The sequence below is a fragment of the Hordeum vulgare genome, chromosome 3H (assembly GCF_904849725.1).
Source record: "Hordeum vulgare subsp. vulgare chromosome 3H, MorexV3_pseudomolecules_assembly, whole genome shotgun sequence".
Lineage (NCBI taxonomy): Eukaryota > Viridiplantae > Streptophyta > Magnoliopsida > Poales > Poaceae > Hordeum > Hordeum vulgare.
Window position 1 is genome coordinate 594,716,366 of NC_058520.1, and position 142,685 is coordinate 594,859,050.

The 142,685-nt window shown below is 44.1% G+C and overlaps 9 protein-coding genes and 1 non-coding gene across 12 annotated transcripts; 2 read left to right on the forward strand and 8 right to left on the reverse strand.

Moving 5' to 3' along the window:
• Positions 1–4,701: 4,701 nt before the first annotated feature.
• Positions 4,702–9,508, reverse strand: LOC123445468 (DNA repair protein recA homolog 2, mitochondrial). The gene is made up of 8 exons (XM_045122452.1): positions 9,360–9,508; positions 9,202–9,262; positions 8,588–8,808; positions 7,965–8,052; positions 6,767–6,936; positions 6,289–6,435; positions 5,587–5,721; positions 4,702–5,414 (listed from the first exon to the last, which is right to left on the reverse strand). Exons 1-8 carry the CDS (start codon positions 9,477–9,479, stop codon positions 5,130–5,132), a joined length of 1,227 nt encoding a protein of 408 aa, XP_044978387.1. The 5' UTR covers positions 9,480–9,508; the 3' UTR covers positions 4,702–5,129.
• A 4,767-nt stretch (positions 9,509–14,275) lies between these two features.
• On the reverse strand, positions 14,276–21,111 carry LOC123440921. Its single transcript, XM_045117458.1, has 13 exons — positions 20,653–21,111; positions 19,278–19,419; positions 19,110–19,204; positions 18,670–19,040; positions 18,042–18,213; positions 16,189–16,351; positions 15,930–16,097; positions 15,710–15,844; positions 15,254–15,338; positions 15,030–15,128; positions 14,833–14,903; positions 14,684–14,761; positions 14,276–14,580 (listed from the first exon to the last, which is right to left on the reverse strand). Exons 1-12 carry the CDS (start codon positions 20,903–20,905, stop codon positions 14,734–14,736), a joined length of 1,782 nt encoding a protein of 593 aa, XP_044973393.1. The 5' UTR covers positions 20,906–21,111; the 3' UTR covers positions 14,276–14,580; positions 14,684–14,733.
• A 6,525-nt stretch (positions 21,112–27,636) lies between these two features.
• Positions 27,637–31,436, forward strand: LOC123445469. The gene is made up of 3 exons (XM_045122453.1): positions 27,637–28,042; positions 28,534–28,771; positions 30,910–31,436. Exons 1-3 carry the CDS (start codon positions 27,722–27,724, stop codon positions 31,047–31,049), a joined length of 699 nt encoding a protein of 232 aa, XP_044978388.1. The 5' UTR covers positions 27,637–27,721; the 3' UTR covers positions 31,050–31,436.
• Positions 31,437–32,078: 642 nt separating this feature from the next.
• Positions 32,079–33,509, reverse strand: LOC123440922 (annexin D5-like). The gene is made up of 2 exons (XM_045117459.1): positions 33,248–33,509; positions 32,079–33,146 (listed from the first exon to the last, which is right to left on the reverse strand). Exons 1-2 carry the CDS (start codon positions 33,492–33,494, stop codon positions 32,272–32,274), a joined length of 1,122 nt encoding a protein of 373 aa, XP_044973394.1. The 5' UTR covers positions 33,495–33,509; the 3' UTR covers positions 32,079–32,271.
• Positions 33,510–48,009: 14,500 nt separating this feature from the next.
• On the reverse strand, positions 48,010–50,462 carry LOC123440923 (amino-acid permease BAT1 homolog). Its single transcript, XM_045117461.1, has 5 exons — positions 50,083–50,462; positions 49,703–49,982; positions 49,225–49,626; positions 48,721–49,140; positions 48,010–48,635 (listed from the first exon to the last, which is right to left on the reverse strand). The coding sequence occupies exons 1-5, from the start codon at positions 50,199–50,201 to the stop codon at positions 48,288–48,290; spliced, it is 1,569 nt and encodes a 522-aa protein (XP_044973396.1). The 5' UTR covers positions 50,202–50,462; the 3' UTR covers positions 48,010–48,287.
• A 5,766-nt stretch (positions 50,463–56,228) lies between these two features.
• On the reverse strand, positions 56,229–68,094 carry LOC123445470 (acetyl-CoA carboxylase 1). The gene is made up of 30 exons (XM_045122454.1): positions 67,895–68,094; positions 66,681–67,026; positions 66,378–66,584; positions 66,125–66,283; positions 65,876–65,968; positions 65,640–65,735; positions 64,886–65,153; positions 64,562–64,800; positions 64,356–64,395; positions 64,152–64,276; positions 63,925–64,041; positions 63,748–63,822; positions 63,607–63,663; positions 63,402–63,506; positions 63,211–63,297; positions 62,889–63,080; positions 62,587–62,775; positions 62,329–62,439; positions 62,141–62,230; positions 61,887–62,063; positions 61,715–61,792; positions 61,512–61,634; positions 61,157–61,426; positions 60,725–61,068; positions 60,363–60,600; positions 59,932–60,290; positions 59,629–59,839; positions 59,168–59,347; positions 56,899–59,073; positions 56,229–56,783 (listed from the first exon to the last, which is right to left on the reverse strand). Exons 2-30 carry the CDS (start codon positions 66,999–67,001, stop codon positions 56,727–56,729), a joined length of 6,783 nt encoding a protein of 2,260 aa, XP_044978389.1. The 5' UTR covers positions 67,002–67,026; positions 67,895–68,094; the 3' UTR covers positions 56,229–56,726.
• Positions 68,095–87,270: 19,176 nt separating this feature from the next.
• On the reverse strand, positions 87,271–97,916 carry LOC123440924 (amino-acid permease BAT1 homolog). Its single transcript, XM_045117462.1, has 7 exons — positions 97,496–97,916; positions 97,364–97,382; positions 96,691–96,910; positions 88,584–88,765; positions 88,195–88,484; positions 87,766–87,895; positions 87,271–87,675 (listed from the first exon to the last, which is right to left on the reverse strand). Exons 1-7 carry the CDS (start codon positions 97,849–97,851, stop codon positions 87,325–87,327), a joined length of 1,548 nt encoding a protein of 515 aa, XP_044973397.1. The 5' UTR covers positions 97,852–97,916; the 3' UTR covers positions 87,271–87,324.
• A 597-nt stretch (positions 97,917–98,513) lies between these two features.
• LOC123440925 (amino-acid permease BAT1 homolog) lies at positions 98,514–107,048 on the reverse strand. 2 transcript variants are annotated; one of them, XM_045117464.1, is made up of 7 exons: positions 106,546–107,048; positions 106,225–106,243; positions 105,605–105,824; positions 105,259–105,440; positions 99,716–100,005; positions 99,079–99,208; positions 98,514–98,987 (listed from the first exon to the last, which is right to left on the reverse strand). In XM_045117464.1, the coding sequence occupies exons 1-7, from the start codon at positions 106,929–106,931 to the stop codon at positions 98,637–98,639; spliced, it is 1,578 nt and encodes a 525-aa protein (XP_044973399.1). In that variant the 5' UTR covers positions 106,932–107,048; the 3' UTR covers positions 98,514–98,636. The 2 variants fall into 2 exon arrangements, with proteins under 2 accessions (XP_044973399.1, XP_044973398.1); XM_045117463.1 differs by having other exon boundaries at positions 98,514–99,208.
• LOC123445831 lies at positions 100,831–100,969 on the forward strand. Its single transcript, XR_006631198.1, has one exon. It is a non-coding gene; the product is annotated as a small nucleolar RNA Z247 (small nucleolar RNA).
• Positions 107,049–119,326: 12,278 nt separating the features above from the next.
• Positions 119,327–124,593, reverse strand: LOC123445471 (heterogeneous nuclear ribonucleoproteins A2/B1-like). 2 transcript variants are annotated; one of them, XM_045122455.1, is made up of 14 exons: positions 124,486–124,593; positions 123,737–123,857; positions 123,551–123,640; positions 123,012–123,077; positions 122,590–122,655; positions 122,386–122,480; positions 122,251–122,296; positions 121,577–121,631; positions 120,935–121,011; positions 120,664–120,820; positions 120,398–120,531; positions 120,215–120,319; positions 119,957–120,097; positions 119,327–119,779 (listed from the first exon to the last, which is right to left on the reverse strand). In XM_045122455.1, the coding sequence occupies exons 2-14, from the start codon at positions 123,752–123,754 to the stop codon at positions 119,714–119,716; spliced, it is 1,116 nt and encodes a 371-aa protein (XP_044978390.1). In that variant the 5' UTR covers positions 123,755–123,857; positions 124,486–124,593; the 3' UTR covers positions 119,327–119,713. The 2 variants fall into 2 exon arrangements, with proteins under 2 accessions (XP_044978390.1, XP_044978391.1); XM_045122456.1 differs by lacking the exon at positions 123,012–123,077 and having other exon boundaries at positions 124,486–124,592.
• Between the last annotated feature and the right edge of the window lie 18,092 nt (positions 124,594–142,685).

A 142,685-nucleotide genomic window follows, 5' to 3' on the forward strand; every position in this document is an offset into this window, starting at 1 on the left:
AGTTGTGTAGCTCGTAGTTGTGGGGTGTAGAAAATGTTATGTGGCTGATTTTGGCAGATTGTAGTGATTTCTTGTTTAACTCGTAGTTGTTGAACCGTAGCTCCGTTTTGACCGTGTCTTATATGGAACTTGCTTGGAATCTCGTGTAGTTTCATATTTTCTTGCTGGTTGTGTGTTTTGAAATGCTTGTGACTGTCGTTGCACACATATTGCATTCATGCCATCATATCTTCCGGTGTCCGTATCTTTTGATCCGTAACTCTGTTGGAGATGTTCTCTATGTGTAAATTGCTTGTAACGACGTGTAGAACCACGTGAACCTATTTGTTTTTCTGTTTAACAACCATTTAAATGCGTTAGTTCAGATCTGGACAGAATCGTTAATTAACATGTGAGGTCGTCTCGGAGGTGCTATATGTCATTTCCAACCTCATTTAAAATGCCTAGATAGGTAGATTAATTACGCTTCACCTCTTGCCATGTTTAACCATATTTAATGTTGTCGTGTACCTAAATCGGGATAGAACTAAATAACTCGTATGTGGAGTTTCGTCAATATGCAACTCGTTGCATATTGAACTTCACTTAATGTGTAGTGTTTGATTGTTGTGAATTGTCATGCCATGTCGTGCATATATTGAGCTGCTCATGCATCATTTGTGGCGTGCATCGTGTGGTGAATATCGTTTGTTGATTCTTGTTTCCAGTTTGCTTCGTCTCGATAGAGTTCCGCAAGCGTGTCGGATTGTGAGGACCCGTTCGACTACATCGGTTCGTCTGCTTCACGGATTCATTCTTCTTCCAAGCGGGATCTCAGGCAAGATGACCATTTCCCCAGATACCATTACTACCATTGTCATGCTAGTTTTATCGCTTCTATCGATTATGTCTCGTTGCCTACCACCTGTTAAATATCAGCCTCTCAACAATGCCATGAAACCTTCGACCTGTTCACAACCTGGCAAACCACTGATTGGCTATGTTACCACTTGCTTAACCTTGTGTTAGCGTTGCTAGTTGCAGGTGCAATTGTTTCCATGTGTTAACATGGGTCCCTTGCCATATCACCATATTAATTGCTATTTAAATTAACGCACATATATACTTGGTAAAAGGTGGAAGGCTCGGCCTTTCTTGCCTGGTGTTTTGTTCCACCTTTGCCCCCCCCCCCCCCTTAGTTTCGGCTACCGGCGTTATGTTCCATAATTGAGCGCTCCTAACACGATCGGGGTTATTATGAGGACCCCCTTGATAATTCGTTTTAGATTAAAGCTGGTCTGGCAAGGCCCAACATTGGTACTACAATTGCCCAACATAATAATTCTGTTAATACTGAAATGCATAGGGCGTCATGAACCCGAGGAGTAATTTTACATAATACAGGGAGGGCCAGTGCTGATGGTGCTGGTCCAAAACAGAGCACTGTGCGGGGCCAACCCAGGGCAACTTTGGTGATTTTTATCAGGCCACCGTACGCGTAGCTTATCCATCGTGTCCTGAGAACAAGATACGCGGCTCCTATCGGGATCGTCGACACGCCGGGCGGCCTTGCTGGATTAGTTTTACCTTTGACGAGATATCTTGTGCATCGGGATTCCGGTGATGCTTTGGATAATCTCAGAGTTGAGGTTTTCCACTAAGGAATCCGACGAGATCGCGAGTTTCGTGATCGAGGATTTCTACGCGGCTTGTGGTTATTTGTGATGGATTAGTTGGAGCACCCCTGCAGGGTTAAATCTTTCGGAAAGTCGTGCCCGCGGTTATGTGGCAATGTGGAAACTTTGTTTAACACTGGTTCTAGATAACTTGAAGTTAACTTAACTAAAATATGCCAACTAGGTGCGTAACCGTGACTGTCTCTTTCGTGAGTTCCTTCTCCGATCGAGGACACGGTGGGGTTATGTCTGACGTAGGTAGGTGTTCGGGATCATTCATTTGATCATCAGTAGTCACGTTCGCTATGCGTAGATCTTTCCCCTCACCACTTAACCTTGCCTCACCCATTAAGCTTTGCTAGTCTTGATACCTTTGCAAATGAGATTGATGAGTCCTCTGTGGCTCACAGATTACTACAACACCAGTTGCAGGTACAGGTAAAGGTTACTTGACGCGAGCGCGTTGATTGGAGTTGCTTCTTCTTCTTCTTCATCATCGATCTAGGATGGGTTCTAGGCCGGAAGTCTGGGATAGCAAGGATGGACGTCGTTCTTCTTTTCACGTTTGTTTTCGTCCGTAGTCGGACCCTGCTCTTATTCATGATGATTATGTACCGTACTGATGTGACTCTGATGTAGCTTGTGGCGAGTGTAAGCCAATTCTATACATCTCTTCTTTTCAGTACATGTACTTGTAACGATATCCATTCTTGCAAAACGACGAGATGCGCTTCTATCCCTGACGAGGCCCTCGTGCCAAATTGAGGATATGATCGCATCTTGGGCGTGACAGCCACCCCTCCTCCTCCTCCCCTTGCTGCGCGGATCCCTTGGCCGCGGATCTCTGGCGCGCTGGCGGCTCGGCTTCGACCGACCTCTGCTTTGAGCGGGGTCAACAGCCAGGGATCGCAGCGGCAGACGAGGCAAGGGAAAGTGACGCCGGGCCAAAGGGAGGACGGGGGCGTCGGTCCCAAGGGAGGATGGGAGCGTTGGCGCGTCGCGGCGGGCATTCGCTGCAGCCCACGTGAGCAAGGCGAGGGACGGCGGCGCCACTCCTAGGAGAGCACGGGGGGCGCCAGCGGCTGGCGAACTCGGAGGCGGCGGTGGCTGTGCGACGTGCTGCTGTTGGGGAACATAGTAATAATTCAAAAACTTCCTACGTGTCACCAAGATCAATCTAGGAGATGCTAGCAACAAGAGAGAGGGAGTGAATCTTCATACCGTTGAAGATCGCTAAGCGGAAGCGTTGCAAAGAACGTGGTTGATAGAGTCGTACCCGCGGCGATTCAAATCGCGGAAGATCCGATCCAAGCACCGAATGAAAGGCGCCTCCGCGTTCAACACACGTACAACCCGGGGACGTCTCCTCCTTCTTGATCCAGCAAGGGGGAAGAAGAAGTTGAGGGAGAGCTCCGGTAGCACGACGGTGTGGTGGCGGTGGAGCTCGTGGTTCTCCGACAGGGCTTCGCCAAGCGCTACAGAGGAGGAGGTGTAGGGGGGTAGGGCTGCGCCACGGGGAGAGGGTTCAGGTGGTGCGCAGCCCTCTCACCGCCCATCTATTTATAGGAGGAAGGGGAGATGGGGCGGCCACCCTAGATGCCCTAGGAGGGGGTGGCGGCGGCCAAGGGGGAGGCCCTTGGGTGGTGCGCCCCAGCCCCGCCAGGGAGCTGGTTCCTACCCACCTTCAGCCCATGTGGCCCTCCAGGACAGGTGGCCCCTCCCGGTGGATCCCCGGAACCCTTTCGATGGTCCCGATACAATACCGATAAACCCCGAAACCTTTTCGGTGAATGAAACTGGATTTCCCATATATAAATCTTCACCTCCGGACTATTCCGGAACTCCTCGTGACGTACGGGATCTCATCCGAAACTCCGAACAACTTTTGGTAACCACATACAAATTTTTTTTTTGCGGGGTTAACCACATACAGTTCTCATTACAACTCTAGCGTCATCGAACCTTAAGTATGTAGAACCTACGGGTTCAGGAACCATGCACACATTACCGAGACACCTCTTCGGCCAATAACGAATTACCTTTGCCTTCCTTGGCATCTATTGGAGTTCTTATTGGTTTATATTTTCCACTAACCTACAAAAAGGTCAACAACTATTTAAATATAGATAAACGAATATGAATGCTAGAGTTGCCAGCAGAATCTAGTTTTGTGCGATTTTATAATGACGGTCACCCGGTGACAAATGCACCACGATAGAAGCAGCACGTGTAAATGCTCCATGACAATACATGAATGCCGTAGCTCTATCTGCATGTGGACATCATAAACACGATCATGAACCACAATCTACCGCTCTCGTCACAGCACCGCCTTCCCTAACAAACGACCTCTCTTGCCGCTGTCCCGTGCTCGACGAGAAAACATCTACCGTCAGCTCGGGCGGCGGCCATTCCATAGACTGCGGTGGCTCCTCCACGCTCGCGTCCCTTGGATGGTCAGAGCTTATTGTGAAGATTTCCTCAATGACCTGTTCTGGCGAGACTTCCGCCGACTTGCAGTCGCTCACGTTGAACAACCCCAGATCCGTATGTTGCATGTAGAACACTTTGTAGTGCGCCTTACGATCCATGTGCTATGTACTCCCTCCGTTCCTAAATATAAGTCTTTTAAGATGTTTCACTAGGACTTCCGAAAAAAGAAAAAAAATTCATTAGGAGTCTACATACGGAGCAAAATGAATGAACCTACACTCTATAGTATGTCTATATAGATCCGTATGTAATCCACTAATGATACCTCTTTAAAGACTTATATTTAGAAACGGAGGGAGTACCAAGTTTCCACGGCATACACTATTCCTTTTCTGAATGAAACATTATATATGAACTACTCCCTCCGTTCCTAAATATAAGTCTTTCTAGAGATTCCACTAATGGACTATATACAGATGTATATAGACATACTTTAGAATATACATTTACTCATTTTGCTCCATATGTAGACTCTCAGTGAAATCTCTTAAAAGGCTTATATTTAGGAACGGAGGGAGTATATTCCTGACTGCCAGTATGATGCACATGATACTACATGGTAAAATTTGTAAAAGTGAGCTCAAGATTTATAATGATGAAGGAATTGGCCCTCAGCTAAACCGGCTAACTATGGTACAAATTACAGAATAATCCAAAGGGAGTGGGAACAATGCCTTGGTACCATAGATTGAAGTTACACAGGGAATACCCTACAAGTACACCATACAGCCTAACAAGTAAAACCCAGATGGCGGAAATCCACACACCTTATGGAACCACCGTTTATATCCGCCTGTTGATGCCGATGTGCATCCATCCCAATTGCCGATCTCCGCGCTTCACCGGATAGATAATAAATGAGCCGCTCAAATCATACACCAGCTGTACACGCAATATTCCTGGGAGTTTCTATATTTACGTTCTGTTGATTTGGCAAGGAGAGAGATTCTGGAGAACCAAATTTCCGGTGGTCTATGTTTGTCACGTTTCAAAGAGTTGGCTCCTCATGGTACTGCAGATGTCATCTGCCACAGCATCGTTCTCAAGTAGGAACTTCTCGGCTTCCTCCTTGCCAGGCAGGAACTCGCCGTTGATCCAATACCCATATCCTTCCTTCACGATAACTCCATGCGAAGAAGCCATCTCCAGAATCTCTGATTCGTGGCAGATTCCCTTACCAAACCCTATGTTGAGCCCAGCTTCCTTCAGGGCTGCTGGTACTAATTTGTTCTTGATGATCCGCACTGCTATACTGATGCCAGTAGCCTGAAAAGGCAGAATTTTCTACTATTAGAGCAATCACATGCACCTGATGGTCTGTTATGATCAAGTTATGCATACTTCACACGTTCTGCAGAACAATGTGCATTTGTATACAATTATATCGACCAAGGGTAAGAGAACACCAACTAAGAATCAAGAAATCTGTCTATAATACCTCATCTTTGCTATAGTACAATTTCCTTCTCGAAGTCCTCATTCTGACTGCTGAATAGAACCCTAATGCATTGCCACCACAGGTTACCTCTTTGTAGAGCCCAGAAGATGGATCTGAGCTCCGCTTTGTTCTAACCTATAAATAGAATCAATCAATAGAGTCAAAGAAGCATGGCAGAAGCATCATACTCCCTGCATTAAAATATCTTGGGAGACCTTCATGTTTTGACTAGTATGACAAGAATAAGGATAACAAAATCACATTAAGGCTGCAACGGAACCAGTATGAAATGTCAGATCAGTATCAGCAGAAAGGGATAAAAATATCACTCTGACATAGAGGCATGCTGGCATATTTGATACTTTCAGTACTACAATAGCATATCTTTCGAACTGTTACGCAAGCCAGTACTGAGTTTCCAATTTTTCAGATCAAACCCATTTAGATTTGGTTTACAAGAACATAACACAGCATATTCATCTATCTTTGTGAGTACATGGAGAAATGATCATTTATAATATCATGAGATCGGTTTTAATAGGTTTCTTGTTCGAACAACAGGAAACGGTACAAACTAAAACAATTACTCAGTCAACAACATCTGAGAAACCGTGTGGAAACCAGGAACAAGGGTATCAAGGAGCTGAGGTGCTGTTCGATGTAATAACCAAACAACATGAAGAAACACAAGTAAATTCATACCTGATTCACAAAAATAATAAGTGTCTCAGAGCGACTTAATGTGTATTGAATTTTTCGAAGTGCCCGGGTCATTAATCGGGATTGTGAGTCTTTAAATTTCATGTATATTTCACCTTCAAGTTCACATTTGGGAATCAGTGCTGCCACCTGTCATTAATCCATTAAAAGCAAGGTAAACAAATATACAACATAGATTAAATACTAAGTACATAAAGTTGGCAACCTAAGCAAAAGTTGCTGAATCATTGCATAAATGAAAGATAAATAACATATCATGCCAAATTATAGTGTTAATCTTAAATCATGGTGTTAACAGTCCAACTGTCAGACGAACTACCTATACGGTATCATCAATGCTAAGGTAAGAAATTAGATATGCTAAGGTAAGTAAGCTTCTACCTATACGGTATAAGAAATTAGATAAAATAAGGTAAGGAAAACAGAAAATATCTGAAAATGGCATAGTGAAGTAACATACACTATCCACAACAACAACATCAATGGATCCACCAACAAGAGTGTTCACTATGCTTAAAGAATTTTCAGCAGAATCAGGTTGAGCTATTAGGAGTTTGTTAATGTCCACACCAACTTCTTCTGCAAATGAAGTGCTGAAAGCATTTTCTGCATCAATATAAGCACAATAGCCTGCAAGTATTCCCAATCACAAATATTGATCAGATACTCTGCTTCACGATAAGATGAAAAACGTATCAACTACCAAGCATAATGAACCAAATAAAGAGTAAAGATAAATCACGCAATAGCTCTGTGAAAGTACTTCATAAGAAGGATTTCAACCAGTTGGATGAAACTTGCTCTTGAGACTTGATGTAGGGAAATCTTGGTAGCCAGCATCGTAAGGGCATTTACAACGCTGGGCGCTAGTGTGAAGCGCCAAGATCGATTTCCTGGTGGACGGGCAGTTGGGGCATCGAATCCTGCCGCCCGGTGTGGCATCGACCCAAAAAGGGGAACCGAGCACTTGGCATTGTTTATTACTGCGCCAGATAACGCGCACTGAGTACAGGTCCTGTTTGTTAGCATCCGTGATAAGCTCTTGTGTTGGAACAGCATGCGCTACGATTGTTTTATTTATTTTATGGGATTTAATTTATTTCCTTAAGCGCCTATCGTAGCGGTCTGCATTGAAGATGACCTAACATTTTAAAAAAAGACTCCTCGGATAAGAACAGTGTTTCCAATAAACATATTAGCAATTTTTAGATATGTTTGTAAGTATACAATTTGCAAACATTCTTTACTAATGCATGTTAGAGAGAAGATTAAAAATAAAAACCAACAAATGTGGAAGCCATTCTTAAAGTTGAAGATACAAAAACATTCTTTATTAATGCATGTTGATGTTAGGGAGAACATTAAAAATAAAAACCGACAAATGTGGAAGCCAACTTCTTGACGCTGAAAGGATACTAATAATGCTACGTGCAGCTGCTCAAGAATATACAAAAACATTTATAATGACTTGGTGAAGAATAAAAGAGGAGGGTAGACAATTTTGTCAAGATTATATGCACAAGATTATAACCATTCACAGATTTCATTTTGTCAAGGATTTGCTGTAGCCAAGTACATATGGTGAAGGATAAAAGAGGAGGGTACACAATTTGATAAGTGAATAAAAAAATTGCAGGCACTGTAAAAGAAATATCAACCTCCATTCTTTTGGGCTTCCTTGATAACATGAAGTGCAAGTGTTGTTTTCCCAGATGACTCTTTCCCAAATATTTCAACCATTCTACCCTGCCAAACAACTTTAATCAGTGATTTGTTGAACAGGGCAAGTAAAATCAAATTTGAAATATACTGAAAAAAAATGAAATCCAAGGAGACAAACATGAACTGTGCATGTATATACTTTTCTAGAGATACTGAAGACAAACTGTGACTCTTGGGTGCTCAGACCAGCCGAAAGATAGCAACCATCATCAACAGACAACGCATGATGTTTAGCATGAGCTAATGAAAGGGACTTTGGCACTCAATTAACGAGTTGAACACATGATACAGTTTAAACCAATGCAGAGGTGTAGGTGTGCATCAAAATTCCCACAAAACCATACCAAATAACATTTGGACTTGTTACTGCAGACAGAAATAGGGAGTGCTGTATAGCATACAGCAACAAGACACAGCAAGGTTATTTGAATTTCCGTGCGCAACATCAGTGGGCCATGTGCAGTACCAAGTGAGGCATTTATAGGTAACTAAATGATAACGACACATACTTAGATCATGTGACTATTTAGTGTTGAACAATATGGAAAAGCATTATCACCTTTGGTAAACCTCCAATGCCAAGAGCAAGGTCAAGCTTAAGAGAACCAGTCGAAATGACAGAGGCGCGCCTTGTCCGGGAGAAGCGCTCCAGGCATAGATTAGAGTCTCTATCAAAATCACTCGCAAGCTGAGAGACGGCACCGTTCAGCGTCGACACTTTCTCAAGAGACTTGGCATCATCCAGTGGGGGGTCGCTTTCGTAGTCTAACTGCATATCAGCTGAAATTTTGTACAGATTCCTGAGCAGATGCGTAACTCATAAGGAATGTAGTTAACACAAAATAATAGTACATTGTGGTAAGAGAGCATCAGGTGTTTACTAGGAAGAATGCTGGTATACCTTAACCATATGCTCTATGCAGACAATAAACTGTATCGAATTGACACTTGGGGTGTATTCAATGGGCACAACAACAATTCGATTTTCGTTCATTTTTTCAGTGTGTAGAACAGGTTTCTGATATTGCAGGTGGTACATTGTATGCATGGCGTAAAACTTTGAAACTGGCATATTTCACCCATTAAAAGGGGAAGAAGGGAAATCTGGAACCTTTTTACAACATATAAGGAGTATTAAACAGCAATTAAGTTTTGAGCAAACATCAGCCGTACCTGTAGTTGACAAGAAACAGGCTTGTGACCAGAGCCGATAGTAGGCGTCGCTTCTCCCGCTCTAGCAAACCACAGCGAAGAAAAGGTGGCCGGCGTTAAGCTGGGAGCTAAAATGAAGGGTTCCAGGCAGAGTGGCTGCGGGGATGAGGAGGCTGTACCTGAAGGGGTAGGTGGCGGAGGTGAGAGGGCACGGACGGCGTGGAGTAACGGCGGCCCGCGCCGGAGACGAGGGCGGCGGCTCGTCGGAGGAGGGCGGGCGGCGAGGAGAGGACGCCCATGCTGGCGGCGCGGCAGGGGGAGGGGGGAGGAGCGAGGAAGGAAAGCAGGAGGAACGGACTGGCAAATCTCACAGACCCAAACTGGAAACTTTGGGCCGGGCCCGGATACCGCAGGCCCTAGTCAGGGAGCTGCCAGTTAAAAAAAGAAGAAGAATGGCCCGGCTCATCCGCTGGTAAGTACGGTTGGGTTGGACCGGCCTTCACTGCTTCTTTTTCTCCTCTCATATTTGCTGTTCCGTTTCCGATCTCCTTCCATCGAATCCTTTCCGATCAACTGCTAATTCAATTTTATTTTATTTCTAAACTCGTGCATATATTTAAAATCATGAACATTTTTGAAATTTGTGAATGATTTTATATATTATCGATCATTTTCACAAATCACATCAAGAACAGTTTTTGAATTCCTAAAGAAGTTATACTATATGCAAACATTTTTTAAAACTGTGAAAAAAAATTAAACAACTTTTTGGATTAAAACTGCAAACATTTCAAGCTTCTCTTTTTTCTACAACACATGAACTATTGGGATATAAAGTATTTTTGTAAGGTGTGTTTACTTAGGTGATAGCTTAACAATCTTACTATTGGATAAACTATCCCTTTTTTATAACTCAGATGAAATATATTATGACTTCAAAGAAAATTGCTGTACACATATCATATTGAAGCGTTTATAAGCATTTGTATAAATATGTTTGGGAGAGTTTTCTATAGTTTTGGTGTCCCCGATCAATTTTTATCCTGGGTCTGCCTCTGTTGGGGCACGCCTTCCAGGCTCGTGGGTCCCATGGACCTTCAGTTGCCCTAACTCCAACTCCATAAGTACCGTCTCGCGTAGAAAAAAATCAAGGAGAAAATTTCATCGTGTTTTATGAGATAGAACCGCCGCCACCTCACGTTCTTTCTCGGGATGGGTGATCTGGAGTTCGTTTGGGGCTTGAAAGAGGGGGGCTCATCCATGTCGTCATCATCAACCCTTCTCCATCAAGAATTCCATGATGCTCACCACTGGGAGTGAGTAATTTCTTCGTAAGCTTGTGTATGGTGATAGAGTTGGATGAGATTTGTCATGTAATCGAGTTAATTTGTTAGGGTTTGATCCTTAGTATCCACTATATTCTGAGATTGATGTTGCTATGACTTTGCTATCCTTAATGCTTGTAATTAGGCCCCGAGTGCCATGATTTCAAATTTGAACCTATTACATTTTCATGAATATGAGAGTGTTTTAGATCTTATCTTGCAAGTTATATGCATATATTATGTGTGTTGTGGTCCGTAGAACCCAAAGTGACAATAGTTTTTTTCTTGGTACGTAATAGGTGACAATAGTTATGATCCTCTTCGGTGATGACCGTATATGAGGAGATCATGTATTCACCACATATTAATGCTTTGTTTTGGTTTTCTATTAAAGGAATGCCTTAATATCCCGTAGTTTCCCTTTGGACCCCCACTACCACGGGATGGTAGATGACATGCAAGTTCTTATTATAAACACGTATGACTATATACGAAATACATGCCTACATTACATTGATTAATTAGAGCTATTGTATATCGCTCTAGGTTGTGATTGTCACGTGAAGAATGTCATACAACATAACTATCCATCACTGATCCAATGCCTATGATTTTCTCATATTGATCGTTAATAAGTTACTAATGGTGTTGTCATTGCAAACATCACAAACGGCTATTGTTCATGTTCCTGCTACCATTGCTACTGTTGCTAAAACTATCAAAACTATCAAACCACCGTGCTACTAAATACTTTGATGCAAAGATATTATATTTCATGTGTGATTGAATTGATAATTAAACTGCTAAGGCTTATAAATATTCTTTTACTCTTCGTGTGTCAAATCAAAAAAAATTGGGTGAAATACTACACTTGAAGACTGCAGCGACCCCCTATACTTATGGGTTATCAGCGGCCCTTGGTCAGGGCACTCAAAATATTACCACACCATCCAGGGGCCATACGATGCCACCTCTTGATGATTTCCGGTATCGTAGGTTTTTCCGTGGATTTAAACTATTTGATTGGCCATGGTGCTGAGGTACTTTCGCCAACCAGTGGTGGGGCGGCTGCACAAGGCCAAGGCATGTTGCAAATACATCATCTAGGATTTTCCACGCGTTTCTGGACATGATTCCATGCGCCGTCTTGCGGATCTGTAGTTTTTTACGCTGAAATCCTAAGAGTGCAATAAATGTCACAAATATTACAGGTGAGTCCCAAGAATACGAGGGCGTGACACATGTCATAAGATGGCATCTTTTGAGAGCATAAGAAGTTTCGAGATCAATAGCAAGATGTACCACAATAATGATAAAACTGAAGAAAAGATGGGTTGTCATGTAGCAAAACCATCACCGAGCCGTTAACCATTGCCAGACTAAAAACCATACAATAATGGTAAAACTGGAGAAAAAATGAAAAAATAAATAATATATTTATAATGAAATGAAAACTTAAAAATTTCTTTCATTGCAGTAGGTCTATCAACGTATATGCACAAGACGAACTTGATGAAATGCAATTCAGTGTCAAGCTATCTCGTTTACATAGCGAAAATTGATGGACCTAAAAAAAGAGAGAGAAGCTTGCAGCTTACCACTATCCCCGGACGTGAGTATTTGAGTTAGTCCTGTAGCTCCTCGCACGGCGACGTGTGACTATACCACTGCCTATCTTTGCTGAGACCCAAAACACGGGCTCTCGGCAAAGCATACCCATCGTCACCGAGCCGTTAACCACTGCATTACTTGCCACTTGAGACCTCTTTGCCGCGCGGTCATTGTTCGGCTGTCGGCAAACATAGCGCTTGCGGAGTTCTACATTTGCCGAGTGTGTTTTACAGATTGTCTTGTTAAATGCCTGTATTTGCGATGCTGCATCTATTGCCGAGTATGGCTCTTGGCTTACGTCTTTCTGCCGAATGTCCGTGGTTTGGCTGTTGGCATAGAGCGAAACACTCGGCGTAGAGTGAAATTCCAGTAGTGACTGCACCTTGTTGGATTCCACACCCAAGACGTACCGGAGACATGCAGATGCCGAGAAGCAAAATACATTTCAATGGGAAGGTCTCAACTCAGTCCTTTACGCACCATGCATGATGTCCCCGAGTCAGCCTGGACGTACCGAGCGGGCTTCATGGCCCGCTCGGTCCAGGCCCGACCACAAAAACCGACCGGTCCGGTCCCTCAAAACAAGACCGAAATTTGCTCGGTCCGGTCCGGTTAAAGCCCGGTCCGACCGAGCGGACCGAACAGCTCACCGGCGGCATGGCGAGGGCATGGCGGGGGCGTGCTGGAGGAGTGCCGGGGGCGTGCTGGAGGTGTGGCGGCTCAGGCGTGGCGGGGGAGACGTGCTATGCCGCCGCCGCCGCCGTCCAGAGCACGAGATGGAGGAGGACGTGGCCACTGTCCTCTCCAGGACGAACCACCATGTCCAGGAGCTTCGCAAGCATCGGATCTCCTCCCCCCCGTAACAAATCGATGGGATTCGCCACGAATCAGTCGGGATCTTGCTCCATCTCCAGCTCCGGCCGTCGCCGTTCGTCGTCGATTCCGTCGCCGTCGCTGCTTCTCCGGCCTCCCCGACCTCGTTATCGAGCTCTACATGAGTGCCCGCACCTATTCCCTCTGTCTCCGCTTCCGATTACGACCTACAGCCTTCGATAACCGATGTCATGGTCACCACCTCGCCGCCGGTGAGCTGTTGGCCGGTCCGCCGGTCCGGCCCGGGCTTTTGCCTCGCCGGTGCGGTCCCTGAAAAGAGGACCGCCAGCCTGCTCGGTCCGGTCCGGACCGGACCGCCGGTGGCCGGTCCAAACACCGGCTCGGACCGGGACCGGACCGGCCCGGACCGTGTCCACCCTGATCCCCGAGTCGTGAACACCGATCCACCATGGTTCCTAACGTGCTACAGATGGGATGTGCTGTGACCACGGTCTACTCTTTTCTTATCTTTATCTTTACCTATATATATATATATATATATAATTATAATAATAAAGAGGCTGTCGTTTTCGTCGGAAAACCCACCGAGGTGATTTTATAAAAAAGCCCTTACTGTTTATGACATTAAACTCGTAATATATATTAAATATTTTTTTTAAATACTCATATCTTTTAAACCGTAACTCCAAATTTAACATATTATACATGGAATTTGATTAGAAAAATATGTAGAATTTAAATATGATATTATTTTATCTGTTAAACATTTAATAAAAATACTATCTAGGGTGCAATCTTAATAAATAAGTCATTATTCGTCTTTCTTTCATACCGGTACTCATCTGGATTGGGGATGAACACGTCAACAAAATCAGGATTAGAGATGAAACTGAAGGTCACTTGACTGATTCTTTGTACGTATTAAATCTACATGCAAGCCGTGTTAAAATAGAAGACCTGTGAAATTTTGAACTGCATTTTTGTAGGATAAGACCATCTTTATTTGTATCGTAACTATAAATTCTCAAATTATAGACATTTTTTATAAATTAAGAGCGTGTACCGTGTGGTATTTCTTTCTCCCGTTGCAACGCATGGGCCCTTTTGCTAGTAACTAAACAAAAAGTGATCTCTGTACTGAAACCACCATATATAACCAGCCATAACATATTGCTAATTTCTGATTACAGAAACCAACTCGATGCATACATGCGAAAATAAACAGTAATGGTGCACATTATCCATGCAGAATGGGAAGTGTCTAGACTGAACAAATGTCACAAGAGAAATTAGCTGGACAAGAATTACCCCTGGTAATAATTATTCAGAAGGACAGTTATACTCAATCATGCGATCCACATAATATAAGTTGGTAATGTTGAACTGCAAAATACATGTATCAACAACTATTAAATGCACTGAATAAAATGGTTTAGATTTTATTGAACTAATGGAAACGTTTGTAGATTCGGTATGAAGAACTATGAGCTGACTTCCACTGAAGCTTATTCTTAACTTTCTGTATAAACTGTATTGACAACATATTATCGACAATCTTTGAACTTCATCCAAACTTGCCACCGTTGAAGATGAAACCATGGGATTTTCGGTAGATAAGGTATGTTGTTACCTGGGTAAGTAAGAGAGAAAAGCATGGATAATGAACATAATTAAGAGAGCAGAGCATTATAGAACATAAAATGATATTATCATAAGCACCAATCTCCAATTACCCAATAACAAGTAGGTGTACAGTTTACTAGATGCAAGCTTGCCATATGACCTACTCTGTAATTGTAGCATTCTGTTTCCTGCAGAGAAGTATAGGGAAATAAGATCACAGTTTAACAAACAAGAAATAAAGACGGTAGGATGAGCATACTCTTGGTATGAAAGAATAGCCTTGCGGATGTGCTCCAGGTTCTGTAGTACCTCTGGGTCGAAAAAGGCACCCTTACAACAGGGTCATCACATAAATTAACAAATTAGTAAAACAATTTGCGTAAAGAAACAAATTGGTAAAAGACTTTGCAAAGCACAAACAAGAATGCCGTGTACAGTTACAAATCTGTGACGCACCAGCTGGCTCAAATCTTCTCCCAGTTTTTCGATTTTGAGAAAACAGTATATAAAGTAAAGAACATATATACCACAATCATTTGCACTTTGCTGTGGAACCTGCAATTGTTTAAGAACCGTAGGCAAAAATCATAATATTAAGAAGCATCAATTTGAGGATAATAATGGATAGTTTTTTCAGCAATGATAAAAATCGACAGAGTTCCAGATGTTAAACTTCATACCTCAGGAAACTCAAGCTCGACATCATTTATGAACTGCCCTGTCTCTTCCTCCCGGTCTTCTGTTTTTAAAATGTCAATCATGAAGCTGGCACCCAAGCAATAATGGGTTAATAAATATAGGCGATTTAGAATAAGGTTACCTTTTATGGATCATGTAAATATATGAACAACCAATTATGTGAACATAAATTGAGGCCTCGGTTGGCTTTTGAGGTCCATTCCATGCAAACTCTAAGTACAATGCTCCATGTGGTATTTATAATTTTGGACATACAAACACCTTTGGTAGGCTACTATTATGGATAATAATCTAAAATAATACATTATTGTTTTTGATATCATGACTCGCGTACAGCATGCTATAGGGAAATATGTAAACATGTTATCAGATATATCATCGTGTTCATAATTATTTTGCATTTTGGCTTAGAGATGGAGGAACAAAATGGACCAAACCTGTTGATGGCCGACAGCAAGCTCTTTGGTTGTGTTGTTCTAAGTGAATCCAACAGTAGCATGCGTGGCCCCTTTGGAGTGCCCAAGTAGTTTGTCTCGCCAAAATTATACAACACAAGGAGGCTCCAATGTCCCCTATATATGTAGTCAAGAAAGTGAATACCCGGTATCATGCCAATCAGATAAGTGACTGTGCAAGATAACAAAGTGAGCAACATACCAGTAAACAATAGGGACAAATACATATCGTCTTGTGAATATTTTCTTAGCTTTTACCCATTTAAGGACTTTTGATTTATGTTTCCCATTGATGTACATATCAAACCATAGTGAATCAAGGTACACATAATTACTCTTCTTTTCCGGATCTATGCCTGTCCAAAGATCCCTACATAGACAGTTTTAGTAACAAATTATAAAATACGATAATAATAAAAATAAAATGGAAATTAACAGTCTAAGAAAAAGGCAGGACATACTCCATGTACAATTCGAAAATTTCATCATCAAGCATTCCTTTATTTGTTTTGTCCTTCACGTTATATGTACTATGATTTGAAATGTTTGGGGGAGGGAGGTGATCTTGAAATGAGGTATTTGCTTCCCCGCCTTTGCTCTCCTGGAAGTACTTGTTTTGGCACTCTACACATGAAAAAAAAAAAGAAATGACTTAGAGATAGCGACACACACATGCATAACATATGCTAAAATACATGTAAATAAAATCCATTTCTCTTCAAGGTTTTCATACTCGGTGTAGGAAATTATCTTTAAAAGTCACATACAACATTGAACATAAGACTAAATAATATAAAACATGTAGAAAACTAGCAATAGCACAACTAAGGTGGTCATGTTTTCCATAGGTACATGTGAAATATATAAAGAATTGTAAATCAAGTACTTGAAAAATAATCATTTTTCTACTGGGACAGAACGGTGCTACAATAATTCATAACCAATGAACTAAATTACTGATGTTAACAAGATAGTATATTGTGCACAACATACAAACAAAAAGAAACTTCGAGGAAGTTATTTTCGTCCCGAATGAACAATAGTTTCCATGGAAGAAGAAATGTTATATTAATGAAGTTGCAAACTAGCAACCTTTTTGGTTACAACTTCCAAAGTTTGAACAGATAAAAAATCCTAGAACATTGTCCTCCTATGAACTAGGAAATGTATCCTATGAAACAACACAAAAACTTCATAAGCATATCACGTAGATTAATAATCTAGCAACCTTTCTAGAATGCACTAACAAACATAAATAGCATAGTAAACTAATAGTCATAATTGACGTGAAGAATAAGACAACTGAAATTAGATAATACTCCCTCTGTTCCTAAATATTTGTCGTTGGGGAGAACTAATCTAGTTATTTGTAAGAAGAAATGTACTTATTTGAACTAAACAGCAAATATTATGATACAGAGGGAGTATCATGTACTTATTTGTAACCATCCCTTTAAGTTGACATAGACTTAGTTAGCATGGAATATTGAAAACAACCACTAAACTAATCTTTTTAGAAGTAATATTACTTCTGTATACAGTCTTAAAACTAGGGATTCTTAGAAGCTGCCAAAAAAGGAGAGGAATTATGAGCAGTGATTACATTGGTATGAAAAATTATAATTATTCGATCAGAACACAACTTAGTGCTTTAAGCTAGGTGGTCTTTCCACTTCCCTAAGATGTGCTGCCGCTTCTAGAATAGGGACCTGACAGATCTATGTATAAATACTGTATACATACTGATTATAAGCAACACATGCATTAAAATAATAGTAAATAGGCTCTCTATGCACTAGAAGGTTAATCTATGCAACTACTAGATCAACAATGGGAGCGACTCATCAACATGCGCTCACCTGTGTTTATAGATATGAAACACTAACTGAAAATGTTTAAACCGCCAAAAAACATGCAATGGAGACACTAATCTATTCAATAAGCTTATACATAAGGAACTCTATGACGGAACTTGATTTTAAGTGGGATAATATAACTATCTTAAAGATCTGATCAAGCCATCTAAAAAACCAAGGGCATGCAATACCCCCATAATAATACAATGGAATCTTAGTGGATAGTGAATATATTTGGAGACCCTGTCCATTTGCAAGAAGCAAACATGTTGTACAATCAGCGATCATTTCGGACTTGAGGAGGTATTATGAAAGTTTCTCTGTTTGCAAGAAGTTGATCTAGCCTAACAAAGATGGAACCAAAACACACCCATAGATGACCCGGAGAGATCCATAGAGAAGATCATGAGGCACGGCACTCACTAGTGACCATCATGATGAGAAGATTGTGCGCTCACCTTGGTTGTTGTGGCGTGCCGTGGTGGTGTCTGGGATGAAAAGTGTACCTCCCATGATAGCTTTCTCCTTCTCCAGCTTCTCGTTCTTCTTTTTCTCTTTCTCCAGTTCTGCACGGAGACTTTCTACTTCTTCTTGCATTGCTAGATGCTTGGATGCCAGTTCATAGTATTTCTGTTCGACAGACAGGAGATAATTGTTAGTAATATAGTGACCGAGAGTGAAACTATGGATTCAAAGGGATCGACCCAAAATTGAAAGGCAAAGACTGATCTAATAATGAAAACTATAACTGATTATCAACAATCGGCCAGTCTCGGGGGCTACACCTAATGGGTGCAGTGATCGTGCCCCCACTGAAAAAATCTTACCACATACTACTCGGATGATCGTATAACCCGAGTGAATCCATGAATTTAAAATATTGGTTCTAGATGTATGAAGACGGAAATAAACTAATCCTGCATACTCCTATCGGTTGCCATCAATCAATCAGAGTCTCGTGGGTTACACCTAGTGAGTCCACTGAATATGCCCCACTAGAAGAAAGCATATCAGGTGCTACTCGCATGACAAGTCAAAAAGTTGAATGTCCGAATGTAAATGATTGGCATTTACTGCAGTACTTACTCGCATTTGAGCTTTCAAAACCTCACTTGAATTGAATGCATCCCTCATCGTGGAGTTCACGAGCTCGGCTTGAATCACAGCCTCTTTGCTAGCGCTAACCTCATCCTCTAGAGTCCTGGCCAATGGATACTGTACATAGGAAATAGTGGGAGGCGTTGCAGGTCGGGGCGCCGAAACAACCAATGCACTCAGACTGTCTTGTACAATATCGGTCGACGCTACGACACTTGCATCCGACAGAATTTCTGGAAGTTTAGGTACCATGCCATGATCGGTGTCCATCGCCACTGGACTTCGCCTTGGACTGGCAGGGTCAACATCCATTTGAACACGCTCTTCAACATCCTCCACAGTAATCACTTCTTCAGTGGCTACCAACAATGCAAAGCAACAGTCCATCAGTCCTTTCTGCTAGAATGATTGTACAAGAAATATAATACCTTTCAAAGTGACAACATCGGTGTCAGGTTGTCCTTTGCCTTTGCTCACGGTCTGCTCGGTAGCTTGGCTGTTATGACTTGTCGAAGTAGAAACCCTGCATCAGAAAAGGACATACGATGGTTACAACATCCTAATGATCAAAACAAGATTCAGCCAGTTATACTTACTTGGAGTCAGCTCGCACCGCATTCTTTAACTTATAGCTAGGCTGGGCTGGAAACAACAGCTCATTAGAGGGCCTTGGGAGACCACCAGCTGACAAGTCCACATAAGCTAAATCAGGTGCTATTGCAACATCATCCTGGGGCACTGCAGCAATATTGTTAGCAGACAGGTTCATATATATCAGATAAAGCCATGTGATATCCAGACAGAACTGTAATAGATGTGGGTATGGATCAGGAGGTCATGGTGAGAATGGAGGCCCCAGAATGTTCAGGCTGGGCTAGTTAAACAACCTAGAATGTGGTCCTCCTATGGACTAGGAAATGTATCCCATGAAACGATACAGAAACTTCAAAAGCATATCCCATAATAGAATAATAATGTAACAACCTTTCTAGAATGCACTAACACACATAAGGAGCCATAGTAAACTATATTCCGTAATTGACCTGAAGAATAAGGCCACTGAAATTAAATAAGATCATGGAATGGTTTGTAACTCTCCCTTTAATAAGTTGAACTAGACCTAGTTTGGCATGGGATTATGAATACGACCGCTAAGACAATTATTTCATTAGTAATGTTACTTCTATATTCAAGATCACAACTAGGAATCTTAGAATCTGCCAAAATAGAAGGAAAATAATTATGAACAATGTACACCGTGTTATAGGCATTGATAATTGTTCAACCAGAACACAACTTCGCGTTTTAATGCTAGATGGCCTTTCCGCTTCCCTGGATGTGGTGCTACTTACAGAATTGCAATCTGACAGATCTATCTATTTATCCAATATACATACTGAATATAGGCAGCACATGCATTAAAACAACAACACGTAGGCTCTATGCACCACAAGGTTAACTTAGGCAAGCACTAGACCGACAACAAGAGCGAGTCATAAACATGTGATCACCTGTGTTTATAGATAAGAAACACTAAGTGGAAATGAATAAACAGCCAAAAAAGGTGCAATGGAGGCATTAGTCTATTCAATAAGCTTATACATAAGCGATCATATGACGACCCTTGATTCAGAGTGTGATACTATAGCAAATCTTAAAGATCTGATCAAGCCCTCTAAATACCCACGGGCACGTAATACCCCTATAATAACACCATGAAATATGAGTGGCTAGTAAATCGTAGGGAAACCATGCCCATTTCTAAGAACAAATCATCTAATATAAATAGGGAGCATTTCCGACTTGAGGAGGAATTCCCCAAAGCTTTTCCGTTTGGAAGAAGCTGAGGTAACCTATCAATTATCGAACGAAAACACACCACCGCATACATGACCCGGAGACACCCATAGAGAAGATCATGAGGAACGACACTCACTGGTCACCATCGTGATGGGAAGATTGTGCGCTCACCTTGATTGAGGGACGGAGATGTATCCGGATCGAGGTTGCGGGCAGCGGCTCGCATGGCCGCTTTCTCGAGGATCGATGGCACCCGCGCTTCTACGCTAGACCTAGAACGACTAAGGCGCTCACTCCGGCGGGAAGCAGGAGTCGGAGAAGGCTTGGGGTGGCGCCGAGTGTCGCCCTTCGGGCGAACCACATGAGTGCTAGCGCAGGCCATGGTCAGCCCCAGCTCAGGAGGCGTCGAAGTGGCAGTCAACATGGCTGGAGACCCCAAGGCTAGTGAAGGTGGGGACCCCGACGACTGGGAGTAACTGACCACCCCAAGGGACCCACTCAGAGAATTCGCCTCCTTGTCCTTAGACGGGCCAATAGGCGACCTCGTAACATGAGGAGGCTCAGCAAGCAGGACGGTCCCTGGGACAGGCGAAGATGCAGGGGCAACCGGGAAAGAGGGGGGCGAAATATGAGAATCTGCCAAAATAGAAGGACAAGAATTGTTAGCAACGGTTAATGTTATAAATATCAATAGTTATTCGATGAGAGCACAACTTAGCGGTGAACAAAAAAAGGAACTAAAATGCATCATTGTACCAGCATCACAATTAACAACACATGATCATGTTTCCACCATGTGGAGAATTGTAAAACAGATACGTACTTTACAATATCAGCATGTTCTTTTTCATCCAAGTCATCTTTTTTATTTAATCAAACACGCGTAATTACCGGGCAAGCCTCAGTACCGCCAACGCCCATCCTTGCCCTTGTACTCCCTCTGTAAACTAATAGAAGAGCGTTTAGATCACTATTTTAATGATCTAAACGCTCTTATATTAGTTTACGGAGGGAATACTTAACACTACTTCTAGAGTCTATCTAACAGATTCGTGACTAGAAAACCTGAAAAACTAAACTAAATGGCGATGATTATCTGTTCAGAACGCAATTTAGTTGTTGAATAGTACAGCTGCCTTCAGTTTTCTTGTTCGCCATGGAATGGATCACGTAAACTCTAGAGTAGATCCTACCGACCACCGAAGCAAACAGCACGCACGCATTAGTCCAAGATCACGCAAACAGATCCGCCAGAGGCGAAGGGGGGAAACTCGGTCTGGCCGGCCGTTTACCTTGGTCGCCGCCGTCGTCGTCCTTGTCGCTTCCGATGTCGTTTACCTGGTCCTCGCCGCGGCTGCCGTGGAAGCGCGCGGACGGGAACCCAGGCGGGGCGTCGGTAGGGAGGAGGACGCTGGGTTTAGATCGCCTCATCGCCAGGGAAACGGGCGACGGGGAGTTGAGGCTGGGAGGACGCATGGCCAGGCAGCCAGTATGATCTGACTGGCGACGGCGAGTTGGGAGGATTCAGGCTGGGGGCGACGGCGAGGACGGTAACGCTAGCTGCTGGGTGGATTCAGGCTATGTGTATCCATTTCCTCTCCATTCATAGCTGGCCAGCATCCAGCAGTAAGTGCTACTGATTAATGAGCACGGATTTCCATCCCATTCAGGAGATTTGCTTAACGAGGCACGGTGTAATGGGGGAGCATTAAATCCAGGACGCGTGGTCGCCACGAGGAAGATGAGGAAGCTGCAGGCACGCACGGGGCACAGCACAAGATGGAATCGGACGGCCACGGAGATGAGACGGCACGGACGGCCGCTTGTCGGAGGGGAGCTGGCGGTAAGGCGATGATGCCCCTGGCGACGCCGCTCGAGGGACGAACAAACTCACCGGGATGGCTTGCGCTTGGCCGTGTTGGAAATAAGTCATGACGGAGCATAGTTCGACCGACGTCACTACGTCAGGTCGGATTCGTGGCGGTGCGACCGATGTCAGTGCGTCAGGTCGGATTCGCAGGTTGACCACATGCGCGTCAGGTCGTGTGGAGTTGGCCGCATGCGCGTCGTGCACGCTGTGCAAGCGGATCGCTCGGGTGCAGCTACTTGGCTTTCGTGGTTGCTGTCAGCACCCCGACTGACAAGGTCACTGCTGGAGATCATGGGCTCGTCGACACACGGGCCACTAGCAGACTGAGGCGGATCGTACAACCCAACAGAAAATATGCGAGGCCCCACTGGACCGTCTAGGCCCGGCGCGACCGACGCATCCGTTATTTCTATGCACGCACGCAGCGAAGCTACCCATCCAGTTGGATCAGGACGGCATCGACGGCTCTTCTCTCCTTCCCCCACCTTCCTCCTACTCCGCGAGATCCGTGGGCATGTCCGGGAGATCGAGCTGTAGCTACCCAAACTCGTGTTTATCTGGTACCTAACATCCTGGTATCAGAGACCAGCCACCACTCCTCTCCGCACACCACTCTGGAGACCCGCCAACGCACCCGCGCGCGGCAGATCTTCGTCGCCGCCATGGATCCGACGCTCAAGGAGTACCTCGACCAGATGCGCCAGGACGCCAAGGCCGACTCCGCCTCCGTGCTCAAAAAGATGCAGATGCAGTCCTCGCAGATCGACGATCTGCTCCGCTGGAAGTCAGATCTTGAAGCCTGCTTCGCCAAGCTGGAGACCACGGTCGGCACGCTGCAAGCCTCCACCCCCTCACCATCAAGTGGAGTGCCGCACAAACCTTCCGCCGCTACTTTCCGCACGTGGAGATCTCCACGGGCCAAGTGGCCACGACGACGCTGATCTCACCACGGGGGGGGGGGGGGGGGGGGGGGCGTCGGTGACCGCTGTGTCGACGGCGGCACTCCCGGTCACAGGTATGACTCCTGTTCCGTTGACCACTACTGTGCCTCCTCTGTCATCACCCATCCTCGTCTCTCTCGGCCAACCACCACCATCTATGAGTTTTCCCGTGTTCACGTGCGAGAACCCGCAACTCTGGAAGATGTTGTGCGAGCAATACTTCCAGATGTTCGTGGTCCACGACACTTACCGCGTATCCATGGCCATCCTCAATTTCTCGGGCCCTACCGGCATTTGGCTGCAGACGGTCCAGAAGAAACTGACCGAGCTGGATTGGGAGTCGTTCACTTCCCTCCTCTGTACCCGGTTCGGCCGAGACAAGCATGAGATGCTCATCCGCCAATTCTATGCCATCAAACAGACCACCACCGTCGCTGATTTCATCGAGCGTTTCGAGTCCCTAATGAACCATTTGATATCCTAATCTGAAGCTACTCACCCGTATTTCTTGTTGACTCGTTTTGTTGAGGGGCTGAGACCGCACACACATCCGCTTGGTGGTGCTTGTTCAGCGACCATCGGACCTGGACACTGCGTGTTCGCTGGCTCTATTTCAGGAGGAAGTAGCCGACGACGAACTGCCTTACAGGCGCTCCACCAGCTGCATCCATGACGTGTTCACTCGTTCGGCCATGCCATCCTTTTTCAGCAGGCCCGCAACTCCAATAGCAGTTTCTGAAGATCAAAGCGGTACTAAAGCCGCGCGTGCCTCGTCTGAAGCCAGCAAGGTCGCGACTCTCCGTCAGTTTCACCGAGCAAAGGGCCTTTGCTTTGTGGAGAGCGATGAGGGAAAGACCATGTTTGCCCACCCACAGTCCAGATGCATGTGGTTGACGAATTCCATGTTTGCACAAGACGATCTCCCAACTGAATCACCGCCAACCTCACCTGAACCTGACGAGGAGAACCTGTGCACCATCTTACGTCCGGCGCATGACGGCTCACCCGATCCAGGCGTGCTACAACTCCATGCATGGCTTCAAGGGCATGAAATCCTGATGCTGGTCGACTCAGGCAGCTCCACCTCCTTTGTGGACAGTGCTCTAGCAACCAAGCTCTCGGGCGCAACCCTCCTCTTGCGACCCTGCAAAGTAAGAATGGCTGACTGTGCCACCATTCCCTGCTCGCATTACATTCCGGATTATCAATGGCTTGCTCAAGGGCACAAATTCCCCACTGATTTCAAAATCCTCAAGCTGGGATCCTATGATGCCATCCTTGGCATGGACTGGTTGTGGAAACATAGCCCAATGCATATAGACTGGATTGAGCAGTACGTCACAGTCACCACACCAACCGGCCAGCTATGATTATCTACAACTTCTTCACCAGACACAATGTTCAGTAATCTCTACTCCAGAATTACTTCAAGAGTGCAAGCAAGGCTCCGTAGCCCACATCATACACCTCATCTCACTCGACGGCAACAGCAACACAGAAACACCAATGTAAGCTGAGGTTCTTCGCCTCCTGGAGCAGTTCACTGATGTGTTTGAAGACCCCAGGTCCTTGCCACCCATATGCGAGTGCGACCACCCATCCCCTTGATGACACGAGCACACTCGGTCTGCTCCAAGCCATACAGATATAAACCTGAGCTCAAAACAGAGATTGAGCGCCAAGTACAGGAACTTCTCGATGCAGGCGTTATTCAGAAGAGCTCCAGCCCGTTCTCTTCTCCAGTACTCTTAGTCAAGAAAAAGGATGGTACATGACGGCTATGCATCGACTACCGCCGCTTGAATGCTATGAAAATTGTTGCTAAGTACCCAATTCCTATCATCGATGAGCTGCTTGATGAACTCGCCGGGGCAAAATGGTTGTCCAAGCTTGATTTGCGCGCAGGATTTCACCAGATCAGAATGGCCGAAGGGGAGGAGTACAAGACAGCGTTTCAAACACACTCCGGCCATTAGGAATACCATGTCGTGCCCTTCGACGTCGCTGGCGGCCCAGCAACCTTCAATGGGACCATCACAACCACCGTGAAGCCGGTCATGCGCGAAAGTATATCGACGACATCCTCATCTTCAACAAAACTTTTCAGAACACCTCCAACACATTGCAAAAGTACCGCAACACATTGCAAAACTTTTTCAGAAAATCCTCAAGGGCTTACAATTCCAAATTCAAAATAAATCGCAACATATTTGTGTAAAACTTTAGAAGTCACTTTATGGCTTGAAATAGTCGAAAATCATATGGTACCACCGACTAAATAATTTTCTTTTCCGAAGGATTACTCAAAGAATGATGATTGTTTATGTGTTAACAAAGGAATCCTAAAATTTAAATTCCTTATATCACCTGAATGTATATCGAAGATTTCGTCATCAATGACTCTACTAGACATAAACATACACAAAATCATCTCAAGACGAAAAATTTGGATTTAACCAAATTTAGCTTAGTTTACAACTTAAGCATTCTATCAACAATACGACCAGTCTACATATATCCAAAGCATATACAAGAAGTTCAGCATGGATATATCATAACAAAAAAGACATGTATGGTCATACTACCTTTGATAAGGTATAAATCCATTCATACCTAGGAGTGATAATGAATTGATACTAGTATCTGAAGTTTTATATCTCACTAATGTCAAAGCACTCATATACTTGCAAACTACGCAAGGCCTAACACTATATTTGCTATCTTTATTCGGAGTGCAACCCCCAATAAAAGGTATATGGTTGATATAAGTAGTATCATCTTATATCTGAAGATTACAGTAAATCTTGGATATTTCCATAAAAAATAGAACATATGGACATGATATGATGTAATGATATTGGCTCTTTATTTGATTCCAGCGAAGCCATATCAATTACTGAATTTGCTGGAATAGCCTTCACATGGAAGTCATCTAAATGGATTTTAATGAATATTTCCAGTTATCATTCTGACATAATTGCTTTATCTAAAAGCATTGCAAAATATGCATGGCTTAGCAGAATGATTAACTACACTCAAAATCATGTGGCTCAGATTCATCAAAATCACATAACTTGATTTATGAAGATGCTTCCACTTGTGTTACTCAATACCTACAACTTATATGAAGAGCAATATTAAAAAGCATATTGCTCTAAAATTACTTATCCTCACGAATTATAGAAAAGTGAGAAAATAATTTGCAAACAAAATACTGTGAAAAACCAACAGATTATTCATAATGTCACGTTCATGTCAATGAAATTAGTATGGGACATCCCCTTATTTGCAAATTTCAGGGGGAGTGATCTCCCAAATTATAACCTGTAACAATCTTTAGATTGCATATATTGTACTTTTTTCCTTCATGATTTCCCCCCTAATGGTTTCTCATAAAAGGTTTTTAACGAGACAATATAAACACAATTTTTCATATATGTCATATCATTTTCTTCTTATATTTTATTCACTGAGTTTTAAAGGAGTTTTTAATGAAATGTATGATTGCGCTCCTTTTCCTTATAAGTTTTCTCTCAAAGTTTCTCATAATGGTTTTAGAGAGGCAATATCTTTTCAAAGATCATATGTCATACTTTCTATTTTTTCTATCAGGGTTTTTAAAAGAAATACTCAAGACATATTAATTATTCTCTGAACATATCGATGAGTTTTCTCTTTCTTTAAAAGTTTTCTCATATGAGTTATCAAGAGACAATAATCATCATATATTGCATCATTTTTTGTTTATTTTTTTCACTGGACTTAAAGGCCTTTTAGCAACATATCTACTCTATTCTTCTCATATTTTTTCTACAGGGTTTTTAAAAAAACTTTCAAGATTATGTGAATGATTTCTCAAGATAGAAGATCTATATGTAAGAAGCTTTCAACAATGAAACATTCAAGAAACAGTGTAATACAAGGAGGAGTGTTAGAAATTAATTAGCAAAGGTTGCGTCCAACCCGAACAGTCATGTCTTTTTTCTCTTTATTGTCAACAGTAACCTGTTCTGAAGGGATGCCTCCGAATATACACCTCTTCTTTCTACCTCCTGCTTCCAAATATATATATACTTCAAAATTGATAAAAATAGGACCATGTACATTCACTTCATTCAATGTCGTTTATTTTAACAATTTTAATTACACGACTTATCTGGAAGAAAAGAAAAACAAGAACAACTTGACTGGAAATTAAGAACAAGCGGCAGCCGCGTTGAGCACACACGCCACGTGGAGGCGAGCCCGTCCGCGCGTCGCCGAACAAGACCGCATCTACGAGGCAGGCGCCACGCACACCACCTACGTGTCACCCGTCCCGGTCCAAAACGCCACACGTGTCACCACCAACGCGTCTTCATTCCACACCGGTCTTACCACCACCACCAGCACAGCACAGCACAGCACCGCCCGTTCCCCTCTCTCTCCCATGGACGACCTCTCGCCGCGCGTGGAGATGGCCGAATCCGACGCGGCGGCCGGCAAGATGGCCAACGGCGAGGCCTCCGACGACAGCGGCCGCGCCGTCGAGGTCTCCGGCGGCGAGGACACCCTCCCCGCGGTGCTCCGCAGCTTCGTCGACGGCGTCCGGCCGCCGCCCGGTGACGGCGGAGATCCGCTCCTGCAGCGCCTCCGCGCGGCCTCCTGCGAGGCGGCGCCGCGGCTGCGGGACGCCTCCAGGAACTCGGCCCGCGACCTGCTCGCCTGGACCAAGCAGGGCAGCGGCCTCCGCGCCATCCTCGTCGTCTCGGTGAGCCTGCCCCTGCCCGCCCTCTGTTTTCGTTCCCCGATCCGTCCCAGACCCAGACACTGTTTAGCACCGTGGCAAATGGTGCACTGGATGTGCTTGAAATGTTGGAGTATAATCTAGGGGAAAACGTGTGAAGAATTGAGGAGTGTTGGATGCTGGATTGGCGATTGGATTAGCTGTGATGTGAAATTCGTCTATCTGTGCTCATTACCGCCAATTTGTACATGATCATTCTTGGAAATACGTTTTACATGTCTCTGTAGAGTTAAAAGGATGTGCTGATTGTAAGGAAACCACAGTAGATTTATGTATACCTAATATGGTGCGCAGGCCCATGGATGTTGGATGTAGGAATCATTTTAGGTATGTCATATACCGTTTGTTTGTCTGCTTGATACTGGCGTAAGCTCATCAATGTTAGATCATCATTTACGGTCAGAGTAGAATATTATACCCGCACAGATAATTAATCACCTTCTCATCCGTTGCAGGTCGGAACAATCACGCTGATATCACTGACTGGCCTGCTGATTTTCATGTCCTTCCTTCTGGTTGCGACTGCTAATGCCATTGTCGTTTCAGTTCTTATGTCCTTGGCAGCTGCTGGAGGGTTTCTGGCTTTGTTCTTTGCTTGCTTAGTTGCAGTGTATGTTGGAGCAGTATCAATTGCTATATTCGTCATCTCCACCACCGTTATCTCTGCTATTGTTGCAGCCATGATTGCTACCGGTACGCCATCTCTCCGTCGCTTTGTTTATATATCCTGGAGGCAAAATAACAAATAATTTACTTGAGGTTTCAATGCTTGTACTGCTGTATGCAACTTTTAGGGGCATAAAGATCATTAGTAATACAGCAGTTGAAGTGTTCTTTATTACGTTATTATGCAAACTACCTTCAGTCCTTGCATTCATAATAGCTTTCCTTCAAATACCTACTTGGTGCATCGCCATTATGAAGAGTATATATCTAGGTCTAGCCAAGAACTCCTTATACTGGTGATGTTCCCAACCACCTTGTCATCGCAAAACAAATGAGCTCTTCTTCTTTAGTTAATTTAGATAGTGTTAGTGCATTGGATAACTTTGTGGCTGGACTGTCTCTGTTCATACTTCTGCCTGTGTAATTAGATCGGAATCCAGCTTGCACATGCCCACTAATAGAGACATTAATTTCCTATGATCTTGCCTTAGTGTCCAAGTCATTTACATTGAAATTGCATTCCTCTTATTAAGAGGAACATATAATCTTTGTAAAGCAATTCATGATAGCAGGATTTTTTTAATCCACTTCATGTAACTTCAAAAGTGACTTCTAAATGAGGAAGCATGATTATTTTTTACATTGTGGTATGTAATTTTTTCTGTATCAATAATTCAGATTGGTGTGTTCTTCGAGTGCTGTGTTCTTCAGTTACTAGCTATCTTGCACATGTGATGCTCCTTTAGTCCTTTTCGCAACATATTATGCGTTATCGGAGTTGGCACCGAGTAGATGATTGAAAGAATGTTACATTGTTGACCAAAAAAAATAGCCTCTTTCATCCTTGCTGATGATTATTAACTTCCCCCAATAGGCACTAAACTGTGCCATTAAGTAGCTCCTTCTGTCCTTGCTGATGATCATAATTTCCCCGTATTGCCACTAAAGTGTGCCATTGAGTAGATAAAGGAGGGAAGGACATGAGACTCTGGAGAGAATGTAGAGGAGGTAATGAAGACAAATAAAACGTAATAAAGAACTATTAGAAAACTTCCCCAGGATTTATAGCCATTCATCAGGTTTCATTTGATGGATGGTTATGGTAAACAGTTATTTCCATAAATAAAGTGATGAGTGTCCCGACACAACCTGTACCTTTATTTGGTATGTAAATACAAAATACTTACCATTGCAGCGGGATTATCTCCATTTATACTCTTGCCTGTGAATTTAGATCACAAACAGAGACTCTCTTCTTGCATGCTTGCTCTCCAATTTAGTACTACCTCCTTTCCTGTTTATAAGGCTTGCGTGTATTCCTAGGTTGACAAATAGGCCATCGTAATACAAGTTATATATCACAAAAAATATGTCATTAGAAACTTTAAACCGTCTACTTTCTAATGGTATAATTTTTAGACTATACAACTCATTTTAACTTGATCAAATTATAAATCTAGGGATACGTGCAAGCCTTATAATCTGGAAAGGAGGTAGTACTGGTTATTACTTTGCCTATTTGCCTTCCCTACTTTCCTGTGGACTCAATTGGCATTAACCTGTATTTCTGCAATTAAGATGAACTGGATTTGATATACTAACAACATGATCTCTGTAACAGTAATATAAGATAGCAAGTTGCTTTAGCTCACTGCTGTACTTTGGAGGCTAACCGTTAACAGAGGAAGCAGAAAGAAGTTTTTATGTTAGTTAAGTTTTGTTGTAATAGACACACTGTTTGGTCTTAGACTTGTTTTCGTCTAGCTAACCAGGGGTATCATGTAGAAGCATCTTAGCTAGTCCTTGAAACGTAGGGGTGATTTACAAGCTTTAGCTGTTCAAATCAACTTCTCCATGCCATGGAACTTAATGAAAGGCAGAGATGAGGTTGGCCAGTCATGTGGAATATAGTGTCAGTTTTAGGCAGAGATGCGGCGGGCCAGTCCGTGTGGAATATATTGTCAGTCTAAAGGCAGAGATGCATCGGCCAGTCGTTTGGAATTTGTTGCCAAATTATTGTTCCTTTATTGGCGCTCCATATCTAGAAAAGTTAGCATATAATGGTCATGTTGATTCCAGAGGAATAATAAATCTGCAATGCAACTTTCACCTCCCAAGGGGTTTTACAAATATCACCTGCGCTAACGTGATAAAACCTCGTGCAGGTTGGATTGGATTCTTTTGGACGATTTGGTTTGCCGCAAGGAAGAGCCTGGACCTCACCAAGCACTCGATCGGCATGACGACCTCTGCTGTGCAGTCGTATTCAGCCTCTCGGCGAGTGGGGCAGAAGCCCACAGACTGATTGAGATAGCAGCAAGTGATTTAGCTACGGTGTGCTGTGTTCTCACGTGATGTTTCTGCTTCGCTGCCCTGCTGTTGTTGTGGTAATAGGCTGCGTGCCGTATGTGAATCACCGCTTGTCGAGTATGTTATTGCGAGTAGAGGTGATGAATCCCTGTATAGTGATCAGGATGTAGTGTAAGGTACCACCCGCCCCTAAACTTTCAGCACCCTGTGTTGTTTGCTCGTAGTAGCGAATAAGGCAATAATGCAGGCTGCGTCCGCACTAATAATGCAGGCTGCGTCGGCAAGTGCGGGCCAGGTTGTGGTGTTGTGCTGTAAATGGAAGTGTTTTCCTTGTCTGTGTGGAGGCATAGAGGAATAAATAAAGACATACTCCCTTCGTTCAGAATTGAGTAAAATGCATCACAAGTCTTGAAACACTATTGAAGGTGTGTCACTTTAGTCCTGTAACTTTGAAACTGCAGTTTTAGTCCTAAAACTATTGAAAGTGTGTCAGTTTAGTCATATATATTTAAAAATGTAGTTTAAAGTGTGCCAGTTTAGTCCTATAACCTAAAAAATGTAGTTCTGGTTCTCAAAACTATGTAAGTTTGTTCATCCGAATTTTGAAACTGCGTGTTTGCAAGACGGAGGCTGAGATGTTGTGCGACATGCCGTTCTTCTATTGCAGGTAGGGGTGAGTCTGAGATGACCGCTTTACTCTCTTCATTGGAGCTTAAGCCATCATGACACTAATTGTAAAATTATGGAACTAAACTGACACGTCTTCAATAGTTTTGGAATGCATGTGAAACTGCAGTTTCAAAGTAATAGAATTAAAGTGGCATATCTTTAAAATTACAGTTTCAAAGTTATTGGACTAAACAACACCTTGAGTTGTCTGCAGAACTTATGTCACAATTTATGATACATTTTACTCTTTCGAATTATAATATGTTCTACTTGCTCTATCCATATTACTTATCGTTGATTTGGTACAAAGTGTAGTGCAGTATGGATAGGAGGGAGTAACTTTTTCTAATCGATGTAAAACGGAGATAATAGTCGTCAATTTTCATTTCTGGTAGTAACATGCACATAGTGACCATAGCCATAGCATTTACTCCTGGCTGGAATAGCTTCATGCAGTCTGAAGAAACAGATGTATATACACAAGCTCCCAACCGATCCATCACGCATGGACATGGTGGGGGTGAGGCGGATCGGTCTGTCGGATCATCTCAGCGGTCGCGGCCGACGAGGGAGAGGAGGAAGGTCCGGTAGTTCCCCGACGTCTCGGAGTGTATGGCGTCGGCGAGCGAGCGCTTGTACTTCTTGTGGTACTCGGCCTTGATGTACTGCATGTCGACCTCGGCCCTGGTGACCACCACCCGTATGAGCGCCGTGTCGCTGGTGCCCAGCCCCTTCATCGCCTTGTGCAGCACCTTGGCGAAGTGCCTCGCGGGGCTCTCGGCGCAGCGGAGGATGGTGAGCAGCCCGAGCTCGAACGTCCCCGACGTCTCGCTCTTCACGGCCTTGTCGAGGGAGCGCGCGTAGAGGTGGCGGTATGCGCCGGCGACGGCGGCGAGGTGCGCCCAGCTGCGCTCGGTGAAGACGCGGATGAAGGCCCGCTCGTCGGTGCCCAGCCGCTTCTCGCCGGCCCGGTACAGGTCCCTGGCGTCGCGCGCCGCCGCCGCCGGGTCCACCTCCGGGCCCTCGTACCGGGGGACCCCCAGGTACGCCAGCAGGAGCTTCTGGTGGTCGCCGTAGGTGCGCTCGGCCACGTCGTGCTCGAGGTAGCAGCCGAAGCGGGCGCGGTAGGCCTGCCTCATGATGTGCAGCTGCGAGGGCGTCCGGGAGCAGATGACCTCCGTGGCGGCGCGCAGGTCGGTGATGTCGCCGTTGAGGGACTGGTTGAGGATGGCGGCGTCGCGGCCCACGGGGTCCAGCACCCACAGCAGCATCGCCTTCTTGTGGTTCCCGCTCAGCTCCGTGGAGAGGCGGTGGTACAGGTCCTGGTGGTAGATGGCCCTGTACTCCTGCATGATGAGCGCCCGCTGCGTCGCGTCCCGGTGCGCCAGGATGTTGATCACCGTCGTGCTGTCGCAACCAAAACCTGCAAATGCACCCTCGGTTAGACAGGATGGAAGGAAGGAATATCGTAATCGTAGGGTGGGCTAGGCTTGTATATATGATTTTATGTGCGTGCGTACGTACCTTTGAAGGCCCTGTGGAGGGCGATGGCGTCGTGGCGCGGGGACGTGAGCACCGGCGGCACGCTCAGGCTCGCCATTGATCGGAGGAGGCGTACGTGCGTGGGCTGCCTGTGCCTGTGGCTGCCGCTCGTGGTGCAGTGCAGGTGCTGAGTGCGTACGGGGACGATCGGGTTGAGGGTTTTAAAGCGGGAGAAGCCGGGCTTTCCCGTCGGGGGATCACCGATGGATGGCGACGCCGCCGTGCGCATATGATGATGATGATGATGCTGCGTGTGATCAACGCGGGCGCATGGCCGGCGAGCCCCACCACCATCACAGGAAAAGGGAAGGGGGAATATATGCCTCCTTATCGACCACTGTGGCGTATCATCAGATAGTATAAGATTGGACCCTTGAGTGTCTTTCCTCTCATCAAAAGGGAATAAATATAGCGTCACGTCGCCTCACGCTGGACGGTAATTTGTAATACGGACTCCCGTCAGATGCATAGGGCTTGCATGTGTACTTCTAGGTTGATCATTTGACTATTCAAGCAACTGTGATATGTGATGAAATTTATAAGTTTGGGAACGTAAGCATATGAAGAATCCAATGATGTGCTTTCGACGGCATTACAAATGTTGGGTCCTTGAGTGAGGTGCCTGATAGTCTTTACCACTTGCAAGCCGAGGTCGAACACCACCGTTCAGGGTGGGATACTAGATAACCAGGTTCCTCATATATACTTATGACATCAAGGGCCCTTCCATCCCACAGGTCGAGCATGCACTTGAGCGCTTTTGAAGGTACTCAAGTCTTACTATTTTCCTTTTCAAGTCGTTATCGATTAGCCGGTAGTGTTGCTAGTGAGTAGTGAGCTCAAATCAATTCGTGTCAAGGATAAGAACTCTCGGCTGCTTGGATGAGTTTGTGTGGAACTTCTGCCGGCGGTGCAACATAAAAACCACACGAGAAAACATGAAAGCTAGTGATATGCGCAAAATATGTTATAAGGCTAGGTATAAAATATACAAGATGACTAGGTGGGAAACCCCAAGGCGCGCTGCGGTGCTCGCAGTCCTAGGCAAGGCAAGGCATTGTAATGGCAGTGTCGCGGTTTACTCTAAGAGATCCTTACTCAGTTACTCGTCGCCCCGCGGTACTGAGGTGTTCGATGACACAACTCACCACTGTTGGCGCCGCCTCCTCGCAGCGCCGCTCTTCTTCCACCTCTCAACTTCTCTCTCAAACACACACATATATGGTGAGAATAAACTTAGAAACACACACAATATCATGTATCAAGGAGGAGCACAAAGCTTTACCAAAAGGCTATTCTTCTTGGTGTACACACTAGCTACATCCTTTGCTGTTGCACTCACCGCCTCCTTTCATTTATCTCAGTGCCATATTTATACAAGGGATTAAACAGTGCACAGACGCATTAACTGATGCACTAATACATCACCTCCTAAAATGACTCAGGATCCACACGACCGGGCCATGTATGACCAGCCAGTACTCACGACTTGGCCATGCATGTTGCATGATGCCAACGAACCAAGCTTTTAGCCAGCCCACTAACTAATCGATGCATGCACTTGATTTGGATTAAACACAAAATACTTTTGTAGCTTGCATGCACACACATGAACAGTACATCTCTATGTGTGCACACTCCCGGAGCTACTACTACATGCATGACTTATAAACAAGAAATAATCTAAACCTAGCACTAATAACAAGATTATTTCCAATAACCACGACACAAGTCTTGTATGATCACCGAAGGTGTAGGGGGTGGGGGCTAACTTGCACAGTTCTAGACTAACGCTCACCTTTTTAATTTCAAAATACTCCCTCTGCACCACAATACTTGTAGTTGGGGGTACTTGCAGTAGTGTTCCCCAACAACAAGTATTTAGGTACAGCGGGAGTATTTTAGCAACAACCAGAATCACTGAATTCCATTGAATTTCAGTGATCTTGGTTTGCAGTTCGGCCAAAGGGCCAAAACGTTCACTTGAATTTATGTGTACTACTAAAATTGTTGAAATGTTTCGGCTGGAAGGTAAGTATTTTAATATGTACCGATTTGGCGAATTTCATCAAAGTCTCACTGAAAGTGAAAACCATGTGCATGATCTAGCAGGTTGCTCCATGTGTACTGGAATTGGTTTCATGTCAATCGGCATCTTCAACTCCGGATTGAAGATAGAATGTCATAATAAACTCCAATGGTGGAACAACTTCTAAGTTGATTAGTCCCTGCAACATCGTAATGTAGGCGCATTGAACAATTTACACGCCCGTTGTTACTATGCCATTTGGAGACCTAGAAGGCTAGAAGTGGAGTCACGGAATAGAAGTTGGTGAGCTGTTCCTGCACCGGCATGAGCAAGTGGCGATTAGGAAACTGGGGTATCTTAGCATGGGGTCGTGGATGAGAACTTGCACAACTTGCAGTTTTTCACTGCCTACAATGCATGACGAGAGGGTCAGTTGGAGGGACAACAATGACAATAACGAAAGCAAATTCATGGCATTTATACTATAGGGATCTATGATGTCATAAAATTTCAGAACTAAAATCAATATGTATCTTGAGAAAGTAAAAACACTAGTTAAGCGATTGTACGTATAAGTTGAATGCTTTTTTCCAATTTTAACTAACTATTATTCATAGTTACTCCATAGTTCCTTTTTTAAGGTGTAGTTCGAACTATTTGGTTCACACGGTAAGGGATAGTTGAACCATACAGGGAGGAGGCGTGCAACGCACAAACATTACAAGGGTAGAAAATCCAAACTAAAAGAACATAAGACTGAAGTATAGAGGATTATGTGGGACGGCGCACCAACCAGACAAGGATCATCTCGAGCATGTTCAAAAGGAATTGAACACAAATACCATGCTACACCACCAGTGTGTCTTCGCCAAGAATGAATGGCATAGCATATCCAAGACCCACGACATCAATCTGCTCAGGGCCGAAGATCGAATGGCAATAAGCATACGAGGCCTCGAGATTTTCTATGCGTTGAGGAAGCACCGGCAAATTGAGGATCGACAGCGGCATGGTCAAAAGGCATCAGATGGTCGAGACCATGCGACGACATGGTGTGCCATTATCCAGACCGAAGGATAGACCGCAATGGAACGATATCACGTCGTTTTGCCGCCATTAGGACGAACGGCGGCGTACAGCCGTAGCCTAGCCGAGAATTCCCAAACGCTAACACATAGGTCGAGAGAAAGGCTGCATGCATCACTTGATGTAGAGGCCGGGACGATGCCTCATTTTCTAAAAAAAATAGGCCGCGAGAAACACAAACCGCCGGTGCTAAGCCTTCCGACTGGCGAGAAGGCATGAGATGGAAGCCGCCTGTACACCGATCAGACCCTATGTCGATGCCTCTTTCCTTCTCAAAGCTATTCACAACCAAAATCAACTCACAACTTCCTGAATATAGATAGACAAATTTAGAGACGATTCGTGCTAATCTGTCGGGTTTGAATCCAGAAATCTGACATGGTAATGGACTAATGGTGTACACATGTTGTATGAATGTTGCTAACTTCTATTGAAAAAATCAAAATTAGCTAAACAAAGGACCTAGAGTACCAACTAATTTTACTTGATCGCTAACATCCATCACTATTATTGCAGATTAGAGGTGTGCTTCGGTAGACCCCCTTTCTCTTCTCATAAAACGTAGAAGGAGAAACGTATATCCACCTCGTATTGGTCAGTACAGCAATAATGCTAGACATACAAAAACTTACAAAGGTTTACTTAACCTTTCAAACTAACTCTTCTCTCCCCCCTGATTTTCAGTGAAGGTGGGGCTCATCATCCTTCAATTATCAATTACAATCTTACACATCAGTTTATACGTAAAATCTTTACGTAAACCTTTGTAGGTGTAGCATTACTCGTCAGTACAGGCCGTTGTATATATACAATACAAGATGGGTGTACATTGTACATGTACGACGATCTGTGATGTATAATACGAGATGGGTATACGTTTCCCCTTCTACGTTTTGGTTGACGGAGGGGTCTACCGAAACAAAACAAATGTGATTATTGCAACTTAGCAGCTGGTTGGCCGTCGTCGATCTGTGGCGAGTCGCCGTGATTTTTCGAAGGCTTGTGGCATCGTAGAGCATGTAGCACTCGGTGCTCGAACCGTTCTTCATCTTTCTGCGGAGCAATGGCGAGATCGTGCGGCGAGAGTAGGTTGGGGCGGTAGCCACTGAAGACGTTCCACCAGCGGTCGTTTGGGCAACAAGAGCTGGAGCTGGTCGTCCCACGCCTTCCTGCAGCCCTGCCGCCGGCGTCCCTTCGTGGTGTCGTGCTTGTACACACGGTTGCCGTATAGGTAGTAGAGCATACCGTCGTCATCGTCTAGCCAGACACATGTTGGGACCTGGGCATGCAAGCTGATGAGGAAGTCGCCGGTGGCGCCCATGTCGAAGCAGTAGCGCATCTCCCAGATGAGCGGCGAAAGGTACAAGCTGCCGCCATGCGGCGCCTGCGGCCGGACGACCCAGAAATAGAGCTTGCCGCGAGCGGACCGGCCTCGTACACGGCGACACACAGCCGGCCATGCAGGTCGAGGACGTCGGCCACCGCGTCCTCTTCGGTGTACCCTGGGAGACAGTACATGCGGTGCGTCTCGCTGGCCACGTCCACCACCAGCAGCCTGTTGGGCTTCGTGTCATGCTCCCACTTCTTGCACAGCACGTGCAGTTTGTGGTCGATTAGCGCCGGCGCTGACACCATCTGGTGGCAACGGTAGCGCCCCCGGTGCCGGCGCCACACGCCGCCGTCGGCGCCGGCGCCCAGGGTGAGCACGTGGACGTAGAGCTCGTGCAGACCGCCATGGGTTGAGAAGGAGAGGTGGAAGAGCTTGTACTGCCGCGTCGACGGGCTGTACCCCATGGCATACCCTTCACAGTGGACGCGCGAGTCCATCCCGCTCCTGAGCGGCGGCGGCAGGACCCGCAGCTTGTCGCCGGTGATGGGATTGCACACGAAGACCGGCATCCGTCTGTAGTTGTTGGCGGCGAGGAGGAGGAAGCCGTTGCAGGCGTCTGTTGGGATGTACTCGTCCGGGTGGCCGGCCACGACGCACATGGTCGCCGCCGTGGAGACGTTGAACACCGTCAGCTCGAGGCTGCACCTCAGCGTCTGGGTCATGGACACGAGGAGGGCCTCCGCCGCGGCGCCGGAGACGACGTGGTTGGCGTGGGCGTGGAGGCCGACGAAGTATGGGTCCCTGAGGAGACCGCGCCATTGCTTTGACACGCAGTGGCCGCGGCCGACGTCCCTCGTCGGCAGCCTCAGCAGGATCTCGCGCAAGATCTCCTCCACCAAGGTCTCCATTGTCATCGATCTGATCTTGCTTTTCTCTGCCAACACGGCCGACATCGTCGGATCGATTTGCCATATATATCTACTTGTCTTTTTTTTTTTTTTTTTGATTCGATTCAGCCGTGCATATACCTAGATCTTGCGTCTCGGTTAGTTACGTGCAGGTCGCGGTTACGATGCAGAACCGTCCAGATTTTGCATACCTTTTTACATGTTGGTCCGGTCCAGTATTAAAACTACGATAACATATTGTACTCAGTTTACAAGTCCGGTACATGTATCTAGGTTGTTAATTTGACCAACTTAATGTAAGACATATGTAACAAAAAATATATCATTAGAAACTTCAGATGTTCTATTTTCTAATAATATAATTTTTATATTAAACAATATATTTTATATAAGTCAAATTATCGATTTAGGTACACGTGCATGTCTTCTAAACTATGACGGAGGAGTACCATCTTAACCTTTTATTATACGGATTTGCTGAAACTCGGCTAGCTGAGATTCAAGTTTCATCGCTAGTTTGAGCTAGCAACAAAATCCAGCCCAGGGTTTCTGAGCCGATGCGAGCAACCTTAAATGCTGAATTTACCGCTGAGGAAATCAAAGATGCCCCGGATCACATCGGCGACTTCAAGGCACCGGGGCCGGATGGTATGCCCTCTGTTGTCTACAAACGGCATTGTGACTTTATGTGGGATCGTGTGGTTGAGGAGGTACTTTCGGTTCTGAAGGGCGCCCCGGTCCCGGAGGGATGGAATGATACAATGGTGGTGTTAATTTCAAAGGTTAAAAATCCTACGAGAATCAAGGATCTCCGACCTATTAGCCTCTGCAACGTTATGTACAAGCTGGTGTCGAAGGTTCTGGCCAACCGAATCAAAATTATCTTGCCAGAGATTATCTCGGAGAACCAAAGTACTTTTGTCTCGAGGCGGCTGATCACTGATAACGTGTTGATTGCATATGAACTTTCCAACCACCTGCTAAACAAAAGGAAAGGCAAGGAGGGTCTCGTCACAGTGAAAGCGGACATGATTAAGGCCTATGATCAGGATGAATGGAGGTTCCTCGAGGCCATGCTTCTGAAACTGGGCTTTTGTCAGGTGTGAGTACAGCTTGTGATGAAATATGTCTTCACCGTTCGATACCAAATCAAAGTGGACGGGGTCCTGCCGGAACATTTTTGCCCAACCAGGGGTCTCCGCCAAGGAGACCCGCTGTCTCCCTACCTCTTTGCCATTTGCGCCGAGGGCCTCTCTGCCCTTCTACATGTTGCGGAAAGAGATGGCAAGATCTCTGGGGCTAGAATCTTTGAGACCGCGTCCTTGATCTCGCACCTTTTCTTTGCGGATGACTCGGACCTAAGCTGAAGGCTTGCCCCAGGAAGCCCATGAACTAAAGGATGTTCTAGACCTGTATGAGAGATGCTCGGGCCAGTGCATTAATGTGCAAAAATCAGCCATAATGTTCAGTCCTAACACCCAGGAGAGTAGACGAGAGGAGGTGAAAGATGCATTGCAAATCCACAACGAGTCTTGGAATGACAGTATGTTGGGCTACCAGTCCACGTTGGGAAGTCCAAGCGGAAGGTGTTTGCCTATGTGAAAGGGGCAATTGCTGGGCGGATATATGGTTGGGAGAAGAAGATGGTTCCATAAGTAGGGAAGGAGACCCCGGTCAAGGTGGTTGCGCAAGCCATTCCCACCTACGCCATGTCCTGCTTCGACCTGACGAAGACCTTCTGTGAGGAGATCAGTTCCCTCATCAGAAAGTATTGATGGAGCCACCAGGATAAAGAAAACAAGATTGACTGGGTTAGCTGGAAGAAGATGTCCCGACCTAAGGCGCATGGGGGGCTCGGGTTTAGAGAGATGCATAGCTTCAATATTGCCATGTTGCCGAGACAGATTTGGAGACTCATTCAGTGCCCAGAGAGCGTGTGTGCTCGACTGCTCAAGGCCCGCTACTTCCCCCACAACCATGTCCTTTGTGCACAGCCAAGAGATGGGATCTCGTACTCTTGGCGCAGCCTCTTGCATTGTCTAGACCTCATGAAACATGGGTACATCTGGTGGATTGGGGATGGATCCGAGGTGAAAATCTGGTCTGACCCCTGGACCCCTCGGCCCGCCCGCAGACAGCAAAGGCTAGGGAGGGAAGACGGCAAAGGCAAGGGATGGCAGACGGCAAAGGCAGACACGTGGAAGGAGAGGGCTAAGGCTGTCGCTAGCCACCTAACGGGCCTGGCAGCTATGCTTTGTTGTCTAGCCCTATTGTCGTCTGCTTCTCTAGGAACACCGACGGCAAAGATCTTTGCCATCTGCGGTGCCCTCGCAGACTGCAAAGAATGTCTTTACCGTGACTTTCAATGCCGAAAGTGAGGTCGTCAGCCAGCAGAAGGCAAAGGTCTTTGCCGTCCGTGACCTGGTCCTTTACCGTCTGCTATGACAGATAGCAAAGAAGCTGATTCATGTAGTGTAAGGGGCAATATAAATTTGTGTTCCTTTTCATTAAGAGTTTGCACATCCAACAATTTAAAAGCGCAAGACAACCTCTGTTTCCCTCTGCGAAGGGCTTATCCTTTATCTTCAGGAGTTTAATCTTGTGCTTGAGTCAATAAAGTTTATTCCTCTTCCCACCTATTAACTCAATAGTGTCAAGCACCATGTGTTGAGGAAATATTCATATTTATATATCCAAGTGGATGTACATGATCATGAATTATTATTATTGACATTATCTTTGAGGTAAATGAGTTGGGTGGCAAATCATTTAAGCCCCTATCTTCCTATGTATCCTATGGAAACATGAGCTCCAAAAATACGTCTTGAGCATGAGCAATCATAGAAGATTAAAAGATATTTGAATATGTGAACTTGCTAATAAGAAAACTCTTACATAGACTCTCCTTCAAAATATGATGAATTATGATTGAATTATGATTGTTGCAATGACTGAGAACATAATTTGTTAATTATCAATAAGGTTTATGCTTCATACTTCAATAATTGTGAATGGGTTATTACTTGTTTATGAGAATTTATATGATAAAATACTTTCTACTATGCTAATATTCATGATTCTCTCATGTTCGTATTCTGTTTTTATCGACACCACTCCCTTAAATCATGTGGTCGTTATTTTCGAGCCCGGCTTTCCCTTGAGGACAAGCAAGGTGTATAAGCTTGGGGGAGTTGATACGCCCGTTTTGCATCATGAATTACTATTAATATATGTGTTAATCATGTCCATTATACCTTATTATCATATAGTTCTTTTGTTCTTTCTCTCTGAATATGCAAGGTACATCACTCAGAGGGAAATATCTGAAAACTTGAACTCTGGACTGGGAAACCGAGAAAAAGGCATAAAAATCAACTTGCTCCAAATGGCCTGAAACTTTACGGAGAATTTTTATGTAATATTTAAGAATTTCTGGGTCAAAAATATATCAGATAGGGGTCACCTGCTGGCCACAAGCCAATAGGGCGCCCCCCCCCCCAAGCCCGTGTCCTGATGGCTTGTGGGCCCCCTACAGGTCTCCCGACCCCTCTATTATCCTATATGTTGTGTTTTATCCTAGGAAAAATCATAAGTTATCTTTCAGGATGAAGTGTCGCCGTCTCGAGGCAGAAATCTGGGAAGATGAACTTTTGCTCTCCGACAGAGAGATTCTTTCGGGGAAACTTCCCTCCGAGAAGGGGAAATCAAAGCCATCGTCATCACCAACGCTTCCTCCTATGTGGGAGGACTAATCTTCTTCAACATCTTCACCAGCACCATATCATCTCCAACCCTAGTTCAACTCTTATATTCAATCTCTGTCTCAACACCTCAGGTTGGTACTTCTGGGTTACTAGTTGTGTTGATTATATCTTGTAGTTGATGCTTGTTGGATTACTTGATGGAAGATATTAGGTTCAGATCCTTAATTATTATTATTACACCTCTAATCTTGAACATGTTAATGAGATGTGAGTACTAATTTTTGTTTCTTAGGACATGGGAGAAGTCTTGTTATAAGTAATCATATAAAGTTGGTATTCGTACGATATTTTGATGATATGTCTGTTGTTACTTCTTTTAGTGGTGTCATGTGAACGTCAACTACATGAAACTTCACCATATTATGGTTCTAAGTGAAGTCATTCAGGAGTAACAAGTAGATGATGGGTTGCGAGATTGACAGAAGCTTAAACCTTAGTTTGTGCGTTGGTTCATAAGGGGCTGATTTGGATCCACATGTTTCATGATATGGTTAGATTTATCTTATTTCTTCTTTCATAGTTTTGGATGCTTGTGGGAGGGGGTAAAAATAAATAGGTTGTTATTTCAAGTAAGAACAACACCTTAGCACTGGTCCACCCACATATAAAATTATCAAAGTAGCGAACGTGAATCAACTCAATATGGTGAACATGACTAGACATAAATTTCCATGTGTCCTCAGGAGAGCTTGCTTTATATATGAGTACTTTCAGACATGCCATTTGCTATAAAAAGGATTGGGCTACCTTGTTGTACCTTTGTTATTATTGTTACTTGTCACTTTTTATGAATTATCTTGCTACAAAACAACCTATCACTCTCACTTATAGCACTTGCGGAGAATACCTTGCTAAAAACTGCTTATCATTTCCTTCCACCCCTTGTTGGGTTCGACACTCTTACTTACTGAAAGGACTACGATTGATCCCCTATACTTGTGGGTCATCAGGGCCGCGCGGTCAGATACATGGTCAATACTGTGTTATACGGCCGTCAGCTCTTCTTGCAACAATTAGGCCGAAAATTGGTACTGATCTGCGACAAAATGAATTGTGGTACTGACTCGTTACATGATGCTGAATTATGGTACCTTCCTACAATTAACTCGTGCGGACAGGGTGATGATGCACGGGCCCAAGCAAATCCAACCTAACTGAATCTAGCGAAAGGTCGCCGAGTACCCATCCCCAAGAATTCATTTCAGATCTCCCATGTCTTGTTTTTTGGGCGACCGCATTCCACTCGGCCATAACTCTCTCCTCTCCCTGCTCTGTCGTCGTTGCTTGCTCGAACCATGGTGATTGCTTCGCGGCGGACAACGGCGAGTGCTCTCGGTGAGACACATTGCCTCCCTTGTCCCCAATCCGTTACCTATTCTTGCTATGTTTTTTATGGTCGCCTACAATGGTTTTCGTTATCGGGTCGCCACAGTTTTGCCTGGTCCTCTAAGGGAGGCATCTCATGGCACTTAATCGGGGTGGGATTTGTTTTTTCTTAGGTCCTACTTCACATGCATAACCGATTTTATTGTAGTTGTGTAGGTCTCCAATTCATAGGTTGCTGGAAGGGGTTCCACGTGGCATGAAACTCCTAGTAAAAACAATGCTTGGAACCCTTTGATATTTCAAATTTGCCCAGCAAAACATTTGACATCCCCTACTGTCAACTAGATTCGATAGCTAATTCTCGATCCTACAATGCTAGTCATTGTTACTATTATCATGCTTGTTTTGTGCTCGATCTACCATTTGTGTGTGTGTGTGTGGGGTGGGGGGGTGGGGGGGGGGGGTGGGGGGGTGGGGGGGGGGAGGGGGGGAGGGGGTCATTACGTCTTGATGAACTTTGCTTTGGCTTTCTAAATCCTCCACCCCAATCGACCAGCTGTGTTATGCATACATTGTCATGCCCGACATAAAATTTATCAGTGATGCATAGGCTTTTTTAGGGCTGTGGTTTGAAATATATGTGGTTTCACCAGCTGTGTTATGCATAATTTACCATGCCTTATGTGCCCAACCTATCAATTGAGCATAATCATTTATTAAAACAATGATCTGCAATATAAGTGTATATACCATTTGCGTTATGCATAAACTACCTTACTTAATGCACACAACTTACCAGTGTAGCATAAGCATTTTCAGGGTTGTTATATGTAATAAAAAGGTTCCTTACCAGCTTTGTTATGCATAAATTACCTTGCCTAATGTACATACTGATGCGGGGTTTTTTTACCATGTTATTTATGTTTTTTGTTCTTATGTATAATGTGTGTTTGTACCATATTTTCCATACCATTTTCATTTGTGTTGCTCATTCATTTTTGTTTTCCATAAGTAATTTCTGCCCATTTTACATGTTTTGTTTATTGTTTAACGGGTTTGTTGTGAATACTTTATCAGGCTTATTATATCATGTTACTACACTGTAATCTGTCAAATATATTTTTCTTTTTGGAAAGGGGTATGGTTGCTTGTGTGTTTTTTGTAATATTATTATTATCATATTTTGTGTTTAGCACTGTTCCTAAATCCTCACTTTGTCAATTTATTTTATGTGCGACAGGTCACGATTCCAAGGAAGTGCAAAGCAGATGACGATATTCAGGAGGTAACCCGTTGAAGAAGTATAATAACAATTCTAGCAGACCCAATATAGGTGGTAAAATCCATAAAAATTTCCGTTTTATAGTTTTGATTTGAAAAAATGTACTGAACAAAAACTGTAAAAGTGGTTCAAGCCGTAATTTTTTTAAGGGGCATCGAAAATCCACACCTCAAACCTTTATATTTGAAGGTTGGAAGGCCGAACCGAGGGACCCCGTATACCGATCAAACCGCGTCGGAGCAAACACGCCGCCGCGGAATTTGCCGCAATCCGTCCTAAACTCGGAGGAATTCATCACTGCACAGTGTAAAAAGCCGCTGAACGCCGGAATCGATCGACGCCGGTTCGAATTGAACGATCTCGAACTCGCCGTGGCCTCCCATGACCTCAGCCTGGCTGTCGGAAACCACCCGACACGGCCGACGCGGCTGTCACCGGAGCAGGGCACAGCCAGCGGGCGACGAGGAGCGGCCGGCAAGGTGATGGGGCACGGTCAATGGGGCGCAGCCGACAGGGTTGGGGCGTGGCGGGTGCGACCGGTTAGGGAGGGGCGGCGACGGCCGGACTAGGAGAAGGAGCTCTTTATCCAAATTTTACAGTTTGTTTTACAGTATATGTTCGGCCGTAGCTAAAATGAACACTTAAAATGATTTTCTTCTATGCTTGTTCTAGTTTTATAGTTTGCAATTTTAAGGGATTTGCAATTTTGTAGTTTGCGATTTTAAGAGATTTGCTAGAGATGTTGTAAGGCTCGCACAGATGGGAACATGGCTTCTCCGAGTGCTCTTGTGTCTTTATGGAAGGACATGTCAGAGGAGAGGAAGTCTGCGATTGATGACATCGATGCTAGGCTATGTTATTTTCATTATGGGTAGTCTCAAGCAGGGGCTGATGGGAGGGAAAACAATGGCGGTAGCAAAAAAAAATCATGACATCGACACTACAATGATTTATCCCTAGCTAGTTGAGCATTTACTGGGTTCATAGGCTGAATGTTTTGCCCATTTTGAACTGGTTTTCTAGTTTTATCCAGGCACCTTTCATATTTGGATTCGAAACTTTTGTGGTACAATTGACACATGTTCTACCCGTGTCATCATTTTTCTTAGGTTTTTTTCTCCATGAACTCTTGGGCGACGTTTGTAGAATTTGGAGTATCAAACAAGAAGCAAAGTTTCACGAGAAGCGGCACATATCTATACCTATACCAAATAATAAAGAGACTATTGCTTTCGTCGAAAAACTTACCACGGCATTTTTATAAAAAAAAACCTATAATTTTTATTATTCAATCCGTGCTCCATCATTTATCTGCAACGTAAAAGGAAAAAACGATACGCTGCAAAAATTATACCCGTACGCATCGCCTCCTCCCGTCGATCCTAGGCCACGCTGGCCTGTGCCCAGGCCGCCGCCACACCACTCGCCGCCGCGGCCGACCTCAACCGCCACCGCTGCCGATCTCAACCCATCCGCCTCCGCGGTCGTACCTCTCCCCGCTCACTGCCCCCGTTGCGGCGCTCGAGCGCATCGCGTCGACCCTGATCCACCCTGGCTTGTGCCCAGGTTGTTGCCACACCACTCGCCGCCGCAGCCGACCTCAACCACCACTGTTGTTGATCTCAACCCACCCGCCTCCGCGGCCGTACATCTGCCCGCTTGTTGCCCCCGTTTCGGCGCTCGAGCACAACTTCTGGATCAAATCAACGTGACAGTTACAGTGACTGGGGATGATGCGTCTGATCGATGCAGAACGGCGGCGGAGCGAATGACTTGCAGGTGGAGGTGGGCCTCCATGGCTCACACGGGAAACTCCGGGGTTATGGCGCGGCAACGGCGACTCCTTATGGCCAGATAGAGGCGCCTAACCCTTGCTCGCCTCATCGTATCCCCTCCTCCGGCAGGAACTCATCATCTGGTGAGATCCCCTCCCCATGCCTCCAACTGTGTGCCAAGCACCGGCAAGAAATTTTGTTTTATGGTGATTTGTTTGCTGATGAATGAATGTATTGAATGTAAGATTGTATTGTTGTAGAGACAGAGAATGAAACACCACCTTCAGTTTGTCATCTGATCCCACATTCTCTACCCCATGAGTGAAATAAGATAACAGTTCATTGATCAATTCACGTAGCCTCTTTGTTTTACTTTGCTTGTCCCGCTCAATTTCTCATCATGGTGGAATTAACAATGGACGGGTTGATTTCTCAACAAAATAGGATAGGACTGACTACATTAGTTAGTTAGCTTATTATTTTAATAAATCAAAATGATTATAAAAAGATTAAAAGCGTGTGGTATTTTTTTTCTTTCGTTGCAACGCACGGGCCCTTTTGCTAGTATATATATATATAGGGAAAATCTAATGGGCTTCCTACGCACACATGTTCTCCCGTGCAGCGGCAGCGCGCATGTGTCAGATCTTAAAAGTACGGAGACGATTTACCAATTAGCATAATATAGTACTGGTTAGTTTAATAGGAGTATAAAAGGGAATCTACTTTTTGCACTTACACGCTGCTGAGTTATACTAGCTATTTGCATTTTAAAAAAGATTTATCTTCCAAACCGTTATCTCGACTAATGATCCGCTTTCACCATTGACTTTATCGCGACGAGATCTTTAAATCTAGATCCCATGTTAACATGTTTCGATAACTTTTGTTTTCATCGATACTTGCCAGATTATTATGACTTACTTGTCATATTATTTGTTATATAGTTCTTACATTAAATCAACTTGGTTATCACGTTCATAAATGAGTAAAAAACTTGATTCATTATACTTGTGCTGCTTCAAGCATTTGCTTGCCAATTATTAGTGTTTTAATAATCATTTTTTAGCTTCACAGAATACTGCAATACTTAAAAAATATAAAATTATTATCACGGTAACTATGTATAATTTTTATGACAACTGTTTATCTGTAAGATGATAACTATGATGACATAAATGTGGCAACTAGGAACGACGAAAAAGAATCAACGAAACATGTCAACATGGGATCTTATTTTGAAGGTTTTGTCAAGACGAACCTAACGGTGAAGGCGAATCTTCAATCAAATTATTAATTTATGAGACACAATATTTTTAAGATTGACAATAAATATGCATAAAATATTGACTAGGACTGAAAAATGTTTTGTATGCGCTGCCAAAATGCTTCATCGTTAGCATGCAACAGTACAATGCATGCAGCGGTACAAAAACCGCCGCCGCACGGGAAGGCAGCCAGCGCCGCTAGGTAGTGAGCTCCATATATATATACAACCCAAAGTTCCAAAGGAGAATCTAAGCTACAAGTCGACATTGGTGATGGGCCCCTCGAACCAGAACCTGGCGCTGAACACCCATGCGCCGACGCTGAGCAGCAGCACGCCGCCGACGGCCACCGGCGTGTAGTTGAAGTTGTCCTTGGCCACCGGGTACGCCACCGGCAGCGAGAAGAGCACGGTGAGGAAGGCCACCCAGAGGACGGCGGCCCAGCCGACGGCCACCCCGTATTTCCCGAGGTGGAACGGCCCCGGGACGAACGACTTCCTCGCCGCCGTCACCCGGAAGAAGATGGGCAGCGCGTAGGCGATGTACTGCCCCAGCGTCGCGATCGACACCATCGCCTGGAACGCCACCTCACTCCCCAGCGACTGCACGCACAGCACACACGTCCGGAATCGACTGTAAAAATGGCTTCTCGATCCATGGCGCATGGCGGAGACGGTGTGCACGTACCGTGAGGGCCATGACGAAGGCGACGACGACGGAGAGCCAGACGACGTTGAGTGGCACCTCGTTCTTGCTGACACGGAGCCACACGCGCGACAGCGGCATCGCCCTGTCCCTCGAGAAGGCGTACCCCATCCTCGAGTTGCTGGCGATGCACATGGCGCCGGCGAAGAAGATGCCGACGGCGACCACCCCGACGCAGACCAGCCCCCCCACGCCGCTGCCGTACCTCCTGTCGAAGGCGGTGTACAGGGCCTGAGCGACGGCGTAGCCGCCCGCGTCGTTGTCCGGGCTGAGCAGGTACGGGATGTCCGTCACGATCGATGACAATGCCACCATGAAGATCCACCCGAACGTGGTAGACAGAGCCACCGAGCTGATGATCCCCATCGGCCCGCTCCAGTCCGCGTTCTTCGTCTCCTCGATCTGCCATTGTCGGTCATTAGATGTTCACGAAACTCCATGGAAATCTAGCCAGGATGAGCAGCAGCTCCATCTGTACGTGTGTACCATGTGAGCGGACGCATCGTAGCCGAGCAGAGAGTACTGGCTGGTGAGGAGCCCGAGGGCGAGAATGTAGGCCTTGCCATGGATCCCCATGCCGTTGTCGTCGTTGAAGTGCGTGAAGATGAACTTGGCGCTCGCCCTCTCCTTGGCGACTGCCGGGATGACGATCACCAGCGTGAACGCCCCCGCCGTGTTCCAGAACGCGCCCAGCTTGCCGAACCAGGACAGCCAGCGGATGGGGAGGCTGTTGATGAGGCCGTGCAGGACGAGGAAGAAGCCGTGGATGGCGAGGACGACGTACTTGGAGGCCGTGTAGCCGCCGCCGTTGGCCCCGCCGGTGCCGAGCAAGATGATCACCTGCACCAGCTGCGCCAGGGAGAAGTCCGTGCTCGTGGTAGCAGCCCACTACGACAGTTTACACTGTCAGCAGTTAACGTGTCAAAATAGGTAGCTGCTGCACGTACAAATTTGAGCGGCGTACCTGTCCGACGATGTTGAACCAGCCGGTGACCCAGGAGGCGAGGGGCGCCCACTCCTTGCCGGCGAGCTTGGCGCTCCAGTAGTAGAGCCCGCCGGAGGTCGGGTAGGCCGAGCAGATCTCGGCCATGGACAGAGCGACGCAGCCGTTGAACGCCGCCACCACCAGCCACCCGAGCGTCATGGACGCCGGCCCGCCGTAGCGCAGCCCGCCGTTGTATGTCGTGGTCACGCCGGCCATCACGGAGATGATGGAGAAGGAGAAGGCGAAGTTGGACATGAGGCTGCGCAGAGCCAAGAAAAGCACTAGAATCAGTCCAACGGATAGAGCTGCGCGCAAACGCCGATGATGGTGAAGCAGAGCAGAGCAGGCGTGCGACGTACGAGAGGCCGCGCTTGAGCTCCTGCTTGTAGCCGAGCTGGTGCAGACGAGCTCGGTCGGCCTCGTCGGTGGTGTCGCCGGCGGCGGACACGGCCGCCGCGCCGGAGCGTGACACGGCCATCGGTCGTCTCTAGCTCTAGCTCCCCTCCCCAGCCGCCGCCCCTGCCTTGGCTGCAGGTTGCCGTCCTATCTTCGTTTGCCAGCGAGTGAGCTCGTTGGTCTGGTCTCCGGTGAGCAGGGAGTCAACAAGAGAGTGAGGGAGTGGCAAGTGGAAGCTGTCCACGGCTTGGACCATTCGGGCAAGGTCCCTTTCGGCCGACGCGCCATTGTTGACGGCAAGGAGATAACCTATGGTTGTTGTCATGTAGTGCGCGCAGCCACACAAGAAAATATCGGCAGATACCATTGTTTTTGCTCGAAAGAAGGAAGATGCGAGTAGGTTTGACTCTCCAGATCTGATCCCCGGGAGTGGTAGGATACGGGTAAGATCACAAAAATATCAAACGCTAATTTTGTGTCACTGTAGCACTTTTGATGCGTTGCGGTTAGTATTAATTTTTCATATGCCTAAAAACTTGCGCTTAAAAATATTGTATAAAATTATGAAACGTGTGGGGTTCGCTGCCTCAAATATGCAGCATGTGATAGCGCACTTTAATGCACGTTCAAAAAAAACTATGTACATACTCCCTCGTTTCAAAAAATTTGTCTTAGATTTGTTTAGATATGAAGGTATCTAGTCACGTTTTAGTATTTTGACACATTCATTTCTAGACAAACTTAAGACAAGAATTTTAGGACGGAGGAAGTACTATTTTGTCGTATCTGCTGGAGCGTATTCGACGCCAAAAAAGGATAGGTTTTAACACTGGAGCAGTTTTCAGACGTCCGTTGAAGATGCTTTAATAAAATTGTCTGTCTGAAAAGCTCATCTTTCCTCTGTCACCCAAATGAATTGGCCCTTGCCTCCTTGGTCATCTGGTAACAAGATTGGACCCTGATCAGCAGTGGGTGCGTACACCCTCGGGGCTGCCTCCCGCAAAAGTAGGATCGCACGAGGCGATCAAGGAAGGCGACGAGGGTTCCTTGCGCGCCGTCGGTGACGCCACCAGTTCCCTCTCTCTCCGTCAGCCACTCCGGCGGCGGGAGGGAGGGGGAACCTCGGGTCTGTTCGCTAGGTGGGTCTGGTAGGGTTAGGGTTGAAGGAGACGCTCCCGAGGCCGTTGCGGTGGTGTCGCGTCGGAATAAGTTTCTTCGGGCTTCGTTCGCGGTCAGGCGAGGCTTTTGCCTTCGTCTAGGAGCCAACGGGGTTGGGGATCCCCGGATCTCGTCGAGGTCGCGGGCTCTGATGGCTGGAGGTCCATTGGAACTGGCCGTTTGGGTCCTCAGATGGGCGATGGATGTAGGGAGACGAAGACCCATCTTCTTCCTTGTTGGTATGATTTGCTGCTGTTGTTCTTCTCTTTTCTCTACGCTGATGCTGGTGGGAGATCCTGCTTTGTCCGGGTGGATGGTCCGGCCGCGGTGCTGGACCGGTCGGATGACTCGAGTTCTCTTCCTTTCGGGAGGGACACTTTTCGCGGTACTCAAAGCCAAAGATGACGACGGCTGTTGCAGCTGTGTTGGATTGATGGCCATGCCCTCTCAGCGCTTGTGTCAAAAAAGGAGGAAGCAGTGTGGCGACAATTGTACTGTGATCGAAGATGATGACCTGCTTGCGACTAGTTGCAGATCCTTCTGCTGCAGGGGTTTCTCTCAAGATTCAGGGATGATGACACTGGGCTCCGGAGATCATCTTGTTATGGTTGTCTTAGGTACTCTAGGTGTTTATGGTTTTCTGTGTTTGCGTTTCAGTATACTTGTATGGGTCAATTTCTTTGTACTGATTCGTGGTATGAATGAAAAACTTAAAAAAAAACAAGATTGGACCGAGGAAAAGGACGTGGAGTAAGTTAGATTTTGTGCCTCGTAAGCGCAGGTGATATAATGATAATAATAATTTTGTTCCTGCAGAAGATGACACGGTTGACACGGTGCTAGAGCACCCCACTCAAGATTATTTTCCCCCGCTGTGTACCAATTATAAGGGGGAAAAGGTGCACTTTACCTATATGTAAGTAGCTTGAGTTTGAAATTGGAGTAAGTCAATTTTCTGACCATTAATTCTTCTGTCAAGATTCGTGTTGTTATTTTTTTCTCTTATATGTGTTTAACTGATTTTTGACTTGCTCTGTTCGGGGTAAGCCGCACTTTTCCATAGACAGAATTTCTAACTTTATGCCCCTGGTTGAACCTCTGACTTGCCCCTTTTTAAGGTAAGTCGTTTTTTTCTTAGGCCAATTTGCTTTTCAAGAGTGCAAAGTCAAAATTTTGACTTGCCATGTTTGGGGTAAGTCAATTTTCTTTTTTTTTATTTGTGTGTATTTCTCTTTTGCATTTATTTTTACTTTTAGCCTGTTTTTTTATTTTCTGTATGGGTATATTTTGCATATTGGGTGAGTAGAAATGTAAACACGCAAGTAATACATTGTATGTATGTAAATTACATTAGTGTGAAAATTGCACTATTACATGTTTATTCTTTGCATATTCAAAAGTGCAATTTTCAGTGCAAAGTTGGGGTATTGCCAATTCCACTAGTTTATTCTTCCTTGGAAAATTTTAATATTTCAATTTTTTAGTTTTTATTTTATTTTCATGTAAGGTAAAATACCAATGCCACTAACTTGTTCCTTCTTAGTAAACTTCAATATTTGCGAAAATTCCACTACTATATGTTTATTGTTCCATATTATGATAAGTGTAATGTCTATGTAAATTTTGTGCAAAATTTGTCACTATGTGTTTCATGTTTTTCATTTTCTTTCTTCTTAAAGGGTAGTATTATTATCACTAATTCATTCTTTCTTAGAAAGCTTCATTATTTTGATTTTGGTCTACTTTTTATTTTATTTTCTTTCTTCTTTATGGGTAAAATACAAATGCCACTAACCCATTCCATCTTAGGGAACTTATTTTTATGCGGAAACTTCACTATTATATGCTAATTGTTGCATATTATGAAAAGGCGCAAATTCGGTGCAAATTATGGGCAAGTTTTATCATTATTAATTTATTTATTTTCAATTTTCTTCATCTTAAAGTGTAATACCAATGCCACTAATTCATTATTTCTTAGAAAACTTCATTATTTTGATATGTTGTAGTTTTTTTTCTTAAATGGTAATACGAGTGGTACTAATTCATTCTTCCTTATAAATTTTATTTATTTTATTTTTTTATTTTTCTTTAATCTTTGAGTGTAACACCAACATCACTAATTCATTCTTCCTTATAACATTTCATTTTTTATTTTCTTTTTCATTTTGATTTCATTTTATTTCTTCTGAAGGGTAATACCAAGGCCACTAATTCATCCTTCTCGGTGCTAAAATCGGCGGATCTCGGATAGGGGGTCCCGAGCTGGTGATCGTGGAATGACGGCGAATGGGAAGTAGAGAGACATAGTTTTATCCAGGTTCGGAACCTCTCGAAGAGGTAAACCCTACATCCTACTTGTATTATATTGATTGCAGATATGATACAAAGTACAATATGATCTACCTCTAGATCGTGTGATTGTGTTCTAAGCTATAAACTTGTATGTGTGTCCTTGAAGGCTAAGTCCATCGGCTTATATAGGCGTCAGGGCTATCTAAAGTTTTCATATGGTCGGTTACAAGCTACGAATAAACATGCAAACTATTGAATTGTGCCTTGAAGTATACGCCAAGTCTTTGAAGAATTCCATCTTGAGTACACCGAGGGGCACAGATTCCTGAGTCCTTCCTTCAATGGTCAGTGGGTCATTGGCCCAGCCGATTGACGACATGCTAACATGGCCAGCACCTAGTAATCTAGGACACCGTTAGTAGCCCATGAGTAGGTCTTTAAAGCCGAGGACATTGGCGCCCTCCTCGAAATGAATTCTCCTTCTAATGGTCTTTGGCTTGGTAGCGGGTTCCCTCCTTGTTAGCTTGCATTCGGATATGAGGTCTCATATCATGTTTTGACCATCAGTCTCCCTTTAAGTTTGATTAACTAACCATATGTCCGAGGTTTTACCTCGGTAGGTGAAAAAATGAGAGGAGGCTATTTTAACAAACCCTTGTTTAATAATAAATGTTCTCCCTTTGAAGACTTTGTCACCTTAGCCCCAAAGGCTTGCCCCGCAGGCATGGCTAGTGAGTGGGTTAAACCCTGACAGCTTTATCGAACCACCACCACTTATCATCATTAAAACACATATTAGGGCAAATAACCAAAAGATCAAAGAACAATGGGACAAATCATCTAATCCTAACTAAAGCGGGGCCAATCGTCTAATCACAAAGTAACCGTAGGGCAACACGATGGTGTGGTGGCGGCGATGGTGGTGCTATCTGGCAAGGCTACGCCTAACGCTACCAAAACCGCAAACGGAGGAGAAAACGATCTAGGGGGAGAGGGGCACCAAGGGCTTCGTGTGTCCCCTTGGGGCGCCCCCTCGCCTCTATATATAGGTGGAGGGGTGTGGGGAACAGACCCTCCAAGCCCTAGGGCGCAGCCAAGGGGGGGAGGTGGGATCCTAGTCCCTCCCCTTCCCTTCCATACAAAGGTTGACTTTCTACCTTTCCCAACTGCATGGGCCTTGAGAGACTTGTGCGCTTGGTCCAATAAGGCTACGACATCTCCCTCAACCCATGCAAACCCTTGGGACGTGGTGGAACCCTTGGTGGACTTCCGGACTCCTCCAAAAGTTTTTGAAACCTTTTATAAGCTTCCCGGTACAATACTGGAAAAACCCGAAACTTTTTCGATAGCCAAAATATGACTTCCCATATATAAATCTTTACCTCTGGGCCATTCCGGAGCTCCTCTTGACGTCCGGGATTTCATCTGAGACTCCGAACAACCTTCAGTCACCAACATATATAACTCAACAATATCATATCATCACCGAACGTTAAGTGTGCAGACCCTGCTGGTTCGAGAACTATGTAGACATAACCGAGACATTCTCCAGTCAATAACCAATAGAAATACATAAACTGTGATATATTTTCTGTCACTTTCATTTCTCTGCTTCTCATCAAGCACCACTTTTATCATATATTTTCCAACAGAAATACATAAACTGTGATATAGATTAAAAAACAACATGTTAGGTTCAAAAAAAAAACATGTTAAATAACCAAAAGGAGCTACATAGGTTGATTATACATAACCAAAAGGAGAACACTTCTTCGGTACACAGATTAATTACATTACTAACATTACTACTTAAGCAACCTACATGACACATCACACGTGCATCATTCTCATTACATAACCAAAACAGGACACAACACACTTGCATCATTTCTACATTCAGACAACACACACAGAAGCACACCTACATTTACTTGCATCACTTCTTTCCTGACTCACAGTGACTAAGGTGAACTTCACGGTCAAATACAGTGGGAGAATTTAACTCGGGAATCAACCAGTTCTTCCAGTATGGGACGGGGGAAAGCTTCGACATGCCTGGGTGACGCGCGGTTCGGTCTGTCGAAATGGCAGCATGCGTTGGTTATCACGGTCTTGTTGACCTCCTCCTGGGAGTAATTTAGCTCAAGTGGAATTCGTTTGATTTTCTCGTGGAAATAGTTTGAGAAGCTGATATAGTATCATTTGCCCTTAGCCTATAATATGGTTTGCAGTTTTAGAAGGTATAAACTCTTCTGGATGTTCGTTTCTGTCCAACCCAGTGTTATAGCGTAAGCGTGTAGAACCTGCGCAGGGGGGAGCAATCAGCGTTGGCTGCAGACAGTTTGACAATATTTCTGGCATAATGATAGCAAGGTCCACTTGTGATTCTGATACATGGGTCTTTGGACCTCGTGTGATTCAAAGTTTCAAACCCCAAATGATATGAAGTTCATCCGATTTGCTATTCGGCCGTTCCTCAGAAAACTGAAGAAAAAAAGGTAAGTTCTAACGATTCCTTAAGAGAGGGCGAACGCCCAACCCCGACAAGCCCAAGACAGGGAGGCCCCAGCATCACCGGCGAGAGCAAGCCATAACCAGACCGTAGATGGGGCATCCCGGGCGAGGGTGAGCCATGACCGAACCATAAATGCCTCTGTGAAGAACAAACAATCCATATATACATGAATTTTAGAAGAAAAAACATTCATCATCACCCCAAAGTTCTCAGGGTATACATATCGCATAGCTCCAGCAAAAGGGAACTCAGCATTCCCCGCCACCGAGGAAACTACAACTACCACATCGATCGATCATTATGTCGTAAATTAAGATATGATGGGTCTTGCAACAGCTCACACCAAATACCTATCCAGCATACAGATGCTTTGTGTGTATCTATCTTTATGTAATAATAAAGCATGCTAGAAATGTTTCTGGGATGCCTCCTACCTATGTGCAAACAATGTGTTCCAGTCTTCTTCCACTGAGCCCTCCCCCCTCCTGTAGCTCGCCACGCAAGTAGTAAAATTTGCTCCGTGTCGTCTGCGCTTCCCTTGATACCCAGTCCACCATAGACAGAACTTGCTTGGTGGCAACAAGCAAGGCCGGTATATGCTGGCTGGATGGGATGCGTCATCAAAGGGCAGGCCATTCATCAACCAAGAAGCTGCCTGAGGCCATCCATAACCTGCTCCCTCTTTCCAGGATCCATCTGTACAACCATTTAAATGTTCGTATCAGAGAGATGAGCGCACAACCAGAGTGAACAGAAAAGCTCGGGCAAATTATAAGAGCAAACAAATGAAGAAGAAGCAAACAAAACTTACTTTGCTGAGGAGGAGCGAGAGGCCGTTTGGCAAGGCCTTGGCGTCAGAGGTTTCAGCAAGATGCGACAGCAGTGTAGACGCTCTCTCGGCTTTCAGCTCCTCGAGATGCTTGCCATACTTGTCGGGATCGTCTTTCCAGGCGAAGAAGGCTTCGTCATCGCCCCACTTCTTGCCGTCTCCTCCTTGAGAGGCCAGGTACCATTTCTTGATGCACTCCAAGGCTGATCTGTGAGTGGGCATCTGCTGCTTGCCAGCGGCTTCCCTGACTTGTTTGGCGAGCGAGTCCTCGGCAAGCCTCCTTCGCAATCTCCTGTAGAAGAAGGCCCGGGACTCCTCCCAGTCGACCACCTTACTGATCACGCCTTTGGCAGCCATTCTCGCTGAGGTGTCATGCAACTCAGCAAACCGGGTGGCGACCTGAGTATATATGGGCATCAGCTGCTTCCGCCGAGCAGCCATGCTCCTCCTGATGGTGTCTGCCGCCGCCGCCGTTTCCCAGGGGCTAGGGCTAGCACTAGTTTCTTTGAGGAGTTTAGCATTGAGGCTGATCAACTCAGGGTCCAGCCTTAGCATACTCTCTTCCAGTTCATTTGGCTTGAATTTGATCTCAATGAGTCCTGGTGCCTCAAGGACATTCCCTCTCGCAGTCCTCTCGGCATACATCTCAATTTGCTCAGGATTGATCTTGCTGTCCACCACAACCCATGCGCCTCCACGCAGCTCTCCAGCCTTTGGTATATACACAAAAGCAGGCTGCTGATACGTCCTCAGATTCTCAACAATCATAGAACCAGCCTGAAGGATTCCTTCAAACAGATCCCTTTGGCCACCAGAAAAGCCTCTCCAGTTGGCAAGAATGAACAGCGGGAGCTGTTCACGGTTGAAATCCAGCAGTGCCTGGGCTGTTTTTGAGGCTGAATCTGGGAACCACACCTGTCCTGCTTGAGGGACTACACGCTCGGCAGAATCAAGCTGACCAGGGTCAGCGGGAATTACTTGCATCACTGTCTCGGTTTCCACAGCTATGATACCAACTGGAATCCCACCCAGCTTAGCTCTTCCAGTAATAACAGTTTTGGCCCATCCTTCCAATGTTTCCACAAAGCTTTCTCTGTCAAACATACCACTCAACCACTTGCCTTGGGTGTCCTGAATGCCACAGATGGCAGCACGGGCATCACATGAATTCTCTGGGAAGTATGTTACAGCTCTCTCTGGTGGATCAAGAGATTTTACAATAGGAAGAGGACCACCAACATAGGGAGGAACATAGCTGAGCCATTTCAAGATAGCAGAAACACCTTCAAGATCATCTGACACAGTGAGATGGACAACTCCATTTGTAGCCATGATTTTGGGGCCACCCAGTTGCATCTGAGAGCTATAAACCTCGCGCCCCAGGAGCTTGTTCAGTGCAGAATACCCAGTCAAAATAATTGGTTGATCAAGACGTTGTATACACCGCATTCCTAACCGAGCAAGATAAGCCCCAATTCCAATAGCTCGTCCAGTCACAAATGTCAGAGTAAAGGTCTCTCTATATGCCTTAGAGTAGGCACTGGCAATGGCACCACTTCCATGCAGATTCTCACAGCCAAGTCCATCCTCTTTCCCAACAATGGTATCAACAACCCATCTGGTTTCTCCACTTTCCGGTACTTTTAGCTCATGGGCTATAACTGAAGAGCTTAGACGTGCATAATCTTGTTCTGTGAGGTAAATGTAGTGAAAACCACGTTCAGGGCTCTGGTCATCAGACCATCCAACATGGAAGCACGCCTTTATTTCCTCTGCTACACCGAGCCTAGCACCAGCAGTTGCTGACAAGTAGATTAGAGGGATTTTCCTCTCACAAGCAAGATTGGTGACAGCATCAAAGAATGCATCTTCTCTAGGACCAAAAGACCCAGCTTTAAATGTCACATCATTTGCAACAACTATAATCTCCCGGCCACCTGGAAATTCTGGTGTAGAGAGCTTCATGTTCCAAGCAACAACACCAAAATTATTGCTACCTGGAGGACGCTCAACTGGAACCAAAGGAGTACCCCATGATCCAGTTGAATCAGCAAATATAAGCTCTGTCACTTCAGCATACCGCTGGTTATGCTCGTTAGATTCTGCAACATGTGAAATGCCAGATTTCCATGACTTCTTCAGTGCTGTTTCAAATGCCTGCGGACAGTATTTTTACCAATCTCAGTTGATCTGGTTAATCATGTTAACCAATTGTAGAGAGAAAAAGAAAGGAAAGATGTAACCAACTCACCAATGGAAAATCATAGCAGTATGTAGTTTCATTTTTCCTAGCAGCAGCACGTTTCAGGTCAATAGCATCCAAAGGTTTGTATGGCGCATGCAATGCAATGCCATGCAAAGGACCAGCTGTGGGTGTGGCAGAGCGGTAGAAAAGCTGATGTGTATTGGGGTCCTCCACTTCTCGGTAAATCTGAAAGTCAAAAGAACTCAAGCATAAGAGCAATACAGAGAAAATGGTACCTACTACTTACAAGTCCTTTTAGGTAGTGTTTAATAGAAATTTAAAAAGCAACAATTGGGAGATTGCCCATTACATTCATAATAAGGGTGATCGGCATTTTTTTTTCACTGACTAGATAAGCTAACAAAATCATATTTGATGGTCTGTCGAGCTTTATCCATCAGAGGTAATATTTGCAGAACTGTAGATGATGATGCTCGCATGTCATTGCAATAGCTAAGGTAACTTACATCAACAGTGCAGGTATGCCCAGTTACACTAGTAACAACAACTCTCCAAGCACCATTAGCCTGCCCATCACAATCCAACCATAGCTTCACTTCCCACTGGCACACGGAAAGGCGATGCATCCTGACACCAACATGCTCATATATATTCATAACCATCTGTTTCAAAAGTGTGCATGCTGTCTCCTCATCTTGACCAACTTCATTCGTCATCCTAACATAATGAGAAGCAAAAACCAAGTGAACATCTATGAACACATTCAATGCAATGTATTTTGTTGAGAACATAAATATATTTCGACTGACCTTGAAGATGGAATTAGATCAAATAACCGTTGTTCTCTCATTATGCACAGATACATGTGGGAGTGGCCTGACATCCCAGTCTCACTGTGAGCACGCAACTCTATTTCTTCTAGCGCCGCCATCAATGATCTGAGTATGCTGTTAGATGTGAATGATGATGAGGCTTGAACTTCATTATCAATACTTCCAAATAAAAACCCATTGGTCACACTTGGCTGTCTGACTATGGTACGAAGAAACATCCTTTGGTCATTTGATCTCGAATCTTTCTTGTTCTTTACTAGTGTGTACATGTGCCACTGGCGATCACGTGATGGGGTATATTTCACGTCATTGTAACCTTCTAAATTCACTTTGTCCTGTATTTACAGATAAACTGTTAGAAGTACTGGTATTACTGAAGGGAACATAAGACAACAAAATCTGCGTACCAATTCAAGGAAGGTTGACAAAGGAGGTTCCACATGGCGGAGCATCGGGTCCTCCTCATAATATAACTTGTCAGATGACCATTTGAAGGAGTGGCGCATTGGTGAACGCCCTTCATCTCTTTGGATAATGCAGCTGACAACCTTAACACCAGCACCATTGAGATGTGATGTTATAGTGTTATCCTTCAAAATCTTGGAGAGTTTGTTGATCCTTTCTTGCGCTTGATCCTCATCACCACTATAAAGAGAAAACAGAGTGGAATAGGTAATAAAATCATGAAATTAACGACCAGTTCATAGAATCACACTCTTATCTGCTCTGCAATAAAAACAAACCACATAAGAATAGAGCGTAAACAAACCTGTCTTGAAGAGTGCTCATCTGATTGTTGATACCAACCAAAGCAATATGCAGCATATTGCTATGGTTAGAATTTATAGGATTACCATTTGAGACACTTCCAACATCTGCTCCGTAATGTGAAGTCTCCTTTAATGCAGCTTCAATTGCAGTTGACAGAAGCTGAAGAGACTTGATTACAACCATTACACCCCATCGCCTGCCAATTGGATCCTCTACTTGTGGCTTTAGAAGTGACGCAGATTGCCCATTTCTTTGTTCAATATGTTCTTCAGAGAATTCCCATAAAGCAATTAGACCAGACCTGTGCCATTGCATCCGGACACTGCCCCTTACAAGATAATGCTGGAAGATGATTGTGAGTTAGCCGGCATAAATTTGTTAATGTTACAGTTGTATCAAGAAAGAGTGCAGTAAATAAATTCAGTGGTACCTGATACAGTCTGCGTATGTATGTCTCAACAACTCTCCGCTGAAGAGTAGGATCACTGTGATCAAACAAAGCCACAAGGGCGTCTTCAACTGCAACAGGGGCACATACTAAATCCTCCATCCTTTCATTGATAGCCATCTTCCTCCTAGGTGTTGAAATCCGCTCTCCTTCCTCAGTAAACATCTCCAGTTCTGAAAGGCTTCTTGCTATGCTTGTGCGGAGTTCACTCAATTTAGTGTGCTCAAGAAGTTGGCTTGCTTTAAGCGCCAACTGCATCAATTACAATGAATTCATTTTATTTTCTAACTATCATGTGCAAAATACATAGATGCAGATCATCCAAACTCAATCTTACCCCAGAGTAAGCTGTGTGGTTCAGGGCAGAGAAGCGAATCAACTGGTCCCTGTATGCAGATGGATTTGGATAGACTAATGCTTCCATAAGCCGTAGTATTAATTTGTTTTTACTTTTCACACCCTTCAAAAGAACACATATTGTCAGCACAAAAGCTTTTGCATATCGAGTAAATTAACAGATTGCGCAATAAAAGATGTTACCTGGTGGGAGAACACAATATATACAACCTTCTCAAGGTCTTTTGCATGTTGAAGTCGTAGACGTTCTATCACATCAGACTGAGAATATAAAGCAAAAAGCACAAAGGTTTAGCACATTTTGTTGAGAAAGTTAGCATCGATCAAACCATTACAAACGATTATAAATAGTTACCTGAATGTCATCGCTGAAGAGTTCTTCAACAGATAAATACTCCTCAAACAGAGACTTGACAACCGCACGAGCATGGCTTTCTCTTCCACCCTCATATGACTTGACCAGGCTCATAAGTGGCTCTACAAGCCTCTCACTAGTAACCCTATCTTTCTCGGAACAGTATGCAAGATTAGCCTGCAATGATGACTCTGTAAGGAAACAACATGACACATAAAAAAGGAAGGGATGCCAAGTAACAGTCTCAAACTGACCTCGATGACTCCCCTTAGCAACTTGGCAGGGAAATCCTTGCTCTTCCGGAAGTCAGCATTCAACTCATACTCCTTGTACTTAGCATCCAACTGATAACAGGCAAATTAGTTATCCATTTGTATGCAGCCAGAATGAAAAAATAAACAATAACATGTAAAATAAAAAATTTACTAGAATACTTAATCACCTCATTCCTAAGATCTTTCGGGAGTCGGGTTGCCAAAACGGACATGAGTTCTTGCCACTGTAGAAAAGGGAGCTCGGGGCTGTCTAGGCAGTTTAGCAAATCTTGTACAACCTGAAAGATAAGGAACAGCAAGGAACTTATTGATTGAAGAAAGATGGTATAGTTTGTCACAATTAAGAGGTTAGTTTCTCTCTGTAGACGATAAGGGAAAACAAAAATGGAAGAACAACTATACACTGACAGTTTGATGTGCCTTACATGATTGATGTTATGTTCATATCCTGCAAGGATCATGTGCGCAGAATTCACACTTGCAGCAAACTTTTGGTGAACTTTGCCAGAAATAGCAGTAGGAGGTCCAAGTTTTGGAAAGGTGCCATGAAATGGTTCAGCCCTCCTCACAGAAGATGGGTCGTCAAGATCCAACTTTGCTATCAGGTCACTCGCCTGCACAAAGACAGCCATTTCAGCTACTATTTAAAAGATGCACAAAGACAGCCATTTCAGCTACTATTTAAAAGATGCAAGTATATTACAAGCATAAATCATAAAGTGGTAACCTGCATGGCCTGACCCTCAGGCATGACAAAGTGAATGACACCAGAGGCCGGTAGTAACAGTGGCATGCACATTTTCATGACCTCCACCTCCGCATATGGCGTATCAGCAACCACATGAGAACCATCCGCGACCAAAAACCGAAGAAGTTTGCATGGTGTATCAGCCAACAACCTGGAAGGATCGTGCTCTTTCTGTAATATATCATTCAGAAGACATAATTAATTTATGTATTTTCATACAATTTGCAGCCACAGTTACAACTGAAACAACCCCTATATTACGTAGGAACCAAGAGGAGAATACAGATCTAGCTATGTTCACCTGTAATAAGCATGTTCTCCCATTGATTAGAAGGCGCGTGCCAGCAGCTTCTGTCTCGGCATAAATTACATGACTGTTTCCATCCAACTAGAAAATTTACAATTAAAGATTGGTCAGGCCATTTCCAAAAAGAAACAAAATTAGATAGATTGCACTTATATATAAAAAATTAGTGTGGTAGATATATTTACCTGCATTAAGAGCCCGCCATCTCGCAGCGAATGTATCTCTGCTTCAACCTCTGATTCATTAATTCTTAATTTGTAGCTACGGGGTCCACCTCGTACTGTCTCAATCTGCAGAAGAAAATAATCATGAGCAGATGTGACAAGGATACCAACTGGATTAGATGGGTATGGCATGGATAAGATTAAAGAGAAAATTACAGATAATTACCGTATATTTGCTCCCATCTATATTCAGTGTTACAGTCAAATTGACAAGAGAGATGTGCTGTGAATGGAACGCAGTTAGACAGTTTTATTCATATAGAAATTGAAGTATGAACTGTAAGAATATTCATCATATACTATGTACCTTTGGTGGTATTTGACCTTTACTTAGATAACCAACATAATCGGTTACAACGCTCGAGCTCCTGCTTGATGCTTCCTGAAATATAAGAACCACAGTATTTGAGGATGGAAAATGGATCTTCTGTGAAAGCTCATAACCACCTGATAAATCATAGTTCTCCAGACAAAGAAATCATACATATAGAGCTCCACCAACAACTGAAAGGTACCATGGGGGCCTCTCTGCTCTAACACGCATAGCTATTCTGCTGTCTAGCCAACCAGTGTGGATCTTATTTTCTCGGTACTCTGCAGCCTGGAGATATGAAAATTTTGAACACAAATTACACCCAAAAAAAGTACATTGTTTCTCTTAATAAATGTACCATGTAATAAAAGAACATTTTTACTGTGGGGTTATCTTACATTCAAGAGATCCACAGTGTAGTCAACATTAGTGCGTATCTCTCCACGAATTTGGATCTCTTTTAACCCAAGTATCATATTGGCTATTGCCAATGACCTAGATTCCCCAAAAGCAAAAACATGACCTGCAAAAAAGCCATGCTGTTTAAGAGAAGCATCATCACAAGATACACGAGGAAACAGAAATTTACGCACATCACTTACCAAACTGGGAATCGGAAAACTCATGAATTGCACCTCCGGACTGAAGAAAAAACGATGATTCAGGTTAGGTTCATGCACAAGATAAAGTTCTTAACCAGGAAATTTATCAACATAAGAAACAGGAAAACTCAAGGGTAATGATAAGCTGTGGCCGTTGTGACAGGTCGTGTGGTATCAAAGATCATTATGCATGGATGCAAACTTGCCTTAACGGAGAAATAGGCCCAAACATTGGGTTTACTTTTGAAGTTCAGCTCTTCCACTCTTCCACTGGTAGGCTTAAACCCATCATCTGGATCCTCGCTAGTAACTCTAACTGCTACACAATGACCCTTTGGCCTTACAGACTGTGCTTTGTCCAAATCAAATTTAGTCGCAACAGCTGATATTTCTTTCCAAGCGTGATAGCCACCTCCATGTTCTATTCCATAAAAGCGTCTGATCTCTGCAGTTATCCTTATATTGATTAGTGGTGGAGGGGAGAGGGGAGAGATAATATCATGAACCATCAAGTTGGAAAACTGGCCTACCTGGAATGTTGTAGAGTGGTATGCCCATTCCTACTGCAACTTGAGATGCAGGTAAGTTTATTTCAGCAATCCATTCGGTCACAGGGTGTTCTACCTGCAACCTTGGATTAAGCTCCAGGAAATAGTATTCGCCTGTTTCCATGCTGTACAGATATTCTACTGTAGCAGCACCCTGATATTGCACACATTTAGCAAGCCGCCTTGCTGCCTGCTCAAGCTCTTTAATTGTTTCTGGAGGAGCAACTGTAATTGGTCCCTCCTCAATGATCTGTTTCACAAGTTTATATATATGGTGAGAGGTAAAAGAAATATAATTTTGCTAAGACTTCTCTGCTATTATCTGTCTTGCATTTGTTAATTTTTGTGGTTATAAAATAATCTGTAATACAGTCACTAGACTTTTCAATATTCTGAGCTCAAAAAACTTCAAGTGCGACACATATATCACTAAAGGAAGAAAAAGTTTGTTCTTGAATTCAAAATGCAAACATTAAACTATTTAGTACAGTATAAGTATAACCGACAGTAATAAATGATTCCATTTAAGAAAATGCTAAGGCATAAATTTGGTATAGGTCCTGCAACATTTTGCACTTTGCTAAACAGTACTATATGATTGCTACATCGTCCAATGAAGTTTTTATTCCCTGAAGCTGTAGAACTTCTACCAGTACTCACTACACAAATGTTTGGCTCAGACTAATTCAAACAGAACTGATATTGAACAGCCCAGTGCTTTAGGAGAATAACTAACCTTTTGGTGCCTTCTTTGAACACTACAGTCTCGACTGTGCAGTGCTGCCACGTTGCCATGCTTGTCACAGAGCAACTGAACCTCTAGATGTCGGCTCTACAAAGAAAGAACAGAAAGGCGAGATTTTAGCTAAATGAACTATATCAGTAGAGAAGAAGCACTCGCTGAATACTGAGCATGAGTAACACAAAGATACAACAGAAAATAGTGGCTATTATCAGTTTAGCATGTATCACCTGAGATGCCACCTTCATAATAAATATAGGCGATCCAGGGACTTCTCCTTGCACTTGCTTAAACAATGCTCTCACCTCATCATCATTGTGTACCTATAAAACCATTTGGATGACATAAAACACATCTTTGGTTAATATAATTGGACTTCATTTAAATGGACAGTGGAAATTTACATGTAATTGTTTGCGAGTACAGCATTCCATATAACCGTGGTAGAGATGAATTAAAAAGATGAAAAGAATACTAACCTTCCTTATTCCTTTACCACCCCCACCCCATGATGCCTTGATCATTGCAGGATACCCCACCACCTGACAACTAGCCACTGCTTCATCTGTAGTTGAAACACAAGCGTTCTTATAGATCTCCTCAGGTATTGAGTGGCAGGTTTCTTGCGGAACTTTCACCTACAGCACGTTTCGATTTAGTTTTAGGAAATACAGTGGTGGAGAGAAAAACAAAGGAGCAAAACTGTAAAGAAATAGGACAAGGTATACATACATGTGACCCGCTCCATGGAAGAGTTGGAACTCCTGCTGCTTGTGCGATAAGAGAAGAACCAATCTTATCACCTAGCGCGCCCATCGCGGCTGATGGCGGCCCAAGAAAAATGATTCCCTTCTCCATGAGCGCATCCGGAAGTTCTGGGTTCTCAGAAGCATGACCCCAGCCAGGCCAAACTGCAGAAACCCGAGTTCTCTCTGCTATCTGTGACATGGCAGGTGGATTACAAACATCAATAACTAGTCAAGTATCCAGCAGAATGAACATGGATAAACTAAAAGGATGATCAATTGCGCTCACCTCCACTATGAGCTGTACATTTGCATAATTGTTGTTATTCGTCCCACCAGGAACTTCTAAGAACTGGTCGGCGATCCTTATGTGCTCCGCATTTATCCTGAGGTCCTCTGGAGTCGCCATAGCCACCAAGAGAATGGCCTTCTCGTTACCAAAGGTCTCCAAGGCCCAGGTGCGGATGCTGCGCATGAACTTGACGGCAGCCATCCCATTGTTGGCAACCAGCACGCTGTGTATCGGTGAGTCGCCACCGAGCGCTTTACAGAATTCTTCGACCGAGGACATCCTGTTGGGCGTCCCGTTTACTTGGTCAGATTCCACCATTATTGCCCCCTCCAACCTTCAGCAGCTGGGAAAAGCAAAAGAACAAATCCGTCCGTTAGCGCATCAGTCGGTTATTATGCCCGATTAGCGTAGAATTGCAGCACCGGGATATTTCTTTTCGGTTTGGGATGCGCGCGCCCTTTTCTCTGTACTAGATGCTAAAATGGCACGAACAGAACAAGAACATAGTAGTCCTATTTAACTAGTATAACTAAATCGGGAATTCCTCCAGCAACAGTGCCAGGGGAAAGTGCAGGATTTCGCAACAGTGATAAGCCGATAGCCAACAAGCAGCAGGGCCAGAATAGCAAGACCACCGGAGGTTGTGATTTGTGCGATAAAAATATGTTGAAGTCCACACTAGTAGTCGTCGCCAGAGGTTTAGTCCACCCCAAGCAGGAGCAAAAGTGTGGGAAAGGGACTTGAGTTCCGAGTTTCAGGGGAAGGAGCGAGCGAAGCAACAGGCGCACTCAGAACCCCGCCCACAACCCGCTCGACGAAATGCGGCAGCGGCACGCACGAGGCGACCGCCGGCCAGCGCGGGCTACTCGGTTTCCCCCGGGGATCCCGCGGCGGGCACGAGGTAGCTGGAAGCGCTTGACAGGCGGCCGCGAGGAGCGGAGCGCGCGCGCACGGGGGCTGTATCTGGCTGCGCGATCCCCCCGATGCTTAGAATTGGGGCCTGCGCCGCTGGCGTAGAGCGGGGCTGCGGGGGGTGGAGGCAGCGGAGGCGCGGTCGATTTGGGCGGAGAAGCTGCCGGCGCACTGGGACGGACAGTGGCAAGTTACAAGCCCGAGCCGACGGCGAGACCGGCGTACAGCTCGCTCAATCAGCTACGCGCGTGCGCGGAATTCGGAGGATGCGGGGAGGGGGCAGGGAGGTGGGAGCGTACCGTGAGCCCGTGCGCGGCGGAGGCGTTCGGCGGAATGCCGCGGAGGGAGGGAGGGAGGGAGGGAGGAAGGCCAGATGGAGATCCGGGAGGGAGAGGCAGGAAGGCAGGCGGCGGCGGCGGAGGCAACGAGGAATTGCTTGGTATAAATGCGGGCCGCGTCGCGGAGGCCGGTGGTGGTGGTGGTGGTGCGTGGTTCTGGTTGGAGCGATGAAATGCGTGCATTCATGGAGGGTGGGGGTGGGGGTGGGGCGGGGGCAGGTGGGGGGTGTGGCGGAGGTGGAGACGGGGGGAGGGAGGGGGGGGCGACGACGGGTAGTTGGGCCTCATGGCCCTGCTTGGGTGTGCCGTTGCACCTGTCTCTCCGGCGTGTGTCTGGGGTGGTGGGTCGGTAGGCCCCCTCCCCCCAACGCCTTCGATCATCCGCTGCCGTGCGTGCTTCGCTCCCGTCCGTCGTCCCGTAGTAGTCGTCGGCGTCTCGTGCAGGCCTGCTGCCTTGTTGACTGTCGACTGTCGTTTGTTCGTTACTGTGATCCGGATTGCGTCAGTCCTTTTGCTTGCTTTTTTCCCTGGGAATTCCTCTGGATGGCGCGCCGGCCCTGGGCTGGTGGCATTCGGTTGAAACGTATGGGCATGGGCGCGCGCACGCGCAATGCCACGGTACGCATTTTTGGTCCTCCATTCATGGAGCGGGGCCGGTGTATGATGTGGACATGGAGGCGGATAGTTACGAAAGCAACTAGTTAGCGAGCATTCCTTTCAGGCCTTTCATCAAACATTTTTACATGCCGCCACTTGAGGCGTTGTTAGGCGCCGTCACATGTCGTGTTTTGACTGTTTCTTTCATTAGAGACATTATTTTGCTTGCGTGGGGGGCGCAGTTTTGCTTTTGCGAAAGGCATGATCGTGGCACTCGAAAACAGAAAAAAGAAACATATTTTTATTGTTTTTTCTATTGCGAGAGGCACGAGTTTTTTCGTCTAGTTTTTTCGTGAAACAAAAGTTTATCAAACCCTATCAACATGGGATCTATTTTTAAAGATCTCAACGCGAGAAATCCAACAATAAAAACAGTTCGAGATTTTAATGTATGATTTAACAAATAAAACATTTTAAAATTACAGGTCTACGAAAAAAAGGAAACTCTCAGGTTGCGACAATTGGCATACAAAAAAATCTCACTTGTCGCAACCTGGAAAGGTGAAAGTGATCTTTAAAAAAATACTCTTCAATTAGTGATTTCGACAGGTTACGCTTCATGTAAACCTGAGCATGCACAACCCGACCCAAAAACCCGGCTAGGTTGGGCTTGGGAATCGGGCTGGGCTCGGGTGTCATTTTTCAGCTCGGAACCTAGATTGGAATGGGCCGAGTGAGATTCATGCCTCTTTTTTAAGCTCGGAAGCTAGATTGTTTGGGGTGTTTTCTCGTTTCTTTTTCTTCTTCACCGGTTCTTTTTTGTGTGTTTTTCAATTCAAGTGTGTTTCTTTATGCATTTTCCATTGTTTTTATTTGGTTTTGGACGTTTTTTATTGGCTTTTTGTGTGTGTTTTAATTCAAGTGTGTTTCTTTATGCATTTTCCATTGTTTTTATTTGGTTTTGGACGTTTTTTATTGGTTTTTTTGTGTGTGTTCATTTTATCAATTTTCCTTGACTTTGTAAATAAGTGTTGTTCATGTGCACGGTTTTTATACATCAGGAACATTTTTATACTTGTTTAACATTTTCTTTAATAGTATATGAGTAGCATTTTTATATACAATGATGGACATTTCTTTCAAATACATGTTTAATGAATACTTTCTCCATAAACAATGAACACTTTTATATATATTTACCATTTTTCAGATAAATGACTAACATTTTATAATGCCACATACATAACTTGTAACAAATAAAGATTTTTAAAATTTCACAGACTTTTTTTTATGGAATCAACATTTTTTATATGCATTTAAAACACTTATTATATATATAGGACAAAATTCCCTATATATGTGTGTGTGTGTGTGTTTAAAATTTGTAAAGAAAATTAATATCACATATATTTTTCTGACAGACATGAAAAGTTATAAATGTCTCAAACCATTTTTTGTATGGAATCAACATTTTTTATATACATTAAAAACATTTTATTTTAATACGTTTCACATTGTTGAAATATTTTATTAGCATTTTTTATAATAACACATACATTTTCTGAAGCACATGAACATTTTTAAAATATACATTTAAAACGTTTATTTGATATACATTTAAAATATGTAAAATAATTTATTCGATTTTATTATAATATCACATACGTTTGTTTAAACACATGAACATTTTTAAATATCACATTTTTTGTGTGGAATCAACATTTTTATATACATTTAAAACATTTATTCTATACAGTTTAACGTTTGTAAAATAATTAAGTGACATTCTTGTATATCACATACATTTCTTGAAACACATGAACATTTTAAAATGTCAGATCGTTTTTCGTATGGAATTAACAATTTTCATATACATTTAAAAGAATTATTTTCATATACAATTTTCATATATGTTTAACATTTTAAAAATGTTTTATTAAAATTTTCTATAATATCACATCCATTTTTTGAAACAGATGAACACTTTTGAAATATAAGAACTGTTTTTTGCATGGAATCAACATTTTTCACATATATTTAAAACACTTATTTTACATAGGTTTAACATTTATAAAATGTTTTAATAAAAAAATTATAATATCACATAAAGTTAATCGGATGCTTTTGGTTACCTGCATCGTATTTCTTTGGCTACTTTACATACTTGTTCTGATTGGGTCTAGCTGAGCATATGCAAGCAAAAAAATCAACATATGCATGTTGATTGGTTGCATGCATCCCCTCTAGTCTGCATGTGCTGAAACGAAAGGCGGGTTGTTTGTGTGTGCCCTTATTTTAGGAAAAATAGAAGTCCCGTTGTTTGGCTACATTCAAGACAATTGTGTGGTAACCTTCTCGTTGATGTGATGATATTACGAGATGCATAAAAATAGAGCAGCCAGAACAAACTTAATCATGCATCAGATTAACCACACACAAAAAAGTTAACATAGTACAATAAGTTTTAAACGATACCGCAACACATAATATATCCTTAAACGAACAACAACACAGAACTAGGAAGCTAGAGGTCATTTACGCGGTCACGACGAAGGACTCATTGTGCTTCTTGTACCATGGTGACCACCTTCACACCATCATCGTTGGAAATGATCCCCTTCATGGTGTTGGGGGTGAGCAATTTGAACGTCACCACGTGCCCAACCCTGACCTGGTGAATAGCAGCGAAGGTGGCCCAGCCTTGATCAAGGGTGATCCTCTTGTGGATCACCTTCACCATGACCCTCCATGAGCAGCCACTATTCATCTTCAGACTGAACTCCATAGGCATGACAGGAAAGTGCTTTGTGAAGTCCAGAGGCAAAGGCAGGGCCTCCAGCTTCGGAGCAAATATCACCTTGCAAAAGTGGGTTGGTCCTGCCTCCTCATGATAGCTCCTCCGCTTGGCGCTTGGGTGATCCTGCACTGACACGTTCACCAATGGCAGCACGACCTCCTTATCCCTCTCCAATGGTGGTATGACCTCCTTGCCTTTGTCCATCTGCATTATGAACAACACACGGTTCAAAGCTCAGCATCCATTTCTATCGGCCTAACGCTCCTATATTTACCCACACTACTTACCCAACACCGCACTCAAGCCCTTCTCATTTTCACCTGCACTCCTCTTCAACCTCTGTGTTTCACCACCTATCACTCGTCATGAACTCTAACCCTAACCCTTTCCCCTCGAGCATGGGATGGAGGGCCTTCTTCCTCATGTGCTCGGTCTATGATCGCGCGAAGTTGGAGAACACAATGGAAGTGTCCTCGAACATCAGTAGCATGGAAGACATGTAAAAGAAGGTCGGCGTTGTGGCGAAGAAGGCGACGACGAAGGAGTTGAGGATGATGATTCCTGACCCAGGGAAGGGCAGCACTATGTTAGTCGACATCCTTCATTGGGCCATGAATGAGGCCGACTCGGGCGGCGCTCGACACATGGGAAAGTGGGCAAAGTATAGGGGGTACATGCATCCTAACGACCATCATGCCACAACCTACTGGACGATAAGGATTATGGTAGCTCCGAAAGAAGGACAACGATGAGGTGTTGATGATGGTCAACGCGCCAGCGACAGGCGACCGTGCAAGACCCATCGTTCTTGACGAAGACGATGAGGAAGAAAAGAAGATGGCTACGCCCCGCTGCCACTCGACGTGACTCCAGGGTCGCCACGGCTAGACAGGAAGGTTTGTACCCCAATCCCCATCCCTCATCATGTAATAAAAAAAAATTAGCTATGAACTCGAGAAGCCGTCGGTGCATAATCCAATCCCCCACCCTCGATGTGTTCACCCCCTCCCTAACTCTCCAATCGCGTGCTCAAATTAAATCTAGCCCGAGACAAAAGCAATAAATCTAGAGACAAGGCAAAGACTAACTGCCATGGCCGATGCGCTCTAGTGGAGGTTTGCAGTTGCTGTTGTGGTAGCCACTGTCTTGGATCGTCCTGTTGTCGCTCGGGTGATTGCCGCCGCCGTTTTAAGTGATGAAGAGGGAAGAGAGCCGCGAGGAAGGGAGATGAGAGAAATTTACGACTACGCTTTGGGAAACAACGTGACGTCTCGAGACCGCATCCACATGTGCAACCGTCCATGCCGAGGTGCCTATGATTGCACCACTCGGGCCTAGCTCCACAAAAAAAATGGATTTGAGCGTTTCTATGAATGCACACACACAAATGCTTGGAAGTTCATGCTATGGAGGCCCAACAATGAATACAGATAACCGAACGGGTCATTTTGCCCACACGGGCCTCGCTATGGTATATGCGGGTAACCAAACACATCCGTGAACATTTTTAAAATGTGACAACCTTTTTTTGTGTGGAGTGAACATTTTTACATACATTTAAAATAATTATTTTATATATGTTTAACATTTTAATATTCCATGAACATTTTTTAGTATCACGTACATTTTTTGAAACATATGAACATTTTCAAAATGTCACAACCTATTTTTGTGTGGAATCAACTTTTTGCATATGCATTTAGAACATTAATTTTATACACTTTTAACATTTTAAAATGTTTTACTAACATTTTCTTAATATTTGGTACATTGTTTGAAACACTCGAACATTTTAAAAATGCCGCAACCTTTTTTTGCATGGAATCAACAATTTACATATACATTTATTTATTTGCATCTTTCCAAAACAGTCTCAATTGCTCATGCGTTGAAACAAAAGCATCAAATTCTATTAACTCTACATCAACAAGATAGTGAGCCCCTCTCCAAATCTGATGGACCTGTACATATCGCTTAGAGCATGGTTAATAGTATAGCCAACTGCTGGCTATAAGCAGTCTTATAACCCACCTTATAGCTAGCCTGTACAATAGTTAGCTATAAAAAATTACTACTTTAATTATATATGGCCCACGTTTCATTCTCACAAAGCACCTATGAGCACGTGCTAGAGCTGGCTCTTCACGAAGAGCCCGCTTCCCTTCTCTCTCCTCTTCTCTCTCATCCAACTCAACAGAAATATAGTATTTTAATCCTTACAGCCTGCTGACTGTACCTTATTGTACTTGCTCTTACTCGCCCGGGCTCATGGTAGTCGGTTGAAGCATATAAACACATTCTAGCCCAACATTTATGGAGTGGGGACATGTGGCAGGTGTGATGTGGACTCTCTCCGCTCCCTTTGGTGTGGAGTCGGACTTTTATTTTCTTTTGAAGAGAATAGTTGTACTCATGGATGGGTTGTGTCTAGTATTACTCACAACGCTTTTGATGCCGACATCTCGAATCATAGCTAATTAGCTATGGGGCGTTTATTTCGTTTTTTGTGCCATGTCTCAGGGATAAAACGTGTCGTGCTCTCATGTTGTCAGTTGCGCCATGACGTCGTATCATGCTTTGTCTACTCGTGTTTGTGATTTAAGTTGGGCAGGCATAAGGCGATGAACAGCCGGTTTTAATCTTAAATTTGTATTGACTAGTAAGCATGCACGTGCAACGCACGCACATCTAAAACGTTGGCGAAGTGTATTGACATGTTATAAACTTAAAATAATTTTATATAGAAAAATATAAACGTTGGCGAAGTGTGTTGACATGGTATTGATAAAAAAATATATATCATATCACTCAAATTGTATTTTGAAAAGTGCAACACCATTGCGATCCAGTAATTAAGTGAAAAATCAAGTATCTTGCCACGATGACCAATATTTTAAACAAACTGACTTTCAAGATGAACTTACACATGATCAAAAACTCAATTATGAGCACATGCAAGCAAATAACTGAAGTTATGCAACACTTGCTCAATTCTACCAAGGAGTATTCAATACTTGATCAAAGCTCCTCTATACAAGTATGCTATCTTCTCAAGTGGACATGGTAATCTGACTTGGAAGTATACACGTAGCAATATAAAATAAAATTGACTGATTAGGTATGTGGTGTAGTCTCACTTTCTGATATACAGAACAATACGTATGCCCAAATCATAATTATTCCTACAACGTCTAGTTTTCTTACAATAATGTTTCACTTATTATGGAATAGAAAACATCACCTTCTATAGTTGGTGTGTATCCTAGTTGGGTCACAAAAGATTTTCCAATGGTCATTTTCAGACAGCTAATCCTGTTAGAAAGAATGCATCATATATACGCGTGGGTGGTTTATTGATGCATCACAACGGGCAGACCCAAAAAAATGTACTTACCTGGCGATATGCCTGCTTATGTAATAGACGGAGTTTCCTCTCCATTGTGAAGTGTGGACATATCTTTCCAAAAATGGGAATCTTGGAGTTCAGACAAAATTAGAGCATTGCATATGAAACAGGTATTAAGGTTGTTGTATCACTTTGGATGGTAGCCATACCATTGACTATTAATCTGCTAGCTTCCCCATCTTTCCAAAGCATACTATACTGTTGTGAGTTGTGACATGTAAAAAGCAATAAAACATAGATCCATCGGTGGATATGCTAGGATGGCCAAGGAGAATAATTTTTCCATTTATTTTGTACCTTTGAAGCCCCAGCTACATTTTTTGGAAGTTAATTAGCCATAACATCATTAGATGCTGCAGCGAATTTGCATCCAGAATTACCAGCAGAATCGATATTTTGTTATCCGTATTATGCTAAGCACCTGAGTACCAGTAGAAAAATGAATCATTGAATGGTTATTTCACAATGTTGCTCAAGCCATAACATCATTGAAAGCCGGCAATAAATTTATAAGAACTACCTAGTATTATGTTATCGGCTTATGCTAATCATGTAAGTAGCAGTAAGAGTAATCATTAAATAGTTATTTGACAAGGTTGCTCAAACTGCAAAAGGTCATATTTCTTATCAGTTCTTGAACGTTTGGGTGACACAAATAAAATGAAATTTCTTGATCTAGCATGACCTCTATTTATTACATTAAGGTAAACATAAATGTCAATAAAAGACATTATGAGCATGCGACATATTGCTTCCTCATAGCCCATGATTCAATCTCTTGAAACACCAAAACATGTCTTATTTTTAATTCAAACTACAATGTGGAGTAAACTTCATAAAATGCATTTCCTTCTTCTTATCTTATATTTCATATTATATATTAACTCAATGACATAGAAATTCCAATGCTAAAGGAAGCATTCCAAGGACCACATCACCTGCACCCAAGTGAATCTCTTATGAATCAGCAATATACATGAAGCTTGTACCGGCTGCTCGGAAACATAGTCTATCATCTATGAACAGAAGGTCAATAATTGTACAAGGGACTCCAGCATGGCTACTCCAGAACGCAGTGATGGAGCGTAGGCGGGACCAACAGGGGTCCTCCCCCCTCCATGAGAAATTTGTTGTGATAGGCTCTTCCTTTAGCCTAAACTTCCTTCTAATTATCCGGCATCTTTAATCTTCATAGCTCTAGCGGCCCCCTTGGATTTAGTTCACGGTCCACCACTGCCAGAACGTACTTCAAGTAGGTTGTTGATCAGATAAATAGTTAAACATATGAAAATAGAGAAAGCAAAAGGCTGATTCTGACCCGATTCTGACCCAAACAGATAACTTTTATTGTCCATGAATTCTCAACAATTCCTATTATACAGTGAGACATGCTTGAACAAAAATCACCTGCGCAGAACTACAGTTATAGGAAATTATAGAAACGGAATCGAAAGTTGCCCCTTCTTTGAATGTATTCGAGTATAGCATGCAAATGTGGTGCTCGGGACATGAAATGCCTGGGATGAATAATTTTGTGGGCAAATCTGTCAAGATATGGGCTGGAACAAAGATTGACTACTTCCAATTAAACATTCATTTTGAGGAGAGGGAGGGTCCTCACTCCTCAAGCCTTGTGTATAACGTTTGAGAGTGGATTTTCAGCTCCCGGGTGCCTAGGCACCCTCTATAAACAGTAAAATCAAAAGAAATAGAAAATAAAATAAGAAAAATCTGAAACTTTGCAGTATTAAAAATGATGAAAGTTTGTAGGTGTTTGCAAGTTTTCATGCCAAAAAACTATTCGAGGAGCTCTACACACGGAAAATATTTCAATGCTTGAAGTTTTGAGCATTTTTCAGCTGTAATATGAAACTTGTTTGTACATATTTCTCTACATGATATTTTGACATGAAAACTTGTAGGAACCTACAAAGTTTGATCATCGTTGATGCTGCAAAGTTTCAGATTTTTTTGATTTTGTTTTCTATTTTTCTGATTTTACTGTTCATAGAGGGTGCCTAGGCACCCGGGAGCTATCACACCTTTCTCATAACGTTTTCCTCGCCAGAGAAGAGCTCAAGAAGGTGCCAACCAGAGCGTCCATGGCGGCTCTCTGGGGAAGTCATACAGGCACTTGTAGGCTGTACATACAGGTTTATGCGAACAATAGTATCCACATCATTTTGCTGATGAAATAAACCCGTTTTATTCTTTGGAGAAGAATGACCCATGCCCTTATAATCCACCCCAAGGAACAGGTAATTAATTTGGTGTGCGTTAGGTGGGAGATAGTGGAGACTTGGAAGGTTGGATATGGTATGTTTGCACATCTCATGATTGAGAAGCTAGTTGGCCAACTGAAAGTGGGATAACTGGTGAACAAAATCATGAGAGGCGGATGGATCCAATAAACAAATTAAAACACCTAGTGTAACACACACCAAGAACACATAATTCATATGTGGATATAACTTATAACATTAGTTCATAGACTACGAACCACGGAATTGACGTCAAATAGGCAAGGGTCTCGTAATCATACACTGTTCGCCCTACCACCACATTGCCAAGCCAGCCAAAGAGGCCCTGATCAGCTCGAGGATAATTAACACACAGACTGTCCACCACATCCTGGAGAGCAAAGGATCACTACCTGCGCCCTAGTGATGCCAAGCAAGCACATGAATTTAACACGGTTCGAAGGAGGAAAAAATCGGGCAGGTAGAGCACTGGTTGGTGAGTACCTTGTTGGGCGACGGTGAGGTTGATGTTGTAGGTCCAAACGGGCGTGCCGAAGTTGGCGGTCCTATAGCCCTAGTTGGTCGGCGCTGCTCGTCGGCCGGGTGCCAGGCTGCCAGCAACAAAACAAAACAAAATCACATGGCCAGATCGAGGGCGAGGGAGACGGCGATCTCGGTGGACGGACGGGACCGAATCGGTAGTCGAAAGGCTCGCCTCTCATCGTAGGTCGCCGCCCTCTCCCTGAAGTGGTTCTTGCGTGCTCGCCGACACATGCCCGGACTCGGCTCACACTGCCATGGGCTTCATCGGCCATAAATAGGGCCTTTCTAGCCCGACATCATCTTGCCTTCCACTCAATCGATCTTGTCTCGCCCCTCTTCGGGTAGTGTCGCCGCCCTCACGCGATCATCGATTCCGCGAATCCACACAGAGGAGCCGGACGAGCGCCGCAAGGTGGCGCACGGTCGTGGGGAGATCCGCCGCTAGGGGGGAGACGCGCTGGAGCAGAATTGACGGGAACCAGGCGAACGACTCGAGGTGGGCGAGCGGTCGCGGCGAGGTCTGACCATTGCGAGAGCGGCGGAACACTACACGACGTACGGCGCATAGGCCGTTTCCACAAGTCGTGCATGACGATGGGAGGTGGGGTGCTGATTTTGTGGGATTAGATAGGCACTCAGGATTACGGTTTCCTAATTGACCAGGCGTTCATTTTCCTCTGCGATGGAATATGTTCAGTCAATGTAAATTGTTAAGTGCACACAAGAGAACAAATTAGATTAAGGCCAGCCATTAGATTGAGTTTAATAGGACTAATCTTACGGTGGTAATGAGTTTGCGTACACTATGTGGGGTGTGTTTAAAAAAGATAATGTTTGCTCTTTTATAAGTAGTATAGATGATAGAATAAATTTATGGGGCATGAAGATGACAATAACTGCACGAAAACATATGTTCAGTCTACAACATATTTTCAGTCTACAACATATGTTTGTCGTAACACAGATTAATCTTAAGAGAAAACATACTAAACAATAAATTTACCGGCATAAGGCAAGGAAAATATTTTCATACTTGCGCATATATCAGCACTGAACATAATATTAAGAAAATGATACTGAAGTTCATATGGAGAGAGAAACACAACGTTCCGGAGTGTAGACACCAAAAAGCATCTTCGAATGAAGACGTACTTACTTTAGGCTCATTATGCAAGACTCGATACTGTCAATAGAAGAAGACGGATCTTGTGAATTTCTTTTATATGTGGTCTCTCTATGGATATAGTAAAGGTTGAGAAGACGTACAATGTCAATGATCTTAGGGAGTCCACACATTATTGATAATAGTTTCCCATCAGTCTCAAAATACTGTATCAAAGACAAATAAAGTTCTCTTTGTACTTCGTAACTTGAATGTGCCCAAATATGTGGGTTCAGATTAATTTGTGAAAGAGAATATTTTAGTAAAGCTTAGGACATACCTGAAAGAGCGGATAGGTTAGTAATATACACATGTCCAAGCAAGAGCCATATAGAGGTCACCAGGTTTGTCAAAAAATTCAAGATGTACATTCGTAGAGAAAGAGTCTTAAAATTTAGTACCTGCGGTGAAATAGATTTTAGCAAGAAACCTAATGTATCAGAAAAGGAAGAAATACAGAGACACTGCCGACACAAGAATTATGTCCTCCAGCAAACGCTGCGAGCATCACTTTGTACCGCCCATGATGGTTGACTCAAGCTTGTTCTTTTCAACATTATCAATTCCATAAGGCACGTTGAACAAAGTCCTATTATTGTTGCTCCCTAGCTAGAACCAAAATCAAACAAAGGAGAGACATGGTGTAATGAATGAAAGTCTCCAGACAGTACAAATCAGAAAACCAAATCGCAAAATCCCAGCATCTACTTTACTGCGAGGAGCTCGCCGGTGTCCAAATTTATCCCGAGGTAGACAACGTACCGGAGCCGTTCATCTCGCCCTTGCGCCATCGGATCGGCGGGATCTCTCGTGCCGTCCACTCCCATTGACACGCACGGGCATCTCCGGCAACAGGCGACGCGTCGGTGAGGGGCTCTTGGAGATGAGCTCGAGCAGCCCCATCCCCTAGTCCCATAGATTATAAATTATTGTTTTAATCACTTGAAAAACACATGAAGGCTTTATTTCTTCCAAGTTTGGTAGAAAGAAACTGGTCATGCAAATCCTCTAGATGATAGTCGACCTTAACAACATATTGAATATCAATCTTGCCAACTTGGCAACTTGCTTAGATGCCCCAAAATCGGCAAGCTTAATGCAGCCTTTGCTATCAACAAGAATGTTTGCACGCCGAATTAAAAACAATCCCATGATCATGAAGATGATTAGCACAATCAAACAATCAGTGGTACAAAGATTCTAGTATATGTTGAGGCTTCAGACTTTCTACCTTAATGTCTATGTATCATTGCATTGCTATGCAGATATTCCAACCTTTGTAAAATATGACTGATATACTTTCTAATCACCTGATCAAAACATGCAACGAATCAATTTCTCTTCTGTGTGTCAAATTACAGTAAACAACACGAATTGATGGTTACTTACTGCCTCCAGGAATGAACTGAGTTCTCCAAGAAGCGATTGGATAGACCCACCAGGAACAAACTCCAGCAGGATATTCAGTGTGTCTTCCTCACGCACAGTCCCAAGGTACCTTTTCTCAAACCGAAGAGAGTAGATCAAAGAACTACTTTACTGTGAGCATCACTCCGGTGTCCAGGTTGACCTATTGATCTCCTCATCTGTCGATCTCCTCATCTGTCAATCCTAACTCAGCACACCAAGCCTGCTGCTGCCAGGACCGGCAATTTTTATAGATCCGCAGAATAACTAAATCTTGTCACGTGCCAGTAGCTTCCTGCAGTATATTTTTTATGTCTACCCACACTTAATTTACAAATGCAAGATTCTACACATCAACCATTTTAGCCTTAGACACCAGGAAATCATTTGCACTCAGAATTCTCTATTTTGCAGATTTTTGTTAACTGAATTATCATGTAGCAAGCACATGAAGGAAATGCGTTTTGTGCTTGCCCACCTCCACCTACTGTTCCACAATTGCTATCAAATATACTAAGTATCACAAATCACGCATGGCAAAGTGACTACCTTCTTGTCCAGCCGGGAGTTTATTGGTCAACTAACCGATGGATTGCTCGGAACCCTCCGTCGCGGTCCATCATCTGCCTTTGCAGCAGGCGCCCCCTCCGCCGCACGGATCTGCCCGTCGGTGCTTGGTGCCGCCATGGGGACAGCTGACCTGCTACCATGGTAGACATGCCCACCGATGCCCCCTCCGCAGCACCATTTGGGGAAACCTGGTGGAGCCGAGGAAACCAAGGTAGACATGCGCGAACGCGCCGGAGCCGACGCCACTGGATTAGCGGGATCTCCCCCGCTCGCCCGCCCCCGTCGATGGGCACGGGCGTCAGAGGCAGCGGGCGGTGCGGCGGCGAGGGGCTCTTGGGACGGCGGCGGGGCTGGGCAACGGGGGGGGGGGGGGATTGCGAGGGCTGGCGGGGCGGGCTCCTGGCACCGGGGGATCTCGCAGACGGATGCCACGGTGGTAGCGGCAACAATGGGCAATGGCGAGGGCTCCTGGCACCGGGGGACGGACTGCAGGCTACTCGCGGCGCCGATGGTGCGACGGCAATCACGGAAGACTGGTCCTATGCGGTGGAGTCTGATTTTCTCCTTTTTTTTCCTTTTTTGAGGGGAAGTTTGGTTTCGTCCCGAGAAAGACTGGTCCTATGCGGTGGAGTATGTTCAGTCAATTGTAATTGCTAAGTCCACCCAGCAGACGGTGGATTAATGAGGGCTGTTAGATTAAGATCTATGAGATTAATCGTGGGGTGCTGATTGGTTGATTTTTTTTATGAAGCGTTTTATGGGATGTGTGTAGTGTAATTCTTGTTTGATTGTTTAATAGTAGTATAGATCAGGCGGAACGAACTCTCAACTCAAAAACCTGGTCGATTACATCCTGAACCATATAACTCCGATCTAAATCAAGCCCTGACATCATGTCAACCGGAATTTACCTCGTGGGCCGGCCCGTTTTACTTTTTTTATTGTAATTTGTTTTTCAAAGGGCGCACACCGGACGCCTGGTCAAGCGCTCTCTCTGCTAGACAGTATGACCGAATAATTCTCACAGCAGAATTACAACGCAAGGGTTAAAATAGTAGCAGCGGATGTAATACTATTTGGAACATTCCCGAATAATATTTCAATATTTGAGGAATTTTGTGGACTTACAAACAATTTTCTGACATGGCAAACATATTTTGAAATTTCTGAAACAATTTCATTACCATGAACATTTTTCGAATTTGTGAATAAAAGTTAAAAATGGGAACAATTTTTAAAATCATGAACATATTGAATATTTTTAGAACGTATTTCGAAATGGACAATACATTCCCAAACAAATATATATTGTTTTCTGAAACACGGTCATTTTTTATAATATGGGAACACTTTTATAAAATCTCCCAAAAATAGAAAACATTAATTTTTCAAAACCGGAACATTTTTCAAATTGGAAAATATTTTTTGGATACGCAAACATTTTTTCTTGTAGTTGTCGAGTGATGCATGCATTTGTTCTTGTAGTTGTGAGTATATTAAGGCTCCAGTTTAAGCTCTACCTGGTCAGCATTTTTCTGAAATTCGTTAATCTTTTTTGAAAATGACAAACCTTTTTTTCAAATATTTCATGCAGTGTGCAGGCATAAATTCGGTCAGGCGATAAACGCCGAATAGCCTACAGGGACGCATGAAACACACCATGACGACTCACACATACACGCGCGTGCACAGTAATATACAGTAAATATTTTGGCAACACACAATAAACTCTATATAATAAAAAAACAGTAATAAGAAAAGAAAAAAAGCATAAAAATATAAATTAAAACAGAAAGTAAAAATAAAAACGAAAGGAAAAAAGAACCAATAAATAAATAAATAACAAACGAAAAACCTGAAGCAAAACAATGTGCAACATGCATTGCCGTGAACTGGGCCGGTCCAATCCCGGTCACCCTTTGCTACATCAACAATCCCTGTTTGGGAAATGATCCGAAGGTTTTATTTGAACCAGGATTACATAGTTCAAGATAAATTGACCATGATTTTGATTTGAGGGTTCATTCCGTTCGACCTTTACAAGTTTAAGGTTTAAAATAGATTTTTTCCTGAACAGCCCTGCTACACTTGTGAGTGAACAAAAAAAAATCATGATCATACGGGCTAACGTGCAAACGAACATCGGTTTGGCTCTGTGGGTAGGGACCCAACACCTTTGATGTGCTCGTTGTGCCTCGCTGACAACCAATTGTTCTTTACTGTAACTCGGATTACATCATGGACATGTTTCTCCAGCTAAAATGTGTATGCGTTATAAGGGGGGCATACATATTTCTTGGACACCCCTACACAGCGGCGCCGCATAGGTGTCTCCTGTGCTGCGGCTACTGGGATACACTGTGTAAAAAACATTTTGCTTTATAACTGTTTGTTTGTTGATGGGACATGCATGAGCCAACTTTTGTTTGTCACTTTCACCTCCCTACTCGTACTTCTTTTCATCAGCGAACCCATTAGCTTCTTCTCCAAGAGACTTCACCAATGATGTTGGTCATTAGATCTGCTTTCATGAATAAAACATTAGGGAGGAAACCAATGGTAAAAATGAAGGTTTTGAAGGAACGAAGACAATGCAAGCTGCACAAACTTGATTTTTGTACTTACCTACTCCCTAGTTTCCAGATAAATTGTATCAAATTTTCAGATTATTTACATCAGGTTGTCAAATTTTCAGATTATTTACATCAGGTTGTCAGATTAACTGTTGAGTTGTTGAGCTTCATTCACAAAAAGGAAAAAAAGATTAGTTGTTGAGCTTGCCATGCTTGGATTTTACTGCTACTCCTAACTATCAGATTAATCTAATCAGGTTGCCAAATTGGTTGAGTCCGGGTTGACAGAATAGTGGCTGAGATTCCCATACTTGAATTTGCTATACGTGTTTATCCCATAATTTTTAGATTAGTTGTATGAACTTATCAAATTAGAAAAACCAGGTTGCGAGGTTAGAGACTACTTCTCAGAAATAAAAGTGTGTACTTGCTAGATTATAACTTCGTAGTAGCCGATGCAGAGTAAATTAGTTTTCAAAATTCGTTGTGAATCCTAAAAAGAGAGAGATTGGTTCGTGGAGGAAGAAGGTAGTGTAGGGTGGCTCGTGGATGAAGAAGGTAGTGTGGGATGGTTGTAGTAGAGGATCTATAGAAAAAGCATCCATGGAGGTGAAGGGGAACATACGAGAAAGAACGAGGAGGGGAACAAACAAGAGAGACGGGGACACGCGTGAGAGAGAGGGAGGGAGAACGACAGGTGGATAAGGTTGACTCGAACTAGAACACGACCTTCTCTCTGAGCCGTTGGATGAAGCGCACGTCACCAGCGTCCCGCCGCACGAAAGGGCAGGCGTGCGCACACTCATTTTCTCATCGGAGGCACGATCCAGGGCCGACCCTCAACATAAAAACGTTCGGCCTTGTCCATTCCAGCTCGAGCTCCCCTTCCTCCCATCCGTTGGTGCTCATCCTTTCATCTTCCTCTCCCCTCCGACCAGCACAGAGCAGCAAAATAGGGAGGTGAGGTGGTAGCGGCCTGGAGGCAATGGACACTGGGAAGGATCGAGGGGGAGATGATTTCACCGCCGGCTAGCTAGGTGCGTTATCTCGCGGCGGCGGCGGCGTACCTAGTTTTCCCCAGGCAAGCAAAATCTGATGGTCGTTAGTGTTGGGAGCGTGAGAGAGCTCGATTTAGGTGCAGTTTTACTGTCCTAAATGATTCTGCTGCACCAATAAGACAGTGGGCCCCTTTTTGAATTCAGACGACTTGTATGGGTTGCTTGCTTGCGAGGGGCTGGTGCTAGTCACCGGCTTGGCTGAGTGGGCCCATAGTCATCAGCTTTGCCATGACGATATCTCATGGTGCCTTTTGACTCTCATTTGTTTGTTACTGTAATTTGGATTGTGCTGTTGTCTAGCTAACTACCCGTGCGTCCCAACGAATATAAGTATATTCTAGTGATTTCATACAAACAGAAAAGATAGTGGGCCCATCCAAATTTGGTCCACCGTTGCCGATCACTTGCTCCGCTTGGTTGGTGGTATTCAGTTGAAGGGTACGGACATGTGCGCTCGACAGTACACACTTTGGTCCGGTATTCGTTCGTGCAATTAAAAAATATAGAAAAAATGTTCATGACGTTTTTAAAAAATTCTAACACCTAATAATTTTTTACATGATTTTCAAGAATATTTGTGTATTTTAAAATATTCAACATGTATTCAGATAAATAATGAACATATATTATATTTTTTTTGACATGTATTTGAGAAAACGAAAACAAGGTAAACAAAATAGAAAGAATAAAAGAGAAACCATTGAAAATTGATTGAAAAAACACAGAAAAAACAAAGTAAAACAAGTACAACCTCCCAAAACTAGGAGAACATGCTATCAAAAGCTTTGCACAACCTCTTAATTCTTACACCTTGTTGAGCCAGTCCACTTCATAAATTGCTTGAGATGAGCGATGCTACGGTCTCGCAATAAGAGAGACCTACAGTTGCGACATCTTGTGCCCTCCTCCGTCCGGGAACTCCTACCAGCCGCATTCGGGAGTCCCTTGGTCGCACAGGGCGGTCGCCCGACTGGGACGGCCCTGTTCCTTTTTTTTCTGTTTCTTTTTTTCCGTTTCTGCTTATTTCCTTTCTTTCTTTTTTTTGGTTCGTTTTTTTTCGTCATATTTTATGAAAACGAACTAAAGTTGAATTTCCCAATCATTTTTTAAAAACATGAACATTTTTGAAACTATGAACAATTTTAGAAAAATGAGAACAAATTTGGAAGCACAATTTTTCTTTAATATTGTTGAAACATTTCTAAATTATAAACATTTTTTTGAAAATTTGTTTGAACATCCAGATCATTTACTAAAAAACCAAAAATATTTTAGGAATTTGAAGATTTTTTTAAAAAATAAACGGAAAAGTAAAAAATAAACGGAATACATTTTTCAAAATTTCGAACATTTTTTCAATTTTCCGAAAAAATTAATAAAATTCTGGAACATTTTTTCAAAGTCCGTAACCTTTTTTCAAATTTCGAAACATTGTTTAAAATTCTGGGTGATTTTTTAAAATGCCAGAACATTTTCTCAGATTCTGGAACATTTTTTAAACAGAGGGAGTTTTTTTTTTAAATTCAGAAACATTTTGCAAATTCCGGAACATTTTTTGAAATTTCGGGACACTTTTTCATATTTTGAAACAATTTTTAATTTCCATAACATTTTTTTATAATTCCTTAACATTTTTTCAAATTCCGAAACATTTTTCATATTCCAGATTTTTTCTCAAATTCCGGAACATTTTTTCAAATTCCGGCAAATTCTGAAGCATTTTTTAAGATTCTGGAACATTTTTTGAAAATCTAGAACATTTTCGAAACAGAAACAGAAAAAAAGAACAATAAAATAAAAAAAGGTTCAAGGAATGTTCTAGGAAGTTCCCAAAACCGGAAAAAACTGGCTGAAAACCTATAGAGGTTTTCAAAACAGGGATCGGTGAAAGTGTTAACGGGCCGGCCCAAATCCCGGCGCTCGCTTGCACCTCCTATGCGAAACGACGACTACTCGCCGCAATGAGCGGCGTATAGGAAATTCCCCTCCGTCCACCCTTCTCCGCCTGCACTAACAATAATTTTTAGCTGCCATGGTCCCAATAACACAACATGCGCAACCAAAAATGTTGAAATGAGCCCAGCAAATGCGTGAGATATGAGCTCACAACGTTGAGGGCTCATGAATGATATCTATTGCTCTCTATGCTCTATGAGCGACACGATAGTGCTCACCATCAACACGCTAGGAGTGGGTTGCCCATTTAGCAGGGAGTAAAGAAGTTGGTTTTGGGAAACTTTTGGAACCTTTCGCGTGGTTTTGTAAAGCTTAGCACTCCATCCAGGCACGCCACACCATACTTTGCTTCACCCATGCCATCAAACTACACGACACTCTCATGCTCCCCTCTTCCTCGACACTTTGGTAGGCACGACTCATGCGGCATGCTCCGTTAACCGCTTCATGGTGATGACCAATGACGCAGGACCAACTTGCAAATTTCTGATTTGTTTTCTCCAATTGAGAACAGAGGCTCATCGACTTATTGGTTGACTCACTGTAGCAATGAATCAAATTTGTTGATATATATTGTTGATTTATTGAAGCGAAAATGTTGGTTTTGAAATTTAACAAATTATTTGAGATGTTCTCTACAGAGAATAATTTGTAGCTTGGTTGTCACTACTGTGAAGTTTCATGTTTTATACAACTGTGCTAAGAAAAATTGTAACTTCACTTGCCCATGTTGAAACTTCTGGCTCCCCGCCATTGTGTCTTAGTTCCTATGTGGCAGGGTCATAGTTACAAAATACGTATATTGTTTATTGGGCTAGTAATATCTTTCATCTTCATCGGTATTTACTGTGTCTTTGTCGATGTGTGCTACTGATTAAGAGCCCACTCCTCTAATTCTTTTGTATCACCCTGTCCCCCACATAAATAAAAGTGTCATATAAGCGGGTTATCAACCTTTTCATTGATGTGCAACTGATTTGTAACGATAACACCGTTGCACACATGAACCTATCTAGCCAGTGCACCTTTTTAATCAACAACCCAACTCTTGATGTGCAACTAAAATTACAATATGCAAATTTCTAGACCGTGTCAACATTTATGATTGGCCCTTGGAACCAGAAACGTGCATGGAGCACCCATGCCCCAATGCTGAGCATGAACACGCCCCCGACGGCCACCGGTGTGTAGTTGAAGTCGTCCTTTGCCACCGGGTACGCCACCGGCAAAGAGAAGAGCACCGTGACGAAGGCTACCCAAAGGACTGCTACCCAGCCGACGGTGACCCCATACCGGCCAAGGTGAAATGGCCCCGGTATGAATGAGTTCCGGGCCGTGGTCACGCGAAAGAAGATGGGCAGCGCGTAGGAAATGTATAGCCCAATCGTCGCAATGGATGCCATCGCCTGAAATGCCACTTGGCTGCCCAATGACTGCGCCAAGAATACGAGGCAAGAAATTTAGAGATGGTACGCGGGAGAATATTTTCAGATGATGGGAGAAAGTTGCAAGTAGTCGCTCACCGTGAGGGCCATGGCAAATGCCACGAAGACAGAAAGCCAGACCATGTTTAACGGCACTTCGTGCCTACTCACCCGGTGCCACACATGCGAGTACGGCATTGCCCCATCACGGGAGAAGGCGTAACCCATCCTGTGTCACGGGAGTTGTGGCGTGTCATCAACTTAATAATTTTAATAAGAAACTAAACCAATTTGCATAGATTTAATAACATTGATCATGGGACATGCAAATGCATACTCCAGTGATAATTATTAATGGGGTTAGGTTTGTTCTAGATTCATGGTTATCTTGTGATCTACTTTGTAAGTGGGCTTCCCCGACATATTGTATCGGTAGGTCATGTACTTTCTTGTGTTGTTGATTTATATACAAAACATAGCAAAAGCATATTTTGAAACGATGATTAATTATTTTGGAAGACGAATTACCTTGAATTGCTCGTGATGGACCCGATGCCGCAGAGGAACATGGCACCGGCGATGACCCCGAGGCAAGCCACCGCTCCTACGCCGCTGTTGTACCTCGCGCGAAAGGTGGTGTAAAGAGCCTGGGCGATGGCATTCCCGCCGGCATCGTTCTCGGGGCTCAGCAGATACGGTATGTCCGTCACCACCGACGTGAGGGCCACCAGGTAGATCCACCCAAAGATGGACGAGAGAGCCACCGCGCTGATGATCCCGATCGGCCCACTTCTGTCTGCGCCCTTTGTTTCTTCGGTCTGCACATGTGTACAAGTGCAGGCCAGGATATATACCATGAGGTCACAATATGTGTGTAGATTAAGTGATCGGCAGAATGAAACATAAACATCATCTACCATGTGTGCAGATGCGTCGTAGCCAAGCACCGAGTACTGGCTCATCAACAACCCCACCGCCATAATATAAGCCTTGTTGTGGATCCCCATGCCGTTGTCCGTGTTGAAGTGCGTGAAGATGAACTCGACGCTCGCCCTCTCCTTGGCAACTGCGGGAATCAGGATCACCAACACCAAGATACCTACAATTTCAGAGAGTTTAGACAATTTCTTATAATTCTACTCATAAGTCAAGAGACAAGAAACAAAGTTGATGAATTCTTTTTTGCTTGTAGAATGTCATGCCATATCATTTCCTCCGATGGCCACCACCGGTGGCACTCTCGCTGGGCAACGCCGGGTGGGTGGGAGATTCTAGGCACTGGCCGAGGACGTAGACCCTGACGACGATCCTGGTCTGCAGCTACCGGAGGTGTCATCGCCATCTCCATCAGACCTGGTATGTGAATCGTTGCAGCTTGGTTATACAGAGGAAGAAGTGGCACAGACTATCGACGTCGTGGTGCCTCCTTCCGATCGCGCATGGTCTGGGCTTGGAGAACTCGCCGAGGACAGGGTCGAAGTACTACGACGGATTGTTCACCGGAGAACATCGGCTTCTGCGATACAGAGGAAGACCGTGGAAAGGACCAATCCCGAAGGTACGATTACCAGCTCTAACTCTTGCGGACTTCATCGATTCATGGAAGGAAGTTCCAGCCAGAAAGAAGAAACATCCAGTGTCCACGGTGCGGCCGCCGGTGACGTCGCCGGTTGGACTGGATCTCGGGATCCGCGAAAGACGGCAATCACGTTTGAAAAAACTGGTTGGTCAAGATGGGCCATCAGGATTCATGAACGGGCCAGTGTCACCTGGGTATTCGGCCCAGCTTGACACGGAGGTTAGCCCTGATAACAAGTTGGATTCCCGATCGGACTCGTTGGTTTCCTATCGCGGTTCACCTCTTCCCGACGAACCGAGAGCTAGGGTTCTTGCCGTATCGGATTGTAAGACACAGCTCCGTCCTGCCTCGTCAGGTTTTCCGTCGATATTGGGGCGAGCACGTCGTGTGCCGGCACTTCGCCCGGCTGCGGCGAACATGGCGGCGCAAGGCTCTGGCCAGCCGCCGGATTCATATGCTAATGCAAAGCAGGCTACTGCAGCGCCACCAGTTTCAACAGAGACGAAGCACCCAGCTTTACAGCCAGATAAGCAGGGTGCTGTCCACATGGACCGTCATGTGCATGCTGGAACACGGGACAACCAGGGGCCTGCTGTAGGGGCTGCTAAGACTGGACAAGGTTCAGGTCCGTATCGAGGAGGAGGCGGGTACCAGGGTCACAAGAGCTTCGGACAGCACTGGAACGATAACTACACCGGTAAAGGAGGTGGTCGCGGGCTGTGGAACACCGGAGGAGGTACAGGGGGAGGTAATCAGTGGCACCGACCCTTTCAACCTCCGGATGGTAACTTTGTCGAAGGTGCTAGGGGATCAAACTATAGGCAGCGTGGGGGTGGCGGAGTGCGCACCTTTGGGCGGAATAACTTGGTGCCTAAGTGGAAGGAAGTTCCACAAACGACAAATGAGGTGGCTCTAGGTAACACCTCCAGTTCTGCTGCTGCTGAGGACGTTCCACCTAAGACGGCTGAGAACACAGACACAACGCGACCCAATAAGGCAGCTCGCAAGAAGGAAAAATTGACGTGTTACAGATGTGGGGTGCCTGGTCATTTTGTAGTCGACTGCACCACTGCTATTTGTGATATTTGTCAGAAACCTGGGCATGATGCAGCTGCATGTACACTTCTTTTAGCTCCCAAGCCGGTGATCAATATTTATGGTGTCTGTCAGAGCAGACTTATGTTTTTTGAGACACCAACATCTTCATCTGTTCTCGCTCCGCCTCGCCTTGAGAGTTCAAGAACGGGACTGGTAAAGGTAACAAATGGGACGCTAACAGCAGAACAAGTTTCTCAACAGATGAGAAGACTTGTGTCCGAGACATACCAGTGGGCACCAGATAAGATAGATGAGCAATGCTTTCAAGTTGAGTTTCCAAGAAGAGAGGATCTTCAACGGTTGCTCGCATTCGGGGTCAGCAAGGTTAGTGGAAGCAAATGCTTACTTGAGTTTGAGGAATGTAAAAAACCGGAACCACAGGGTACACGGTTACAGAAGGTCTGGATCAGATTTTCAGGCATTCCTGAGATCCTACTTAATGACTTCCTCATCGTATGGAGTCTTGGATCCTTGATTGGTAAAACGGAGATAATAGATATGCCATTTACTCGCAAAAGGGGGATAGCCAGAGTGCGTGTGATGGTCCTAGATGTTGAGTGCATTCCTGACTATGCTCCGTGGTCTTATGATGGAGTGCACTATGATCTAGAACTAGAGGTGGAGAAGGAGACCCAACAACAATCACAAGATGGTGATGTTCACATGGCGGATGGTGAGGATCGGGATAGGGATCACGGACAAGCGAAGCAGGATGAGCAATCCGATGGACCCAACGCAAACACAAATCCTCCATCTTCTTCCACTAATGATAAGCCGATAAATAGCGGTGCACCTTCTTCCTTTACTTCACACATGGCTACAATACGGTTTGGATCATTTGATGTGATGCCTATACCGGCTAGCCTTTGCGCAGCAGCATGCGTCGACGAGGGTAAAAACCAAGCAGCTGAGGAGGATATGATTCAGGAACAATACGGCACTACAACGCCAACGCTGGGGGTACAACAAGAGGTGTTGAACACAGCAGATATGACATACATGCAGGGCACGGGGGATATACAACCGATTGGCATGCATGGGCATGCAGACTCGGTTGCATGTGAGGATACGTCCACAGTACAGGATGACATGCATGATCTTGATTCAGGAAGAAAGTGCATTACCGTCTCTACTGCACAAATGGATGATTCTGCAAATATATATGGCATGCAGGGTATGAAGGGATACCAACCAACGGGGACACTTCGTCCACGGCACAGGAAGTAAGACTGGACTATGGCTCGGGCAGCAACTATAGTAACAGCATCGACAGAGGTCGATCTCCTAATATACACCCGAATGCACAAAATGATGATCAACAAGGTACTAAATCTGTAACGACTAGCCAGGTTCAGTATACTTCCGAGATTGAGGCGACATGCCACAGAAACACAGGAGTATCTGCAGATGATGTGATCGCATTTGGCGGAATTTCAGATCCTTCTACCGGAAATCAACGTCTCAGTCAACGTATCCAGGAGCAGCCGGATGCGGATGATATGTCGCTAGGGCGTGCCATGAGGGAAGCGAAGCTTAGAGACATTGAGACATCTACAGGTATGCATATTGATCATTCTGCTTCAATACTTCACTTTACTGATTCAGAGATTTTGCATAATGCTAGCGACATAGGAATTTCCTTGGGTACTTCTAGCAAACAATTAGCTAAATCCATTAATGATATTCTTGACTTAGAAGCAGATAGAACCATAGAGTTTATTCAAAATCTAGCAGCGGTGAAACCAATGAATGAAACAGATTTTAATGACTTAGGTGGTGCAGAATTACAAAATCCATGTCATAACTTAGTACACTTAGAGGGAGAGGAAGAGGAGGTGGAGAATACGGAATTAGAGGGGTATACGGCCTCTTTGATTGATGGTTCTCTTCCACCAATAATTAACCAAGATTGTAACACGCAAATGATTCAGGAAAAACCAAAGAGACCTTGGAAAAGGAAGGTTTTTCCCGAATCAGCGGTAAGAAGAAGTGCTAGAGTGAAGCAAAAGAAAAAGTTTCATGATGAAATATGAAAGGACTTTTCTGGAATAGCAGAGGTCTAGCGGACTTGGCTAAAAGGAGGTTCCTTAGAGATACATCGATAGAAAATAAGCTTGATTTTATGGCTCTGCAAGAAACTGGCAGGGATAATTTCACACCTCAATTTTTAAATACCTTATCGGAAGGGGTTGATTTTGATTGGCACTGTTTGCCACCAAGGGGTAGATCCGGTGGTATCTTACTTGGTGTCAAATGTGAGACTTTAGAGGTGATGAGTGTGGTTTACGGCGAGTTTACCGTCAAGTTTCGTGTGAGGTCGAAGCTCCATGGCTTCAAGTGGGCTTTGGTAGCTGTATATGGAGCGGCGCAACCAGAACTAAAACCTGACTTTCTTGCTGATCTAGTAAGAATTTGTGGAGAAGAAAGACTTCCAATTATTGTGGGGGGAGACTTTAATATCATTAGAAGACAGGAGGAAAAGAATAATGATAACTTTGACGAACGATGGTCACTTATGTTTAATATGGTTATTGAAAGTCTTGATCTACGGGAGATCGAGCTCACTGGTAGACAATTCACATGGGCGAACTCACTACCGGTCCCAACATATGAGAAGTTGGATCGTGTACTCACGAGTGTCCAGTGGGAGCAAAAATATCCCTTTGTCACAGTACGGGCTCTACAGAGAGCCATCTCCGATCACACACCTCTCATGGTCGACTCAGGGGCGGCCAACCATGTGGGGAATAAAAATGTCTTCTCATTTGAGCTAAGTTGGTTTGAACAAGAAGGTTTCATAGATCTCATAGCTACAGAGTGGGCTAGGGACTTAGGTGGATATACGAACATAGAAAGATGGCAAAATAAAATAAGACATTTGCGCCAATTTCTAAGAGGATGGGCGAAAAATCAGAGGGGTATATATAAAATAGAAAAAGAAAGACTGACTCGTCTGATTGAAGAATTAGACGTGAAAGCCGAGTCAACACAGCTGAATTTATCAGATAGAATTAATAAAATTAATGCTGAAAAGGATTTGCAAAAATTGTTGAGAGAAGAGGAAATTAAATGGGCACAAAGAGCTAAGGTTACAAAGGTGGTTCATGGGGATGATAATACTAAATTCTTTCATATGATTGCAAATGGCAAACATCGAAAGAAATTAATTACACAACTTGAGCAAGATGAGGGAACAATAGTAGGTCATGAGAACTTAAAAATATACATATCTGAATATTACAAGAAATTATTTGGTCCGACAAAAGAGACGATGGTCTCTTTGGATGAAGCCTTAACTCAAGATATACCTCAACTCAAAGCAGAGGAGAATGAGGTGTTATCAGCTCCATTTACAGAGAGAGAGGTTCTTGATTCAATCACACAAATGAAACAGAATAAGGCACCGGGGCCAGATGGGTTTCCGGCAGAATTCTATAAAAAGTGTTGGCATATCATCAAAAGAGACCTCATGCCTATGTTCCAGGATTTATTTGATGGCCAGCTGCACCTATTCCACCTAAACTTTGGAACTATTACATTATTGCCAAAAAAAGGTGGAAGCTATACGCATTGAGCAGTTCAGACCGATTTGTCTGCTTAATGTGAGTTTCAAATTTTTTACAAAGGTTGGTACAAATAGATTAACGAAGATAGCTCACTCAGTTGTCCAACCGACGCAGACTGCGTTTATGCCAGGGAGACATATCTTAGAGGGTGTTGTGGTCCTTCATGAAACGGTACACGAAATCCATACAAAGAAATTGGATGGGATTATTTTCAAAGTAGATTTCGAGAAAGCCTACGATAAAGTAAAATGGCCATTTCTTCAACAGGCTTTACGTATGAAAGGATTTAACCAAAGATGGAGAGATCAGGTTGATACTTTCATTCAGAAAGGAAGTGTAGGAATTACAGTGAACGATGACATAGGTCATTATTTTCAAACACATAAAGGATTAAGGCAGGGTGACTCAATGTCTCCAGTGTTGTTCAACATAGTTGCAGACATGTTGACAATACTCATTAATCGAGCCAAAGATAAGGGCCAAGTTGGAGGACTAGTTCCGCATCTCGTAGATGAGGGTGTATCTATTTTACAATATGCGGATGATACAATTCTTTTTATGGAACATGATATGGCTAAAGCAAGGAATATGAAATTATTATTGTGCTTATTTGAACAACTATCGGGACTGAAAATTAATTTCCATAAAAGCGAACTCTTATGTTTTGGGAAGGCAAAAGAGGAGCAACACGCTTATAGGCAGTTATTTGGATGTGAACTAGGTTCACTACCATTTAATTACCTCGGGATCCCTGTCCATCATAGAAGACCGACAAATAAAGAATGGAAATGTATTGAAGATAGATTTGAAAAAAAATTAAGTTGCTGGAAGGGCAAACTTATGTCATATGGAGGGAGGCTAATATTAATCAACTCAGTATTAACAAGCCTACCCATGTTTTTATTGTCTTTTTTTTAAATACCAGTAGGGGTGCGAAAAAGACTAGATTTCTATCGATCTCGTTTCTTCTGACAAAGTGATGAAACTAAGAAGAAATATAGATTGGCACGTTGGGATATGTTATGTCGGCCCAAAGACCAGGGGGGTTTGGGCATTGAAAATTTGGAAGTGAAAAACATATGTTTGCTTAGCAAATGGCTATATAGGCTATCCACAGAATCTGAAGGAATGTGGATTCAAATATTGAAGAATAAATACCTTCATTCTAAAACTTTAGCCCAGGTTACATCTAGACCTAATGACTCACCTTTTTGGAAAGGGTTAATGAAGATAAAGATGACCTTTTTCCAGAAAGTGAAATTCATAGTTGGTAATGGTACCTCAACAAGGTTTTAGGAAGATACTTGGCTTGGGGATACACCTCTTGCACTTCAATACCCCCTGTTATATAATATTGCACAACGTAAAGAGGACTATACATCTATGGTATTACAATCGGTCCCTCTTAATATGCAGTTCAGGCGTGCTTTAGTGGGAGCACGCTGGGATGCATGGTTGCATCTGGTTAGGAGACTGATGCAGGTGCAATTATCAAACCGCACGGATAATGTTCGGTGGATTTTAGCTGCGAATGGGGTATTCTCAGTAAAGTCCATGTATTTGGATCTGATTAATACATGAACATTATCCAGATCATTAAAAATTTGGAACATCAAAGTGCCGCTCAAGATTAAAGTTTTCATATGGTTTATACACAAAGGTGTGATATTAACCAAAGATAACTTAATTAAACGTCGATGGAGAGGTAGATCCAATTGTTGCTATTGTGAGCAAAATGAAACAATAAGACACCTTTTCTTACAATGCCCGCTTGCAAAACTATTATGGAGAACTATTCAAATAGCTTTCAATATCGTCCCACCTACATGTATTAGCTCAATATTTACAACGTGGCTCAACGGAGTTGACGTTAAAATATCTAAACTTATTAGGATTGGGATATGTGCTTTGTTTTGGGCTATATGGAATACCAGAAATGATATAACTTTTAATGGCAAGAACTTCAATAATTTTTTGCAGGTTATCTTCAGAGCAACATCTTGGATCCGTACGTGGTCGTTACTCAGTCATGTGGACTCCAGGGGACGTATGGATATTGGGTGCAATCGATGGGAGATGGTCGCACGGGTTATCTTCAACCGATTTGGATGGCGTGCTAATAATAGGCTAGGTGTATAGGCATCGTAGTCTACTTTTACGCACGCCGGATGTGGCAGTTTTTTTTCTCAATTTCATTTTCGTTTTATTTCATACCTCGAGCTGTCGAGCGTGGAGCTACGTGGACATCACACGTTGTTTATTTTATCTTCAATAAGATGGTTGCATGCATCGATTGATGCGGAGGCCGGGGGCTCGTTTCTTCCTTATCAAAAAAAAAATCATTTCCTTATTTCTTCAGAGACCAAACCCTGTCAGAGACTATTCCCCGACAACATTAACAAGGTTACACTTTTCCCTAGCTTTTTCTTTGTTTTGCTAACTCTTCTTATGTTGTGCCGTTTCTTTCTAGATTTTGTGATATTTTAGCTATTTTTTGACTATGTCATGTAAGCAAAGTCATCACCATGACATCACAAACACCCATTTGCCTCATGTCAAGGACCAAATTTACCCAATTTTCAAAAGTTTGGTGCAAAATGCCATTCGAGACCAAGTCTAGAATTGACTAATAGTCTAAGGGCTGAACTAAAACTGGATATATAAAAGTTGAAGATGTGGATTTCCGACATACGGAGTATATTATGCTAGTATTTTGTGGAGCAACAAATACATACATCTAGACAAATAAACAAGGATCAAAGTACGAACACACATACATACCGGCGACGTTCCAGAAGGCGCCGAGCTTGCCGAACCAGGAGAGCCAGCGGATGGGGAGGCTGTTGATGAGGCCATGCACGACCAGGATGACGCCGTAGATGGCCAGCACGACGTACTTGGAGGCGAGATAGCCGCCGCCGTTGGCCCCGCCGGTGCCGAGCAGGACGATCACCTGGATGAGCTGCGCCAGCGAGAAGTCCACGCTCGTCGTGCCGGCCCACTGCATGATCGAGACGGTCAACACAGGTGGCTAGACCGTGTCAGCAACGTTCCCAATAGTTTACATGAAATATACCACTCCCTCCGTCCCAAAATTTTTGTCTTAGGTTTGTCTAAAAATGCATGTATTAAAATAATAAAATGTGACTAGATACATTCATATCTAGATAAATCTAAGACAAATTTTTTGGGACGGAGGGAGTATTAGAGTAGTATGAGTTCACTGCATCAGCCGGCCACTGCCGCAGGGCTGCTAATTAAGAGAGTAAGTTGACTAACACTGGAGTATTGTATGGATTCATCTAAATGAAAGATTGTTGAAGATTTTTTTCTTTATTTTTCAAATGAAATATTGAAGAATTGGTATGGTAATTACTAATTAGTGTTACTCAAGCTGCAGCCAACTGGTCTAACGACACTCAAAACTTAATCCTATATGACGTTGGAGCCGTACCTGTCCCACGATGTTGAACCTGCAAAGAACAACAAACAGTGTGTCCAAATCACTCATCTCCTGACGGCAAACCATGCAAGCACGATCTTACTACCAACTCCAGTTGCAACATGTCAGTGCTCAAGCACGTACCAACCGGTGACCCATGAGGCGAGAGGCGCCCACTCCCTGCCGGCGAGCTTGGCGCTCCAGTAGTAGAGCCCGCCGGAGGTCGGGTACGCCGAGCAGATCTCCGCCATGGACAGCGCCACGCAGCCGTTGAACACCGTCACCACCAGCCACCCCAGCGTCATGGACGCCGGCCCGCCGTACCTCAGCCCCGTGTTGTACGTGGCCGTCACGCCCATGAGCACGGAGATGATGGAGAAGGAGAAGGCGAAGTTGGACACCGCGCTCAGCCCGCGCTTCAGCTCCTGCTTGTACCCCAGCTGGTGCAGCCGCGCTCGGTCCGCGTCCGCCGTCTCGTCCGCGCTCCGTCGCGGCGCCATCGTCGGCCGATCTTTTCCGCTGCAAATTCCTCTAGGTAACTAAGTAGTCGAGCTTGCTAGAGATGGTGTTTGGTTGGTGAGAGAGAGAGAGAGAGAGAGAGAGAGAGAGAGAGAGAGTGAAGAGGAGGGAGTGGAGCAGGGTGGAAAGGATCCACGGTCCGCGCCTTGCCGGCATCGGAGAAATCATGCAGGAGTTGTTAATAATTTGTTATACTGCTCGATGTCCCCGTTGGATCCTCTGATTCGTCCTACGTGTTTGACCAAAGGGGAAAACTAGACCAATGGGCATGTTTGGATCCTCTAACTCGGTTAGAGGTTAGAGTTAGATTCTAACCTTGGACTAACCCTAAACTAACTCTAACCAAAGATTGGGAGGGTTAGATTGTCAATAAATGCACATTTTCCAATCATTTGGCTCCTTTATCAATGATTTGGTGTGGTGAAGGTAGAGAGAAAAGTAACTTTTTGTGGGTCCAACCCAACTCTAACCCAAATAAGTATCTCTTGGGTGGGTTAGTTTTTTTGAATGGGTTAGATGCATCTAACCAACTCTAACCCTCGCTGTTTGGATGTTTTGGGGTTAGATTGGTCCAATCTAACCAACTCTAACTCTAACTCATGGATCCAAACAGGGTCAATGTTGCGTATGTAGAAGAAAATGGTACGTTGAATTTTGCTTCAAAGAAGGAAGATGATTCACATGTTTATGTTTCACATGGTAAACATCAACAACACGTAAACATCAACTAGCCATTAAACTAATTAAGCTTACAAGGCTCATATTTCTAGTATGTATCAACGTTCATGATGGGTCCCTTGAACCAAAACCGAGCATGGAACACCCAGGAGCCAACGCTGAGCAACAGCACCCCGCCGACGGCAACCGGCGTGTAGTTGAAGACGTCCTTTCCCACCGGATATGCCACCGGCAGCGAGAATAGCACGGTGATGAAGGCCACCCACAGCACGGCGGCCCAGCCGATGATCACCCCGTACCTGCCGAGGTGAAACGGCCCTCGGACGAATGACTTTCGGGCCGTCGTCACCCGGAAGAAGATGGGCAGCGCGTAGGAGATGTACAACCCTAGCGTCGCAATGGACACCATCGCCTGGAATGCCACCTGGCTCCCCAGCGACTTCGCACGCCAAATAACATGAAGCAAGGAAATGAGGTGTCAGTCGAGAACTCGGGGTACGACACCGAGTCTTTGAAACATGCGTACGTACCGTGAGAGCCATGGCGAAGGCCACGAGCACGGAGAGCCAGACAACGTTCAAAGGCACCTCGTGCTTGCTCACCCGGTGCCAGAGGTGCGAGTACGGCATAGCTCCATCCCTGGAGAAGGCATACCCCATCCTGCGCCACAACACAAAGCATGACCAATGAAGAGAATACATTGCGACACAACAGTTTCTCTCACTTATTGTGTGGTGCTACTTAAATACATGTGCATCGCAACAACAAAAATTACAAAAACAAACATAAATACAAATTGTAGTTTGGAACCACATGTGTGAGCATGACCCTCGTATGACGTCCAAAAAGCTATGCAAATATCGATATCTTCCCTTGTTTCCTCCTTTATGGCAACTACCAAGCCACAGTCCAAATTTGCGAAAAAGCGTAACCAACGAAATCATAATACCAACCTATTATGGATGTAATGGGACATGTAACGTTTGCTGAATTATCAGAAGGTATTTGATATATTTTTACTAATTACAGCTGAGAGGCGACCGGAATGCAACACAACAGATTCAGGAGGTGGGAGCGGGAGACGTACGTAGCGAAAAATGACGTCATAAGTTCACAATGGTAAACAATTATAATACATCCAAAGTTGATGCTAATCTAGTGACGAACCTTGAGTTGCTGGTGATGCAGGCAACACCGCAGAGGAACATGGCGACAGCAATGACGCCGAGGCACATGAGCCCACCAACACCACTGCCGTATCTCCGGTTGAATACGGTGTAGAGAGCCTGAGCAATGGCATAGCCGCCGGCGTCATTATCGGCGCTTAGTAGGTACGGGATGTCAGTCACCACTGAAGTCAGGGTCACCAGGTAAATCCATCCAAAGATGTTTGAGAGAGCGACCGAAGTGACAATCCCGATCGGACCGCTCCTGTCCGCATTCTTCGTTTCTTCTGTCTGCATATACCAAAGATCATTGGTGATGGTGTAGTGCATGTTAGACAACGTACAACAGGCCTCATGATATATCTTATCTTGGAGATCAAGACTTTAGGTTTAAATGATAGAATAGATTGTTGGTCTTAAGGTTTATCTTATGTAACCACATCTATCTCTTCCTATCTTGTACTTCAAGTATATGACTTAAACCATTGTACGCATATCTCCAGGGATCAGCTCCTGGCTATATAACATAAAACCGTCGCCCCAACAGGGTAAGACGTTCCCATAATTTCCACATGGTATACAGAGCAATCCCTTCCACCACATCTAGCTTCTAGCCACCATAGCCAAACCATCATGTCTTCCTCCTCCTCAAGCTTCTCCTCGGGCAGCCTTAATGGACAAATCACCGAGAGACTCACCCGCACAAACTATGTGCTCTGGCGGACACAGATCACGCCTCAGCTGCGATGTGCTGGTTTTTTCGGCTATGCCGATGGATCAGTAAAGGAACCCACTCGAACTGTCATCAGCAAGGCAGCGGATGGGAAGGAAGAGACGTCTCCAAACCCCCTGCATCCAATCTGGGTCAGGGAGGATCAGCAGGTACTTGGATATCTGTTGAATAATCTGTCAAAGGAAGTACTTGTGCAGGTCACCTCCATCACCCATGCGCATGATCTCTGGACAACGCTTGCAAGCATGTTTTCCTCCACATCCATGTCCCGCATCAACAGCATACGCATAGCCCTAGCTAATGCGCAGAAGGGGAAGCAATCTGTAGCGACATACTTCGCACACATGCGTTCCCTTGCGGACGAACTCGCGGCTGCAGGCAAGCCGCTGGACGACGATCAGCTCATCTCCCACATCCTCGCCGGCTTCGACATGGAATATCAACCGTTGGTGTCAGCACTTGACGCCCGCACCACCCCGGTCACGCTCAATGAGCTCTTTGCTCAGATGAGCAATTTTGATCAGAGGGTGGCGCTCTACCAAGGCAACGGCGGTGGCTTCAAGTCCTCCGCCAACGTTGCCTCCCGTGGCCGCGGCGGTGGCAGTGGAGGAAACTCTCGCTACCGAGGATCGGTGCGCAGAGGGAAAAACAGCAACCCCTCTCGTGGCAACAACGACAGCAGCTACAACGGGCGACCCTCCTACAACAACTCCAAGGGTCCCTGTCCAAACCCCTCCACCAAGTCTCGCCCCGACGCCATCAAGTGTCAAATATGTGGCAAGTTTGGGCACTCGGCGAAAGACTGCCGGTACCGTTTTGAGGATGATGGCGACTCATCCCAAGACAAAAAGGTGGCCGGCAGTGCTGATGGCTCCTACGACGTCGATACCAACTGGTATGTGGACAGTGGTGCCACTAACCACATCAAGTGAGAGCTGGAAAAGGTGACTATGCGCGAGAAGTATCGAGGTGGTGATCAAATACATGCTGTAAACGGAGAAGGTATGCGGATTAGTCACATTGGTCACACAGTTATTAAAACCCCTCACCGCAAAATTTATCTTAGAAAAATACTGCATGTCCCAAAACCATCCATGAATCTTCTCTCTGTTCATCGAATAGCCCTTGACAACCATGTTTTTCTTGAGTTTCACCCATTCTTCTTTCTTATCAAGGATCGGGTCACGAAGAAAATCCTGTGTCGAGGTAGATGCGTTTGAGGGCTTTATCCGTTGATTCCTGAACTTAGGAGACTCAATAAACAAGCATATGGTGTCACGAAGCTTTCATCCTCTCTGTGGCACGATCGTTTAGGGCATGCATCTTTTTCTTTAGTTGAGAGATTACTTAGAAACAATAAGCTCTCATATGTTAGAGAGCGTAGCAGTGGAACGATTTGTGATTTGTGTCAAAAGGCCAAGAGCCATCAATTACCATATCCTATTTCTACAAGTGTTTCCACCAAACCACTTCAACTTATTTTTTCTGATGTTTGGGGTCCAACCCCTTCATGAGTTGGTCGATACACCTACTACGTGAGTTTTATTGATGATTACAGTAAATGCTCATGGATCTATCTTCTCAAGAATAGATCTGAGATTTTCCAAGTATTTCAAAATTTTCAAGCACTTGTCGAACGAAAATTCGATAGCAAAATACTTGTTGTCCAATCTGATTGGGGGGGGGGGAGTATGAAAAACTAAACTCCTTCTTTCAAAAACTTGGTGTGTATCATCATGTGTCATGTCCTCATGCTCATCAACAGAATGGGTCCGCTGAACGCAAGCACATGCATATAGTAGAAGTAGGATTTGCACTTCTCCCACGAGCCTCCATGCCACTTAAATTTTGGGATGAAGCTTTTCTCACTGCCGTGCATCTCATCAATATATTGCCAAGTCGAGTCCTCAACTATGACACTCCCACTGAAAAACTCCTCCATACAAAACCAGATTACAACTCCCTTCGTGTCTTTGGTTGCGCATGTTGGCCAACTCTTAGACCATATAATAATCGAATGCTCATGTTTCGCTCCAAGCAATGTGTCTTTATCGGGTACAGTGCTCAACACAAAGGCGTCAAATGCCTTGATGTTCCTACTGGCAGGGTTTACATCTCTAGAGATGTGGTCTTCGATGAAACAAACTTTCCATTTGTTGATCTTCATCCCAACGCCGGAGCACTTCTTCGCCAAGAGATTCTTCTCTTGCCCTCTCATCTCACTAGTGGTGACATAGGGGAAAATAATTATGCTGAATCACTGTTGAATAACCCCCATAACTGTGCGCATGACCTATGTGATTATGCAGGAAATTTTCCCCCAAACTCCGGTCGAATCAGCGCCAAACACTGCAGAAACAGGGCCATATTTCATGTGCGCCCCGCTCGCCAGCAAATCTTCCTCGGGATCGTTGCTGCAACAGACTAGCAGTGGATCCGCCTCGTGATCGCCGCTCCAACAGTGCAGCAGCGGATCCGCCTCGGCGCTTGGGCAACCCTCGGCGCCCCATGACGATGACAGTCCTGGTCGCGACTCCTCCGCGGACACGCGACCTCCTCTGGCTCGGTGGCCGACCGATGCGGGCCACTGCTACGCACGCCGACGGGTTGGTGAGGGTCGTGTCCGACCAGGCTTATCATCAGCCAATGATCGGCCGCTGGCTGATCCTTCCTCTGGTAACTCCGGCTCCTCCACCCGTGCGTGTCTCGACGTCCACAGAAGATCCCCACATGCATCCATCAGCCGCAGGTGAATCCACCTCGGGACATGATGCTGTCAGGGGCAACCCTGGATCCTCTATGGCTGCACCTAATGTGCATGAGGATGCACCTCCTACACCACGTACACGTCTCCAGAAAGGGGTAATCAAATCTGTTAATTACAGAAATATTACCAAGTTCGGTTTGGCTTGCTCCACAGGTGAACCTGGCACACTTCAGGAGGCTCTTGGTGATGCAACTTGGAGAAAGGCTATGTAAGAAGAACACATGGCTCTTCAGAGAAACAAGACTTGGCATCTAGTTCCCCCACGGCAAGGTAAAAATTTGATTGAGTGCAAGTGGGTTTTCAGAATAAAAAAGAAGTCTGATGGAACCATAGACCGCTACAAAGCTAGGCTTGTTGCAAAGGGTTTTAAACAGAGATATGGTCTTGACTATGAGGACACCTTTAGTCATGTTGTTAAAGCTGCCACCATTCGCCTTGTCCTATCTGTTGTTGTTTCCAGGGGATGGAGCCTTAGACAACTAGATGTGCAAAATGCATTTCTTCATGATGTTCTGGAAGAGGACGTTTACATGAAACAACCTCCTGGGTTTGAAAACAAAAAGTTTCCGCTACATGTGTGCAAGCTTGATAAAGTCATATATGGGCTAAAACAAGCACCAAGAGCATGGTACTCACGACTCAGTAACAAACTACAAGCACTTGGTTTTTCTCCCTCCAAGACTGATACATCATTATTTATTTACAATAAGGCAAACACCTCCATATTTGTACTTATCTATGTTGATGATATTATTGTTACAAGTTCATCAAATGAGGCAGTGACAGGTTTGTTAAAAGACTTGAAGTCTGAGTTTGCTCTTAAGGATCTAGGAGATTTACATTTTTTCCTAGGCATTGAAGTGAAGAAACATGGAAATGATCTTCATCTCTCTCAAGAAAAATATGCTACTGATCTTGTCAAAAGAGTTGGCTTGCAGGGGTGCAAACCATCATCAACCCCATTATCCAGTTCTGAAAAATTATCTCTTACACAGGAAAATCTTTGAATCAAGAAGATAGCACCAACTATAGAAGTTTGGTAGGTGCACTTCAGTACTTGACTCTCACAAGGCCAGATATTTCTTTTGCTATCAACAAAGTATGTCAGTTTCTTCATGCACCCACTACCGTTCATTGGACTGCTGCTAAACGTATTGTCAGATATGTTAGAAATACTTTGAATACTGAACTGGCATTTAGCAAATCACCATCTTCTCTTGTCAGTGCCTTTACTGACTCTGATTGGGCAGGATGTTTAGATGACAGAAGCTCAACAGGTGGTTTTGCAGTGTTCTTTGGACCCAATCTTATATCATGATGTGCTAAGAAACAGGCTACAGTCTCTAGGTCAAGTACAGAAGCAGAGTATAAGGCATTAGCAAATGCCACTGCCGAAATCATTTGGGTTCAGTCTCTGCTAAAGGAACTTGGTATAAAGAGTACTCAAGCTCCTTGTTTATGGTGTGACAATCTTGGTGCTACATACCTGTCAGCCAATCCTGTTTTTCATGCCAGGACCAAGCACATTGAAATAGATTTTCACTTTGTCAGAGAAAGGGTTGCTAATAAGCAACTGGACATTCGATTCATCCACTCCAGGGATCAAGTGGCTGATGAATTCACCAAAGCATTGCCATTCAAAAGCTTTGAAGAATTCAAGTATAATCTCAACTTATCAAAGTTGTGATTAAGGGAGGATGTTAGACAACGTACAACAGGCGTCATGATATATCTTATCTTGGAGATCAAGACTTTAGGTTTAAAGGATAGAATAGGTTGTTGGCCTTAAGGTTTATCTTATGTAACCGCATCTATCTCTTCCTATCTTGTACTCCAAGTATATGACTTAAATCTATCTCCAGGGATCAACTCCTGGCTATATAACATGAAACCGTCGCCCCAACAGGGTAAGACGCTCCCATAATTTTCATAGTGCAATGACTTTCTAGAAACAGGGCATGCTCTAATTGGACTCCATATGTGAGTAAATGGACTAAGTAATCAACAAAAGTTTATGTGGGAATGAATCAACATCGTCATGTACCATATGAGCAGAGGTATCGTAGCCGATCATGCAGTAGTTGCTCATCAGCAGCCCCACGCCTAGAATGTATGCCTTGTTATGGATGCCCATGCCATTGTCCGTGTTGAGGTGCGTAAAGATGAACTCGGCACTCGATCGCTCCTTGGCAACAGACGGAATCAAGATCACCAGCACAAACACACCTACCATTTTGTTCAGAGTACACACACGCACCAACAATCAAAGACCAACAAAAAGTTGATGTGTAGTTGTGTACAATGTTGTACTACCATGGTAAGAAATATGCATGCATATATATCAAAACAAGATGCATGCACAAACAAAACTAGGATCAGAGAATATATACCTGCAGCGTTCCAGAAAGCGCCGAGTTGCCCAAACCAGGAGAGCCAGTGGATGGGGAGGCTGTTGATGAGGCCATGCAGGACGAGGATGAAGCCGTAGATGCCCAACACGACGTACTTGGACGCAACGTAGCCGCCGCCGTTGGTGCCGCCGGTGGCCAGCAAGATGATCACCTGGATGAGCTGCGCCAAGGAGAAGTCCACGCTGGTGGCCGTCGCCCACTAGGCAGGCAGGCAGGCAGGGCGGTCAAAAGAAGAGGCTGGACTGCGTCAGCAACGTGCCAATAATTTAGTTCTATCTATCTGCTCTTTGATTGGAGTATGATGAGTTCACTGCGTCCAGTGGTCAGCCCACTCGGCTGAAGATCGACAGCGATGTCGAAGATCTCCCGTTCTGAACACGGTACTGTTATTTTATCCAGAAATCCAACGGTCTTGCCGGCCGGGCACATATTTCTTATTGCTGGCTTCAAGTTGTCGAGATGTAGAGCACTGAAGTACTATTATATTTCTTCGAAAAAAACGCTACTATTATATTGGTTGTACAAACCGGAACCCTCACCCAAAAATTCAAAACACATGTACGAACTGTAAAGGAGCATATAGATAGAAGTCGAAGTACCTGTCCCACAATGTTGAACCTGTAAAAACAGAGCATATCAAACTTGGGAGGAAGACAAGTAGTTCTTTTAATTTGCTTTGGTGAAAGGGATATATACATGGTCGAGTTTGTGGCTATCCAAATTTTGAGCAAATTTACTAATTCAATGACATATGTATATATAGCGGCCGTCTACCCAATGCAACGAAGAGAAAATTCGAAGTACAACACTTCAACAGCATATCAAAGTCACTCGTTCCTTGTCATGAAGCTAATTAAGCATGAACAGCCAAGCATACTTATGCCAACTGGAGTGCAAGAGATTGAGTAATTAACTCTTACCAGCCGGTGACCCAGGAGGCGAGGGACGCCCACTTCCTGCCGGCGAGCTTGGCGCTCCAGTAGTAGAGCCCGCCGGAGGTCGGGTACGCCGAGCAGATCTCCGCCATGGACAGTGCAACGCAGCCGTTGAAGGCGGCCACCACCAGCCACCCCAGCGTCATGGACGCCGGCCCGCCGTAGCGCAGCCCAGTGTTGTACGTGGAGGTCACGCCGGTGAGCACGGAGATGATGGAGAAGGAGAAGGCGAAGTTGGAGACCACGCTCAGCCCGCGCTTGAGCTCCTGCTTGTAGCCCATCTGGTGCAACCGGGCTCGGTCCGCGTCGTCTTCGCCGCCGGCGCCGGCGTCGGTGACGCCCACGGCGACGGAGCGTGGTGACACGGCCATATCTCGACCGCTTCTGCTTGGCCGAGCCGGTTAGTACTACTTGGGCAGTTGAGCTTGTGGGAAATGGTGTTTGGTGTACTGCAGGTAGTCAGAAGAGAGAGGGGAGCTGGGAGTGGAAATGATCCACGGTTGCGGCGCCGTTCCTGCATCAAGGCAGCAATGTACGTAGGGACTCTTATCCAAGATTTATCCTGTCATTCAATCGTGTGTACTCCCTCCGTTCCTAAATATAAGTCGTTTAATTTTTTTTACTAAAGACTACGTACGGAACAAAATAAATAAATCTACACTCTAATATATGTCTATATACATCCGTATGTAGTTTGTAGTGAAATCTTTTAAAAGACTTATATTTAGGAACGGAGGGAGTACCATTTTCTCAGGGGCGACAAAGACCGGGCATTCTAGGAGTATATAGTAGCACTGCGCTCGTGACCACTTTCGCCTGTATGTTCCGGAATAAGCAAAAAACAACAATACGTATTATGTGAGAAAATATAATTTTAAGGAAAGCACGAATTAATTTCTATCCCATGATTTGTGCAGACATCTAACGAACATGAAATGAATTGACAAATTAAGTAAGTCGACTGGCCTATTACTGTTTTTTGCAAGAACATACTTTCCCCTCTCGTAAGTAAGAAAAAATATGATGGGTGCAGTTGTAATATGTATTTGGATTCGTTCTGATATGTCTTGTTTGGTCAATAATGAGATCAAATGGGATCGTTACCAATGTGTAGACCCTATAGTAGGAAAATATATCTTGTCCAGTTTGTGTATTTTTTTCACCTATATTCCGTATCTAGTTCCTAGCCGACAATATTTCATTTTGTTTTCAGTTTATTCAGGTATTGTCCCGTTTAGTTGGTTTTACTTTTTGGTTTCTATTTTGGCTATTGTTCCGGTTAACATTTCTGACTTCGTTCAGATACTTTTTCTGTTTTTATTGGGTAATTGTTGGTTGTTCTCGTGGTGTAAAATGGATTGTAATCAGCAGAGAATTTATTTTCCCTATGAATCATTGTTCATGCAAATAAATTGTTCTCGTTTACTGTTTTGTGCCTTGACAATATCATCACCGAGAGGAGCGGAAGAAGATTGAGGTGGCTGTGCATCGGTACCCCAGTGGAGAAAAATGATGTGTAGAAAAATCGTAAATCTTAACCTTTTATATAAGGATGCGAGGATGGGGCATACAGAGAGAGATGATGTGTAAAAAACAAATCTGGATTACTATTCACCATTAATGTTCATTGTTCCATTTTTGTTCGAGTAATTATTATTGTGTATTCGTTGATGTCGTGGTGTAAAAATGAACAATAATCAACAATAACTTATTTTTCCTATGGATTACTGTTTATGAATTTTTATTACCAGTTTAATTGTTTTGTGCCTCGGCAGCACCACCATTGAAAAGAAGCCGGTGACGATCGACGAGGCGCTGCATCGGTACGCCTATGGAAAGAAATGACGTGCAGTCAAATCTTAAATCTTAACCTTTTATATAAAGACGTGAGGGTGAAGCAGGGGAAGAAAAATAATGTGTACAAAAAATCTCAGTTCCTTTCTAAACCATGTTTTTTTTATAAGCGTGATCTTTTTGGACCGCAGGCGTTTTTTTCAACCTTGCTTATTAATGGGCGCTGTTCACTTTCCTGTTCTATGTTGTCACGTAAATGAACAGTAAAAGGTGCTGAAAAATTCAAGAAAAGGAGAAAAACTGAATGCTTCCCGCTTTAGTATAGTAACATATCTTGTGTTAATATCAAACTTGAAACTGCACTACGTTGACTTTTAGTACACGTGTGTAGAGCTTTTCCATATACACAAAAACTGAAATTATTCATGGATGTAAGTCATACAGTCTGATCCATACACTACCAAAAAATCATTGACCATTGATATTGACAGGCGCTTCAACCTCTCTATTGGTGGTTTTGTTTCGTCCCAAAAGGTGTTGTGATTTTAATTGAAATTTGAACAAAAACCATCACACTTATTATGTAACGAGGGTAGTACCATTGATGGGCCTCCCCTGCTAACGAGAAGTTTGATGGGTATTCTCCCCCATAGTCATCGACATGTCCAAATCCATGATGGCCTTCAGGTCCTCGTCCTCTGTCTACCCAGAGGTGGAGGCGTACGGCTGGATAAAGTCAATAGTGACAGAGGTGAGGGTCATGGAGTCAGAAGTTGTAAGCAGGAAGGGGTGCATTGATGAAGGAGAAGGAGGCGGAACCTATCGCCATGGATGATGGACGAGGATGGGCAAAATTGACAAAAATAACCCTTGGAGACAAAGAACTCACAGAGTGATCCCTTGGGGAAAATATTTCGCCCGACTAACCCTTTTGTGTGGCGCCCGACACCTAGGCGTCACACTACACTGTGTGACGCCTAGCCGTTCGGCGCCACACCCCCCGACCACCTGGCAGAGAGGGCCCATCCCCCAGGCCGTGTGACGCCTAAGCCTCAGGCGTCACACATTGTAATGTGTGGCGCCGAACGCTTAGACGCCACACATTGACTTAACAGGCACGGGCCAGCCCCCCTCCCCATTCCCCTCCCTCATTCAAACAGAAACACGCACAGCGACGGTGGCTCTCATCCAATCCCTAATCCCCTCCCCCGTCTCCTTCAGATCTGGTGATTTCTTCCTTGGATTGATCCCCCAAGGTTGACTACTAGGTAATCTCTTTCGTTTCTCATCCTTCTATCCAAGTGGAATAGGTTTTTGTTGAGTAGATTGATATGAGTAGTTAGGATATGAGTAGTTAGGATATGAGTAGATTCATATTAGTAGTTAGTATTAATAGTTAGTATATGACTAGATTGATATGAGTAGTTAGGATATGAGTTCCTAGAATTTTAGTAGTTAGGATATGAGTAGATTCATATGAGTTCTTAGGATTTGAGTAGTTAGGATATGAGTAGATTCATATGAGTAGTTAGGATATGAGTTCTTAGGATTTGAGTAGTTAGGATATGAGTAGATTCATATGAGTTCTTAGAATTTGAGTAGTTAGGATATGAGTAGATTCATATGAGTAGTTAGGATATTAGTAATATGTAGATGGGTGGATTAGTAGATGAGTATTTTTTTGAATATGAGTATTTTTTGTGATTTGTAGGATGGTGTGGCTTTTGAATGATGTTTATAACGTTGAACACCGGGCCTATTTGATGTCGGAGAAGAAAATGGTAAGTATATCATATGATAAAAAATCATGTATTTAATAAGATGAAAATGTAATGATATCACTTACTCCTATCTGTTTGCACGAGCTTATGCCCTTGAAGATCCGATCTCATGGGGTTCGTTTGTAATGCAGTACGATGAGCGGTACACCCCATACATCGAGATGACATGACTCCTTCCATTCATTCAGCTTGTGAGTCGGTCAACGCCCAATCTGAACGCTGCGGCAGTCACTGCACTTATTGATCGTTGGAGGCCGGAGACACATAGTTTTCACCTCCGGACCGGAGAGATGACAGTTACTCTTCAAGATGTTTCCATGATCACCGCACTTCCGATCGAGGGGAAGCCTCTTTGTATGAGCACTGATTCCGAGGGATGGCGGCAACAAATGGAGGCCCTTATTAGTATGTCGCCTCAGGAGCCGGAGGTAGAAGATGGAGGGAAGAAAGATAGAGTCCCGGCCGACGCTCCTTTCATTTGGATTGCCGCGAACTTTGCTCATTGTCCTGAGGGCGCAGATGACGAGGTGATCCAGAGGTATGCTCGCGTGTACATGTGGTACGTCATCTCTAGGACTATCTTCGCTGACGGCACTGGCAAGAATGCTCCATGGATGTGGCTGAAGGCGTAGACTGTTTTCGACAACAAGTTCAGTTGGGGCTCGGCCGCACTGGCTTACTTGTATCGGCAGGTAATAAATTGTTAATAGTAAGTACTCTCTGTTATCCTTTTCTGCTAAACTGATGCATGTTTATTGTTACTTGTAGTTGGACGATGCTTGTCGCAGGTCCACAAAGGACAGTGGAGTTGGTGGTTGTATGCTCCTACTTTCAGTATGGAGCTGGGAACGCCTACCTGTTGGACGCCCTAAAAGCTCAAAGTGGAATACCTGGGATGACCACGGCAACCCTGTACGGCTTCCTACATGGGCTTACAAGTGGGACTTGGTATCAGAGGTGGCAAGCGAAGTGAACCTATTGTACAAGCAATACACCAATGAGATGGATTCGCTTACCCCTGAGCAGGTAAGATGGTTTCATAGTTCACTTCCAGCTTTTATGTTGTGAGTAAAATGAATTGTGCCTTTTATGTTGTGTTGTAGGTGGAATGGCAACCATATGGTGCCGGGCCAAACTTTGGTGATGCACACACGTTCGAGCTCAATCCACTATGCGTGCAGGAAAAACATCTTTGGCTAATGCGTTGTCCCCTTATATGCAATTGGGCGGTTGATTTCATCTCCCGCATCGTGTGATGCATCAATTTGGGTTGTTTCAGCCACACCCGCCGGAGTGGGTGGACACCGACACACAGCTTCACAGGTAACAAAATCATGCACAATAAAGAAGTATTGATGAGTTTTGTTTTTAGTGTTGAGCGAGCTACTGATGGGTTTTGTTAAAAGCAGGTTGGATAGGAGGAGGCAGCGAAAGATCAAGGATTGGCATAAGCATCATAAGAACTATGTCATTATGTTCGAGCAAAGTGTGCAGGCAGCTTCGAGTGCGCATCGAACCCAACATCGCCAGCATTGTCCGCTTGCGTTCAACAACTACCTAAGATGGTTTCAGGAGAGTACTCGTGTCGAGATTTGTCCGCCGGCTTACGAGGAGGACATATTGGAAGAACCCACTGAGTACGATGCACTTTCCCATGGCGATTACAACAAGTTAATTCGCGAAGGATACCAAACTTCCTTCGCCCCTGTCCTGAACTTTGTGGTAAGTGTGCTCACCTATGTTAAGTATGAATGCTAGTACACCTATTCACTTGCATGTCATTGTCTTGTGATCATAGCGCAAAGAGGTCAAGAAACAAGCTGATGAGTCCGAAGATATTCTAGAGAAGACACCTGGAGGAAAAAAGGGAGAATCTGCACTTCGTCTTTTCATAAAGATATTCTAGAGAAGACACCTGGAGCAAAAGCCAAAGGCATCAACCGGTTATTGGCATCACTTGCTATTGCAACCAACAAAGTGCCCTTGAATTGGCCGGTCAAAAACGTGCCATCGATGGAGATGACAAGACGACAGTGCTGAAAAGCCCTCACACATTGCTCAAATGCCCAAAATGCACGGCCAAATACGCGGACCCTATTTCCATTGAGAATCCTTGTTTTCTCCCCATACGGCTCGACCACATGAACCATGCCCGGGTTAGTGTGGGCAATAGCTCCCAACAACCTAGGTATGCGGTTGTATGCTTGCTCCCAATCACCATACAACATCTTGAATGCGGCTTGCTTTGCTTTCCATGCCTTACCATATTTCACCTCGTAGTGAAAGAGGACTTTCACAAGGTCTTGTACGCTTTTTATGCTCATTGTAGGAAGAGAGGAGATGGAGTTCGAAAGCCTATAAGCGATGAACTTGGAGGTGAGTTGTCTATGGCTTTGCGACGAAAGGGCACCATCAACCCTCTTGCCTCGACACATGTGAGGCATACAACCGACAATGTTCCATCCTGGCCCTCCTTTCCATGGTCTTGCACGGACAATCCAAGGACACCCTCTATCCTCACATGCAACCGTGTAACGCAGATTCATGTTTGAATTAACAACTCTGTGTGGCCTATAATGCGTAACAGAATATTCATCCAACCACATCTTCAGTTCAAAGAATGTTTCGAACTTTGACCCCGGCAAAATAATATTCTTCCCATGTCTGTCCCGATGAGAAGGTGGCCTAACTCCAAACAATATGCCTTCGCCTCCGTCAACCAGGGCTTCATCCGCAAGGCTAAGATCCTCGAACAATGTTGTCCGGTGATCACGCTTTAATACATTCCTGAAAGCTTCAGCCTCCTTTGCCGTGAACCCTTCCTCATCAACTTCTTCATCGGGACCCTCATCGCCAGACTCAGATGCATAGCCACGTGAGTACGGAATAGAATGGTCCATTGTCTCTTGCAAATTATATTTGTCCAAATCACCAAGATTGTTGTCATGAAGAACATTACCATCATTCTCATCATCATCGTGCTCATCATTAGCCTCTAGCAATGGTTCATGTTCAATGTTGACCTCTTCGTTGGCCTCATCGACACAAGAAAGAGGTTCAATGTTGGCCTCTTCGTTGATGGGTGCAGGAATAGCTTCAATAATTGGAGAGGCAACCCGGTTCAAATCCAACAAGTTAGGAACATTTGTTTTGATGGCAAATAACTCTAGAGCCTTGTCTAGTGATTCGGCCACCGTATCCTTGTATGCAAGCCAACGTTGCTCGGAGTTGACACGCATGGTCTTCCAACGAATGTGCATTCCGAATCTCACATTATGCCTACCATCAAACTCAACTACATCACTAGGGTCCATCCAATTCAAATCCTTTCAGACTTGTTCCAACAATTCATCATAGCTAGGACACAAATCGAACACCATGTCAAGCTCATCCGGGTCCGGATCAATATTGCCTTTTAAAAAGGCATCCTTGTCCACGTGATGAACATAAACACATGTTCTTCCCATCCCTAAACAACAAAACATATAACTTTTTTATAAGCAATCATACAACTACAAGATGTACTAACATCCATAACCCTAACCCCATCATAACCCTAACACAACCAAACATCCCTAACCCTAGCCTAACCATAGCCTAACCCTAAAACAACCATAATGCAAACATCTAAACAATCCTAATCCTAACCCCATCATACCCCTTATCCTAACATACAAACAAATACAACAATATCATATACATCCCACATTTCATGAAAAACCAGGGTTTCCTCAAATTTGCAAAAAAGACCACAAGAGATTTTTATTTGGATGAGAATGAGGGGAGAGGTGGGGGTTACCTTAGGGAGTGATTGGACACCAAATGCCCGATCCAGACCTTCAGATTTGGTGATTTGGAGAAGGATTTGAAGAGGGGCCCGTGGCTGGGAGAGAGGGCTGGGGGAGGGGAATAGGGAGGGGAATGGGGAGGGGGTGGGGAGGGAGGCTGGCCCGTGCCTGTTAAGTCAATGTGTGGCGCCTAAGCGTTCGGCGCCACACATTACAATGTGTGACGCCTGAGGCTTAGGCGTCACACGGCCTGGGGGGTGGGCCCTCTCTGCCAGGTGGTCGGGGGGTGTGGTGTCGAACGGCTAGGCGTCACACATTATAGTGTGGCGCCTAGGTGTCGGGCGCCACACAAAAGGGTTAGTCGGGTGAAATATTTTCCCCGAGGGGTCACTCTGTGAGTTCTTTCCCCCCCAGGGGTCATTTTTGTTAATTTTGCCACGAGGATGAAGGGAGAAATAGATAAGTGATATTTTAGTATAGGAAGAAGAAATAAAGAGGGGGGGGGGGGTCGTGTTCGGCACTTATGGGGCTTACTCCTTTGTTTTTCTAGAGAGCGCACACCCCCTCGCTAATGGGCTCGACCCATTTATGTTTTTTTATTAGCGCGTCGCGTCAAATGTATGTAGCACACATAGCATTAAAAAAGTATACAACACACAAGCCAGGTTTTAGCGAGTGCGGTTGCATTTCAATTTTAGGAAGCTTCTAGATGCTTCCCATCTTGTTTTAATTTTGTTTGTTTTGTTCAGCTACTTTCTAAAAAAAACTCCTTTTCCAATTTTCCCTTTTTTGTCTTCTTTTCTTAAAAATGAAAGTTTTTCCACATTGGTAAAATATTTCTAAATATCCAACTTTTTTAAAATACATGAACTTTTTTTTTCAACTTCTGAACTTTTCTTAAATTCGTGAACTTTTTCCAAATTCATGTATTGTTTTAGATTTTTCGAACCCGTGAACATTTTTTGTCAAAATCATGAACATTTTTAAGATACGCTAACTTTTTCAAATTCAAAATAAAATTCAAATTCATGAAAAAAACGAATATGCAAACTTTTTCAACTTCATGAATTTTGTTTTCAAATCCACAAATATTTCTTCCAATTTCATGAACCTTTTTCAAAATCAGGGATTTTTTTGAAGTCAAATGTCAACCGGTCACCCGTTGACTGACGGAATGAAGCATGGGGTGAAGAACCGAGCGAGCGTGCATGTCAGCTAGCAGGATTGCGTTTATGGGCTTGAACGCGTGGCGCTGGTTCACTCCATGACGTGTTAAGCGCCATGCAAGAACTCTAGGGGTGGGGCAATCTGATTTTCTTTGCTTCTGCTCTGCTCCTTCTACCTTGGCTTGGCTAGCGTTTGGTAGTAGTAGTAAGTTTGTAAAGAAGCTAGTCATGGTTAGCGCAGCAGTGGAGTGGAGTGGAAACGATTGACGACGGCGCCGTGCCGGCATGCAGAAGAATATTGGTAGACCTACTCGGGATTCGACGTATTTGACTTGACACAACGGAGAGGATGACAAGTGATGCGTTAGTGGATGGAGTCGTCGCCCGTGGAACGGAGCTAGATCCTAGGCATGTTCGACTATCCACCGGTTCCGTGGAGTTACACGATCTGCGGAACACCTATTTTACAGCTTCACTATTTTAGTCTGCAACTCTATCCCCTTTGTAAGCTGAGTCTGGAGCAGAGGGATTCGGAACACTCCCTTAGGCCATGGATGATGGAGGAGGATGAAGGGAGAAATAGATATGTGATATTTTAGTATAGGAAGAAGAAATAAAAGAGAGGGTCCTGTTCGGCGCTTATGGCGCTTGCTCCTTTGTTTTTCTACAGAGCGCACACCCCTCGCTCATGGGCTAGGCTCATTTATGTTTTTTTATCAGCGCGTCAAATGTATGTAGCGCACATAACACTAAAAAAGTGTACAAAACACAAGCCAGGTTTTAGTGAGCGCCGTTGCATTTCAATTTTAGGAAGCTTCTATATGCTTCCCATCTTGTTTTAGTTTTGTTTGTTTTGTTTAGCTACTCTTTCAAAGAAAACTCTTTCCCCTTTTTTTTTTCTTTTCTTAAAACTCAAAGTTTTTCCACATTAGTAAAAAAAATCTAAATCTCCAACTTTGTCAAAATTCATGGACATTTTTTTCAATTTCTGAACTTTTCTTAATCCGTGAACTTTTTCCAAATTCATGTTTTTTTTAGATTTTCCGAACTTACAAACACTGTTTGTAAAAATCATGAACATTTTTAACACACGTGAACTTTTTCATATTAAAAAATCAAATTCATGGAAAAAATTCGAATATGTGAACTTTTTCAACTTCATGAATATCGTTTTCAAATCCACATATATTTCTTCCAACTTCATGAACCTTTTCCAAAATCTGGGATTATTTTAGGTCAACGGTCGACCGGTCACCCCACTAGTGGGGACAGGGCCTTTAGTCCCGGCCCATAAGGGCTTTAGTCCCGGTTCACCAACCGGGACTAAAGGCCTAACCTTTAGTCCCGGCCCTGTTCCAAGCCGGGATCAAAGGTGCTCCACGTGGCCGCCTCGGAGAGAGTACCTTCAGTCCCGGTTCTACTTACGAACCGGGACTAAAGGATCCGTCTGTTTTTTTGTTTGTTTGACCCGAAAAGGTAGATTTAAAAAAAAAATTGAATATTTTTTATGTTTTATTCCAATTTTCTAATCTTTGAATTATTTGACAATTTAATCTCTAATCACCCATCCTCACTACTCTAGCGTGGATCACTCATTTCAAATCGTCTAACTTCCCGACCGATCACCCATCCTTTCACTACTTCAACTCGAGCATGTGAGAAAACTTCTTTTTGAAATAATTTTTTTTCCATTTGGAATTTTGAGCATGTGAGAAAACTTCACCGGGCAAGCCCGGGTGAAATCGAGTACCAATTTTTTCTAGTTTTTTTATATATTAATTTTTTTTGGACGTCGTATGCAAAAGTTATAGCCGTTTAATTTTTTTTCCTTTTTTTGCAAAAACGGTCAAAATTCATATCTCAAAATTTCTATACCGACTAGACACTAAAACCTAACAACATCTCAAAAGATTTTATTTTTTGAAGATTTTATCATTTTTGTTTATTTTCTACAAAACTCAAAGTATCAAGGTTTCAGACGAAAACCCATCTGCTACAAAGGCATTTTTTAAAAATTAATTGAACTGTAGATTTTTTTTGTGCATTAAATATGCACCATACTACAACATGTTAAAATCTACAGAAAGAACTAAGTAAAAATAATAAAAAACAACAATTAAATGACTAAAATAACTATATAAGCAAAACAATATTTCTTTAATTAAAATCCTAATTTAAATTATTCTAAAAATAATCAAATAAATCTTACTGTGACAACAATCTAACACATGAGTGGGAGCAAAAAGAATTAAATTAAAAACTATTTGTAAACTCAAGTTATTCAAAAACTGGGTTTGAAGCAAATTTAAACAAATTTAAATTTAAACCATTCAAATTTGAAAACTAATGGCACAAACAGAAACTAGACAAAATTTTGAATCTAATGCAAAAAGAATCAATCAAAAACATCAAATATCCTAAAAGATATAAGCAATTTAAAACAAAAACTACAAACAAGAATTTAAAAACAGAAAAAAAATCTGAACACCTTTAGTCCCGGTTCGTGTCACGAACCGGGACTAAAGGTCTACCCTTTAGTCCCGGTTCAAGACACCAACCGGGACTAAATCCTCCAAATCCTTTAGTCCCGGTTCGAGACACGAACCGGGACTAAAGGTTCAAGACACGAACCGGGACTAAATTCTCCAAACCCTTCAGTCCCGGTTTGAGACACAAACCGGAAATAAAGGCTCCTTACGGGTCGGGACCAAAGCCTCGTGCGATTTAAGATGACGTGACCGGACCTTTAGTCCCGGCCTAGAGGCAGGCCGGGACTAAAGAATTCAGGCCAAATGCACTTTTTCTACTAGTGCCCGTTTATTGACGGAATGAAGCGGGGGCAAAGAACCGAGCGAGCGTGCATGTCACCTAGCAACATTGCATTGATGGGCTTGGGTGCGTGTGTGCTGATTCACTCCACGGCACGTTAAGCGCCATGCAGGAGCTCTAGGGGCGGGGTGGGAGAAGATGCGGTCATCTGATCTCCTCTGTTTCTGCTCTGCTTCCTCTACCATGGCTTGGCTAGCGTTTGGTAGTACTCCCTTCGTTTCTAAATATAAGTCTTTTTAAAGATTCCATTAGTAGACTACATACACATGTATTTAAACATATTTTAAAATATAGATTTCATTCATTTTGTTCCGTATGTAGACTTCTAATGAAATCTCTTAAAAGACTTATATTTAGGAACGGAGGGAGTAGTAGTAAGCTTGTAAAGAAGCTAGTCATGATTGCTGTAGCAGGGGAGTGGAGTGGAAATGATCGACGGCGGCGTCGTGCCGGCATGCCCAAGAATATTGGTAAACCTACTCAGGCGGCATGATTCGGCGTATTTGACTTGACACAACGGAGAGGATGGCAAGTGATCCATGAGTTGATGGACTGGTTGCCCGTGGAACAGAGATAGATCCTAGGCCTGTTCGGCTATCCACCGGCTCCACGGAGTTACAGGATCCGCGGAACACCTATTTTACAGCTTCACTATTTTAGCCTGCAATCTAAACTTTCCCCTAAAAAAAGAACTAGTACAATCTAAACTTGATACCTTGTTGGCGTCAACGGCCGGCCACATTCCATCTTCGATCCTACATCTGTCAGACCAGTTACCACTTTGCTGGTAAAAAATGACCATGACAACGTCGATCTTCAATCTCGGACGGCGGCCAAAACTAGCTACTTGTTGTATGAATTCGTCGTTAGCTGTAGATGTTTGTTAGTTCAGTTCCACAGAAACGCAAACCTTGTGAACGTATCAAGTACTCTCAGGGTTTGGAGTACTCCGAAAATCTTGTTATAACTTATAAATCATGATTTGAAAAAAATAGAATAAAATTGACTGATGTAGACAAAGCATGTAAACATCAAGTCTCAAAAATTTGAGATCCAACTTCAAAACACACTTCATCAACAAACCAAAAAAAGGCTAAACTATCCCTGAGTAGTGACTAAACTGAGCTCGGCTATGAATTCGGCCCTCAACAACATCATGTTGGATTTGTCTTTTGTTTTTCACTCAACATGCAGATTGGGTTCAATTTCCAATTTTATGGCAGCTTTCATTTGGACAGAATATCATTATTGTTGTAAATGTTTTTCATATTTTTTAGCACACAGATCTTTTTGTTTCTATAAGCAGATTGTAATTATAGAGAATGCCTCCACGGAACTCGATACATCTGCGTCGATCATCTCTTCACTCTCTTCGTACTAAATGCAGCACAGGAACCCCATATATGCGTTTCGAAGGCAAAATAACCATGACAAACATGAAACATCCCACTGAAGGTACACATGAGCTTACCAAGTTACAGTACAATCTAGCAGCTGAAAGAGTTACCATTTCTTTACACAATTGACCTAGAGATAGACTTGTTCCTCTATCCATACGATTCGACACCGCGGATTCCACTATCAGAGGTAATGGAACCGGGGTTTGTGAGGTTCACACCATGACACACCCAGGTTAGTTTGAAACGTCGACTACAATCCCCAAACCAACCAGCAGCCTACACAGCTAGGAAAACACAGCACCACCACAAGTCCACAATCAGCTGACTACCAATACCAGTGAAATCATCACCAAACAGGGACGCGTGTAACATCAACGAGACGAGCACAGGCCAAATCAGTAAGGCCGATGCCGCCCATCCGTTCTTGATCTGCTGCCGCTTCCGCTGGGACCATAGCCTTGCTGGAAGATGGCAAGCATTTGGTAAGAGGATTGTTGCTGTGTATATATGTTTAAGAAACAGCTTGTCGAAACTACAAAAGAACCGATTTAAAGCTAGTTCTCTGTTTTGAAGGAACCTACTTGAGCAGATCAATTTATACATAAACCTACAAACGTGGAACGGATTTGTGTACTTACGTCATAACCCAGGTTGCCGCAGAACATGCCAAAAGGTCGCATAGAGCCATAAGGTGGTGCATTAAGGTCCACGCCGGGCATGGGGTCAGTGAAACGACCACTGGAATCACCCCTAGGCGGTGCAGCTATGTCTACTATGACCTGAAATGATGGAACTTCAGTAATTTTCTGTCCAAACGAAAGCTGGGGTCAAGGCGATCATACTTCCCTCCATTAGATGAAAGGGGAGCAATGTCAAGGAAGCACCCACAGCCTTACCTTACATCCAAGAATTTCATGGCTTTTGTCAGCTATGTTATCTGCCACACCCTCATCAGAAAAGGTGACAAAACCAAAACCTCGATGGCCACTTCCTTTAGGATCCTAAAAGAGAAACAAAGAAATTAAGAAAACAAAAGGGAAACACCATACAGACACAGATGATGGAAGCCTTAGCCTCACCCTTGGAATAAACACATCTGCAACCCCGCCAAATCCACCAAAGTAATTCCTTAGGTCATCTTTCTTTGCTCCTTGTGGAAGCCCACCAACAAATATCTTTTTGCCTATTCCTTGAGGGGATCCACTGTATCCTCCTTTTCAATGTAGGTCAACCAGAAATGGTACTCAATCCACAGATGAAGTTTCTTGTATGTCAAATATAGATTACACTTCATAAAAAAGGATTTACTTCCATAAGCTGATCCACGGATGATCGAAGGACTTACTTCCGTAAGCTGGTCCTTGATGATCATACCGTGTTGGTGGGCCCACAGCTCCAAACATGGTAGTGGCTGCAATGTATACATCATATGCGCCATAGCCAAGGCCATAGTCACCCCCATCCTGAAATGCCCTGCTTGGAGGATGTCTGATATCTTCATCCTGATATTTTCAGGTATTAAGAAATGCATACTATAAAAAGTATGTGCCATGAGATATGGCCGAACAGAAGTAGTCACTATATTCAAACTCTCTGTTTTGGAATAGGATAAGTACCTTTGGAGTTGCATGGTCAACATGTAGAGTTGTTCCATCCAACTCATGTGACTCTTGCATGATACTGTCTACAGATTCTGTTCAATTATTACCAAGATAAAAATAAGGCAGTATAAACACAAACGGAGTGATCATATGAAATTTAGGAAGAATCAAGACCAAATACGGATCGTGAGGAAAAAAGAACATGGACATATATGCTTAGGAGGAGAAAGAGCGTTATTGCTCCTGCGTAAAGAGTGAGCAGAAGACAACATTTCCAAGCTAGCTTTCCCAACTGTAAATGGGTCCCAAAAAGTGGATAAGGTACCCTTGATTGCATATGATTTCACATTTCCAAATCTATCTTACTATAGAACATGCATGTTTTCTGCCACAAAACCACAACTAAAATGGTGAACAATAATGTGCATGAACATCATATCTCAGCCAGTGAACTCCAACAGACAAATATACAAAATGATTTAATGTTTATTACTGTACAGGCAAAATTGTGCTGTAGTACTGCTCGTGCCAAATACGCAACTACAACATAACAATCTAAATCATTCTACTTTATCAGATTGATGTTCCCTCGCATGACCAAATAGATTGCATGCCTAAAAGAATGCTGGAAGATTTCATAGACAGCAGTAAACACACCTGCACTCTGAAAAGTGATGAACCCAATTCCACGATGACCTTTTGAACCATGCTCCTACATATTTGAAAGAAAGATGGAATTCATTTGAGTAAAATCATACTACCTCTAACTGTGGTTTATTCCATTCTTGTGACAGCACATCACATCAAATGCACAGTGATTTACTATCACCACATGAAGAACTTACACAACAGAAACTTAATACAGTTTGCATCCACAGGACAATATGAATCAAAATTCTTAAAGTGTGTGCTGATATACTTTTAATCCTTGTCGTCTTCACTGGCACTGTCCAATATAATATAAGAAGCATGCCTCTAGAGGGGTTCAGAAAATACGAAAAGTGCACACCCGCATAAGAGTAAGGGTCTAAGGTAGGCCTTGAAGAAATGTGCTGATATACAAATGCATACTCACATAACTTCATCCACAGTGGCATTACCTTAGACCCTCACCATTATGCCAACATATCCATGATCAAAATTGCATGACAAATCTTCTGAGTACACATATATGCAATAAATTATGACGCTGCAGAACATCCCCTAATTCACATTTTCTTTCGAGAAATTCATCAACAGAGCAGGGGACAACTAACACAGATGCCTTAATAAACAACAGTTTCTCTATGCGAGATCCGAGTTAAAGGTAAATCAGTTCCAGATTTTCAAACCTTTGGCATGTAAAGATCGATAATTTCTCCAAACGCTTCAAAATGCCTGTTAGGCAAACATTATAGTTCAGACAAGTGCTGATAGAGTCACAAAGTAAATCAGGAAAGGAAAAAACAGATAAGGCTACAGCTCACCTGCGGAACATTGACTCATCTGCAGATTGCGGAATTCGACCAACAAATATCCTAGTAGCTGTTTTTGTTCCCTGTGGCTGTGGTTTCATTTCTTCCTGTGTTAAGAGTAAAATGCACTATAATCATTATTCAACTAAGGTTTGACACCAATCAATTTAGAGCCAACGGATAACAGAAAAGGGGAAATATATGTATATTGTATACCCTGGGAGTTGCTATCTTCACTTCTAGAGCCCGGTTCCTAAGAAAATGCTTAAACTCAAGAACATTCTGAAAAAAGGATGAAAAATGATTCAGATGTACTCCCTCCGTTCCTAAATATAAGACCTTCTAGAGATTACACTATGGACTATATACAGATGTATATAGACATATTTTAGAGTATAGATTCACTCATTTTGCTCCGTATGTAGTCTATAGTGTAATCTCTAGAAGGTCTTATATTTAGGAACGGAGGGAGTAAATAGTTGCAAATTATACACAATAGATTAGGTCAATGGAACGGTGTTAGCAAACTACTTTCCTAAAGTAAGTAAGGTGTTACTGAGCTACCTTCCAATGGCTTGAGAAAAAAGTATAATCAAATAAGTCAAATAGAGAGAATGGGCAAATATTTCCTTTACAACCTTGACATCATCAGCAGATGAGAACGTTACGTAGCCAAACCCACGAGATCGACCGGATAAGCGATCCTATTTTTCAAGAAGAAATAAATACTGGGGTAAATCGGTACAGCAATCAGTGTATAGATGACCCACTCATGCTGTGAGCTGGTAAACACTGCATGATGGTATAGATAAAAAAAAGGCAAGGAATGGTATAGATAGCTGTGGCCAATGACTTCTGAAACTTAATCACCGTTAAATTGAGAGGATATGTTGGACATCTACGTTGGGAAATTAGATCTTAATTATTCCTTTAAAAGGAAGATGACATTAAATAATTCTAAATCTCAAAGAAAATTAGCATATAGTATAATATACACTGCAAAGCAAACTCACTCTTAAAAGGAATAAAATGTGCAATATATTACCAAACAGACCAAGTATAAGAGGTAATGGTTTTTCGTAAATTTGAAGAGAGGGGTGTATAATTTGTACTGAAAGGGGGAATTAATGAGCATGGCGGATGACGTTTGAACATGAAACGTGAAATTGCTGCAAACCTTCATGACAACACAATCCTCCAGGGGTCCAAACTTGGCCATATGCTTTCGTAGTCCTTCGCTGTCCACATCCCAGGGCAGCCCAAAAACCTAGGGACACATTACCGTCACATCCTCGTTACGTGGCAAGAGATGCATTTATGCATAGAATGTTTTTCCTGAGGGAACTTAAGTTCAGAACCTTACCACAAGCTTTGTGCCCATTATTATACTGGTTCCAGAGGAAAGCCACACAAACCCTTCAGCTCTCTTCTTGTGTTTCTGGGCCCAGGAACACTCTCAAGTCTCAACTCTCAAGCAGTCTTCCCTGTTCCCAACAATCACCAAGCTATCATGAGGAAAAAAAATATACATTCACATGGATAAAAGAGAAAAAAAAATCCTCTCTTCTCGACGCTAAGCGCTGAAAGCAAACAAAATGGAGCTACAGCAGTGCTTCAGTGAAGGTAAAAACGGGTGCTTTAACTCATTCCAAGCAGGGCCCAAGGGATGGCAATAAAAACAGGTGCTTTAAGCTATAATTAACACAAAGGTGCTTGTCCATAAGCTAAAGGCGACAGCATCATGCAGCAACTTGCTAGTGCTAGTGCTAGTGCTAGTGTATGTATAGACAAAAGACGGCCCGATGCAGTGTCAGTGTCAAGCGGACAAGGGCGGGCGGGCCTAACGAGGGGCCGGAATGATTGGGAAGCAAGCCGCGATTTGCAGTCCCCACCGAGAAGGGGAAACGCGACGGGCCCAGAAGGGAACAGATGTTTGGGAGGGACACATTGCTCTGGCTCCGAGGGAAGCTAGGGTTCGTCGCCGGCGGAGTAAAGAAATCGATCCGAGGCGGGGCCGGGCCGATGTGTGGATCTAGACAGGAACGGGGCCGTTCCGGTGGGGTGGGGTGGAGCGGGGGACGGAGGAGGGCGAGGGGGCGGGAGAGGGGCTACCTCCGAGGCGATGCGGTTCGGTGGAAGGGATGGGAGCTCGCCGGCGCGGTCCCGTCGGCGGAGCAGAGCGGAGCTCGGCTTGCTCGTCTTTTGTTATTCTCCTTCCTACCTTTCTTTTTTTCTTTTCTTTTTTTAGAAGACTGTACTGCACACTGCGCTTGCATTGTTTCTTTGCAAGAAAGGCCTCGGCTTGTTTCTTTATCGAACTTGTGGCCCTTGCTTTGAATGAAGTGGGCAGGTGCTGTTCTATGCGTAGGCTTTTTTTTTTCAATGAACTATTTTCTTTATGGACTAAAATAATATTTTCATGGAACTATACAGGTGGATTTTTTGAACTCTAGTTTTGTTTTTGGTTTTGTTATTGAGAAACCTGACAGGTGCATCACTTATCTATATAGGAGAGAAGAGTTGACTATTAATTTGTTAATAACTCGGCGAAAAGTAGATGTAGATGGCGTGAACAATCCCGCCCACTCGCCCAAGCGAGAGAATAACATAGGAAATGCATGGCTTTACGCATCGACATGGCAAGCAAATGGGGAAGAAAAACAATTGTTGTCGCGTTATTCCCTCTTTTTACATAAACTTCGCCGAGAAATCCGCCTAAGAAGGGGTGGAACATGATCCCTAAGCAACATAGAAAACGACTCACTAGGGCATCGAAGGGGGAGAAACCAAACCCACTATGCAAGGAGCGGGTTTGGGCCACCCCAACATCGGTGGAGGTGAAAGTGTGTCTCCTAAACCAAACGGCGTCTTCGCTTCCATAGCTTCAATGAACACTGTCACTTGGTGTCATCGTCTCAACATTAGAAACCATATTGTGCCCCTTGTAGGTCGCCTTCACCTTCTTCTGAAGCCACCGCCTTGAATTACATCTACCACTTGTCCGTGCAAGATATGCTCCCATGTATTTGGATCTACTTAAACGTGTAGCCTATCCAACCATGACCATGGTTCGGTATGTGTTGCTGGATCTACTTAGATGGCATGGCGACGTGCGAGTAGACCTTTAGGGTCGAGGGTTGTTGTAGTAGCTATGTGTCATGTATCTCTCTATCTTGATTATATGAGTTTTGATCTTGGGCATTGATGATGTGTTGAATTATATGATGTATGTTTGGTGATGAGTTTCTTTATCGGTGTATTATGTTGAACTATGGGAACTAATGAGACCACCTGATTCATATCGAGTATAATTTCCAAGTATGATTTTTGGAGACACCTATAGTAATATGGTGTTGACTCTATGGATTAATGAGATTAGAAACATAAATATCATAACACTAGTAGAAAACAGGGCTACCGTTCGGCCCTGGCCAGCCCATTAGTCCCGGTTCTTCAAGAACCGGGACCAATGGGGGGTATTAGACCCGGTTCGTGAGCCCAGGGGGCCGGCCAGGGCCTCGTGGACATTGGTCCCGGTTCGTGTGGAACCATTTGTCCCGGTTCGAGCCACGAACCGGGACCAATGGTCCTCGCTGCTGGCCCACAACCATTGGTCCCGATTCATGGCTTGAACCGGGACAGAAGGGTTGGCTTTAGTCCCGGTTCATGCCACGAACTGGGACAAATAACTTGCCTATATATACCCACCGCCGCGGCAGAGCACTCCATAGTGCTCTGTTTTTGTCAAGCCGGCGAGGGGAGGGCATTTGGGTGCTCTAGTTCACCTCCTATGCACATGAGGTGTTCGATGAAATGCCCGAGCCACACTAGTTAAGCTTTCTCCTCTCGAAACTCGACCTCCGAGCTCCATTTTCAACGAGATTTGTCTAGATTTAGCGGTCCGTCACGCCCCGTCCCCGCCCCGTCTTCACCGCCGTCGATCGCCCGCGCCGATCTCGTCGCCGGCACCACCGTGGTGAGCCTCTTGTTCTTATCTTCTTTTTGAAAGAAAAAAAATTCTGACTTCAGATAGATACTTGTCTAATTTTCTTACTTTTATTATTCCTTGTTATTATATAGTGCGATGGTTTTGGTATCCGCCCCCGTCGGCCCTCGTCCTGTCTATGATTCAAATGTGGTATATATTATCTTTTCATAATTATTTGGTTCATTTATTGTTTATGACAATTATGCCGACCAATGTGACATAGATTTTATTTATCTAGGAGGTTGTTGAACCGGAAATTCCAACCGATCCTATTGTCGAGAGGTTAAATTTAGTTGAAGAAGAAAACAATTACTTGAAGGAAAAAATAAGAAAAATTGAGGAGGAGAAGATGATATTGGAGTTGCATGTTGTGGATGTCGTCGATGATCACAAGATCAAGATGGATGCAATGCGGTTGAAGATTAAAAAGATTAGAAAATATGCCATTCATACTCAGGCTTGGTATCATTATGCAGTTGGATCAGTTGTTACCTTGGTTGCGGTTATGATCGCATTTGTTTTTGCATTGAAATGTTTTACATAATTTCAATGTATGGTTTAATTAGATGCTTTGGAGAGCTATATGTTGTTCAATGAGAACTATATATGTACTTTGGTTTTAATGCTGTGGAGAACTATGTATGTACTTTGGTTTCAGAGTTCATTTCAAATGCTTTTCAACTTCATGGTCTTACAGCTTTGAATGGTGCATTTTGAACACAGAAAAACAAGGAAGTTCAAATAAGTTAAAAAAAAATGAAATCCCTTTGTAATAGACGAGTTTCCGTATGAAACCATCATACTTCGAAAGAGATTGTCCGTTTTGTACACGAAGTGCATCCAGTTTTTGCCGTAAGACTCTCTACTTTCTTGCACATGCTATGTGGGTGAAATGATGATACCATGCCAACTTGGAACCTTTTAAGAGTTCATTTCAAATGATTTTCAATTTCATGGTCTTATAGCTCAAAATAATCAGTAAATGCATGAAAAATAACAAATGAAGTCACAAAGGGTTGTAAATTGATGATGTGGCTTTGAATGGTGCATTTTGAACACAGAAAAACAAGGGGGTTCAAATAAGTTCAAAAAAATTGAAATTCCTTTGTAACAGATAAGTTTCCGTATGAAACCCTGATACTTCGAAGGAGATTGTATATTTTGTACACGAAGTGCATCCAGTTTTTGCCGTAAGCCTCTCTACTTTCTTGCACATGCTATGTGGGTGAAATGATGATACCATGCCAACATGGAACCTTTTCAGAGTTCATTTCAAATGCTTTTCAATTTCATGGTCTTATAGCTCAAAATAATCAGTAAATGCATGAAAAATAACAAATGAAGTCAGAAAGGGTTGTAAATTGATGATGTGGCTTTGAATGGTACATTTTGAACACAGAAAAATAAGGGTGTTCAAATAAGTTCAACAAAAATGAAATCCCTTTGTAGCAGACGAGTTTCCGTATGAAACCCTGATACTTCGAAGGAGATTGTGTGTTTTGTATACGAAATGCATCCAGTTTTTGCCGTAAGCCTCTCTACTTCTTGCACATGCTATTTGGGTGAAATGATGATACCATGCCAACTTGAAACCTTTTCAGAGTTCATTTCAAATGCTTTTCAATTTCATGGTCTTATAGCTCAAAATAATCAGTAAATGCAGGAAAAATAACAAATGAAGTTAGAAACAAAATAAAATAAAATAAATAAGTAATTTGAATCAAAATAATATAAACTTTAATAAAATAGATAAGTAGAAACAAAAAAAACTTTAATAACATAAATAAAATTTTTGAAACTAAAATTATGAGAGTATTTTCTGTTCAAAACATTATAAGCAACTTCTAGTATTATTGAAACTAAAATTATATAAAATTCATGCAACTAAAATTGTCAAAGTATTTTCTGTTCAAAATCATTAAAAGCAAAAAGAATTTTCATAAAGAACTTTTTTTGTTAGAAACTTTAATAGCAAAAAGAATTATCATAAAATAAAATGAATAAGTAATTATGAACAAAATAAAATAAAATAAATAAGTATTTTGTTGTAAGTACAAACAAAACAAAATAAATAAAGCAAAAAAGAAAACAAAAAAAAACTGGGAAAAAAAATTGCAATCAACTCGGCCACGAGGGCCTGAATACGAGTAGAAACCCATCCATGGGCCAGAATTCAGGCCCGCAGTAGGCCCAGAAGGCCCATCAGACAAAGGAGTAGCATGTAGGCCCGTAAGCCTATAGTGGAGAGGAGCTCGAGAGGGGTGCAACAGTGGGACTTATAAACCACTGCGCGCCCCTCTCAACTAGCGAGGTGGGACTAAACTTTGGCCGCGACGCGGGCAGCACAAGGGCCTTTGGTCCGGGTTGGTGGCACCAACCGGGACTAAAGGGGGTGCATTGGTACCGGTTCGTGGCACCAACCGGGACCAAAGGCCGCCGCTTCCCGCCCTTTGGCTGCTGAAAAGTGACCTTTAGTCCCGGTTGATGCCACCAACCAGGACCAAAGGCCGTCGCTTCCCGCCCTTTGGGCTACTGAAAAGTGACTTTTGGTCCCAGTTGGTGGCACCAACCGGGACTAAAGGGGGGCATTGGTACCGGTTGGTGCCACGAACCAGTACCAATGCCTTGGGTATATAAGAAACACTTAGCAGTTTCTGCAAAAATCACTTCTTCTCCGCCCCGACGCCCCCACGCTGCTCCTCGTCGCCGTCGCCGCCGAGCCCTGCCCCGACGCCGTCGCCCGCGCCCTCGCCCGACACCGTCGCCGCTCGCCGCCCTGCCCCAACGCCGTCGCCGTCGCGCCGCTCGCCGCCCTGCCCCGACGCGCGCCGCCCCGGCCCTGCCCCGATGTCGTCGCCGTCGCCGCTCGCCGCCCTGCCCCGACCCCGCGCCCTTGCCCCGACCCCGCGCCCCTGCCCCTCCTCACCTTGGTCCGGCGGCGCCCTCCCCTGTTTTTTATAGAATATGATGCTTTTTTTCTAGATTATATGTATATGATTTTTTTATAGAATATGATGTTTTTGCTTTTTATAAAAATGTATATATGTTTGTATGTTCTTTGTGTATATATGTTCATATATGCAAAAGTTAGATTTAGTACATTTTCGGTTAGTTTAATTTTTAGAATTTTTTTAAATATCTAGCTAGGAAAGGAAGAAGAAGAAAAAGAATGAGAGAATAAAAAGGAAAATAAGAAGAGGAAGAAAGGAGAAGAAGAGGAGAGGAAGAAGAGGAGAAATAAATAGTAAAGGAAAAAAGAAGAAAAAGAAGAGGAGAAGAAGAAATGAATAAAGGAGAAAGAAGAAAAAAAATAGAAATTTTCTATTTTTTTTCTTCTTTCTCCTCTATTCCTTTCTTCTTCTCCTTTTCTTCTTTTTTTTCTTCGATTGCTTCTCTTCTATTCCTTTCTTCTTCTCCTCTTTTTATTTCTTCTTTTGTCTTTTTTTTTATCGGGTATGTCGTTGTCTATATACCCCCTCCCGATCGAACTTCAATACGAGGGGGTACCGATATACCCCCTCCTCGATAACATTATTTTCCCATGTATATGTATATGTCGCGTCGTTGTGGGTATAACCCCCTCCCGGATAACTTCAACGTGAGGGGCGGTCGATATATATACCCACTCTCGACCGTGATAACTTATACCACGGGAGCACCCCCTCGGCCCTCTCGCTCGACCAAAACTCTCGAGGACACCCAAACCCTAGAGAAAAAACGATGTTGGTCTCCTACCCCTCCCGCCGCGCCCCTACCCGACAAACTCTCTCGAGGCCACCCAAATTTACCAAGTTAAAAGAGCGTTGTCGTCGAGGCCACCCCAAACCCTTGAAGCGTTGTCGTCGAGGCCACCCCAAACCCTTGAAGCGTTGTCTAGGCCAGCCCAAACCCTAGAGAAGCAGCGTCGAGGCCACTAACATGATTCCTTATTGTGATTAGCTAGCTAGTTCTACGTTTTCCACTAATATATATCCATATGTACCATGTTTGAATAATAATTGACATGTTGTAAATATTTGCAGAAACTATGGATCACTCCAGAGACGAAGCAACAGAAGCGATGTTGGGGGAGATAATCGCACAATGAAGTGATGTCGTTGCGTCGTTTCTCTACGACACCGATGGTCAGGAAGGACCGGGTGAAGAAGAGGGCTATGTTCATGATGGCTCCGGTGCCCATTAATGCCGGTACAAGAAGAGGACTATGTTCATGATGGCTACGGTGACCCAATGGAGGTACAAGAAGGAGACCGTGATGACGGCTCCGGTGACCGAGCCGAGTCCGGCCAGGTATATATATATATTAGTTAAGCTCGTGCTGACTAGTTAATTGATGCATTTATTGTTTTCATATGTACACATATTAATTAACTCTCGTCTTTCTTGTTTTTTCTCTAGCCCTCCGGATCGAGCTCAACTTCGGTAAAGAAACGAGGCCCGAAGAAAAAGTTGCGCTCGGATGAAAGGTTTGAGATCACAGCAATCGCGCGCGATGGCAAGCCGATTGAACCCATCCGGACAAGGGATGCATTTCGTGCTCAGTGCAGGGTTCTTGTTAGGGACAAGATCCCGATCAGTATCCAGCAATGGTTAAAGCCAAAGAAGGAAGACCCTGAGGTGCCGACGTCTTATGTCTCTGATATGCAGAAAGAAGATCTTTGGACAACGCTTAAGGCAAATTTCACCTTACCGCCAGAGGAGGATCTAGAGAAGCCAGTTAAAGAGGAATTGATCAAGTCTCATGCTCTTAAGAAGATGGCAGAACTATTCAGGAGGTGGAAGAATGAGCTGAAAATGTTTGTCGACAAAGAAGAGACACCAGAATTCATCGGCCGGTTTGAGAAGATCAGAGATCAATGGCCCGCATTTGTGGCCCACAAGACATCGGAAAAGAGTAAGAAGATGTCAGCGACAAACAAGAAAAATGCTGCGAAGAAGAAGCATCACCATCGCATGGGGTCAGGTGGTTACCTCAAAGCCCGACCTTTGTGGGCCAAGGCTGAGAATGACCTGATTGCTAAAGGGGTCGAACCAGAGACATTGAGATGGCCAGACCGTTGCCGGACTTGGTTCTTCGGGGTTGGCAGAACCTTGGACCCTGTATCAGGGAAGTGCGTTTGGACGGAAGAGCAACTGGGAATACCCGTCAGGAAGCTTCGGCACTATATCGCCGCATCACAAGAACGGACGTTCGTTCCAGACAGAGAGAAGGACGAGCTCACAATGGCCCTCGGGAATCCTGAGCACCCTGGACGGACACGAGACAAGCTAGGCTCCCTTCCGTGGAACGCTGGGTTTGCGGATGCAGGGGGTTACAAAACCCAGGAGAGGAGGAAGAAAGTGGAGCATAGCCAACTGCACGCGCTGCACGAAAGGGTACAAGGGCTAGAGGAACGAGAAGCAGATCGTAGCAAACGACCTGCCGAAGCTTCCCTTTAAGCTACCCCGCCATCTCAGCGGAGAAGCAGCGTCGCTTCCACCGAGCAGACTCAGCAGCTGGAGCCTGTCTTCACGGGCTACCCCGTGGATGCTATCACAGAGTCTCAACATTGCCACCTTATGACGCGATGGATGACATTGAAAGTCAAGGCGGCTGTTGGCTCTGTAATACCTAATGAACCCGTCTCAACCTACCACGACCAGCTGATTCCAGAAGGATATGCTAGGGTGATGGTGGATCAAATAACGGACGGATTTGAGGACCTTGAGCTTGACCACCCTACGGGTGAAGGGGATATTTGGCTGGGTTCTTCTCTGAAGACTACATGCCTATGACGGAAGGAGCTCATCAACCTTCCGAACTGGACGCCTCCTGCTCCTCCTCCTCCGGCGAGTCAGGGCACTCCGCCTCCTCCTCCGCCTCCTCCGGCGAGTGATCAGGGCACTCGGCCTCCTTCTCTGGCGCGTGGCGGCACTCCGCCTCCTTCTCCGCCTGCGCCAATGCGCCCGAGCAGCCATCTGCCTCCTCCTTCTCCGCCTCATCAACAAGGGCGGAAGAGACACACCACCGCTCCGGCTCCTCCGGCGCGTCGTCCTTCTCCTCCGCCTCGTAAGAAAGTAAAGACAGCTGCAGTCGTTCCGTCTGCTCCGACGTCTAGCAGTACACCCAGAGGCAGGCAATACATATACGGTCCTTCTCTGAAGACTCCAGAGAAGTTACCATATGAGAGGAGCCAGGAGGAAAACGCGAAGATCGTGCAAGCCGAAGTGACCAACTTCTTTGAAGGGGTCAAAGCAAAGAAAAATCCACCTCCGGAGGAGAAGATAGATCCGGTAAAAGCGAAGCGTACTCTGGCTACCCTGACGAAACCACCAAAGTCTCCGGTGAAAGACAACTATGAGCGCATTCTTACAAAGTCATTTATCGAAGCGAAGCGATCGGGAAGTATTGTCGGTGCTCAAAGGTTAGCAGAACGACGAGCTGGGAAAAAAGTTGCCCAGCTCGGCGAACAAGCGAACCAATCGTTGCCCCCGCTCCAGGTGTCTAGCGTCGTCGCGAATCATCCGGGCGGGATGGTGCCCGGTTATAACGATCTTGGAGATTACCTGCCCGACGATGCACATTTTGATTTCTTGGAGGTGGACGAACACAGATACGTGTACGGGAAGCCTCTCGTCAAAGATGAAAAATCTCTAACAACGATGATGCGAAGATTCCATGATTGGTATATGAAGACCTGCAGAGAGTCTGAGGGGAGGAATATTTTGACACTCAGAGTTAAAGAGGAGCATGACCTCGTTGGAATTTATCTGTTGAATGTTCCATTTGAGGAGTTCTTCGAGTTTTTCAATCTAAAGGCCCTCGATAAGTTAATGATCACTTGCTACTGCTTGTAAGTAGTACAACTTCTGTCATTAAGTCTCTATATATAGGTCAGCTCTTTCATTGCATGTATCTTTAATTATTCTCACTATATTATGGAGATTGAAGATCGCCGAATTGAAGAAAAGACAAATCGGTGATATTGGGTTCATTAACAAAAATCTCATAGATGCATATATGGTTAAATTTCAGGCCAAAAATACCGAGGCCAAGCTGCTACAATCGTTTATATTAAATCAAAACAAAGCTATAATACTCTTCCCTTACGAATTCGAGTGAGTGTTACTGTCTTGTGCATATTCGGTTTCCCTTATTAGACGTATCCGTGGGCCCACTCGGTAATGCATCATCATAATGAGCTCAATGTGACTAAGGAGTTAGCCACGGTATGATGTGTTATGGAACGAGTAAAGAGACTTGTCGGTAACGAGATTGAACAAGGTATAGGGATACCGACGATCGAATCTCGGGCAAGTGTCATACCGGTAGACAAAGAGAATTGTATACAGGATTGAGTGAATCCTCGACATCGTGCTTCATCCGATGAGATCATCGTGGAAAATGTGGGAGCCAACATGGATATCCATACCCCGCTGTTGGTTATTGGCCGAAGAGATGTCTCGGTCATGTGTGCATGTTTCCCGAACCCGTAGGGTCTACACACTTAAGGTTCGGTGACGCTAGAGTTGTTATGGGAATCATATATGTGGTTAACGAGTGTTCTCCGATGTCCCGGTTGAGATCCCGGACGCCACGAGGAGTTTCGTAATAGTCCAGAGGTAAAGATTTATATATGGGAAGTCCAGTTTCGGTCGCTGGAATAGTTTCGGGGTTTATCGGTATTGTACCGGGACCAGCGAAAGGGTATCGGGAAGGTCCACCTGTCCCGGAGGGCCACATGGGCTGAAAAGGGAGAGGAGCTAGCCCATGGTGGGCTGGTGCGCCAAGGGGAGGAAGTCCCAAGGCGCAAGGGAGGCAAACCCTAGGCCTGGGGGCTGCCCTGGGTGGCAAGCCACCCACCTAGGGCGCCTCCACCACCTCCTCCTTGGGCTGCCGCACCTCCTAGGGTTTCCCTAGGGGTGGCGCACCCCCTCTCCCTCCCTCCTATATATAGTGTAGGATTGGGAGGGCTGCAACACACCTGATTTGATCACCTATGGCATAGCCCTACCTCTTCACCTCTTTCTCCTCCTCCGCGGTGCTTGGCGAAGCCCTGCCGGAGAGCCACATACTCCATCGCCACCACGTCGTCCTGCTGCCGGAATTCTCTCTCAACTTCTCCTCCCTCCTTGCTGGATCAAGAAGGAGGAGACGTCGCAGGGTTGTAGGTGTGTTGAACACGGAGACATCGTACATTCGGTGTTCAGACCGGATCTTCCGTGATTTGAATCGCCGCGAGTACGACTCCATCGACCGTGTTCATAGTAATGCTTCCCCTATGCGATCTTCAACGGTATGAAGATGCTCTACCCCTTTGCTCGTTGCTGGTTTCTCCTAGATAGATCCTTGTGTGACGTAGGATTTTTTTTGAAATTACTACGTTCCCCAACATGATCAAATAAAAAGGAACTTTGTGAGGTTAGATAATGTATTTTCATGAACATATCGATGTTCAGAGTTGACACTAGTGAACTTATGAACCCTGGACCTTGTTTCCAACCATTGTAAACCTTGTTTCAGTCAAGTTTTCATAGTGTGATCTTGTTGTTTTTCAATATTCAAAAAATATGAAAATATTGGCACCATCCATATTATTTATCTATTATCCAAATTATCAATCTCTTCATGGAACTAGTGCACTTCTACAATTGATACTATATTAGGAGTGTTTGTGGGAAAAGGAGATTACTTGTATCTTATTGTGGGGTTGACTAAGAGGAGAATACATTCATCCTACACCTCATGTGGATTCATAAACGTTAGGTCATCCACTTGATGGCGATTTAGTGATGTCATATAATCCTTTGTGCTTGGAGGCCCAAGAAGGTCCACATGAATATAAATGTGCAATGGACATCAAACATCACCGTCAAAATGCAATTGTGCACAAGACAAGCGGAAGGAGAGAAAGAACGTCGACCACACCTTATGAGCATAAAAAAAGTGCCTCCCGATGCCCTCGTCACCCCCAATGAGGCTAAATGGGCCTTTGAGTGCCAACACGATGGAATGATTTCTGAAACTCGGATCCCTACCCAACCACAACTGGCCTCTGCTTCGCATGATGTGTCCCTTAATCCAAAAACCCGCTAGAGCCTCGAGCTTTGCTTAGCCGCCCGATCTACGAAAGCCTGGATCCCCCTCCTCATCACCCCACCACCACCACCTACCACAGATCGTGAAAATGCTGCCAAGACTCCATGGGGCATCGCCCAGTCTCAAGTACCCGAGAGCACCACCCCTTCACGGGGAGGATGGTAAGGCATGACGCCCTCAGACACAGGCCCGTGACAATGGTAAAGAGGAGGACCGGCTATTGAAGCTTGATTGATGGCCACTAAAGTTTTATCCTACTACCGCCCTCAACAACAACACATGGCATGTGGAATAATCGATACTCTAGTTGTGTCAAAAGTTCTAGATTTCTTGTTCATGTGAGTAAAGAGTGTTCTCTTTGTTTGCCAACTGAGGTGTTATGGTAGAAAGCACGATGGCAAATAGGGCTTGCACAAGCTTTGTATTAAATAACTGCTACATGTAAGTGCCATTGTAGCGCCATTTGAAATTGGCATGTACACCAATCAATTAATCCTAGAGGCATTTTAAATTAAAGTTACTATTTAAATGGACCTATTTCCTTGTCACATGTGTCAATCGATCAATCTTCTTACTATTTTATTTGTAATATTGGAATATTTAGAAAAAAATCCAAAGGATTGCTTTGCACTTTATTTTAGAGGACAATTTCATCCACTGAAACCGCTTTTTTACAATATATTTGTTTTTCTTATGGCATTAAACACTTTCTAGTCTAAATTCATATGGTTTGCTAATCCTATAGAATTCAAATGGATATGCCACTGCAATCATGTATGTTCCTATTCATGTGCTATGAAAACTTTGCAAATCAAAGACACCCTTAGAATCCTACATATAATTGTATAATTAAGGTGTCATAGATTGGTTGCGCGTGCATCGATCAAACTTGACGTGTATAATTATTTAAATTACAATAACTCCATTTTATCGTTCATCCATGAAAAGTTTCTTTCCAAACCAATAGAGCATTGGATCACAAATTTAAATAAGATAAATTTTACGAATTTTGTATACAAGATATATAAAAATGCTTTAGAGGTTTTCAAGCCCGTTCTTAAAAATGCCTTGAAGACCTTGTAAAATAGTTACCCTGCTTTGATGCCGGTTCTTCTCCGGATATCCAATTTGGCTCATGGGAGGTGCTTTTGCATGCAAAAAATAATTTTTGAAATGTAAAAAAGATCCCAATATTTTTATGTATTTATAGTCACAACGAATTGCTAACTACAAAGTTTTAGGCAAAAGGGTTAAACATTTTGGCCTGTGTGGAAAACAAAATTGAACTTCAAATGTTACCCCATATTGGTTTTTTCACCGATGAAACACAATTATTCCATTTCACGTGAAAATTGTCAAGCACACTTAAGACACTAACACAAATATCAATAAAAAATAAGAATTTGAAAAATGTTTTAACATTTTTTTGCGATATTGTTCATCCGGGAGCAAATGCTCCCTAGAGCCAAAAATGTTAGTTTGTTCAAAAATAAAATAATTGGATTTATCATCATGTACACCTAACACCACCTTTGAGAGAGAATTTTTTTTATGGTACATTGTATACGTTAAGTATATTTAACAATTAATACTCACACAAATATGCATAATGCGGGCCATTAGTAATTGACCAGTAACATGTGATGAATGTAAAGAAACACGTGGACTCGCCATCTAATAAAAATGCAAGTAGTAAGGTGCCCTCACACTCATGATGCCCAAACCATACATGTAGATCCCTAATTTCATAGCATCCGAGTTTGATTCCTTTGTAGATTATGTACATACATCATTTAGGCAACAAAGGAGTGTTGGTTGGACCACATCTTGATTTGCTACTTAGGCTTGGAAAGCATTGGGATTTACTTTATCACACCTTGTCTTCTTCCCACGAGTAACTGTTCGAATTATGCCCTAGAGGCAATAATAAATATAGTTATTATTATAATTCCTGTATCAAGATAATCGTTTATTATCCATGCTATAATTGTATTGAATGAAGACTCATTTACATGTGTGGATACATAGACAAAACACTGTCCCTAGCAAGCCTCTAGTTGGCTAGCTAGTTGATCAAAGATAGTCAGTGTCTTCTGATTATGAACAGGGTGTTGTTGCTTGATAACTGGATCACGTCATTAGGAGAATCACGTGATGGACTAGACCCAAACTAATAGACGTAGCATGTTGATCGTGTCATTTTGTTGCTACTCTTTTTCTGCGTGTCAACTATTTGTTCCTATGACCATGAGATCATATAACTCACTAACACCGGAGAAATACTTTGTGTGTATCAAACGTCGCAACGTAACTGGGTGACTATAAAGATGCTCTACAGGTATCTCCGAAGGTGTTCGTTGAGTTAGTATGGATCAAGACTGGGATTTGTCACTCCGTGTGACGGAGAGGTATCTCGGGGCCCACTCGGTAATACAACATCACACAAAAGCCTTGCAAGCAATGTGACTTAGTGTAAGTTACGGGATCTTGTATTACGGAACGAGTAAAGAGACTTGCCGGTAAACGAGATTGAAATAGGTATGCGGATACTGACGATCAAATCTCGGGCAAGTAACATACCGAAGGACAAAGGGAATGACATACGGGATTATATGAATCCTTGGCACTGAGGTTCAAATGATAAGATCTTCGTAGAATATGTAGGATCCAATATGGGCATCCAGGTCCCGCTATTGGATATTGACCGAGGAGTCTCTCGGGTCATGTCTACATAGTTCTCGAACCCGCAGGGTCTGCACACTTAAGGTTCGACGTTGTTTTATGCGTATTTGAGTTATATGGTTGGTTACCGAATGTTGTTCGGAGTCCCGAATGAGATCACGGACGTCACGAGGGTTTCCAGAATGGTCCGGAAACGAAGATTGATATATAGGATGACCTCATTTGATTACCGGAAGGTTTTCGGAGTTACCGGGAATGTACCGGGAATGACGAATGGGTTCCGGGAGTTCACCGGGGGGGGGGGGGGGGCAACCCACCCCGGGGAAGCCCATAGGCCTTGGGGGTGGCACACCAGCCCTTAGTTGGCTGGTGGGACAGCCCAAGAAGGCCCTATGCGCCATAGGAAGAAAATCAAAGAGAAAAGAAAAAAAAAGGAGGAGGTGGGAAAGGAAAGAAGGACTCCACCCACCAAACCAAGTAGGACTCGGTTTGGGGGGGGAGACCTTCCCCCCTTGGCTCGGTCGACCCCCTTGGGGCTCCTTGAGCCCCAAGGCAAGGCTCCCCCTCTCCCACCTATATATACGGAGGTTTTTGGGCTGATTTGAAACGACTTTTCCACGGCAGCCCGACCACATACCTCCACGGTTTTTCCTCTAGATCGCGTTTCTGCGGAGTTCGGGCGGAGCCCTGCTGAGACAAGATCATCACCAACCTCCGGAGCGCCGTCACGCTGCCGGAGAACTCTTCTACCTCTCCGTCTCTCTTGCTGGATCAAGAAGGCCGAGATCATCGTCGACCTGTACGTGTGCTGAACGCGGAGGTGCCGTCCGTTCGGCACTAGATCGTGGGACTGATCGCGGGATTGTTCGCGGGGCGGATCGAGGGACGTGAGGACGTTCCACTACATCAACCGCGTTCACTAACGCTTCTGCTGTACGGTCTACAAGGGTACGTAGATCACTCATCCCTTCTCGTAGATGGACATCACCATGATAGGTCTTCGTGCGCGTAGGAATTTTTTTGTTTCCCATGCGACGTTCCCCAACAGTGGCATCATGAGCTAGGTTCATGCATAGATGTCTTCTCGAGTAGAACACAAAAGTTTTTGTGGGCGGTGATGTGCGTTTTGCTGCCCTCCTTAGTCTTTTATTGATTCTGCGGTATTGTTGGATTGAAGCGGCTTGGACCGACATTACTCGTACGCTTACAAGAGACTGGTTTCATCGCTACGAGTAACCCCGTTGCTCAAAGATGACTGGCAAGTGTCAGTTTCTCCAACTTTAGTTGAATCGGATTTGACCGAGGAGGTCCTTGGATGAGGTTAAATAGCAACTCATATATCTCCGTTGTGGTGTTTGCGTAAGTAAGATGCGATCCTACTAGATACCCATGGTCACCACGTAAAACATGCAACAACAAAATTAGAGGATGTCTAACTTGTTTTTGCAGGGTATGCTTGTGATGTGATATGGCCAACGATGTGATGTGATATATTGGATGTATGAGATGATCATGTTGTAATAGATAATATCGACTTGCACGTCGATGGTACGACAACTAGAAGGAGCCATAGGGTTGTCTTTATACTAACGTTTGTGCTTGCAGATGCGTTTACTATTTTGCTAGGATGTAGCTTTAGTAGTAATAGCATGAGTAGCACGACAACCCCGATGGCGACACGTTGATGGAGATCATGGTGTGGCGCCGGTGACAAGAAGATCGTGCCGGTGCTTTGGTGATGGAGATCAAGAAGCACGTGATGACGGCCATATCATGTCACTTATGAATTGCATGTGATGTTAATCCTTTTATGCACCTTATTTTGCTTAGAACGACGGTAGCATTATGAGGTGATCTCTCACTAAAATTTCAAGATGAAATTGTGTTCTCCCCGACTGTGCACCGTTGCTACAGTTCGTCGTTTCGAGACACCACGTGATGATCGGGTGTGATAGACTCAACGTTCACATACAACGGGTGCAAAACAGTTGCGCACGCGGAACACTCGGGTTAAGCTTGACGAGCCTAGCATGTGCAGACATGGCCTCGGAACACATGAGACCGAAAGGTCGATCATGAATCATATAGATGATATGATTAGCATGGGGATGCTTACCACTGAAACTATACTCAACTCACGTGATGATCGGACTTGAGCTAGTGTAAGTGGATCATGAACCACTCAAATGACTAGAGAGATGTACTTTTTGAGTGGGAGTTTAGCGTATAATTTTGATTAAGTTAAACTCTAATTATCTTGAACATAGTCTAAGTCCACTTTGAATATATTTGTGTTGTAGATCATGGCTCACGCGACAGTCACCCTGAATTTTAATACGTTCCTAGAGAAAGCTAGGTTGAAAGATGATGGAAGCAACTTTGTAGACTGGGCTCGTAATCTAGCTAATCTTACAAGCTGGGAAGAAGGATTATGTCCTTAATGCTGCGCTAGGAGATGAACCACCCGCTACGGCTGATCAGGATGTTAAGAACGCTTGGTTAACACGTAAGGAGGACTACTCAGTAGTTCAATGTGTAGTCTTGTATGGCTTAGAACCGGGACTTCAACGTCGCTTTGAGCGTCATGGAGCATTTGAGATGTTCCAGGAGTTGAAGTTTATCTTTCAGAAGAACGCCCGGATCGAGAGGTATGAGACCTCCGATAAATTCTATGCTTGCAAGATGGAGGAAAACTCGTCTGTCAGTGAACATGTACTCAAAATGTCTGGGTACTCAAACCGTCTAGCTGAGCTGGGGATTGAACTCCCGCAAGAGGCTATCACTGACAGAATCCTTCAATCACTGCCGCCAAGCTATAAAGGCTTTGTGTTGAACTACAACATGCAAGGGATGAACAAGTCTCCCGGCGAGTTGTTTGCGATGCTGAAAGTCGCAGAGTCTGAACTCCGTAAAGAGCATCAAGTGTTGATGGTGAATAAGACCACTAGTTTCAAGAGAAACGGCAAAGGCAAGAAGGGTAATTCAAAGAAGAGCGGCAAGCCTGTTGCCAATCCGACGAAGAAACCCAAAGCTGGACCTAAGCCTGAAACAGAGTGTTACTATTGCAAGGGTATGGGTCACTGGAAGCGCAATTGCCCCAAGTATCTGGCAGATAAGAAGGCGGCCAAAGAAAAATCAGGTATATTTGATATACATGTTATTGATGTGTACTTAACCGGCTCTCGTAGTAGTGCCTGGGTATTTGATACCGGTTCTGTTGCCTATATTTGCAACTCGAAACAGGAACTACGGAATAGACGAAGGCTGGCGAAAGATGAAGTAACGATGCGCGTAGGAAATGGTTCCAAGGTTGATGCTTTCGCCGTCCGCAGAGTTTCACTTCAGTTACCATCAGGATTAGTTATGAACTTAAATCATTGTTATTTAGTGCCTGCGTTGAGCATGAATATTATATCTGGATCTTGTTTATTGCGAGACGGTTACTCTTTTAAGTCAGAGAATAATGGTTGTTCTATTTCTATGAGTAACATCTTTTATGGTCATGCACCCAATGTGAGAGGATTGTTCATATTGAATCTTGATAGCGATACACACATACATAACATTGAGACCAAAAGAGTTAGAGTTAACAATGATAGCGCCATATTTTTGTGGCACTGCCGCTTAGGTCATATTGGTGTAAAGCGCATGAAGAAACTCCATGCCGATGGACTTTTGGAGTCACTTGACTTTGATTCACTTGACACGTGTGAACCATGCCTCATGGGCAAGATGACTAAAACTCCGTTCTCCGGAACAATGGAGCGTGCAAGTGACTTGTTGGAAATCATACATACCGATGTGTGTGGTCCGATGAGCGTAGAGGCACGCGGCGGATATCGTTATTTTCTCACCTTCACTGACGATCTGAGTAGATATGGTTATGTCTACTTAATAAAGCACAAGTCTGAAACAATTGAAAAGTTCAAGCAATTTCAGAGTGAAGTTGAAAATCATCGTAACAAGAAGATCAAGTTCCTACGGTCTGATCGTGGGGGTGAATATCTGAGTTTCGAGTTTGGTGCTCACTTAAGATAATGTGGAATTGTTTCACAGTTGACACCGCCTGGAACACCACAGCGTAATGGTGTGTCCGAACGTCGTAATCGTACTTTATTAGAGATGGTGCGATCTATGCTGTCTCTTACCGATTTGCCGTTATCGTTTTGGGGTTATGCATTAGAGTCAGCCGCATTCACTTTAAATAGGGCACCATCAAAATCCGTTGAGACGACACCATACGAACTGTGGTATGGCAAAAGGCCAAAGTTGTCATTTTTTAAAGTTTGGGGATGTGATGCTTATGTCAAAAAGCTTCAGCCTGAAAAGCTGGAATGCAAAGCGGAAAAGTGCGTCTGCATAGGTTACCCAAAAGAGATAGTTGGGTACACCTTCTATCTCAAATCTGAGGGCAAAGTGTTTGTTGCTAAAAACAGAGCTTTTCTCGAGAAGGAGTTTCTCTCGAGAGAATTGAGTGGGAGGAAGATAGAACTTGACGAGGTTGTCGAACCTCTCATCCCTCTGGATGGTGGCGCAGGGCAAGGGGAAACCTCTGTCGTTGCG

Coding starts and splice junctions, on each gene's coding strand:
- LOC123445468 (XM_045122452.1), bottom strand. CDS start 9,479: ATGGGCGTCCTCTCCTCGCCGCCCGCCCTCCTCCGACGAGCCGCCGCC. Junction 8,809..9,201: donor CTGTTTCTTGTCAACTACAG/GTACGGCTGATG, acceptor ACAAAATTTCAG/CTGATATGCAGTTAGACTAC. Junction 5,415..5,586: donor TGTACTATAGCAAAGATGAG/GTATTATAGACA, acceptor CTGCCTTTTCAG/GCTACTGGCATCAGTATAGC.
- LOC123440921 (XM_045117458.1), bottom strand. CDS start 20,905: ATGTTGACTGCCACTTCGACGCCTCCTGAGCTGGGGCTGACCATGGCC. Junction 16,098..16,188: donor ATTTTCGAATTGTACATGGA/GTATGTCCTGCC, acceptor CTGTCTATGTAG/GGATCTTTGGACAGGCATAG. Junction 15,339..15,709: donor TTGCTGTCGGCCATCAACAG/GTTTGGTCCATT, acceptor CTTGGGTGCCAG/CTTCATGATTGACATTTTAA.
- LOC123445469 (XM_045122453.1), top strand. CDS start 27,722: ATGGACGACCTCTCGCCGCGCGTGGAGATGGCCGAATCCGACGCGGCG. Junction 28,043..28,533: donor GCGCCATCCTCGTCGTCTCG/GTGAGCCTGCCC, acceptor CATCCGTTGCAG/GTCGGAACAATCACGCTGAT. Junction 28,772..30,909: donor TGCAGCCATGATTGCTACCG/GTACGCCATCTC, acceptor AACCTCGTGCAG/GTTGGATTGGATTCTTTTGG.
- LOC123440922 (XM_045117459.1), bottom strand. CDS start 33,494: ATGCGCACGGCGGCGTCGCCATCCATCGGTGATCCCCCGACGGGAAAG. Junction 33,147..33,247: donor CCTCCACAGGGCCTTCAAAG/GTACGTACGCAC, acceptor GTGCATTTGCAG/GTTTTGGTTGCGACAGCACG.
- LOC123440923 (XM_045117461.1), bottom strand. CDS start 50,201: ATGGCCGTGTCACGCTCCGGCGCGGCGGCCGTGTCCGCCGCCGGCGAC. Junction 49,983..50,082: donor GAGCTCAAGCGCGGCCTCTC/GTACGTCGCACG, acceptor GGCTCTGCGCAG/CCTCATGTCCAACTTCGCCT. Junction 49,141..49,224: donor ACGATGCGTCCGCTCACATG/GTACACACGTAC, acceptor CGACAATGGCAG/ATCGAGGAGACGAAGAACGC.
- LOC123445470 (XM_045122454.1), bottom strand. CDS start 67,001: ATGGTGGAATCTGACCAAGTAAACGGGACGCCCAACAGGATGTCCTCG. Junction 62,776..62,888: donor CTGAGGGTCAGGCCATGCAG/GTTACCACTTTA, acceptor GTCTTTGTGCAG/GCGAGTGACCTGATAGCAAA. Junction 62,231..62,328: donor CGAAAGATCTTAGGAATGAG/GTGATTAAGTAT, acceptor GCCTGTTATCAG/TTGGATGCTAAGTACAAGGA.
- LOC123440924 (XM_045117462.1), bottom strand. CDS start 97,851: ATGGCGCCGCGACGGAGCGCGGACGAGACGGCGGACGCGGACCGAGCG. Junction 87,896..88,194: donor TCCATCACGAGCAATTCAAG/GTAATTCGTCTT, acceptor CCCGTGACACAG/GATGGGTTACGCCTTCTCCC. Junction 87,676..87,765: donor CATTTGCCATGGCCCTCACG/GTGAGCGACTAC, acceptor TTCTTGGCGCAG/TCATTGGGCAGCCAAGTGGC.
- LOC123440925 (XM_045117463.1), bottom strand. CDS start 106,931: ATGGCCGTGTCACCACGCTCCGTCGCCGTGGGCGTCACCGACGCCGGC. Junction 105,441..105,604: donor CGCTTTCTGGAACGCTGCAG/GTATATATTCTC, acceptor ACAAAATGGTAG/GTGTGTTTGTGCTGGTGATC. Junction 99,209..99,715: donor TGCATCACCAGCAACTCAAG/GTTCGTCACTAG, acceptor GTTGTGGCGCAG/GATGGGGTATGCCTTCTCCA.
- LOC123445471 (XM_045122455.1), bottom strand. Junction 121,632..122,250: donor TCGATCTTTACATGCCAAAG/GTTTGAAAATCT, acceptor TCAAATATGTAG/GAGCATGGTTCAAAAGGTCA. Junction 119,780..119,956: donor GCGGCAACCTGGGTTATGAC/GTAAGTACACAA, acceptor GCCATCTTCCAG/CAAGGCTATGGTCCCAGCGG.